The sequence below is a fragment of the Muntiacus reevesi genome, chromosome 8 (genome assembly GCF_963930625.1).
Source record: "Muntiacus reevesi chromosome 8, mMunRee1.1, whole genome shotgun sequence".
NCBI classification, from domain to species: Eukaryota; Metazoa; Chordata; class Mammalia; order Artiodactyla; family Cervidae; genus Muntiacus; species Muntiacus reevesi.
The window spans coordinates 43,135,397-43,276,127 of NC_089256.1; the positions used below are offsets into that span (position 1 = coordinate 43,135,397).

General features: G+C 42.3%; 5 protein-coding genes and 1 long non-coding RNA gene across 11 annotated transcripts in view; 3 read left to right on the plus strand and 3 right to left on the minus strand.

The window, feature by feature from the left end:
• Nucleotides 1-411: 411 nt before the first annotated feature.
• Nucleotides 412-11,617, plus strand: ADPRH (ADP-ribosylarginine hydrolase). Its single transcript, XM_065942769.1, has 5 exons — nt 412-797; nt 2,633-2,958; nt 4,266-4,626; nt 5,806-6,189; nt 7,671-11,617. The coding sequence occupies exons 1-5, from the start codon at nt 529-531 to the stop codon at nt 7,699-7,701; spliced, it is 1,371 nt and encodes a 456-aa protein (XP_065798841.1). The 5' UTR covers nt 412-528; the 3' UTR covers nt 7,702-11,617.
• Nucleotides 11,618-13,890: 2,273 nt separating this feature from the next.
• PLA1A (phospholipase A1 member A) lies at nt 13,891-54,669 on the plus strand. Of its 3 annotated transcripts, XM_065943465.1 has the most exons (12): nt 14,184-14,315; nt 15,116-15,208; nt 22,607-22,808; nt 24,631-24,808; nt 25,334-25,442; nt 26,959-27,060; nt 29,455-29,544; nt 31,291-31,458; nt 32,845-32,934; nt 36,523-36,631; nt 39,694-39,858; nt 40,447-40,852. In XM_065943465.1, exons 2-12 carry the CDS (start codon nt 15,205-15,207, stop codon nt 40,529-40,531), a joined length of 1,302 nt encoding a protein of 433 aa, XP_065799537.1. In that variant the 5' UTR covers nt 14,184-14,315; nt 15,116-15,204; the 3' UTR covers nt 40,532-40,852. The 3 variants fall into 3 exon arrangements, with proteins under 3 accessions (XP_065799536.1, XP_065799534.1, XP_065799537.1); XM_065943464.1 differs by lacking the exons at nt 15,116-15,208; nt 40,447-40,852 and adding an exon at nt 54,531-54,669 and having other exon boundaries at nt 13,891-14,315; XM_065943462.1 differs by lacking the exon at nt 15,116-15,208 and having other exon boundaries at nt 13,904-14,315.
• LOC136173240 (uncharacterized) lies at nt 45,374-48,951 on the minus strand. Its single transcript, XR_010664194.1, has 3 exons — nt 47,749-48,951; nt 46,653-46,865; nt 45,374-46,150 (listed from the first exon to the last, which is right to left on the minus strand). It is a non-coding gene; the product is annotated as an uncharacterized lncRNA (long non-coding RNA).
• A 4,998-nt stretch (nt 54,670-59,667) lies between the features above and the next one.
• Nucleotides 59,668-78,444, minus strand: POPDC2 (popeye domain containing 2). 2 transcript variants are annotated; one of them, XM_065942761.1, is made up of 4 exons: nt 77,560-78,444; nt 72,498-72,606; nt 66,310-66,718; nt 59,668-60,348 (listed from the first exon to the last, which is right to left on the minus strand). In XM_065942761.1, the coding sequence occupies exons 1-4, from the start codon at nt 78,048-78,050 to the stop codon at nt 60,263-60,265; spliced, it is 1,095 nt and encodes a 364-aa protein (XP_065798833.1). In that variant the 5' UTR covers nt 78,051-78,444; the 3' UTR covers nt 59,668-60,262. The 2 variants fall into 2 exon arrangements, with proteins under 2 accessions (XP_065798833.1, XP_065798832.1); XM_065942760.1 differs by having other exon boundaries at nt 66,168-66,718.
• Nucleotides 78,445-86,918: 8,474 nt separating this feature from the next.
• COX17 (cytochrome c oxidase copper chaperone COX17) lies at nt 86,919-94,767 on the minus strand. 3 transcript variants are annotated; one of them, XM_065943162.1, is made up of 3 exons: nt 94,555-94,767; nt 92,643-92,755; nt 86,919-87,052 (listed from the first exon to the last, which is right to left on the minus strand). In XM_065943162.1, the coding sequence occupies exons 1-2, from the start codon at nt 94,659-94,661 to the stop codon at nt 92,671-92,673; spliced, it is 192 nt and encodes a 63-aa protein (XP_065799234.1). In that variant the 5' UTR covers nt 94,662-94,767; the 3' UTR covers nt 86,919-87,052; nt 92,643-92,670. The 3 variants fall into 3 exon arrangements, with proteins under 3 accessions (XP_065799234.1, XP_065799233.1, XP_065799235.1); XM_065943161.1 differs by having other exon boundaries at nt 92,667-92,755; nt 94,555-94,766; XM_065943163.1 differs by lacking the exon at nt 86,919-87,052 and adding an exon at nt 92,569-92,593 and having other exon boundaries at nt 92,667-92,755.
• A 21,073-nt stretch (nt 94,768-115,840) lies between these two features.
• The window catches only part of CFAP91 (cilia and flagella associated protein 91), a 98,121-nt gene continuing 73,230 nt past the window's right edge, over nt 115,841-140,731 (plus strand). Inside the window, exons 1-5 of the mRNA XM_065942109.1 lie at nt 115,841-116,015; nt 124,211-124,287; nt 124,788-124,945; nt 127,873-127,956; nt 129,095-129,151. Of these exons, the coding sequence (XP_065798181.1) occupies nt 115,892-116,015; nt 124,211-124,287; nt 124,788-124,945; nt 127,873-127,956; nt 129,095-129,151 (500 nt within the window). The 5' untranslated portion in view covers nt 115,841-115,891. The remainder of the gene's footprint in view (nt 116,016-124,210; nt 124,288-124,787; nt 124,946-127,872; nt 127,957-129,094; nt 129,152-140,731) is intronic.

Here is a 140,731-nt window from a genome sequence, read left to right on the forward strand (position 1 = left end):
GATCCCTTGCGTGGGTCCACTTTATGAGAGCAGGGTTGTGTTAGGGCCTAGCATCCACCTGGTAAACAACAGGTGTTTAATGTCTGTAGCAAGAAAGATAAGCATCCAGAAGAGTCTGCAGAATACTGCATATAGTGTTTAGAATATCTGCATAGAATACCAGCAGATAGTGTTTCTAATTCTTTTCAAGAATTTATTCAGGCAAAAAGAATCTTGGTTTTCCTTTGCTTTTATTTATTATCAGCATGAAAATATTCTATTCTGCGACCAAATAAATGACAAGAGTTAAAATTAATCCTACCAACCACCCTAAAGAGGTCGGTACTATTATGGCCCCATTTTATAGGCCCAGAACTGTGACAAAGGCCACTGACGCAATCAGCACCGTTTTCCGAGATCGGGGCCACACACTATTCACTGTCCAGGGGAGCTGGACTGGAGGAAAGGCCGAGGCTTCACGCCGGGGCCACTCCTGGGTCCTCGACAGTCTCGCGGGGGTGGGGGTGGGGGTGAGACGTTGGTGGCGGAATGGCGCCATTTCCCGTCGTGCGTGCTCCGCGGCGCCCTCCCGAGCCGAGGGGGCTGCTGACGAAGGCGGCAGCTGACGCTCGAGCAACTGCAAGCGCCGGGCCCCGGCCCGGGTCTGTGGAACCTGAGCGCGATCCGCGGACGCGGCGCTCTACCCGGCTGGGTGCTCAGCTCTCGGCTCGCGCCGGGGTCCGCGCTGGGCCTCCTCGCACCCTGACTTCCCGGCCCCGCGCTGGGCTCACGAGCGTGACACCCCTCCCGGCCACCAGGTACCCCTCCCCGCGCTCGGCCCCCACACCCGCCCGCCTCTCCCGCGGCGACCGGTCCCGCCCGCCCTTCCTTCCCCACCCTCCGCGCCCGCATCCCGTCCCGTCCCTCGCGCCCCTCTCCCGCGGTGACCTAGGGGCCACCCCCACCCCAGTCGGGGCTGAACCTGTTCCCCACTCGCCTGTACCCTCCCCCCCTCAAAAAAAAAAAAAAAAAAAAAAACCGCAGAAGACTGCCGTGAATCGGCTGCCCACATCTCCGTTTTGGGGGACGAGACTGTCAACTCTAAAAGTTAAGCGTATAAAGAATGACAGCGTTCTGGAAAGCGGGAGGCCAGAGCACGGTGTAAAAACTCAAAAGAAAATTTCTTACAGAGTGAGGTGGTCATCGCCCACCACCCCCAGTCTCACTCGAAACCCACAGAAACACATTCGGGTGGAGTCAGGAGGAATTACAGACAGGAAGCTGAGGACTTCAGAAGAGGGCGGTGGTGGTTTAGTCGCTAAGGCGTGTCCGACTCATGCGATTCCTTGGACAGAGGAGCCTGGCAGGCTACAGTCCATGAGTTTCTCCAGGCAACAATACTGGAGTGGGTTGCCATTTGCTTCTCCAGGGGATCTTCCCGACCCAGGGATCTAACCTGGGTCTCCTGCATTGTAGGCGGATTCTTTACCAACTGAGCTACAAGGGAAGCCCCTTTAGAAGAGGGTACAGGGGATTAAAGATCCGTCCTCAGAATTCTAGAACTAAGCTTGGTCCCTGAAGCTCTCAGAGCAGGACGAGAGCCCAGGTTGCATCTATAGCTCCTCACTAACCGCCCCCCCCCTGCACACCTCCCGCCAATACAATTTACTATGGGAAAATTGAGGTCCTGGAAGGAGGTAGCTTGTCCACCATCACACACCTGATTCTGGGCAGAGCCAGGACTGTTAGCCCAGAACTCCAGTTCCTGAGCATCATTTATAAACATTAAAATATGTAAGTCAATTTTTTTACAAGTACCGTTTTTGTGCCAGGAAATTCAGCATGATCAGTAACTCAGTAAGCCCCAGTGCCTCCATCTGTTGCTTGCGTGAAGTTACCCTCTCTGGGCCCCAGTTTTCTTATCTCTGGCGTGCAGACTATAATCCAGGCCCTCTGATGAGACTGAAGATGCAGATGCTTTGCAAACATTGATACCAGTGGAAAGTTAACATTTACGGAAAGGAGGGATGCATTCCAAGGCCAAATTCAACCAAAAAGAGAAAATGGTTGATTTGCGGAATTTAATGGGCTTGCCACTCACAGAGAGGCAAAGATAGGGTCCTAGTTAGTCTTGCCTAACTTGACAAGACAAGACCAAGTTCTAATCTTGCCTGGGATGTCCCACAGACAGAGGAGCCTGGCGAGCTAGTCCAGGCTGAAAAAGACTTGGACACGACTTAGCTTAGTGACTGAACAACAACAACACAACAAAATGGCTTATTCCATTCCCCATAGAGCTGTTGTGATGATTAAGTGATATGTCCTTAATACTGTGCCTGCAGGGAGTGAGTAATCAGTGAAATGTGATGTGTGCTCAGTCTCTCAGTCATGTATTACTCTGTGTGACACTTTGGAGTGTAGCCCACCCGGCTCCTCTGTCCGTGGGATTTCCCAGGCAAGAATGCCAGAGTGGGTTACCATTTCCTCCTCCAGGTGATCTTCTGGACCCGAGGATTGAACCTGTCTCCTCCATTGATAGGTGGATTTCCTTACCACTAAGCCACCAGGGAAGCCCCAGTAAAATGCTGATAGGGCTATTATTTTTCCTGATTTTTTTTCTCCCCATCCTCTGTGTGTCTTTTTATTCCCCCAGAGACAGCTTCATCATGTCCGGGGCACTGATGGAGAGGTATGTGGCTGCCATGGTGCTGAGTGCAGCTGGAGATGCCTTGGGGTACTTCAACGGAAAGTGGGAGTTCCTCCAGAATGGGGAGAAAATTCACAGGCAGCTGGCCCAGCTTGGCGGCTTGGATGCCATAGATGTGGAGAGGTGGAGAGTCAGCGATGACACCGTGATGCACCTGGCCACGGCAGAAGCACTCCTGGAAGCTGGCGAAGTCTCAGACTTGACTGACTTGTATTCCCTTCTTGCTAAGCATTACCAGGACTGCATGGGAGACATGGATGGCCGGGCACCAGGTGAGAGCAGCCGGTGGAGGTCCTGGGCAGGTGGAGAATTAAAACAGACCCAAGGAAGTCATTTAAAATGTTGATTGGGATTTAAATATCAAAGATACTAGTTTTTTATTTTTTAATTAATCAATTTTTTTTGCCACACCCTGAGGCATGTGGGACCTTAGTTCGCTGACCAGGGATCAAACGCGTGCCCCCTGCATTGCAAAGCAGTCATAACCTCTGGACCACAGGGGAAGTCCCAGGACATTAGTTTTCTTAGTTATGATAAAAATAGAAACAAGCTAAATGTTCCGTCATTTATTTCATTATGGTGACACATCTGCACCCATTTAAAATTACACAAATAAGTATTTACTGATATGGAAAGACGTTGTATACGAAGCAGAGTAGATTATGAAACACTATATATCTTATGAACCCATTTTCATTAAGAGTATGTATGTATATCTGTTGGGAGAGATTTGGGTGGTAAGAGTATTTATAGTTTCCTATTTTCCTTTCACTTATTCGTAGTTTCTAAGTTTTCCTTAATATCTATGAAGAAAATTTTTTTCTTTTTAAAGAAGACTGGAAAAGGTCTTGTAGAGACTTTTTCTGGTTCCAGGTCTGCTCACAAGTGGTTCTTGCTCATTTTTTTATAGTCACTTGGCCAACAGCTGATGTGAACCACCTTTTCCCTGGCTCTTGTATTAGTTAGCTTGACCTGCCATAACAAAATACCACAGATTGGCTGGGCTTAAACAACAGCTATCATTTTCTCACTGTTTGGGAAGCTGGAAGCCTGAGATCAGGGTGTTGGTTTCATTTCTTCTGAAAGAGTCGTTACTCTTTGGCTTGTAGATCATGCTGTGCCCTCTCAGAGCATACATTCCTGGTGTCTTTTTTGTGTGTCCCAGTTTCCTCTTCTTGTTAGGACACTGATTAGACTGAATCAGGGCCCGTCCTAACACTCTCATTTTAAATTCATCACCTCTGTAAAAGGCCCATCTCCAAATACAGTCACATTCCGAAGTTCTAGGGATCAGCTCTTCATCATATGAATTTTGGGGAATACAATTCAGCTCATCATCAAACAGTTCAGCTCATAGCATTTCCTGATTAAAAGCCCCTCTCACAAACCCAGCAGCGTTTAAGTACGCTAGTGTAAGTAAGGCACAGTGCTGACTCGGGGTTTGGAGTTGGGGGCCTTCATCACCACACATTTTGGCTTTCCCTTTCCATCCAAAGTTGGAGGCAGGGCTTGGTTCTCTCCTCCTGCTGGGCCTTTGCTTTGGTTACCCTGACCCCATTCTCTACCTGACTCTTCCCAGGGGGCGCCTCATTGCAGAACGCCATGCTGCTGGAGCCAGACAAAGCCGAGGGCTGGAGGATTCCCTTTAACATTCACGAGGGTGGCTGCGGAGCTGCCATGAGGGCCATGTGCATTGGTCTCCGTTTCCCTCACAGCAGTCAGCTGGACACACTGATCCAGGTGAGCATCGAGAGCGGCCGGATGACCCACCACCATCCCACAGGCTACCTGGGAGCCCTTGTGTCTGCTCTTTTTACAGCCTATGCTGTGAATGGCAAGCCTCCCCAGCAGTGGGGAAGAGGACTGATAGAGATACTTCCGGAAGCTAAAAAGTACATTGTCCAATCAGGCTACTTTGTGGAGCAGAATCTTCAACACTGGTGAGTTTGCAGGTGCACACTTCTGCTAGAAAATGGTTGAGTCTGTGTGCACACATGCTTGCATGTGTATGCCTAAAACTCAGATTTTTAGCAAGCATCATGGGTCTCCCATCAAATTTCATCATCCACTGCATCCAGCCCCCTCCCCACCCTCCTGCTAAGGATTCTAAATACAGTCCCAGCAGTGATGGCCAGCAAGGAGCCAAGTGAAGACCTCAGTGAGTAGGGCGGCTGCCCTGCTTCCCTGATGTGTAGGGATCCTGTTCTCCAGAGTTTTGTGGCTCTTCCTTTTCTCTTTTTTTTTTCCTGGCCATGCCACACAGCATGTGGGATCTTCATTCCCCACCCAGGGATTGAACCCGTGCCCTCTGCAGTGAAAGAGCAGTGTCTTAACCACTGGACCGCCAGGGAAAAGTCCCTGTGGCTATTCTTTACTGAGATGAACTTTCCTGATTATTTCCTGGAACTTGTTTTTTCAGTGTTGTCTTGACAAACAAATAATATTGTGAAAGCCTTGGTTAAAATGACCTAAAGATAGGTTTTTCCACCAGCTAATTAATAAGTGGTAAGACCACATCTTCCCCTTTTTTGAATTCACATCACATTGCCTTTCTTAGAATAAAAATGTCCAGAGGCTTTCTACTGAAATCATCCACGGTCATGATATTCTGAAGTTCCCTCTTAAAAAAAAAAAAGTAGCTATATAAGGAGCTGATGCGTTTATTAGGTTGATGGTAGTGATCATTTCATTATGCATATGTATATCAAATCATCATGTCGTACACCTTAAATATGTACAATTTTGTTAAGAAAGTAGTATAAAACAATAAAATATATGATGACAGGCCAAATAAATAAAGTTTACCCTGAAAGTTGACACTTGACCTAATTCTCAACTCAGGGAAAGCAAGCCTACATTTCTCACCTTTAACTTGCTGTATATCTTTTTTATGCATTAATAGCAACAGATATCGATACCTTATTTATATCACTCCTTAGCAAAAATGTATTGAATGAAGGTCACTTAACATTCATTTTTATTTTTTGTATCATATCATATCAGTACTAGAGGTTGAAGTCATGTTGGAACTCTCCCTGTTCACATTTCTTTATGGTACCTTTCCTGATGGCTTTTGACTTCAATTTTTCAATTGACTGTATCTTTTTTTCTCCCTACAGGTCTTACTTCCAAGACCAATGGGAAAAGTACCTAAAACTCAGAGGAATTTGGGATGGCAAATCAGCCCCTACCTTCCCCAAGCCCTTTGATGTGAAGGAAAGGGATCAGTTCTACACTTCTGTGAGCTACTCTGGCTGGGGCGGCAGCAGTGGACACGATGCCCCCATGATTGCCTACGATGCCATCCTGGCTGCAGGAGACTCCTGGAAGGAGCTTGCCCACCGAGCATTTTTCCACGGTGGAGACAGTGATTCTACCGCTGCCATTGCTGGCTGTTGGTGGGGAGTGATGTATGGTTTTAAAGGAGTGAGTCCCTCCAACTACGAGAAGCTAGAATACAGAAACCGGTTGGAAGAGACAGCTAGGGCTTTGTATTCTCTTAGGTAATTACCCTAGGGAGAAGTGACATTCATTTCTGGTGGTTTCTCCTCTTGTGTAGTCCCTTTTCTACTGTTTCACTTTTTTCAAAGTCAAGAGTCTTAACCTTATACTCAGGGAATTTTGAGGTAACAGTCCCTTGGGCACCTGAAGCTCAGTATTTCCAAACTTATCCTGTCTTCACCAGCCCCTGCCTCAAATGTACCCCTCTTCCTATCCTGAAGAGTCTATTTCTCAGTTAATGGGATCAGCATCTCCCAAATTAGAAATCTTACAGCCTCATATTTGGGTTTCCATTTTTACCATCTAATCTTTCACTAAGTTTTTTTTTTTCTGTTTGTTTCAGGTTGGGTTCCTAAAAGTGGATTCTAAGACAAAGATCTTAGTGCAAGTAGTTTACTTGGGAGGTGATTCCAGGAAGGACTGTTAGGAGAATGGGGAAGTGAGACAGGGAAGGGAGAGGAGCCAGGACAAGGTGTTGATGAGCAGGTTCCCACTGGAGGCACTTGAGATGCAGTACATCTGGGTCCGTTGCGTAAGGCACTCAGAGTTGTCTCACCATTTTCCATTTGATGTTGGTGGAGGACCACTCCCAGGGGTAACTCTCTGGTGCTTCCTGGCCTGCCTCTAAGCCAAACATGAGTGTCTTCAGGTCAAGACTCAGAGATGTTTGCAGTGGCAGGCTGTAGGGTGCATGAACAGTGAAGTGTGTATGTGGGGGTCCCCCCAGTATCTGCTAGGTGGTTTTTCATCCTGAATATCCTTCAGATCTGTCATTCTTTTACCTTATGGCACCACAGTTTTTCAGCTGGATTTCTGCATTACAAACTATTTGTCTGAAGAGATTCTGCCCCTATTAATAACTGCACCCCCTAATTTCCTAGGTATGGCACTTGACGTGGTGCCAGCTCATTGTCACCTATTTGACAGTCTTTATTCTCCTCTAGACAGAATCTAGCATGGTGCCAGGCACACAAGAGATGCTTCATCGATATATATTAAATGAATGTTGTTTATTAGCCTCCTGTCTGGTGCCTCTAATTCCAGTACTGCCTTCCGCATTTCCCTCCAGAGAGATCTTTACAAATACATAACAAGTTGATCATACTGCACGTCTAATCATGTACAATGAATACTTATCCCCTGCTTCTTCACTTCTGGGTGCTCTTCCTTCTGTTTCACCTTCAAGTTCCAGCTCAGGTAGCATCTCCTTGATGAAAACCCACTCTGACTGTTCATGCTCTTGGCCCTCTCTCTTCAGAACACCCACAGACTTCTGTATCCAGCTCTGTCACCATACTGAGCATGTTGTGTGGTGACTGTGGATCTTCAGGGGGCCCTCTGAGGCTCCTTGTGAGGGCTTGTGTCTTTCCCTCTTTATGGTCTTCCTGTCTAGCCTGTTGGAGACATTCAGTGTTTACTGTGGAGGTTCATCGGTTGGTTTTGATGTGAATGTTTTGAGCATGCACTGACTCTTGTGTTTCAGATGCCCTCTACTTCATGACTGTCAGGAGTGACCTGTGCTGGCCTGAGAGAGATGGAGGCTTTGAGGCTTTAACCAGGCCTATGTGCTGACTTCAGTGAGACAGAATCTCACCTCTGTATCTGGAGCAGGACTGCAGCAAAGGCGTCAGATTGATCATTCTTTTTTATGTAAAGGGATAAGAAAATGCCAAAGCTCTTTCTGGTTCCAAAAGCTCTCGTATGTATTTATATATTTCAGAAAACATGTGTGTTTTAAATAACCAAACTAGTACATAGATTCTTCAGCAGGACAATAAGAAATTGCAGACTTTTAGGGGTGGGAATTTACCATTCACAGAACATGGTAATAACCTCTTAAATGCAGGTGTCTTAAATCCAGGTGCACAAGAAGACTCCTCTGTAGAAATATTTTGAAGATAGTTTTAGAATAATAGAAAACAGTTAGTAAATACATATTTACACAGGATTCTTGAACAGAAGATTAAGATGGAGACTTTTATGACTGTTTTTCAGTTTCCCACTTGATAAAAAGTGACAGTATAGTACAGAATAGTGTGTACTTTTCTGCAGCTGTAGGAAAAAAGGAAACATTTTTTCTGTGTCTTTCTGGGGTTTCTTTTACCAGTAATCAGGAGAGCTTGCAGTATTTATTTATTTATTTGGCTGCACCAGGTCTTGCAGCCTGTGGGATCTTTGGTTGTGGCATGCAAACTCTTAGTTGTGGCATATGGGAGCTGTTCCCTGACCAGGGATCAAACCCAGGCCCCCTGCATTGGGAGCAGAGTCTTAGCCACTGGACCACCAGGGAAGTCCCCTGCCTGCAGTTTTAAGGTGGAGCACTAGAGTTCAGTTAGCACTGACCAAGCGGCAAAACTGAGATGCTTAAACCTTGTGATAGAGAAAAGGGAAGAAGAGCATTTTAGCCAGTGGATTCTGAGGCATGATCTGTTTTACCTTTATAACTGGTTTGGTGAATGGTCTGAATTTAGTGGAAGCAAACATGGAATGATTTTCTTTTTCTCCAGCTGCTGCCTTCGTATAAGCTGCTTTTCCTGCTCCTTAGTGTCATCTTTTTAGTTTTGTGTGAAGAGGTGGGTAGTGAAGGGTATTAAAAATCCAATCCAGTCCCCATCCCAGTCCAGATTTTTTTTAATTTAAGCTTTACCGAGATATGAATGAATGTAAAATTGTAAGATATTTAAAGTGTACATTGTGGTGACTTAATATACATATACGCGGTGAAAGGTTTCCCTTCATCTCGTTAATGAGCATATCCATCCCCTTACATGTTTACCTTTTTTTGGTGAGAACATTTAAGTTCTACTCTCCTAGTAAATTTCAATTTAACAGTATAGTATTATCAACCATGTTCACCATGTTTTACATCAGATCTTCAGACCTGATTCATCTCATAGCTGAAAGTTTATACCCTTTGACCAACCTCCCTTTTTTCCCCTCACCACCACTGCCCCCTAACCAGCCCCTGGCAACCACTTTTCTACTCTTTGTTTCTATTAATATGGATTAGACTTTTTTTTAAGATTCCACATATATGTGATATCATGTAATATTTATCATCCTCTCTCTGGTTTATTTTAGTTAGCATGATGCCCTAAGGTCCATTGATACTGTCGCAAACATCAGGATTTCCTTCTTTCTCATAGCCGAATAGTATTCTATTGTATGTATGTACTACATCTTCTTTATCCATTCATCAATTGACAGATACTTGTTTCCATATCTTGACTATTATGAATAAAGCTGCAGTGAACATGGGGCACAGATGCCTCTTTGATACCCTGTTTTCATTTCCTTTGGATGTATACCCAGAAGTAGGAAGCCCCACCCAGTTTGATCAATTCTAAAACTTTAAAGTCATGTCCTCCTTCCTCCCCACGACAGTCAGTCCCAAGCCCAAAGGGCTTAGAGAAGAAAAGGGGACATGGATGCCATTCTCTTTCCTCGCCTTCCTCTTCCGGGGTTCCCTGTCTGTCTCCAGTGTTGCCCTAGACCACCCTCACCAGGGGAACCCTGAGGGAGAAGAGTCAGTTTCTCTCTTCAAGGTTCTCCTCATCCTTCCTGGTCACACCAGAGGGGTGCAGGCTGTGTCGCGCGCCCGCCCCCCCCACCCACCGCCCCGTGCTGCTCTCTACACTCCACCTATCACTCTCCAATAGGACAGATCTGAAGGCCAGGGAGGTTGCCCAGCACACTGCCGACTCAGAAGCAGCTGCCGCTGACACCTTCATGTGGTCCCCCTCACTCTCAGCCAGTAGACCCCCTCACTCAGCTTGTTGTGAAGCAGAGCACCGCCTTCCTTCCCTTTCAGGAAGGAAGGGGAAACCCGTAGAACTTAGGATTCTCGTGATTTCTCCTTCAAACTGCTGATTTCCTGCAGAGGGAAGTGGGGAAGGGAGGTTTCCTAGAGCAGTTTAGCTGCCTCCCATTAAGTCCTCAGGGATTTGTCCTTCCAGTCTCCTTAGAATGTGGTAGTGGAAATATGTGCATGTGGGGAAGGGGGTCACGGCAGAGGAAAAGGGTGATGACTTAGCATTTTTTGTTTTCTAGTCGCACTTCAGCTGCAATTGGAGACAAGAGCGAGCATCTCTCTAAGAGCCTGTTCTATTTGCTCTGCAAATTCTCACTCTTCACAGCAGGCACAATTCAGAATGAGGTCAGACTTTCATATTCCTTTTTCTCAAAACCTCCTCTCCAAACTTGACTCTGAGTTGACAGCTTTGCTTCCTATTTCTCTGAGAAAATAGAAGCAGTTGGAAGAGAAAACTGTCACACCCATCACCTCTGCCTCCGCCCACCCATACCTGAGTTCTGCCTTCTCGCCCAACCTGTGAATGTTGGTGTGTGTGTTTGTGTGTGTGTGTGAGAGGGAGAGAGAGAGAAAGAGAGAAAAGGAAGAACCAGAATGAACAGAGGAAAGAGATAACAGACTTAATTATATGCATAATGTTAGAATAAATTGAGAAGATGACCTGAACCACAGTATGAACTTCTCATGCTAATCAAGTTAATATATGTGTCCTGGAAAACAGAAAAGATCATGAGTAACGTTACAGGGATTAATGGTATTTTTTGACCTGCTAAATGATGGCACTTCACTTGCTTTTTTACCTGATGGCTAGATGTTATCTAGAAGTCTTGGCAATATGTACTTTTTAATCTGCAAAATTAGCATTGGTCTCCATCTCTGGGCTTCTTCAACCACTATTCTCCATTCTCAATGGAGAATGAAATATTCTCCATTCTCAATGGAGAATGAAATATTCTCCATTTCCTCTTCTGTCTCCACCCCTGCAGGGCAAGTTAATGTGTATCTTTGTAAAACAGCCAGAGCTCCTGGGAGCGTGATTTCAGTCAGTCATCCCCATGGATCACCTCCTCAAGGAATGGGGTCAAATTAAGGACCAGCGGTCATCCAGACACCATAGAGGAGGCAGTCTTGCCATCATTTTCTCATCCTTGGGGTTTGGGTTTGAGGAAACTGACACCTATGGAGTTGGTGCGAGCTTCCTTTGGGGAAGGAAAGACAAGAGCAGGAAGAAAGTTGCTAAGCGATGAGATGGAGCTGGGGCTTAAACCCAGGTCTGCTTGTCTTCAGTCCTACTACACCCTAATTGTTTGCTATAATTAGAAAGTGTTTCCTTAGTCAAAGCCAGAATGAAACCCAGGAGTGAGATGTTGGTGGCAGCATCTGATGCCCTGTCTTCACCTTCTTCCAACTGTGAGGTGACGTCAAAAGGGAAGTGAGTAGTGGGTTTGAGATTCGCATTGTGCTTTTGTACTTCTTAATTTAAAAAAAAATTCATACGCATGTAGAACTATTAAAAACCACACTTGAAAAAATTGTGACCTCGTTTTGTAGTCATAATCAGGTGAGGCCCAGAATTAATTAAGTTTATTAATTAAATTAATAAAATGTATTTTATATTAGTATGTTAGTTTATATTCCCCCCACTTCCAACCCCACCCCTAAACTGAAGGCCTGGGATCCTGAAGGAAGATGAGGAAGCTGGGAGTCTGAGTTGGGAACAGGCAGGCAGAAAAGGCTGGAAGGGATTTCGTGGATTCCAGGGGTTGAAGCCTATAATTTCCTCTCTTTCTCTCTTCCCTTCCACCCCCCATCCCTTCCTCCCCTCTCTTTCTCTCAAAACAAGCGTTTAATGAGCACCTTCTATGTGCCCGGCAATGTCTAGGTAGCAAGCACACAGCAGGGAGCCTGAGCAATGAGCGCTGGATATTGAACCTGGCATCCTCCATCTCTCATTTGCCTCCCCATGTTCCCAGATTCTAGGCAAGTAAAACCATCCAATTCCATTCTAGGATGGGGGGGCCTCTATATGGTCTCAAGATCAGGCCCCTTCCCACTGCCCTTCTCTAAATGAGCAACCCCTGCAGAGTACCATCCCTCCCCACCCCCCTTAGCAAATACTGAGCACTGGCTGAGTGGCAGGCGCTGTGCCAGGTGCTTGGGGACACCTTAAGGAACAAAAGAGACCATAATTTTGCCCTCTGAAGGCTGATATTGTCCCTGGGGGAGATGGATCATATACACTGATTATAAGCTGGTCCCCACCAGTGTCTCCTGTAGAAAAATCTCTATCCTCACCTTCTAAAACATGTCACTTCACTTTCCAGGGGTACCCCGCTTTCTTGGCGCCCTGAAACAATACTTCCTCGGCCACTGGTCTCTGTGAGCATTTGTTTCCTCACTGGTCACATGGAGACGGCCTTGGTAAGAACTCACAGAAGACTGGCACGAGAACTGCAGAGTCCTGGGCACAGCCCCAGAGATTCTCAGTCAGCGTGTCTGGGTTGGGCCCAGCAGTCTGCCCTCGGTCCCCTGGGTGATTCTGAGCAACTGCACATGGAGAGCACTGGACCAGATGATGAGTGTGAAGGGAGGGTGCTCTCTGCACATCAGCTGTGCTGATGGAGTAATTGGAACCTCTGACCTGGTGAGCCAGCTCTGATCGTGCTGGGGTGTCCACAGGAGTGCCGTCCTCCGTCTCCTGCTCTGGGGAACTGGACTGATTCATGGTCCCAGTTGCTGCCCTTCTGAATCTCCTCTCGTCTTTGTGCAGAGACCGTCCCCAGCTAGTGACTGAGCCAGGCGGGGCTGCTAACACAGCTCCTTCTCATTAGAGACGGGCTGCTATTTAGCCTGAGACTTCAGCTGAGGCTTCCTCATGGCTTTGGCCAGGACATTCTAGGAACCGGCGGTATTCCCGGACTTCCTGTGCAGCCCTCTTTCTTCACAGATGCCAGCCCTCCATCACCTGCAGGGTCTCAAGGTCCTCGCTGCCATCTTCTAGTCTTCACAATGTTAGCCCCGATAAACCTCTCACACAGCTAGTCCCACCCTGGCTTCTTTTCTCTGAGGACCTGGAGCTCTACACCTGGCTGGGTCTCTGACACCAGTAGTGCCCTGTCTGCTGCCGCTCTCCTTCCTGATGGTTGCAGCGCCCGAGCAGTGGGATCACACACATGAGGGGAGGCGAAGGCTGGCACCCCGTCTTGGGTGGCCCTGGCACAGACTGTTGGTGCAGAGGTTCAGGGCATGGCCTCTGGTGCTAGCTTGTCCTGCTTCAAACCCCAACTCTGCGTGAGCTCGTGCAGGGTATAAGCCCTCTGTGCCCTGAAGCTGTAGATGGTAGTCCCTTCACAGAACTGTGGTCCAGAACGTTCCATGCTGCTCTGTTGGCGGGTTCTCAGCCTCACACCAGCGTGCTGCAATTCCACGAGTGCTGGGCAAGTACCATGCCTCTCCCTTTCCCTGAGCTGTCCGGAGCGAGCACTCTGTGGTTTCTGCTGCTCCTTTGAATGAAGAGGCCAAGCGGTGCACTGGAAACACCCTGGTTGCAGGCCAGCTCTGCCACTTCCAGCAGCACCGTCTCCTCTCCATAGGTCGTTTTCGTTCTCTATGTCTTGGTTCCTTTATCTGTGAATTCAAGAAGCTGAACATCCCTTCTTAGAGGTTGGACTTATTTGTAGCCTCAAGATTCTATTAAGGATAGTACTCTCAAGAGGCCAGTTTCATCTTCTTTCATTCTTCCTGGTAAATGTACACTAAACACATATTGTTGACTCAGCTCTGTGCTGGGCACTGGGGACTGAAAAATGAAAACAGAAGGTCTTTGCCCTCAAGCTGTTCAGAGTCCTTCTAGGGGAATAAACATATCCACAGATGACTCCAGGACAATGAGGGTTTGTGATTGCTTAGAGATGAAAGACTTCTGCCTTGGGTTTTACTAACATTTTATAATGGGAAGTGGGAGAGGTGCAGGAAATTGTTTCCTGATGATGTTTGGTTCAGAGAGGAAGGACAATGTGTTTCAATGTCCCCTGCCTTAAAAAAAAAAAACAAAACTGTTTTCATTGAGAAGAAACAGAAAAACTGGGTAAGTTAAACAAAGAGGGAGAGTTTTCTTTTACAGGTCATGAGGCCAGTTAATGATTAGTCAGACCCAAGTGGGTGTTTGGTGAGAGGCTGGGTTATGCGATCTCTTTGTCATTAGGGGTCGGTTCTACCCCAGCTCTGAGACTTCCAGCTCAGTGATGCCCCCAGACTTCTGGGAGAGATGCTTCTGGTTGTGGGGTCTCCTTTTGTGGCTCAGTGTTGGAAGTACAGGTAAGTTGGGGGCCGTTTCTTGGGTGAAACTTCTTTCAGTCAATAATTCTGTTTTTTTCACGCCATCTATTTATACAGCACTAACCTTTGGAAGGTCCCCTGTAAGTCCTCTCCTGAGATGAATTTAAAAGAGGGAGAAAAAAACTTTCAATCATAAGGGGAATGATGGCACTTCCTTAAGTCATAAAAACTAAACTTCTTCTAGCTGTTTTACTCATTTTTCTAAAATCTACATTATTCCTTTTCACCTTGCACAAGACAAGAAGAGTTTAAGGAAATAAATGCAAAATTAACTCCAAAATATGATTCATTTTCACACTATACATAGTCACTGTTCCAAGATGTATTTAATTTTAAAATCAAAATTTTCCAAACTAACAACGGTTTTGTCATTGAGATTGTTAGAGGTTTTTTCTAATCTTGCTGACCCAACTCAAGTTCAGGTTTGTCATCCCTCCTGGTATGACTATGATAATCTGTTAAGTCACAGATGACCTGCAACCTTTAGCACAATTTCCCTCCGTTGTGAAAACCCCACCCACCACTCTCCCTTGCTTAATATAGCAAATCTAAACTCTCCTATGGCGTAGACAGTCCGGGAAGAGTGAAGATCCCCTTCTCTGACCAGCAGTGGCATCACCCTTAGAAAGCTCCCTTTCCCCTGCCCCCAACAGCCGACTGCTTTTCTGTCCCCTCCACAAGACATTTGTTTAATTCTCATTCCCCAGCTTTACAACATGTCTGTCTGCCTTCTGCCTGCAGTTGCTCATACTACCTTTTCTGCTCTTCACATCTTCCAGGAAAGCTTCCATGATTGATACCACCCTTGCAGTACTGCTTACCCCTTCCCTGACTCAGTGGATGATGTTGAAAAGGTCTACTTAGTTTTATGTGTGAGTATGTGTGTGTGTGTTAATCACTCAGTCATGTCTGACTCTTTGCAACCCTATGGACTGTAGCCTGCCAGGCTGTCTATGGGATTCTCCAAGCAAGAATACAGTTCCTTCTCCAGGGGATCTTCCCGACCCAGAGATAGAACCCAGATCCCCTGCATTGCAGGCGGGTTCTTCACCATCTGAGCCACCAGGGAAGCCAGTTTTATGTGTGCTTTTTTCGTAACTCAGTCATGTATTTGTGTGTGTGAGTGTGTGTGTGTGTGTGTGTGTGTGTGTATAAAGTGATCATATATCTTGTATTGTGAAGTGACTGTTTATATCCTATACACTAGATCTAAGAGGATATATGTCTTATACATTTTTGATGAATGTGAGAAAAACTGCCTTGTAAGGAAGTTATAACTGTTGATTAGTATGTGGGCATGTTTGTTTCCCCCTCTCTCCACCAACACTTTGTATTAATGTTATCAGATGTTTTTCAAATTGTCAATCTCATAGGAAAAGAGTATTACATTATTGTCTTAATTTTTATTTCTTATTACAGTTTGTGTCTCTGGTGTCTTGTTTAAGCAATCTTCTTATAATCTTTCATATTTTCTTCTAAACTCTATGGATTTAAATGAAGATCACCAGGGGCAAATCTTTTGGGCATGGGGTATTTTTTTTCCTATTCCCATGGGGTATTTTTAAATATGATGTTGAATTTTATTTGCTAACATTTATTTTAATTCTTGCATATATTTATTATTTTGTATAATTGTTCATAAAGGAAAATTATCTATCATTTTCTTTTCTTTTATTGCCCTTCTTTGGTCTTGATGGTGCTGCTACTAAGTTGCTTCAGTCATGTCTGACTCTTTGCAACCCTATAGACTGTAACCCACCAGGCTCCTCTCTCCATGAGATTTTCCAGGCAAGAATACTGGAGTGGGTTGCCATTTCCTTTTCCAAGATGATTATAACTGCAGGAAATAAGTTTGTTCTATGAAACAGTTTTATATTGGGTTGGCCAAAAAGTTCTTTCAGGTTTTTCTATTCTAGCCTACAGAAAATTCCAAATGAACTTTTGGCAAACCAAATATAACATAAAGGTTATTTATGATTTATAGGTTTGATGGAGTTTTCAAATAAAACCATCCGGCTCTAGCACATTTTATGGTGAGAGAAGACTCTTGATTACCAATTCAATTTTTTTGTTGTTGTTCTAATAGGTTTATTAGGATTTTTATTTCTTTCTGGTTCAGTTTCAGGAAATTATATTTCTCATTGCTGTTAAGTTTTCCAATGCATTTGTCTGGGAATTTTTAAGAATATCTGTTATACATAATGTTCTGCAGTTTCACTATCACCTGTCTAGTATAGGTGCATTTATTTTTTATCTTGCTTATTACCCTGAGTATAACTTTTGATTAGAGAAATCATATCTTTTTTTAGTTACAGAAAATTATTTGCAGCACAGCTTCTTTTCCCATCCTCTTCACTTAGAGAACAGCCACTAGATAAATGTTGGAGCTTCTCCATGTGTTGCCTGTACTTTTTAACTGCACTTTCATATTAAAAAACTTCTTTTACTTCTTCTGTACTAGACAGTAGTGTACTGATTATATTTTTATTTCAATGACCTTTTCACTTCCAATTTCTAATTAGTTTTTATAATTTCTTATGCTCTGTCTTTATGTTTATCCTTGTATATAATCTCAGCTTACTCACTTTAAGCCTTTGTCAACAATTTTTTAAACTTTATTTCACCTGGAATGAATCAATGATTCACTCATTGACAATCTTTGTAAATGTTTGATTTCTTTATATATTTGTTTGCAAGCTTTTTAAAAAATAAATTTGTTATTGAAGTACAACATATATACAGAAAAGTACACAGAATTAATACACATATTAATGAGTTTTTAGAGTGATCATCCAGATCAAGAAAGAAAACATCACCAGTTTCTTAAAACCCATTCCCCGTGTCCCATCTTAATCACAACTGCTCCAAAAATAACTATTACCTTGACTTCTAACACAATAGATTAGTTTCATTTTAATTTTCAGTCTCTCTTCGTCTCTGTGTCTTCCTTCCCGAGCTCCCATCTTTGCCCTCTCTCCTTCAGAGAGTCGGGGTTGTTTCAGCTTCTGTTAGTGAGGCTTTGTCTTTCTATCTCATCTTCCTCAATAAAGCCGTTGCCCCAGTAGAGTTTCTGTGTGTGTTGTTTTTAGTTTCCTTTCTCGAGCTGGGGAGTCCTTCTCTCCATTGCTGGCTACAGATGGGTCTTCCCGACACCTGACAGAGCACTTTGGACCCCTCAAACCCCACAAACCTGAATTCTAACAAACATTGCCTTCTCCCAGACCTGAAACCCAGAACCATTTTGCAGTTCTGTTCTTGTTCATGGAGGTATTATTTTTACATTTGAGATTGTCTATGTCTCTTTCTCTCTGTCCTTTTGGGTATTCATCTGTGGCTACACTTTGGTTGAAGTGGTGCATGCAGGAAGAGGGTATCTGAGCATGATTCACGGGGCCACGCTCCATAGTCTTGAATGATGGAAAGTTTCATTCTTTAAAACATAATTATTTTTATTTATTTATTTCACCGTGCTGAGTCTCAGTTTTGGCATGTGAACTCTTAATTGTGACATGTGGGATATATTTCCCACACCAGGGATTGAACCCAGCCCCCTGCATTGGGAGTGTGGAGTCTTTGCCACTGGACCACCAGGGAAATCCCTGGACAGTTTCATTCTATCACCTGCAAATATTGGCAATTTTTCTCCCCTTTTTCAAACATCATAACTTTTATCCTATTTTATTATCTTGTTTTACTAGCTGTGACTAGAACTCCTAGTCCAATATTAAATAGAAGCACTGATAGCTTACATTTTCATGTTCCCAGTTCCAAATGGAATGTTTCCAGTATCTCACCAATGAGTATAATCGTTGCTATAGGCTTTTGGTAGATAGCCTTTCTTTCTTATGTTAAGGAGTATTGGGTACTGAATTTTATCATTTTCCCCCCTACATCTATTGAGTTGAGCATATGTTTTTTTTTCTTTAATGTGTTCACATGTGAATTACATTAATATATTTTCTAATGTTAAGCCATCTTTTCATTTCTTAGACTAAACCCTGCTTGGCCATGATGTATTTTTAGTTCTTGTTACCCTTGATGGATTTGATATTTTATCTAGGGTTTTTATGTCTATGTATAATAGTGAAACTGGCCTTTAGTTTTCCTTTCTCCTTCTTTATTTGTCCAGTTTTGACATTTTGGCTGTTTTCATAGAATGATGGATTCTATGGAATGGATTCTTTCTCTCCTTTTCTATTCTCTAAAATAGTAAGATAGGAATTGACCTGTTGGTAGAATTTCTATGTGAAATCTGTCCTGATATAGTTTTTTGATGAATACATTTAAAACTACTGTTTCAGTTCCTTTATGCTACAGCTTTAGATTTGATTTTCTGTTTTTTTCTTTCTTGACTAAGTTTTAGTAAGCTATTTTTCTAGGAAATTATCAATTTAGGAAAACATCTGTATTTTTAAACTGTTGGATGGGTATAAATATGCTTCTTTGTGGTTTAAAAATTTTTATTGTGTTTACATCCCCTTTTAATTCTCTGTATTGTTTATTTGTGACTTCCCTCTTTTTACTCTCTCTTACAGAGAGTCCTGTGGATGGAGGAGCCTGGTGGGCTGCTGTCTATGGGGTCGCACAGAGTTGGACACGACTGAAGCAACTTAGCATGCATGCATACTTTGGAGAAGGAAATGGCAACCCACTCCAATATTCTTGCTTGGAGAATCCCAGGGACAGAGGAGCCTGGTGGGCTGCTGTCTATGGGGTCGCACGGAGTCGGACACGACAAGCGACTTAGCAGCAGCAGCATCAAAAGTACATCTTATATTTTTAAAGTACATCTAGTTTATTATCCTGTTCAAAGAGCTACTTTTTGCTATTTATTGTGTGTGGCAAGTACTATTCTAGGCAGTAGAGTGAACAAAATGGATAAAATCCCTTCCTTCTTTGAACATATCTTCTAATGTGGGAAAATTAATAAGCAATACATTTAATAATAAACTGGTAAATAAAAACTTGATTAGGTGATAATTGCTATAAAAATAAATCAGGATAAAGAAGATTCAGAAAATGGAGGTGAGGCACTTAGTTTGTGTGTTGTATTCAGTCATGTCTGACTCTTTGTGACCCCATGGACTGCAGCCCACCAAGCTCCTCTGTACATGGGATTTTTCAGTCAAGAATACTGGAGTGGGTTGCAATTTCCTCCTCCAAGGGATCTTTCTGACCCAGGGCTCGAACTTGTGTCTCCTGTGTCTCCTGTATGTAGACAGATTCTCTACCAGGCTGAGCCATTGGTTTCAGGCACACAGGCAGATGGCAATTTAAATGGGGGTTAGAGGAAAGGAGATGACATTTGACAAGCAAAGACTTAAAGCAGAAGTGGAAATTAGCCATGTGGATGTCTGGAGAAAGACATGCCAAGCAGAAGGAATGCCCAGCACACAGAACCTCCAACAGGAACCTATCTAGAGTGAGGAAGAGATAGGAGGACAGTGACTGGAACAGAGGAAGCAATAGTGGGACAGGAGAAGGCTCTTCAGGAGGATGGTCTGGATATTTAGGGCTTTCTTCTACTGTTAGGACTTTGGATTTTATTCTGAGTGAAATGCCTTGGTGGCTTTTGCCCAGAGATGTGACATGATTTGATTTACTTTTCTAGCTACTATGCTACCAATAGGCTGAAGAGGATAAAGGCAGAAAAAGCATTGCAGGCCACATAATTTTGAGATATGATGGTGGTTTAGACCAAAGTGGTACCAGTATAGGTAGTGAGAATGGTTTAATTCTGAATATTTTGTTCTGAGGATTTACTTACTATTTGTCTGGTGGTGGGAGAAAGCAAAGTGTCAAAGATCTCTCTAGGAAGGTAGACCTGAGCAACTGCATGGGCTGAATTGCTCCTGATGATATTCATATTCATTGTTTTCTTTAATTTTAATTACTTCCTTTGTATTTATTTCCCTACATTTTATTTGGAATTGCTGTAGTATTCTTTCTCAATTTTCTGACTTACAAGATTAACTTACATGATTTGTATCTTTCCCCATTTCCCCCTCATATTTGCATTTAAGGTTATATTAATAGCTATCAGCCTAGTACTGTTTTAGCTACTTTAACTCAAGCTTTGATATTATATTGGTTTTATTGTCATTAGTTTTTAATATTCTCTAATTTCTACTGTGATTATTCAACTCATTCATTACTTAAAAGGGAATTAAACTTAAAAAATCTCTAAATGTATCTTTAAATAATTTTGTTATTGATTTCTAATTTTTATTATTGCTTATTTAGATAACATTGTCTGGAATATATTGATTCTATGATGCTTGTTGGGCCTTGCTCTGTGACAAACTATGTTTACTACATGACCAATAGAGCAATATAGTCATGTATGTAGTTCAGGTCTCCTGTTCAGGTAGAGGCTTTTCACCTTTTCTTCCAGAAGTTGGGGGAGGCAGATGAGGTGATCAAGTCATGACAAGTCTATCTTGGGTCATGGGAACACGCACAAGCTGCCACAGGCTGAGGAGCCTGGGGGCCTGCACTGTCAGAGTGGGCTTCATTGCAGGAGTGTCTGAGATCTGCCTGGTGAGAAGGGAGATGCAAGGGGACTCGGGAACCAGGCCTGGGGCTCAGATGCAGAGGTGAGGAAACCACTGTTGGCGAGCTGTAAGGGTGGGGTGCCCACATTCTGCTCACAGTACTATGGCCCAGTGCACTGCAGATCCACAGGCCTTCTGTACATGCTCCCCAGTTACCTCTGAAGGCAGAGAACTATTCCAGAAACCTGAGAGAGCTGTGTTCCTTGTGAAGAGGGCTGTGCAAATCAGTTTGCAATCTAGACCTGTCTTCTGATGTTGCAGATGGCTTTGTCCTGTGGTAGGAATGCGAGGTCGCTGCTAACAGCACCAGGATTAGGGCCCTGTGGGCACTCAGTGTATGCACTGCAGCTCCTGTCAGTCTCTTTCTGTAAGACAGCTGGGTGTTAGAGGCCCCCATCTTTATCACAAGCATGACAGGGGGCTGTTGGGTCTTAAAGATAGGCCAGATTTTCAGCTCCCTGGGATGCAGGAGTTACAGTATGCTGCCATTTCAGTTCAGTACTGTAGAAGGCCCTTCAGTGACCTTGGCTATAAAATATCCTATTTAAAGGTAACTGTTGGAAGGCACTATCAAATACATATAGCTCATTAAATGCCTTCTCTATCATCGGGGCAGCCATGTGCTGGGCACTGCAGGCTCTGGAGTGGCTCTGGACTGCTCCTAAGGACAAAATGTGATTAGTGAGAAGTGATCACTCTGGGATGGGATGAACAGACCAGAATGAGCCTAGTCCCCAGGGCAACTGCTTATTTTATAGCCCAGGGTTCTTTTCAGAAAACTGTATTATTTAGCCAGGACTGTTGTAAGAAAGGGCTTCCCCGGTGGCTCAGAGGGAAAAAAGTAAGTGCCCAAGACCGGTGGCTCAAACAGCAGAAGTTTATCCTCTCACACTTCTGGAGGTTGCAAGTATGAGATTAAGGTGGTGGTAGGATTTGTTCCTCCTGAGGGTTCTGAGCGAAGGATCCATTCCAGGCCTCTCTCATTGACTTAGAGATGGCTATCTACTCCACATGTCTTCACGTCATCTTTCTTCTTTGTGACCAAATTGCCTCTTCATCTAAGGACATCAGTTGTATCAGATAAGGGTCCACCCTGTTGGTTTCATGGCCTTCTCAGGTGGCTCAGTGGTAAAGAATCTGCCTGGCAGGAGATGCCAGTTCCACCCCTGGGTCAGGAAGATTCCTTGGTGAAGGAAATGGCAGCCCACTCCAGTATTCTTGCCTGGAAAATTCCATGGACAGAGGAGGCTGGCAAGCTACAGTCCATGGGGTTGCAAAAGAGTTGGATATGACTGAGAACACACGCAATGGCTTCATTTCAGTGTAATTAACTCTGTAGGGACTCTGTCTCCAAATACAGTCACATTCTGAGGTTTTAAGGATTAGTTAGTTAATTCAGCACATGAATTTATGGGGGAAAGCGGACTCAATTTAGCCCATGACAATATCCGTTTCACCATGGCCTTTAATCTTCTCTAATTGAGCAGTATTTTATTCTTCTCTGGTATCTTATCTTTATAAATGAAAAATAGTCACAGATTTTGGTTATAGAAGTGATGCCTTTAATAAATGAGCCATTATTACACTTGCTGATTTATGATCAATCCCTGTAAACCCGTTTCTTTCTTTCTTCCTTTCAAAAGCACTTTTCTTCTTTTTAAGAACAGATGACCTCACCTTTGAAGTTTCTTGGGTTTTATTTGTTTTTTCTTCTAGGGGATGCACCTCCTACCCCACAGATGAATTGTGCTGACTTCCAGAATGCCAATCTCCTCCGAGGCACCAATCTCAAAGTCCAGTTTCTCCTCTTCACTCCTTCGAATCCCAGCTGTGGGCAGCTAGTGGAAGAAAGTAGTGACATCCAAAACTCTGAGTTCAATGCCACTCTAGGAACCAAGCTAGTTATCCATGGATTCAGGTGGGAGCCAACCAACCAATAGGATCACCTCCACTAGGAACTGGAAAATGACCCTCATACCACAGGAAGTTAGTGGGGAGCAAAAGGAGAAATGGATTTACTGCCTGTCACAGGTCCCCTTGCTTACCTTCTGCTGGTCTTGAAGAGGTCTCATAGCAACATGAACACACGCTGTGTTGCTCTTTCTTATTGGTCACATATGTTACACCTCTGCTAAGTCTCATCTTTATACTTTCAAACAGTAAATATGAATGACCCTGGATAAGTAGCACATGGAGCCTCGATTTCCATGCCTGAGTAAAAGGGAGGTTGTAAAAATGGTCTCAGTGATCCTTTCCTCCCTCAAGTGTGGGTTGCATGATTCATTTCAGCCAGCAAGGTCACAGGCTTTGTGCAATTGCTCAGGGGTAACATCAGGGTGTTTTTATCCAGGGTTTTATTTCCTCTTCTTCATTTCTACCTGGGTTTCACAACCTAAGAAACTTCCACTTCCATCATTCCCAGAGATTAGTGTTTCTCAGGCACTACACACTTCTTCAATTTCTTTGATGATCCACAGTCCAACTTTTGTTGTAATATATAGTCTCTGAGTCCCAAATCAATCACCACCCTTCCTTCCAACATCTTCTCTCCAAAATTCACTGACAACGCCAAAAATAGTAAAAAGTTGCTGGGAAGAGAAAGGGAGAGAATATGGTGAAACAGTAGCTAGAACAACTGAAACTGGGGGGGACCCAATGAAGAGGTGGACAGTGAGGCACTGCACAAAGGATAATTGCTTCCTCATCTCTGGCTGGGTTCTCCCTGCCTCTCAAACCCCTGACTCCAGAGTCCCAGTCACATCTTCCCTTAGGCATTCCTTCCCATTCTTGGGCCAAAATCTCTCCTCTGGCAAATCCTGCATTTAGCCACCATCCGAGGCTCAACCAGAGACACCTGCGACCCGGAGATAGCTGATGGAGTGGAGAGCTCTGAAGCCTTGCTATGCTGTCGTTCCAGATGCCCCCCAGGTCACATTCCCTGGCATACACCCGGGCTGGGCTCCTCTGTCCACATGAGCCAACTCTGTGCCATGGAGAAGACTTCTTTCCCATTCCTAACCTCTTAGGAAAGCTTTCTGAAATTTTTCCTCTTCTTTTCCTAGAAAAGTCCTATTATATTCTAAGTTCTAGAATAATAAAGAATATATCTCATTTTTCTTCATTTCTCAGAAAGCACCTAGCACATTGCCTGGCCCATTTGTCGCATGAAGGGTGAATGCATGAACAAGTAAATGGAAACACCCCCAAGGAAGGTGTCTGTGTTATAGAGTGAGAATTAAGATTGCAAACCTTGAACTCTAATACACAAAGCTATCTTTTCTTTTGCATGAGTAACACAAGCAGGGTCAGCACATGTGGTCCATGTGATTTATGCATTGCATAAAGGTACCTGACTGAGGGTCAATGAGGCTGAACTCTGACCTGAGCTCTGAGCCCTGGCCCAAGTCTACATCCACCCGGAACAAAGGTACCCCTTTACAATTTACCCACAGGCTCCACATGTGCAAGCAGGAACCCTGCTAACTTCAGGATTATGTCCTCCTTATGCTCAAAGCACTGTAGGATTTAGTGCTCATACTCCCCTCCACCCCCCACCACACACACACACACACACACACACACACACACACACACACACACACACACACACACACACACACACACACGTGACTGTTTTCTCTAGATTTGTTCTGGTTTATAGAAATGTCATTGTAATTTCCATGATGATGAATACTGACTGGGAAGATAATTTTCCTATCCTTTCTTGGCCCCACATCTAGGGCTTTAGGAACAAAGCCTTCCTGGATTGATAGATTCATTGGTGCCCTTCTGCGGGCAGCAGATGCTAACGTGATTGCTGTGGACTGGGTGTATGGCTCCACAGCGGCCTATTTATCAGCTGTGGAAAATGTGATTAAGCTGGGACTTGAGATCTCCCGTTTCCTCCGTAAACTCCTGGTAGGTGTAGAAGAGCTTAGGGTGAGCTCTGGCTGCTTGTGGGGGAGTGAGTGCTCAGAAAGAAAGAAATAACACGTGAGGAGGAGCTTTAGAGAGGAAGCAGAGCCACTGGTAGTCTGTGGGTCTTTGATTGAGGTCTCACCTTTACCACTTACTGTGCTGACCTCAGGCGGAGTTTTGAACCTCTCTGAGCCTCTTGCTGCTTCTCTGTAAGACGCACCACTACCTGTTACATCGGGGGTGCCGATAGCTGACCCTGCTATGCTTTCAAGAGGAAATGGCTGTGGTCATTCCTCACACACCTTGGGCACCAAAAGGAAAGTGAATGGGTTGTCCAGGTGGGGAGCCCAGGGCAAGGGCAAGTGATTAACAGGGTGAGATTCTGCACTTTCTCCCCAAAGCATGTGTGGTTGGTACGTCGTGCCCAAGACCTTCTGCTTCTGATGCCTCAGAGGAAATTGTTACCCTTGTAAGGTCAGGGGCTGGGGTGGCCCAAATGTAACTCACTGTAAATGACTGTTCTAGGCGCTGGGTGTGTCAGAGTCCTCAATCCACATCATTGGCATCAGCCTGGGGGCCCATGTAGGGGGCATGGTAGGACATTTCTACAATGGCCAGCTGGGACGGATCACAGGTAACATTCTTCCCTGCCCATTCGCTCAGGTTTAGAGAGAGAGAGAACATGCCTGGAAGAGCGTTTGCTAAGGCAGGCAGAGGGAAGTGTGTTAGGCCTTTGTTCTTATGATCAAGTCATTGATCACCACTAAAACTTACCTATTGTGGCCCTTTTGGATAAGATGGTATTGTGTTGTTATTGCATGATCTCTAGTGTCAGTGTTAGAGGCCATCTATTTCTTTCTAAGCCTCAATTTCTACAACTCTAAAATGGGTTGTAACAGCTCCTATCTCCTTGGCCCACTGTGGAAATCACCTTTACACAGTTTTTCTAAATACTTGCACAGTGCTGGGAATTTTATGCTTCAGGAACTACCCTCAATCAGTAAGGAGCCAGAGCTGTGTGGTAAATACTCTGGCTGCCTGGCACTTCAGTGGGACAGTTCTGAGTTGTGTTTTGCAGAGTCCTGCAGGGAGTCCCCAGTGGGATGAGACCCAAAGTGATAGTCTAGTCATTAAAACTGTCTTTCATTCTCTGACTTTTTTCCACTCCCTCATGATGCTTTCTGTGCGTGCATGCTAAGTGACTTCAGTCATGTCCGACTCTTTGTGACCCCATGGACTGTAGCCTGCCAGACTCCTCTGTCCATGGGATTATCCCAGCAAGAATACTGGAGTTGGTTGCCTTTCCCTTCTCCATGAGACCTTCCCTATCCAGGGATTGAACCTGTGACTTTTATGTCTCCTGCATTTACAGGCAGGTTCTTTACCACTAGCACCAGCTGGGAAGTCCATGCTTTCAGTGATTTTCTCCCAAATAAGCTATTGCACTTTACATACTTGTCTTATAGTCTGCTTTTTGGGTGGAATAAGGAGGGAGCCAAGGTAAGGCTGGGAGAGAGTAATATTTACTTCACTCTGTCATTGTAAAGGGGCTTCCCAGGCGGCATTAGAGGTAAAGAACCCTCCTGCCAATGCAAGAGATATAAGAGATGTGGGTTAGATTCCTGGATCAGGAAGATGACTTTGGAGGAGGGCATGGCAACTCACTCTAGTATCCTTGCCTAGAGAATCCCATGCACAGAGGAACCTGGTGGGCTACAGTCCACGGGATCACAATAAGTTGGACACAACAGAAGCATCTTAGCATGCATGCATACACGTTGTTGTAAGGACTAGAATGTGTGAAGTTGCCCAGCACAAGGCCTGGCACATAGTAACTATTCAAAACATTATAGCCATTGTTATTACTACATGAGGATGAATATTACTGACATTAACCCTTACCAAATGGTCGGGGTTAGCAAGTTCATTTCAGAGCCAGAGGAACTGGGTCATGAAGAAGTTAGAGTTCTCTCTACTCAACAGAGTAGGGTTTCCTGGGAAAGGTGGTCCTGAGCTAGTTCTCTCACCCTTGGGTCCTTGTTGGGGGATTCTGATCTGAACTATAAGGGTTGCCCGTGTAGGTGTGCAGTAGATCCATGAGAGTTCTTGTGTCTGAAATGACAGGGCCCCTGACGTGTCTGTCCTTGCAGGCCTGGACCCTGCTGGACCGGAATACACCAGAGCCAGCCTGGAGGAGCGTCTGGACCCTGGGGATGCCCTCTTCGTGGAAGCCATCCACACAGACACGGACAGTGAGCTGGGTCGGGGGGTGGCAGGGCAATGAGCACAGGGCAGAGGCTAGGAGTGGCCCTAGGAGGAGACCCTTCCTCTCTGAGCTTCTGTTGCAGTGAGGAGTTTACCAGCATGATCTCAAAAGTCTCTTCCAGCCCTATTTTGCTCTGGGACTGAGATGAATGATTTTATTTTTAGCCAGCATGAGACAGAAGGATTCTCATTTGTGGACCAAAACTGTTTGGTCATGAGTCTCACTCTGATTCAACACTCAGCCTCATGTGAGGTAGTGTTTGGAGGGCACTTCTGCCTGGCAGGCACACGGGAAAGTCAGGCTGTTTTTTCAGGGTGAACGTGCCTCGCCCTGGGACACTGGGGCATTCCACTTCTGGGGCAGATGCTCGTGCCTGTCAGAACTTCTCTCCTTCCCAAGAGATGAGGCCAGCCCTCAGTTGAGTGAAGAAAGAGAACTGCTGCCTCCAGTAATGACAGGCACAGGCAAGAACCCCCAATTCTGAATCCATCATAACCAGCAGACACTCCTCCTCATTCCTACTCAATGTCAGATGCCCAGAGTCTAGTGCCAGGGCCTCTGCTCAGTGTGTTGGGTACCAGAAGAAATTACATCTGTCTCTGACCACGAGAGTTTGCAATTCAACTGAGAGACAGCCATGTCTCATTCCATTTGGCTAGAAGCCTTTTTAGTATCCAAAACTCACAGATTCATGATTCTGGAAGAAGTTCATGTAGTCATATAACTCAATCCTCTTTTCCACCTCCATTTCACAGATAAGAAAACAAAGTCCATAGCCCTCTGCTTAGTTATTAATTAACCATGTTAATTAACAATGTTAACCTTTTATGTTCTAAATTTGCTAAATAGGTGACCTATTGGTCCCTATTTATTTGTCCTAGGCCTCTCAGTCCCCTTCAAAGTTGTAGCCACTACCTAATATGATAAAAGAAAAAGTTTTTCTTTTTATGATAAAAAAATAACTTCCGTTTATTCAATTAGTCTTGACTGATCTATGTAGCAGGCACTAAGAATACTGCAGTGCACAGGGCACCATGTGGGACTTGCAGGCTAACAGGGAAAGCATTTGTCCCTGATTTGTTCAATAAATTAGTATTTGGTACTAACATAAGCTAGGTACCGTAGAGTGGGGAGAAGACGGGTAAAGGCCCTGCCTTAGTGGACCTTACATACAAGTCAACAGACAAGATAATTCTACCTCGTGATTATGATAGTAAGGGCTATGGGAGGAGCGTATTTGACTTGGCAGGGGGTGCGGGGTCTACCTCAGATAGGATTATTGAGGAAAATCTGTCCAAGGAGGTGATGTCTGAGGTGAGATTTCATGGATGAGAATGAGCCAGCACTGGAAAAAGCTGGGAGAAGACCGTTATAGATGGGGAGGGCAGCCAGAATGAAAGCCTTATGGTGGGTGAGGGCAGGAAGGAGAACCATGTAGTGATGCGATGAGAAAGTGGAGCAGGACCAGACTGGACATGGCAGGGGGTTTACGTCTTATTCTATGATCAATGAGAATAGGGCAGCGATTTGGATTCCTTTAAAAGATGACTCTGCTGGGCAGAGCATGGACTTTAGGTGGGCAGTAAAGGAAGGCCCTTTGGACGGTGTTTGCAGTGGTGGCCTGGATGAGGGGGCAATAGTGGCTGAAGCAAAGGTGGTGGGAGTAGAGATGGAGAGAAGCAGAAGGATTCAAAATATATTATGGAGGTAGAACTGACCTGACAGATGATGGGCAAGGAAGCATTCTAGGTCATCACTTAAACCCTGGATAGATGACGTTAAACTGGTAACACACACTCCACTGCTTACAATTGTGACAGATAATATGAAGGAGAAAGTCATGATATTTGGCAGCTAAATTGGACTGATCTTGAGGGGTCAGATATTGTCACACTGATGGGATAAAGGCTATTACCTCACAAACTCATCTCTTTGTCGTCAGATTATATTTCTTCTTAGTCATAGAAGCTCAAAAGCATGTAAGAGACTGTAAATGTGGTCTCACACATATATATCTGAACTGTTACTTAGAGTAATAGAAACTATTCAACAAGGAAATTTACCAAGCTTATTATAACATTTACTGATTCATAAAAATGTAAGGGATATTTTTCTTGATTTTATTAGGCAAATATGAGTATCTTCTTATGAATTTATTCTTAGCTTCCTTTCAGCATGACAAAACCTCTTAGAAAACCATCTAACGGCTAGTTAGTTCTGTCATCTTCTAGCATTTAGGAATAAGCGGGTCCCCGTTCAGCCCAGAGAAGGGATGGGTGCCCAAGGTCAGACTTCAGGCTCTGTGGCCAGTAGACCCTGCTATGGGGACCTGAAAATGGCCCCTGAAGGAAGAGGGTAACAAGGTTCTGCCTTCTTGCAGATTTGGGCATTCGGATTCCTGTCGGACACGTGGACTACTTCATCAATGGAGGCCAAGACCAGCCTGGCTGTCCCACTTCCATTTATGCAGGTCAGAAAGCCAGAAACACTCGGTGTTTGGCTGCTCCAGAGACTGGATTTTATCAACAGGTTTCGTGTTGAGTCAGCCAGTGTGAGCCACAGGAGTCTTCCTGACAGTGTCATTTGCTATGTCCCATTGAGCTTACTCAGCACTTATTGAATGGATGTCTGTGGAGACAAGGAATTCTAGGGGAGGACTGCCTGAAATTAAGATTGCTCCATATTTAGGTTCCCTCCCTATATCTTAGGCCCTACCATCATCCACCATCACTCAAGCCAATAACCTCTCTTCTTCCTAGACCCCACATTGTGGCAGGGTCCACACTAGTTACATCCTTTGCAGTGCCGCGTTGTGTCAGAACCAGGCTGGTGTACCCAAAGCTAGCTAGCTGAGGGTTCAATTCACTGCACAACCATTTCCCCAAACTAATTAAATTTAAGTTCTTCAAAATTGCTTTCAAGATAATCTTCTTGAATACAGTCAATGAATATACCTATCTTCTCTTCTAAATTTACTCTTCTGGATACTCTTTTTGGATATATTTTTTATGTTCTTAGCATAATTTTAAACAGTTTTAAATTTACCAAAAGCTAAGCATTAAGGGTTGTTTAGTCTTGTTATATTCTTCTCATGAATGCAGCTAACCTATCAACATTTCATATGGGAGTTTTGATTTCTGAATACTGTGTTTTTAACCTTTTCCTTCTTTACCAAAATTTTATCATTTTAAAGATTCTTTTGACAATTGTGTTGAGTAACCACTAATCCAACTTATCAAATTCACTGATTTTCCAAATCATGTTTTTTTTTAATAATTCATAATTTTTTCAGCAATTCTGATCAGATTGGTTTGGTTTTAATGGCTTTTGAAATTTTCTTTGGCATTTTATTTGGTCACTTTCCATTTTTTCCTTCATAACACAACTTGAGAAGGGTTTAGTTTGTGTCTTCCATCTTCTTGTTGTAGCTAGAAGGGGGTTGGCCATAGACAGTGTTCCAACAATGGGGGAAAGGAAAATCCACACACAGCTCATACTTGGTTCTGGTCCCAGTGAGGGGGTCCCAAGGTGAAGGGAGAGTATGAAGACCTTAAATGCTGGAGTTATGGCTCACTATAGACCTCTTAGCCCCAGCAAATTCATTCAGTGTGAATTATCACAAATTTTAAAATAGTCAACAACAACAATAACAAGAAACCAAGTGTTTGTTGTGTTGGGACATTTGGCAGATTCAGTGTCAGTTACTGGGTGAGGTGAACCTCAGTACATTGGCTTTCATAGATGGACCATGAGCTGCTGCTGACTCCCTTGATTGTCTCTTTGTTGGATTGGGTTTAATGAGGTTGAATACAATTGGTTGTGTGGGTGATGCTGAAGAAGGCAAAAATGTGCAGACCAATATCCATTTTGAGAAGTAGGGTCAGGATCGCCAACTCTTCACATGCTTCCATTTTCCAAAAGAGAATCTGCATGATCATGGAAGAATGGGTCTCTAAGTAAGCAATTTTATTGGTAAATTAAGCTTAGTTAAAAGAAAAATTTTTAAAAAAAGGAATCACTTCAAAAAAAATTAAAAAGAAAAATGAGAGTATAGTAACCATATTCATCAATATTTCAAAAATGTGGCTCAGGGGGATATCCCATGTATTTATAGCCTGTTGGACTATAACGTTCAATAGAGTGACAGTAAGTAGCATGGAGGGAGTTTCCATGTGTCTTGAACTGAAACTTGGTTGTGTCTTTTGGCCTTGTTCAGGCTACAGTTATCTGATCTGTGATCACATGAGGGCTGTACACCTCTACATCAGCGCTCTGGAGAATTCCTGTCCACTGATGGCCTTCCCTTGCACAAACTACAAGGACTTCCTTGCTGGACAGTGTCTGGATTGTTTCAACCCTTTTCTTCTTTCCTGTCCAAGAATCGGTAAGTGCTCCTCCTTTGACTCCCTCTGACAACTTGGGGAGAGTTCAAGCCTTGTCACCTCTTCAAGTCCTGATCTCCTATGGTCAAAAAGTCTATTCAAGTTGGGTAAAGAAAATTTAAGTAATGTTCAAAATTCAGCTAGAAGGTGTTCTCACCTAGAAGGTGGCCTTTAGCTTTCTGTGTCCCACCCACCCCCAATACTGCTTCCTGATGCCGTATGCACTCTGTGCACGCCCTTCACACACACAGAGACCCTGACCTGCAAGTCTACCTCAGGATGCTCTCCAGAAGCATCAGTGTGGTCCAGATCCCCTGCACCCACTCTTGGACCTGATGCACACCATAGTCTTTGTACACCATGGTCTTCCGTGCTAGGCCAGCCGTTCTCTAGTTCCTGATAGGCTTGACATCAAAGTGCTGTGGGGAAATCCCTAAGACTGGCACACATTGCCTGTCTTAGAGGTGTGAGGCCACGTGCCAGCTGGAGGGGTTCCTAATTGCTGATTGACCTGGACACGTCCCTAGAGGATCCAGGCTAGTCTGGAGAGAATGGCTCGGGAAGGCTGAGGGATCCAGCCTCAGCTCACCCTGTGCAGACCATTGTTGTGAATATTCTGGGGTTATCCAGCCTGAAGAGTTCCAGGAAAAACTCCTGGGTAATGTGTGATTCCTCCCCCTCCTTCACTCTCCCACTTCCCACCCCCCAGCTGCCACTCAGAACTGCAGCAGCCTGCCATTGCTTATATGAATGAAATGAATATCAGCTTGACAAAATGTTAAAGTAGGTGTGGTTTCCCATAATAAAGCAAAACAACATTACTTTCTGCTCATCAGGCATATGTCACTGTTTCCCACACATGTGATGGGCCAGATGGTTAACAACCACTTTACACTCTCTGCTCAGCCTCATCTCCCACGGGATTTTCCCTTTTTTCTAAACACCTCAGGGATGCTAATTATACTTCCAAGAATATTTTTCATGTTTCCTCACCCAATATCCCTTTGCCCAGACTTTACTTTCTGCTTGGAAAGCCCTTCTCCAACTTGTCAAAACCATTATTCTTTAACTCAAACACTTTCTGTGCTCCAATGCATAGGATACAAATACCACTAAAAGAACTGTCATATAGATTGTTTGGCAAGCTGGAGACATCATTTCATAATTTCATATGAATACCCTCTGGGAGTGGACCAGATAATCTGAAGAATGTATTTGCTGTCTACTTGTGTGTTTATCCTTGTCTGGATGGAGTTGCTGTATCCCAGGACTCACACAGTTGTTTGTAGAATGAACAGGTGCATGAATTAATCACTGAAAGGCTGGGTGCCACTGAACCCTGAAATGGCCTCCTCAGGGCCCTACTGTCTTTTCTTCTTTATCTCCAGGGCTGGTAGAACAAGGTGGTGTCAAGATAGAGCCACTTCCCAAGGAGGTGAAGGTCTACCTGATGACCACTTCCATGGCTCCGTATTGTGGTGAGTGGGGAGGAACGCCCTGCTCAACTCTGCCAGTGTGCTGACCTGCTGAGTCCAGGGCTCCAACTTGGGCTGTGTCCAGCCCATCGTGGTAGCCAAAGTGGGAGGTGAAGAACTGGGGCAAAAAGGTCATGGAAAGTGAGAGGTGGAGGGCAGCATCTCCTGGGCTTAGAGAGAACCCAAACTTATCAGAGCCAGCCTAAACCATTGCTCTATGGATAAGAACCTGGGGGCATCTTATCTTTCGGTCAGTATACTGACCTTCATTCCTCCCACCCCACCATGGAATCCTGCCCTCCAGTGTGGGCTCTCTCTCTAGGGTGGTGTTTGGGAGAACCTTTTGGGTTTCTTCTTCCTGCATACATTTCCCCCTCCTCGTTGCCCACCCTGTGTGTCTCCACTCTAGCAGTCCTCCTACGTCAGGGTTCATGAGGAATACTGAACCTTCACATACATATTTCAACTGTTTACTGTGACTCCTAACCACTGCATTTCATTGAAGCTAAGATGCCGGTGATCGTGAATGATGACTAATGTGAGAGAGAAAAGGGTATCTTAGAATCTATAACATTAAATTGAGAGCTGAACCATCCTCCTTCCTGTGGCATTTGCATCTTATCTAGGTTGACTATACTTTCTAATTTTTTTTTTTTATCCTGGGGTCTTGTCTGCTTTATTGTGTGTTCAGAATAGAAGTATGCTGGTTTGGATGGGAAATTATATGGCCACCCTAATTCTATATTATTTTTTGATCACTGGTGTCTGGCTGGTTGTTGGAGGGATCTTTGTGGCCATACCTTCCCAGTAGTAGAGGGCCTGAAGTTCAGGCTCAGTGGTCACCCAAACCTGAATTGCTCTAGGATTCTCTGTTCACCTGCTGTGTGATCAGGAGCAAGTTCCTTAACCTTTCTGAACTTTTACACATTTGTGTGGAAAATAGTACTTATTTCAAAGAATTAATTGTGAGGATCAAATAAAATACATAGTACACAGGCAATCACTGCACAGTGACTGGATTCAGTAAGTAATAATTCCCTTCCCTCTGACAACAGGAGAATTTGGGAGCTGAGATGGGGGTGTTTGTAACTTCATTAGAGAGAACTCATGGCTACTTCTTAAGAATAAAGTGGGTCAGCTGTGGGCTTTTCACATCCATACTCTCATCTGACAACCCAGCCCTGAGCGGTGATGTGCCCAAGGCTCTATGGGAGGGTGAAGAAGTCAGGATTCAACTCCAGTCTTCTGACTTCAAAATCTTTACCCTTTCCACGCCATCGTCACTTGCCTCCACACTCGTATTTCTGCCCCCTCTTCCGAGAACCTGCTCTTTTCAGTCGTCTTTCTCAGTTACTCTTGGGTCCTTGCCACTGCGCAGAGGTCAGCCTGAGGCAGGATGCTTTGTCTGGGTCAGAGGCAGGGCTTTGGGGACCGACTTCCCATTTCTACTTCCAGCTCCAGGGCAGCTTTGTGGTGTCTCCTCCCTGTCTGGACAGCCAGGGAGCCTGAGGCACACCTGAAGGTTGAAGGCATTTTTGGATCCCTGCTGAGGGGAATTCACTGAACCACACCTTTTCTGTTTCGTCTTTGTTGTGAGATCCCCTTCCCATCCCCTCAGAAGTATGGTTACGTCTGTTCACAGACCTCAGAGGGGCCTGCATCCTGAGCCTGCCATTCTGAGCATCAGAGTTGGGCCCCTCCTCTCCTGGTGGTGGGGTATGGGTCGCCCACCTGGTACCCCACCTGAACATCTCCTGCTCTCATCTGCTCCCAGGCCACTGTGGCACCGAGCTCCCACTCCCCAGCACTCTCGACCTGCCTCAGCCTCAGCACTGCTCACCAAGGACAGCTGTCACCCTTGGCTTCTGCCAGGCAGGTGCCAGCATGGGCAGAGAATCTGCTCCCCAAAAGTCATTTTTCCAAAAATACTGTTTTTCTCTTGTAGAGCAACATTTCACCCAAAGTGTTTTCTCTCCATCACCTCGTTCCTCACAGTGTACTATGAGGTGATGTTGGGGGTTATTGGTTCTACGTGAAGGAAGTGAGGCACAGAGAGTTTCGGTGGCTTAGGCAGGACATCACAACTGGTAAGCATCAGGGCCTCACCTTGGATCCAGTTCCCCTGGCAAACCATCAAGGGCTCATGTGCTGTTGCCCTTATCAGGCCCAAAGCTGGTAGGAATTTCACTACTAGTTCCCATCCACCAATGTTAGCAGACCGGCCCTTCTAGGGCTTCCAGAGTAATCAGAGACCAGATCAGCAGAACCTCAGGAAACTGTTTTGATTGGTGATACCTGCTGGTAAAGTGATATATCCAACTCAGCACAGAGAATTAGATTCCTAAAGTTATGTAAGGTAGACATTTTTTTTCCACATTGTGATTATACACTCTTGTTCAGCCCTTGCCTGTCAACATAATACTCTGCATCCACAGTAAACAACCAAGAAAGAGAGACAGGAGGGACGTGGCATCTGATGTTCCCCTCTGTGAAGGGGTAGAGTGCAGTGCTCTGTCTTCTTGTGGGTTCTTGGCAGGAGTCCGGTTGCTAACACCGTGAGCCCATATGGATCACATCATTACTTCAACTTGGGCTGTCTCCCTAAATCCACTTAGTCCCTCCACCCAATATTCACCCATAAAACATAACAAATCAAAAAGTACAGACTACCTCTCTAGCTATGTCCCAACCACCAAAGGAGTCTGTGAAAATGCTCAGAGACCATCACAGCCAGGTGCCACCAGATGGGCTTACCCCTTATTGAGGGAAGGCTAGGGTGTTGGGGAAGCTGTAATTCTTCTTAACCTCTCTTGATGGAGGGACCACAGACCCAGGGGTATCACTGTGAACCAGGCTGCTCACCCAGTCTGTGCGGACAATACCAGCTTTGAGAGCCTCAGTTTCAGTGCTGCCCAAGAGGGCGGAGATGCCACACAGGCCCCCCGCCACCCCAGGGAGGGCCACAGTCGTCTCCTGCACACACGGTGGATTCCCTGACACTGTGTGCATGCTAGCGGGGAGGGGCGGTGCTGTATTTCATGAGTTAATTATTTAGTATTAGATAGACACTGTTTGGTTTTCATAATCACACCATCAGGATAATGTTGCCAAACAGAGAGGAGAGGCACATTCTTGGATTACAAGTAATAATAAAACTATCATGTATTGAATGATTCCTAGGCACAGACACTAAGGGCTTTATATGTATTCATTCATTTAATTCTCATTCAGAACTGTGAGGTATGTAATTTTGTTATCCCAATTTACACTTGGCAACAGAGGATGATATAGTTAAGATAGCATCACCGACTCAAAGGACAAGAATTTGAGCAAACTCCAGGGGATTGAAGGACAGGGAAGCCTGGTGTGCTGCAGTCCCTGGGGTCTCAAAGAGGAGGACACAGCTGAGCTGCTGAACACAATTTAGACTTGAGGAAGCTGAGAACCTGAGATAAGAGGTAACTGCGCCCAGTCACACAGCTGCTAAGTGTTAGAGTGAGATTTCTAACTGCTGTGCTGCTCTCTGGGATTTCTCATGCATTGCTCCCACTGACCTCTGGCCTCGTTGTCTGCTCTGCTTTGGTTTCCCAGTGCATCACAGCCTCGTGGAGTTTCACTTGCAGGAGCCAAGAAACAAGGACACCTGCATCACAGTCACTTTCCTTAGCAGCAGTGTCACCTCCTTGGTCAAGGTTACCATGTACGTAAGTGTCCCACAGGCTGGTTTCTCTCCTTCTATTTACATCCATGCATGGACATCCTAGGACATGCTCTGTGTGGTCACTGATGGGTGGGTGGAGCCAACTGGGCCGGGGGTGGGGGTGAGGGTGGCACCTGGGGATGAGGGTGGCACCTACCACAGATGGACCCACAGACACATGCCAGGCAACTGTTTCAGGTTCAGGATGAGTATCGGGTCCAAGCAGAGTGTATTCAGGCAATAGCAGGCAGGCAGCAGTAAGGGAACATCCCAACAGGGGGTGAGAATGTGGGAACTAGGTTCCTGACAGGACATTGTGTCAGGAATCCAGGAAGGGGCATCAGAGATGCCAGCAAGTAGGAGGACCTCGGCCATTGGCCCAGGCAGGGCTGATGAGAACCCAGGAAGCCCCTACTCCTGGGCAGAGGGATGGGGGGAGTGGGGAGGGGGGCTATCAGAGTGGGTTACCAGAGCAGACTCCCAAGCAGAGGGTAACTTAGTCAGTGAGTGCCAGGTGAGGGCCAGCGGGGTTGATGGTCAGTGGTGTCAGTCCCTGGAACCGGGGCTGATTTCCTTCCTTTGTGGAGTCATACTTGAGCCAAGCAGCTGTGGGACCAGGCTTGAGATGAGCGGGCAGAAAGCCTCAACTGTAGGGAGCTGCAAGCCTGGCAGGGGACAGCAACTCAGCAGCTGTGGTGCATGTTTCTTTAAAAAGCCTTTGGTTAGTAACTCACAAGCAGCAGGAGGCAGACTAACCAGATAAATCTCTGCCTCAGTCAGGGTTCAGTCTGGAAACTAGAGCCCAAGCCAGGCAGTCCAACAGAAGGAATTTAACACAAGGAGCTAATTACAGATATGTTGAGAGAACTGAAGATTCAATAGAGGATGGGGAAGCAATGCAGAGCTCAGCAATAGCAGTCACTCCCACTCCAGGTCTACAGGGACAAAGCCAGGTGGTGTTGGTAGAACCGAGTAGGGCTGGGGGGTGGGAAGGGTAAGTGATTGGCAGGAGCTCAGAATCTCTGCCTGAAGTAGCCTCCCACTCATGCCTGGGAGCCTGAGGAATGTAGCTTCCAGCAGGAGGGGTGCAGTGCAAACGAGGTGATCAGTGCCCATACGTGCAAATGCACAATTGTCAGCAGTGACAGGGGCTATGAAAGCAAAGAAGATGGAGCCTGGCTAAGTATGGAGAAACAGTGTTTGAGTAGAGTTCTGAAGGGTTTGGAGGCTCCTTCCCCCCAGACCACGGGTTCATGAGATGTGACCCTGGGAGCAGTGATATCAGGCATGGGGACAAGAGGCTGGGGGTGCTAATCAGAGCCAGACCATGCCACCCCTGGAGGACAGGGGAGGGATTTGGGGTTTTATCCTGAGAGCAGTTTGGAGAGCTGCTGGAAATTTTAAACAGGAGAGTGACAGGATCATATCTGGGTTTGGAAACACTTCTCGGGCTTCAGGGATGGACATTAACTGTGCTGTCAGGGAAGATGATTTTCCTCTTGGAGGAGTGCATGTCTGGACTACCAAACACTCTGCCACCAGACAGGGTTCCAACTCTCCCAGTCCACACAGCCCGAGACAGCAGATAGTCAGGACCCCCACACAGACCTGGGGTGCCCACGTAAGCCTTGCAGATTATAGCTGAGTAATTTTCATTAGATCAGTTCAAGGTCATGTTAACTTCTACAAGGGTGTTTCTATCACCTCTCCAGCCCACCTCTCTGTTGGGTAGATGAGCCAACACTTGCAGGAATCATGATAATGACACGTGACCCTGGCTGATGGTTAGAATCACCAGGAGAGCTTTAGAGACTGCTGACCGCAAGCCCCACCCCAGACCAGTCGCAGTAGAATCTCCAGGCATGGCCTCACCCCCTACACTTTGAGAAGCTTCCTGAGTAATTGGAATGGATATCCAAAGATTTCTTCTTCTCCCCAAAGAGACTTGCATTACTGTTTTGAAGAACATGATTACTTCAATTCCTTGGGTTTTGTTTCCTCTTGCAGAACAGAAATTGAAAAGAAGGGAAGGGGGTTTATGTGTGGTCTTTCCCCTACTTTTTATAAATTTGTGAAACCCCAAGATTTCCTTCCATTAGAAAATGGACCCAGGTCAAGTCCCCAGGGCCCCACTCACAGTGTCCTTTATAGTCCTTCTAGTTTCCAAGCTTTCCATCCAAGCAGCCTCTTAAAGTGAACAGTTTTGTTATTTTTTCCTCTGAAATAAACACTTTTGAAATCGAAAGAAAGAAAATGGAATAGCTTTTATACAAAGTTTTATGGGATCTTCCTCAAAAGGACAAAACAAACTATATGACTAACCCTGGGTTAGAAAGTACACACAGAAGACATTTCCTCAGTACGCAGAGGCCAGAAAGGAAAGGGAAACCATGCTCTGCTTAGACAACACCCGATGGCATTCAGAGGGAAAAGCAGCACCCTTGGGAGCTCCCTCTCTCTAACAGTCCCTTTTTCTGAGCCCAGAGGAGCCTGCCCCTGAGGGGCAGCTCAGGGCAGGGCGCAGGGGAGCAGGGGCTGAGGCTCAGAGCTAGGGCTGGGTTACACCAAAGCCGGAAGGAGACCACACCTGGACTCCACCCCAGCTCTGATTGGCCTCAAGGCCTATTGTTTGTTTGTTCATTTGTTTCCATCCACACATTCATACTCAGTCTGAATAGAGTAGTCTTCACGCAAAATTCTTGGAATTTGACATCCTAGAAGAGGCCTCTGCTTCCAGCTAGATGAACCTGAGAGTAAATATCTTCACTAATCTGAATTCAGAACATCACTAACTAGGACACTTTCCCTGATGTGTAAATCCAGGAGCTACTGTTTTACTGCAGGGTCCACCTGTTTACTTTCAAAAATCAACACCTATTTTTCACTTCATGCTCAAAGCTGTGGGGTGTGGGCGAGGTGCTGGTAAGGATGATGCAGAGGACTGTGTGCCCACCTCCTAGGAACTAACTGACTGGGCTACTCACAGAGCCCCTGGGAGCCAAAGGGAAGTGAAGGCCAAACATGTGACAGTAAGTTACTTTCCCTTTCCCTTTCCCTTCCAGACCTAGACAGCAGCGTGTCGGAAAAGGAGTCCTAGCTCACCCCAGCCCTCAGTGTCAGATAAACCAGGTGAAACTCAAGCTTCAGGCTTCCCACCGGGTTTGGAAAAAAGACCAAACGACCATCATCGGGAGGTTCTGCACTGCTCCTCTGCCTGTCAATGACAAGTAAGCCCCAGATCCACCCCACCTCAAACACACCCACCAGGACCAAGGCTGATCTCAGATGTGACCCTTGTTGAGAGATGCAGTCTCATCATGGGGATAAGCTTCCTTGAAGGAGAGATGACAGAGACCCAGGGTGTCCTGAACCTCCTGCAGAGCCATCTTGGGTTGGGATGCTAAGAAACCAAAGAGGGTGGACTTTCCCCATTCCCACTTTAATATAAGAAACTCCATTTTATCTGATAGATATATATGTTTTATGTATCTGTTCTATTTAGTTTCTCTGTCGAATTTTATTGGGACAAAGATTGTTCATTGCATATTTCCTCTTCTTCAGCCTCTGCTGGTCACAGTCATGGGTGTCAATCTGGAATTCCTATCCCCTTTGTACCACCTCTAGCAGGCATTTAGAGTATGTCTTACCACACCTGACCCTTGGAGGGCAGGAGTGGACTCCTGTAGTAATCATCCCATAGATGATTGTAGACCTGACATCATGGAAACACAAGGGCACACAATTCTGAGCCCTCTCTCCTGACCAGCCAGGAACCTGCCCTGAGTGCACACCCTCTTGTTTTTCTTCTCTTGCAGCAAAAATATGGTCTGCTTACCTGAGCCAGTGAACTTAAAAGCAAGTGAGACTGTTTCTTATGACCTGAAAATAACCTGTATATAGTATTTGGGCAGGATATATCCCCCTTGGATTGGGGGTGGGGGATGATGGGCATTCAACTTATTCTAAGCCATTATGACTAAGAAAGAATGCAGAAGTCTTGTTTACTTTCTCCATAATTAGCCACCTTAGAGGGGAGAGAGAGTGCTCATTTTACAGAGCTTTATCTCCATTGTCTGTTGAAAGAGTTTTACAAAGATACCATTTCAACCTTCCTATTCATACTTAACTGCAATTGCCCCATGTGCTTGGACAACTGTACCTAGGATTCAATGGAAACATATACAGGAGAAATACTTTTTTTTCAAATAAAACTATGGAATATCTGAATCATTCAGTTGTTTTATTGGAATGAAATTCTGTTATGTACAAAAAATGTGATTTACAATCTGCAGGATTGGAGAAAACAGTAGATGCTGAATACTCTGCATTAAAATAGCAACTGAAAACAAGTGCTTGGTATAAGAGAGGGAATGGAGGATGGGGAGGAAGATAATACCATTCACCATCCCTTACCATTGCCTTCTCTGGGTATCTGGGAAGTTTAGGTGCTCAGAGCAATCTTTGGAGAATATAGGTGGATTTTCTTTGGGTCAGTGTTTCTCAAATTTTGATCTTTATAAATAACCTCGTGTCAAGCCATAGGCCAACAAGAAATAGATGGTATACTCAAATTGGGTAATTTGAGAATTTATTAAGAGGACTGTTTACAAAGGTGTTGGCAGGAAGTGAGAAAATCACGAGGTACAGTGCAAGTTCCCTGGGGCTGGGGGCAGTGGGAGCTGCTGTGTTCTATGTCTGAAGAGGCCAGAGGAGGAAGCACCAGAGTCTGGAGACAGAGAGATCTGCGGGACCTCTGGTCAAGGGACAGTGAGGGGGCAGCAATCCTGCAGAGAGGGAACCAAGTAAACAGATTCTCCATCCTCAGTTTTCCTTCTTTCCTCATTCTCCTGCTGGTGTTCCCACTGAGTGACTCCAGCCAGAAGCTGGAAGGCAAGAGGCACATTGATGTGGCCCCAGGGCATAAAGCAGAACAGAGAAGATGGGAATGGCTGGGATGGCTGTGGGAACAGAGAGACATGGTGTACACTTTCACTGCCTTCTCCATAGCCAGGTACTCCTGGGTTCATCTGCACTGAATAGTTTTGCCTGTGTTGTGTGTGTGCTCAGTCGCTCCAGTCGTGTCCAATTCTTTGAGAGTCCCTGGACTGTAGCCCTCCAGGCTCCTCTGTCCCTGGGATTCTCCAGGCAAGAATACTGGAGTGGGTTGCCATTTCTTCCTCCAGGGGATCTTCCTGACTCAGGGATCAAAACTGCACCTCCTGTGACTTTTGCACTGGCAGGCGGATTCTGAACCACTGAGCCACCTGGGTTTGGCTTAAGTCTTAAAAATAATTTTAACCATTTTTAAGTGTATAATTTAAGTAGTATTAAGCACATTCACATTGTTGTGCAGCCATTACCACTATCCATCTCCAGAAATTTTTCATCATCTAGGACTGAAACTCTGTCCCCATTAACCAATAACTCCCCATTTGCTGCTCCCCTCAAATGCTGGTAACCACCATTCTAATGTCTGTCTCTGTGAATTCTACTCTTCTAGAATAGCTGATGCAATCATACAATATTTATACTTTTGTATCTGGCCTGTTTTACTTATAATGTTTCCATGGTTCATCCATATTGCAGCAGGTGTCAGAATTTCCTTCCTTCTCAAGGGCGAATAATATTTTATTGTGTGTATAAACCACATTTTGTTTATTGTTTCATCCATCAGTGGACACTTGGATTGCTTCCACCTTTTGGCTATTGTGAATAATGCTGCTAAGAACGTGGGTATACATACAGTGTTTGAGCCAAAAAAAAAACTAAATAAATGGGCTTTGAAAGGAAACTGCTGACTTGCCAATTCACTCTCCACAATAGAGGCTGGGCAAATGATGCAAGCAACAGGCTGCAGCTGCATCCGGGCTAAGTCACCTAGGTCATCAGGAGAGAGAGCTTCAGCCCTTGTCCAAAGGCCATGTGATGCAATGTGAATGCTCACAGACACACTTTGTTTTCTGCACTGTCCACCCCAGTCAGTAGAACAACGTATCTGAGGAATCTTCTTCAATATATGGACTTAAGAGGTTTTTTTCCCCTTCAAAACCCAAATCCTTCTTTCCTTTTATCCTTCCCTTTTTTACTCCACCCAGTTTCCCAGCAAGAACCTCCCTAGAGGAAAGGGTGGAGGCAGAAAGCAGAGCAAATGCCAGTGTGGCTGAATGGAAAGCTGAATTTAGGGACCGTCCCAAATGCCCTGTGCTGAACCTAGAAATGTAAAGGCCAAAAGTGATCACAGGGAACTTAATTTCTAATTTTAAAAAGGTTTTACAAGACTATCCTTTTTTGCATGTGTATTAAATAAGGTTTTAGGGAGGAAAAAAAAACCTCCCTAGAGACAGACCTACCCTGAACTGAATGAGGCTGCATTTCCTGTTCTCTTACTTTAAAGCACTGTTAGACTCTCACATTTTATTTTGCTCCCCATCAGAAACTAGATCATTACCTTACATGGAAAGCCAGTTTCCCTTATAAAAATAAATATGAGAACAGTGTTTAAAAACTCCAACTAGCTCCTGTGGCTTGCTGAAGGTTCTATGCCCCAGGCCTGCTTTATCCTTATTAAAAAGAAACAATTAGCAAGTGTGAGAGAAATGTCAAAAACTTATCAACACCTAACAGAGACTTTCTTCTGTATATGCAATCAGTGGACTGAAAGAAATTTAGAGCATGACTAGAAAATTCACCATGAGATCTGATGTTATTTATTGCTGAGTCTATGTGCTACATTAAACTACACTGCTTATGCTCTAGGAAACCTGGCCTTACGTATGTGGGATGTGTGTGGAGTTAAGAAAAGGGGAGCGGTAATAGAACTTGCTTGATGGCAGGGCAAAGGCAGAGTGTGGGTCTCCCATTCACACCCATGTCACTCCCAACTCCCGCTGAGACAGGGTTTCATGAACAGAGACTGTTGTTGTTCACTTGCTAAGTTGGACACCATGAGCAACAGCATGCCAGGCTTCCCTGTCCTTCACTATCTCCTGGAGTTTGCTCAAATTCATGTCCATTGAGTCAGTGATGCTATCTAACCATTTTATCCTCTTTCACCCCCTTCTCCTTTTGCCTTGAATCTTTCCCAGCATCGGGGTCTTTTCCAATGAATCGGTTCTTCGAATCAGGTGCCCAAAGTACTGGAGTTTCAACTTCAGCATCGGTCCTTCCAATGGATATTCAGTAATATCCATTTGGATATTGGTTTGATCTCCTTGCAGTCCAAGGGACTCACAAGCATCTTCTCCAACACCGCAGTTCAAAAGCATCAATTCTTGGCACTCAGCCTTCTTTATGGTACAACTCTCACATCCATACTTGACCACTGGAAAAACCATAATTTTGACTATACAGACCGTTATAGGCAAAGTGATGTCTCCTTAATTCAGGAACTGGCCCCTATACTTATGTGATACTAAAAACATTAATTCTGGAGGCTTCTTCTCTCTGGCCACTATTCTGAGTATGTTCAGTTTGTACTGCAGTCCCCAGAGTGGGCTCCATTTACTAGGCTTTCTCCCCACAGGGTAGACCAGAGGCACATGGTTCATTTGTTCTTTGCCAATCCTCCATTGCTTCACCTAAGAGTTGTTTTATGGTTACCTTCAGTTCTTCAGAGTTTAAAAATCTGTATTGATCCAGCTTGCTTGCTTTCTTGTGGAGTTAATTTTTTGAATCTGAATGAACTTTCCATGTAATGCAATTCTTTCATATATTATTATTGTAATCTCTCCAACCTGTCAGAAAGTTTTCACGTCCTAATCTTATCTTAAAGAATACTTAGCGCTCCCTGTAGGCTTTATGTCATTTATATCTATATCTATATGTAGATATAGATGATATTTTTTGTAGACTCCTTTTCTGTATCTATAGCTAAGAACTTGAAAGGAGGCCAAGGGTAGAGACCTGCTTCTGTGTTAGTTGCTCAGTTGTCTCTGATTCTCTGTGACCCCATGGACTGTAGCTCCCCAGGCTCACCTGTCCATGGAATTCTCCAGGCAAGGATACTGGAGTGGGTTCCCCTTCCTTTCTCCAGGAGATCTTCCCAACCCAGGGATCAAACTCAGGTCTCCTGCATTGCAGGCAGATCCTTTACCAACTGAACCACCAGGGAAGCGGAGATAACAAATTGAAATCAACAAATTGATTGATCTTAATCAAGAACATATTATGAGGAAAGTTTCAATTCTTTATATGTACAATACCCTGACTAAAATATGATTAATCTAACTTTAGCATGACTTAATTCCCGGAAATGCAGGCTCCTAATAATTGCTACTTTATTATCTAAATACATGCCAGCAAACTTTTTAGTGAATTATTCTTTGCTGGGAATCAACATCAAACTTCCTGATCTCTAATTTTAAGAGTTTCTGCTTTCGGGTTACTGGAGAGAATATATGTACCCACCATCTTCTGACCTTCTCTTTGGGATTATCTAGTGATTACTGAATAAAGACCCCAGGTACCCAGCAAAGTCTTTCTAAAACAAGATTATAATTCAAGGTCTGAATACTGGGGTTGATTTAAAGCAATTGAGTGATTTCTTTTCAACCTTGGTGTTCCTGTTACTTTCACCCCAAAGCAATACATGTTCATTTTGACAAGTCAGATTGTAGGCACACTTTATGGTTTCCATGACCCCAAGGTAATGAATGTTAATAGCTTGATGTATGTCCTATACATCTTTCACATCAATACAAATACACACACACACTTGTTGGATTTTTTTGTTTGGGTTTTTTTTTTTAAACAAAGATGAAATCATAACACATACATCATTCTGTAATTTTCCTTTGTTATTCACAATGTATCATGAATATTCCTTCTGGGCCATACATAGACTTAATTTATTCCCTGGATATATATATATTTCAGAGCATGATCATACCATAATTTAACCAGGCACTTTCTTGGGATGAATATTAAGGCTGTTTCCAGTTTTCTTCAATTACAAATGGTGCTGCAATAAGTATTTTTGTAAATTTACTTCTATATGATATATTTCTTTAGTGAGAATAGCTGGGTCAACAGATACAGCAAAAGTTTAGTAGTGCTGTATTACTTTCCAAAAATGTCATATCAATTCACATACATTCTGACAATGGTTGAAAGAAATAGTTTCTTTGCAACTACTTATTCAAGTAATTGCTTCACCTAAGATCAGTAACCCAAATCACCAAATTTCCCCTCTGGAGTTACCATGTGATATTCAACACTTTCCAAGTTGGCCGACCAGTTGGACATCCATGAAATTGGAGTAATGCTTTTTCCTTCAGAAGAATAGGGGCCTGAAATTTTATTACCTTTTAAAAATGACATTCATTTAGACAAAGTACTCCTCAGAGCAGTGAAATTTCCTATAGGTGAGCCGTGATGAACTTTTAAAAATAAAGGCTATATTTTTATGATTATAAAATTCAACTAATTTTTAAAAATATTTATTTTGCTGTGCTAGGTCTTGGGTACATGGGATCTTTGATCTTCAATGCAGCATGTGGCATCCACTTCTATGACCAAGCCCTGTGCATTGGGAATATGGAGTCTTAGTCACTGGACCACCAGGGAAGTCCCAAAATTCAACTAATATTAAAAGTTATGAAAGAGAAAGTGAAAAGCTAAAACTTCCTGAGGATTTAGCATTCTAATCCCTTTATATAAATTATCATATAATCCTCCAACAATTGTATGTATTACTTCATTTTACATGTAAGAAAACTGAGGGACAGGAAAATTTAACAACTTGCCCATGGTTAGACAACTAGGTTCAGGGTTCACACCAAGCTGTCTGACTCTGTCATCTGGGCTCTAACCACCACATTACACGGTTGTACATATAAACTTGTCCAATTGGTTTCTAGGACTTAGATGTCTTAACCAATGTCTCTAAAGAAAGATCTCCTCAGTCCGGCCCCATTCTATCTAACTAAAATTACCTGCCATTTCCCCCCAGTGTGCTTAAGCCAGTATCCCCTAAAAGATACTGTGGACAATGCCTTCTCCAAGGCTTTGCAGCTGCTGCTACCTCCATTCAGGTTCTGCCAGTCGTTCTGGGTCCACTTCCAGCTCTCTCCTCTGGGAAGCCCGGCCACTCACAGGTCATTGCAGTTGGTATCTGTGCAGCCTTGCAGTGATGGTGAATAGCTTATTCCAAGTTGATCAGGCTATATTTTCTCTTTCTCTGTGTTTTCCATATCATAAGCATGCAATAAAAGCTCTTTTAATTAAAGATAATGCTCTAAGGATATAGACAAAGGCAAACAGAGAAGATAAGGCACAGAGAGACTTGACTCTAAAGGTTGGTGTCTTTTCATAAGTTTTAGGAACTCCATTTATTCAACTTGTCTTAAAATTTCACCTGCCATTGTTACACTTTAACCTTTAAAAACCTCTGCAGAAGGAAGCTCTGGTTGTGCATATAAAGGAAACTATATTGAAACATAACTCTTCCCAAATTGCTGCATTCTCATCCAGTCCTTCATCTCCTTGTTGAGTGTTCCTAAGTGACATTCTGAAAGTGACATACTGCTTTCCCTAGCCTTAAACACACCTCTGACCTCACTTTCGAACACACCCAGGCCCAGTGGTGACCATCTCAGTCCTGCCTCTTCTCCAGAAGAGATGGCTTCCTCCTTCTAGAGGAGAGTTTAGAGGTGATGGGAACATTGCTATTCCTGAGTCCTTCCATGCCAGTTTGAAGGCCTTGAAATCCTCCCTGATCCTCAGTATTTGCCCTCTTATTTATGAAACTATACTGTTTAATTTTTGTGGCCATTCAGTATCTTGACAGTAACCCAAACTCAATTCATGCAAAATCAAATCAACATCTTCCCCAAAGTTATTCTTCCTCTCCTTACTGTAAGAGCCACCATCATCATCCAATCTCCAGGCTTGAGGCCTGAGTCATCTTTGACGCAGAATGCGCTTGCTCAAAAAAAAACCTGTTTCTTAAAAAATTGTCTGTTCCTTGTCCCCTCCTGTCTGTTCCCTCAGATATGTGGTAAGACCCTGGATCTGACACCAAACTCAAACTAGTCTCTTTTCCCCCAGCTTCTTTCTCCTCTAGTCCATTGTATTTACCTAGGCCAGATAACCCTTCTACAAACTCTTTTTAAACTTACCGTTCTCCTGCTCCATAATTTTCACTGATGTCCTTAGAATAAAGGCTTCATTAACTTCTTAATGTAGACTTCCAGAACTTTGTGGCTAAATTCTTATCTCTTTTCCTTGATTTCTTTCTTACTCTTTAGCAAAAACAATCCTTAGCCCCTGATGAGTTGATTCACTATAATTATTATTATTATGTTCTTTAAATAACCTTTCACATTAGTCATCGAGCCACAGAGTGTCAGAGGAGGAAACCAAGACCCAAAAAGATTAAGGGAATTTCCCAAAGCTGTTAGTCACTAGAGGAAAGCATACCTATTCTCCCATTTATATTGTACTTCCAAACGTGGGCACTTCTACTGGGTTTTGATAAATCTAAATGGCTCTTCATTACATGTGAATGGGAGCTTTAATAACATTTTGAAGATAAACAAGGGACAGTGTTTATCTGGAAGTAAACCCTTGCTGCTGCCTTGAAGCTGTGGATCTCTAACATCTATCCAGGCCTAAGCCAGTACAGATTCTTAGTTTAGACAGAGCTGGAAGGTGGAGAGGTGGGAAGAAATCTAGGTAAATACCCTATGAAGAGCAGCCTCATATATGGGTACCCCTCTTCAAGGCACTGGGGTCAGACTGACTTAACTAGAAACATCCCATCTCTCTTGCAATCACCAGGCCTCTCAACTTTAAAACTCCCACAGTGTTCACTCAGCCCTCCTGGCTTGGGCTTGAAATTGAATCTACACAACCTCAGGATTACTTCCTTTGACTCTCAACCCAACCTTCAATTCAGAAGTTACCCTCTGCTGTATTTCGTATCTGGAGAGTACAGTGAAATGGGTAAAGCTGGAGACAACTAATCACAAAACCAGAATGTTCACTCATTCAGCAAACGCTTACTATAAGCCAGCAATGTACTATGTACCAGGCACCATCCTGAGGGCAATCTTCTTAACAAGACCTACAACATAACTGAATGTTTACTATGTCCCAGGCATGTTTAAGTATATATACTTAAATTCTTACAACAAACATATGAGATAGGTTCTTTTTTTTTCTATTTAACATATGAACAAGGTAGGGGCTGAGCAGTAAAGTTACTAGACAGAGAATGACATGAGGTTAAATGGCAGAGCTGAAATTCGAACCCAGGCAATCCAGCCCCAGAGCTTCATATTCTTGACCCGACATTAAATTAACAGCGAGTCTTAACCCAATGTCTACTTATGTCATCTCATCTCCTTAAAAATATATTAACAAACATTTACTTATAATGACAAAATGTCTGGCCACGTGCTAGATGCTGAGAATGCAAACACAAATAAGATGGAAAGGACTATTCTCTTCAGAAACTCACTCATTAGCTCACAAGTGAGCCATCATGTGCCAGTGTTGGTGGTCTATAATTTACTTTAAAATACTTCAGCTAGGGCTTCCCTGGCGGCTCATTGGTAAAGAATCCGCCTACCAGTGCAGGAGACACAAGTTTAATCCTGATCTGGAGGGATCCAATGTACTGCGGAGCAACTAATCCCATGCACCACAACTATTGGGCCTGTGCTCTGGAGCCCATGAGCTACAACTACTGAAGCCCACGTGCCCTAGAACCCATGCTCCTCATCAAGAGAAGCCACTGCAATGAGAAACCCGGGCACCACAGCTACAGTGGCACCCCACTCGCCACAACTAGAGAAAAGTCCGTGCAGCAATGAAGACCCACAACAGCCAAAAATAAAAATAAATAAAAATAGTTTAAAAAAATACTTCAGGTAAACAGTGTGATACATGAGTTACCTTCAGTCACCATTCTAGGAATGTTTGATCAGTTATCTAAATCAGGAATAAATACTTTAGAGAAAGTCATCTGACATTTCACCTAAGCTCACAGTCCAGAGGCAGCTACTATAATCCCTTCAATCCTCTTCCTGTCCCCACCGCCCCATCTCAACCCTCAGAACCCCTGGGAAGCATTTAGAACTACAGATTCTAAGCCCAGGGGCCCTCAAAATTCAACTGTAACTGGTTTTCTATAGGCCCAGTTTTATATTGTTTTATATATTTATATAATACATATATATTTAGTTTTGAACATTTTTGTTATAGGACATTTCAAACACATAAAAAATTAGAAATATAGAATAATGAATTTCCATATACCTACTATCCAGCTTCAACAATTAACAACTCTTGGGGTTGTCTTGTTTTGTCTGTGGCATTGGTGTTTTTTAAAAACTTCCCAGTTTATTTTAATATGCAGTCAGATTTGGGAATCATTGATCTAAACAAACAAATAAGTGGGATCACTGCAAACAAAGAAGAATGCATTAGACACAGTGGAAGCGGGATGATGAACTCTGACCACTGAAGGAAAAGGGATAGGGTTTCCATAACTCCTCACTGGATCTTAGGGTTTCTAGGGCTAAACCATCCCTTGGCAATTCTGATGTCTGAGACTCTGCCAGGGGTGCTTCTTTAGCTTGGCCTGAGGATCCCAGGCTGGAAGCTGAAATCACATGCTCACACACCCACAGAATGAAAGTCTTCTCAAATATATATCCATATTTAGTTGCATTAAAGTGGAGTTTACTAGGTTAGATAAAATAACAGTATAAACAGGGTGTTTTTTTTTTTTAATGTTTATGTTTGTGACTAAGGAAACAGACGCTAAAGTCAATTAGGAAGGGGGAAAAGGAAAGAAACAGGAGGGGAGCCGAGAATAGTGAGGAATCAAGTTACCTAATACAGTGGGGCAGTGCACAGCCCCTAGCGCGCAGCTGTTGCGGCAGGCCGTTACCCAGCAACCTGTTACCAGGCAACGGTTGCTGTGAGACCACTAAGCGAGAAGATTAGAGCGATGTTTAGTGGTCCTGCTTAGCCACTGGTCGGCACACGCAGTAGACTGCACCCCCAACCTGCAGCTGTCAATGAGCGACCCCATTAGCGGTGCTGCTTGGCCGTTGGTCGGAGTCACAGTAGGTCCCTCCCTAACTCCAGCAATCGTTAGTAGCACTGCTCTGCCGGTAGTCAGAGGGGTGGTGGTTGTCCAAAGGAGAGTGAGGTAAGAGGTGGGTCCTGGCCTCCCTGGGGCCCTCCAGCTTACCCGGCCTTAGCCCATCCGGTGAACTGAGGGGTCCACGGAGCAGGCTTGGAGCTGTGTCCCGCAGGGCTCTAGAGCCCTCCACAGGCCGCACACACTGGCTGGTCCCAGGCCTTGAGGTAGCAGTGAACCTTGCCCCCATTCCTTCCTCTGTGATCTAATAGCAGTGGCCATCTGCATGGGCTGCAGTCTGCAGGATCTGGCCCCCTAACTGCTATTTGGATGGCCTGAGGAGGCTGAGGGCTATTTGGGTCCTGGACGCCTGGCTCCCTCAGTGATGATGGCTAGGCAGGGTCTGGGGTGGCCCTGAGGGAGCCACCAGTTGAGATCTGCTTCTTCAGCACTGGCAGGAGGACCCAGACTGGGTGCTGGACTAGTGCTCCTGGGCAGGGTAACCAGTGCAGGGACTCTCCTTCCTCTTAGCCAGGCCCTGGACCTTGAAAGGTGAGCTTTATGTCTCGGGACCTTGCCCTTCCTTGTCAGAACAGACTAATGTTTGTTTGGTGGAGTTTTACAACAACATCGTTACCTGACTGTGGCTGACCTCCAGAATAAAGGATCTGACACAAAGAAAGTGAAAAATGAAAGTGAAGTTGCTCAGTCCCGTCCAACTCTTTGCGACCCCATGGACTGTAGCCCACCAGGCTCCTCCTTCCATGGAATTTTCCAGGTACTGGAGTGGGTTGCCATTTCCTTCTCCAGGGGATCTTCCTGACCCAGGGTACAAAGACACAAAGAAGTCTGCAACTAACCATACCCCTCCCTCTCCTTTCCTAGAAAAAAGGCTTTGCTGAAAGCCTTGGGGGAGTTTGGGGTTTTTAAGATATAAGCCACCCATCTCCTCACAGGGCCCTGCAATAAACCTTTATTTGCTCCAAATTCTGGCATTTTGGTGTATTTGGCCTCACTGTGCAGCAGGCACACAGATCTTGTGCTCAGTAACAGCTACAAGAAACAAGGAAGAGAAGAAACCAAACTGGAGAAGGGAGGAGTCGCCAATGTTTTCCTCTCAGACACTTCAGGGAGGAGGATGCATGAAGGCCAAGCTGTCCAGGGCAGGAGATGGGGTCACCAGGCCTGAGCCCCAAGACCCCAAACAGAAAGGACCTCCTTCCTCAGCCATGCACGAGTCAAAGAGAAAGTGTTCTGGCTTGAATAGTGGACAGAAGCAAAAGAAAACTGGAAAGCAGAACTAGAAGTGCTAAAATTCCAAGAGTTTTAATCTGACCCAAGCTGAAATGAGCTTAACAAAGCTCCAATCGGTGCCACTTAAACGCCAGTGCACCGCGAGACCATGGCCATAGGTCAGAGTCCGCATGGCCCTTTGGCGCCTCCAGAGGAAGTCTAGGGGGAGAGGAGGGCTGAGCAAGGCAGCCCCACAGAATCTCCAAGTCCTTTGGGGACTGATACTGGCAGAGCTGGAGGGAAATGGTGCGAGAGTGGGCAGGGAGGGGATGTTTGTACCAGCCTTGTGGGATGCATAGGGTTCAGGGCTGACAGAGGGCAATTCCAGGCCCTTGAGCATCTATCTGTTGACAGCGGCAATCATGTGCTGTGCAGAGGAGGGCTCGTGGGAAGGCTCACGTCAGAGAAGTGAACCAAAAGTGAAATAAAATCCCATGATCTCCAGGGAAATTTCTGAGTAGAAGACATGTGTAAGTGTATAAATTCAATGACAATTAGAAATGGAACTGGTGAGGGCATTGCTCACACTTCTTCAGTCATCAGGATTTGTGAGGACACCTACAGGAAACCAGAGTGTCCAGAATATTCAGGAAGAAGGCCCAGAATCTCTAAGATGGACTTGGCGCCCCTCCCAGGAAGTTCTCCCCAGGGTCTCTCACAGGTGTCTCTTCCCATGGCCATCACATTCTCTGGCCCCTGGTACTGTAATAGGGGCGGAGCAGGTGTGCAGCTAATAGCTCGAGACTATTATTATCAGGAGACCCTTAGTGCCGCAGTTAGAGGTCCCACTCCAACAGTCAGCCTTGCAGTGGTTCTATCCCTGCAGAGTGTGGTGGGAGGTAGATCTCAGCCTTTTCTCCGGGGCCCTCCAGGCCTTAGGTGGGTGTGTTTAGCTAGGGGACCCAGGAATAGGCTGAGCAGACTTAGCTCTGTTACCTAATGGTGACAATCGTCTCCATGGGTCACAGTCCACGGAGGGCTCAGTACCTGGAGTATATGGCTACTGCTATTAAGGTAACAGCTTCAACCAATTTCAGTCTCTCCAAGTTTCAAAAATCGGTTTAGCTGAGATCAGCTGTCTACCCCTAGGAGTTGGCCAGAGGCCAGGGTTAAGTTTCAAGGACACTGCACCTCATTACTTCAGCTCCACCTCTATGGTTGCCCTTCTCAAAGAAGGGCAATTGTTAGAGCTAGGAATTAACCTGATTGGTATTTGCTACAATATATATTCCTAGTGATCCTATTGCAAGTAATTCTCTCCAGTTTAAACGAAAAGCCTGAGGGCTGGCTGGGTCCTGGGTGCCGCGCTTCCATGATGATGGCTGGGCAGGGTCTGGGGACCTGGCCCTGAGGGTGCTGCCAGCTGAGATCTGCCTCATCAGCCAGGCCTGGGCACAGGCAAGAGGACCTAGACTGGTGCTGGGACCAATGCTCCCAGCAGGGTAACTAGCCCCGCAGAGACCTGTTATTTTTAGCCAGGGCCTGGACCTCAGAGGGTGAAAGCTAAACCTTGGGATTTTGTTCTTTCTAGTCAAAACAGAAAGTAATGTTTGTTTGGTGGAGATTTGCAGAAACATCATTACCTGACTGTGACCTGACCTCAAGAACAAATGATCAGACACCAAGAAGTTTGCAACAACTAACCACATCCCTCCCTCACCTTTCCTAGAAAAGGGCTTTGCTGAAAGCTTTCTGGGAATTTAGGGGTTTTAAGGCATGAGCCACCCATCGTCTCCTTGTATGGCCCTTCAGTAAACCTTTGTCTACTCCAAACTCCAACTTTTTTTTTAAATTGTTTGGTCTCCCTGTGTATGAAGCACACAGACCTGCATTTGATAACAGTACCTCACAACCCAGTGACCATTTCAGCGTCCTTGACTATTCTCCTGGCTTTGTTTACTCAAGTCCCTCAGAACATGAATATTTGAGAAACAGCTACACTCTGCCAGACCCCATGGTGTGCACTGAACACAATCTCCCTCCATGCTGCTCTGAAAATACCATTTCAAGGTTCGTGTCCCACTGCCTTGTGATCTGTGGAGTTCGGATTCCACAGCCAGTCACTGAGAGCTATTGCTTTTCTTCTGCAAGCATGCCTTCCTTGTACCTCCAGCCCACAGAATTTGACTCACATGTATCTTTTACCTGAATTGCTTCTGTTTTGCCTATCTTTATCTTTCAAGACACAGCTTAAAATCAACTTTGCTGTGACCCTTCCTCATCCCAGAAATGGGAAGTGACACCTGCTGAACTGTTATAGCTCTTATAGTTGTTTCAACAACTGATGTTAAGGCTTTCCAAAAAGGACTGGCATAGTGTTTATTTGTATATGTATCAGGGCTCTAGCTTCACCTTAAACTAGTTATGAGTCACAGGAAGCCTATTTATACAAGCGACTGGGAAATCTTCTGGGAAGATTAATCCTCAAAGGAGTCAGGCCCAGGGAGCTTGACTTCGTAAGGCTATGGTAGAGATGGGGGAGGGTGCCTAAAGCTCATGTATCTTCTTTTCTAGATCTGGAGCTCCTTCAGGGCAGAGACTATGAGTGATTCATCCAGCAAAGCAGGTGGTATCAAAAATAGTGTTTGATAGCAGTGGATATTTAGGAAGTATTAATGGGATAAAAGAATACTTACTATCCTCTCCTTAGAGCAAATCTGAGTATATGTCAGGCTTTATTCCTGAGTATATGAAGTTGTAATCCAGAGATTTTTTTAACACATGTGTGGATCTCTAGCATAGGAGTATTGTAAGAAGTTCACAAATCCATATCATGCCAATAATTTTATGGAGACTGAATAAATACAAACTTTGTACATATGTGTATGCAACACTGTTTCAAACAGATAAAGATACTATTTTGGTTAATTTTTTCAATCTATAAATTTATCTATAACCCTTATTAGAATCCAAATGTCTTTTGCCATTACATATGACATTAGATAATAAAAACACAACTTCTATGACATTAAAGTCTGATCCTTTTAAAAACAAACACACATTAAAAGAGGTCCCCAGGACTTCCCTGGTAGCACAGTGGCTAAGAACCTGCCTGGCAATGCAGGAGACATAGGTTCAATCCCCGGTTTAGGAAGAGTCCACATGCCACAATTTCTGAAGCCTGTGCACCTAAAGCCTGTGCTCTGCAACAAGAGAAGTCAACGCAATGAGAAGCCTGCACATAGGAATGAAGAGTAGCCTCCACAGTTAGAGAAAGCCATGCAGAAGCACAGTCACAAATTTTTTTTTAAAGAGGTCTCCATCCCAAGGAACCTCTGTTATGTACAACATGTAACAACATCCCTGCCTGGGCGGGCCACCAGCTTGCGGGGGGGGGGGGGGGGGGGGTGGGGGGGGGGTGGGGGGGGCGCGGGGGGGGGGCGGGAGGCTACCCTCCAGGTAATGTTTGTTCGTCTCAATTTACAATGTACAATGAGCTTTTCTGTTGTTTGTTTATTGCTTCATCCACTCCCTACAACAACCCTCAAGGATTGGCAAGAGAACGGTTGGATTTCTAAGACTGACGAGAGGCTTCTATTGTGAAATGTACATGGAAGAGACAGAAATCCAACAAGAAAGAAAATGCACAGTATAGTTTTAGGAAAAAAATGAGAAAAGAACAGAAGAGCTCTATAGAACACACTGAAATGTTCTACAAAGCACATAACTGGAATCCTAAAAGGTGAGGAAAGAGGAAATGGGGCTCTGAAGATGACAAGAAGGCAAGAGGACAGAAGGTTATGGTGAGGTGAGGCAGGTGTCTTAGCTGGGATGGTGACATTGAGCTGAGAACTGGATGACCAGAAGTAGTAGCCAGGAGAAACTATGATTGAAAGCATTGCAGAGAGAAAGAAAAATGGCAAAGCTCCTCATGTAGAAATGAGCTGGGTGTGAGTGAGGAGCACCCAAAAGTCTACTGTGGCTGAAACATGAATGAGAAAGAGAGTGGAATGAAGCATGGCAGGAGAGACAGGCAGGCAGGTGGGGCCTTATGGGTCATAAGTGGCTAAAAGAGTAGCATTCATCAGGTATTTCTTTTCCTTTCCCATGTTTCACAGTTACTTTAATCAGCAAAGGACAGAGTTGATTATTAAGTAGGTCCATGTGACTAGCTCTAGTCAATGGACTGAGGGCAGAGGGACTTGTGTCATTTGGGGCCAAAGCATCAAAGAGCCAGTACAGAAACATCAAGCCATTTCTTTCTTCAGTGGACAGAGCCAGGAGATCTAAGTAGGTTGAATCACTGAGTTGCAATATTAAGACAGTTGCCCCGATGAGTCATACAGATTCTCAGTAGACTTTAAGAGCAATAAATCTGTATGATATTAAGTCATATTAAGCTGATTCTGACTAATAACACATGGTAAGAAGTTTAGATTTTATTCTAAATGTAATAGGAAGTCATTTGAAATTTATAGCAAGAGAGTGAATACATCATACATACGTTAAAATGATCACTTCTTGTAGAATTGATTATGGGGAGGACAGACAGAAGTCAGGAGCCAGTTATAAAACTATTAAAGTTCGTCTAGCCATGAAATAATGGTAGCTTGAATTTCGTGGTAGCAGTGGACATGGTGAGTTGAATTGGGGATATATTTTGAAGAAAGAACTAACAAGACAGGAGAATTTCCTGAGTAGTTAGACTCAGTGCATTCACTGCCAGGGGCCAGGATTCGATCTCTGGTTGGGGAACTAAGATCTGGCAAGCTGTGCGGCACAGTCAAAACAAACTAACAAAACTGATGGAAAGACTCCAAGGTTTGGGGCCTGGGCAACTGAATAGGGAGAGAACAAAGAGTTATAAAACTTGTTTTGGTTTAAAGATCTCTTTCAAAAAGACAAGGAAAAAGAGAGAAAATGTTTCCCAACTCCTTTCACAGAGTCAGCATAACCTTGATATTAAAACCTGACAAGGTACATAGATGCAAAACTCCTAAACAAAGTATTTATAAACCAAGTTCTATATACATAGGAGGAAAATATATCATAATAAAATTGGATTTGTTCCAGGGATGCAAGTTTGTTTTAACATTCACTTATCTGGAGTTTGTTAACAGAGTAGAGAAAAATACACTTGACTAATGCAGAAAAATCATTTGACAAAATTCCATACTCATTCACGATTTTAAAAATTAGGACTAGAACTTCTTTAATCTGACAGGATACTATAAAAACCTACCTATAGCACATGTCATACTTAATGGTGAAATACTGAAAGTATTTTCCTTACAGTCAGGTATGAGAGAAGAATGTCCTCATCATCCTTGCTGTTCATCCCTGCACTTGAGGTCCTACCCAGTGCAGCAAGGCACCAAAAGAAAGAGGAGGAAGAAGAGCAGGAAGAGGGTGGAGGAAGAAAGTACAGGCCAAGAAGGAAGAAATAAAGCTATCATTATTTGCAAATGACACAACTGTATCTTGGAAAATCTGGAAGACTCCATGGATTAGTAATTAGAATTGATAAGTGGATTTATCAGGATCTCTGGATGGAGGTTGAAGATACAAAAATCCATTATTTTTCTGTATACCAGTGATAAAAGAAAGTAAAAATATTAAATGATATTTACAAAAGCACCAAATTCAACAATTACCTAGAAATAAATCTAACAAAATTTGTTCAAGAATATTTGTATGGAAAACTACAGAACACTATTAAGAAAAAAGTTTTTAAATGAAATATACTATGCTCATAGATTAAAAAATCAGTATTATAAAGATATTAACTCTTTACCAACCTAAGCCACAGTGTGAATGTAATTCTAATAAAATTCCAGCAGAGCTATATTTTTGTGGAAATTATTAATAGCAAGCTGGTTCTAAATTTTATATGGAAATGCAAAGGGAATATGCAAGACTTGAATAAGAATGAAGACCACCAGATATCAAAACACAAAGCTGCAAAAATTAACCAGATGGTATTGTCAACAGGTAGAAAAATAGACTCATGGAACAGAATAGAAGATCCAGATAGAGACCTACAAATACTTGAATTATGGATCAAATACTTGATTTATGGATACTTGATTTATGACAAAGAGGACACTGAACACTAGTACAGATAGGATAATCCACTCAGTAAGTGCTGCTGTCTATTGGATATCCACAAGGCAATAACAAATTTGATCCTTATTTTATACCATACATAAAAATCAAATCCAGGTTGCTTGTAGATCTAACTGTGAAATGTAAAACAATAAAACATTTAGAAGGTAACAAAGAAGAATAAATCCAAGGCAGGAAAAGTTTTCTTAAACATGACTCAGAAAGCATTAATGATGAAGGAAAAGATTGATAGATTACTACATTGAAATTAAGAACTTATTTTCATCAAAAGATATTAGAGAAAAAAATTGGGAGAATGCATTTGAATATCTAAGCAACAAAGGGCTTTTAACTTGAATATTTAAAGAATTCCTTACAGTCGACGAGAAAAGCACACAAACAGAGAAATGGACGAGAACTGGAGTAGACACTTCACAAGAGAGGATATCCACATGGCTAAGAAAAACATAAAAAGATACTCTTATCACTCACCAGGAAAATAAACATTAAAACCATAATGATATGCTGCTACATACACCCAAGTGGCTAAAAAAAAAAAGAAAAGAAAAGACGATGCCAACTATTGGGGAGGATGTGAAACAACCAGAACACTCATACACTGTTAGTGGGAATATTAATTAGTACAATCACCTAGGAAGTGTTTGGCAGTATCTACTATAGTTGAAAACATGCCTCAGTAATTCCAGCATATACCCCCCAAATGTGTATGTATGTGCACCGGAAGATAAGGCCAAGAATGTTCATAGTAGTACTATTCATAATTGCCCCAAGCTAGAAACTACCCAAACACCCATCAATAGTGGAATGGATAAATAGATTGTGGTATATTCACATAACAGACTGAAGTGAAGTGAAAGTTGCTCAATCGTGTCCAACTCTTTGTGACCCCATGGACTATACAGTCCATGGATTTCTCCAGGCCAGAATACTGGAGTGGGTAGCCTCTCCCTTCTCCAGGGGTTCTTCCCAACCCAGGGATCAAACCCAGGTCTCCCGCATAGCAGACGGATTCTTTACCAACTGAACCACAAGAGAAGCCCAAGAACACTGGAGTGGGTAGCCTATCCCTTCTCCAGATATTTCCTGGAATGGAACCAGGGTCTCCAGCATTGTAGGCAGATTCTTTACCAACTGAGCTATCAGGAAAACCCTACAACAGAGTATTATATAGCAACAAAATAAACTTTTGAAAGAGCAAGGATTGCCTGAGGATCCCCAGCTTTCCCAGCCATCAACTGTTTGAGTCTTCCCAGCCTGGGCCCCAGACACATGGGTCAAGAAGCCTTTGAGGTGATCCTGGCTGTAGCCACTGTCTCCAGCTCAAGAAACTCTGAGTGAGGACAGCCCAGTTGAGTCCAGTCAAGCCCCTCTTTTGTGAGCAAAATAATTATGATGACTTTAACTCACTGCTTTAGGGATGGATGTTGCACAGCAATAGGTAACCAGAATAGACATGGAAGTATTTAGAAGAAAAAATAAAACAGAATATGTTAAATTTGTAAGTCTATTTTAAAATGTTTAAGGAAATTTATTTAAATAGATTTGTAAAACTCCTTCTAAAAACTACTGTTTAATATTAGGGTCATAAATAAAGGGAAAGACTTGTAAATTTAATGTAAAAGATTAAGGGCAAATAGATTCTAAAATTTCTACCTACCTAAGTTGAACCTTAATTGAGAAAAATATTTTAAGTAAAACAAGATAAAAACAGTGAAAACTTCTTGTATAGCTAGCTTCATTGATGCTATCAGAAAGTTGAAGGAAACAACATAAGGAAACGAAATGAGTGATTTATTGAGTGCTTACTAGGTGCCACAGCATGTCCTAGGTATTATTGAAATCAACTCATGGAATCCTTACAACCCTATGAAGTGGGTTTTATAATCATCCCTTTACAGATGATGCTCAGAGAGGCTATGTGACTTGCCTGAAATTCTACAGTTAGTAAAGGATAGAATCTGTGCTTTGGCACTTTGGGATGCCTTCTCTTGGAAGGAAGGCTGATGAAGACAAATTTCTAAAAGTCACTTGGGGGCCTTGGTGTGGTTGCAGTGCTGGCATCCTCTGTGTCTGCTCCAACCTTGCCTGTGAGCCTTTCAGTGGGTGAGAAGAGGGGTGTGCACACAAGTGACCATCCTTGAGGATTAACGTGGCCAGAGTAAAGGACGGTCCATTGACCCTTACAGTTCAGGAGTCTGGGTTGGAGCCAAGGGGGCCTGTCCCCTGGACATAACTTCAGAGTAGCTCCGGAGAGGAGTTCTGGAGGCTGTGGAAAAACAGAGGAAGGATTTCAGCACTGTGGCTTGGGATAGCTCACATAACTTCAGAGGGTTCTGTTCAGGTCTTTTTTTCCTCTACAATTTCCCAATATTTTAACTGTATGCAATGTCTAACACAATAGGAGCAGTTGAATTGTTGAATCATTTTCTTCTATAATATTAGGGTGAGTCCGTTTTGAAGTTATATAGTTCAATTCTCTCGTTTTATAGGAGAAGAGATCAAGAGGTCAATTTTGGTTGCTTCCTATGAAGAATCTATAGGACTATACTTCCTATCTAATACTATGGAATGAGTTTTTAAAAAATCTGCATAGAAAACCAGTGAGTTTTATAAAACCCTTGTGTTTTATTTTTACAAAGCAAGGAGTAGGTAAATGAGACCTGTAAAACAGAAATAGAAGAAAAACCTGGGGCTGAGCCCCAAATACAGGCTGCTGTGGTCCTGAGGGGGGAGGGAACTGCTGACTCTAACTTCACTACTTGAACATGGAACCTTGGCAGGTTAAGCAGAGCTACCATCCAGAGACCCAGACCTGGAGACCCAAGGCAGCTCCTGCCAGGCCACCTTCAAGGGCAAGTCTTCTGCCCCAGGAGGCTTTCCAGTGGTTCTGGGGAAAATGTGCTATTTAACAACACTGACAGCTAACAAAGCATCAGAGGGATTTCTGAGGGAAGGAACCTGAATATAGTGTGATGGTGATCTGTCTCCCCTGGGCAAATAAAACAGGTGAAGGTTTGACCATCCCTTAGTTATTCAGGGGCCAAGGAGCTAGTGTGTGTTTTCTCTGGACCTCCAACTTTTTGCTGTTCCTTTTGTTGTCAGGGGATCCTGTTGGTTATTACTTCCCTTGGGAAACCAGACTAGAGGAAATAAGGGGAAATCATGTGTCTCAGAAGGAGTAGGGGGAGGGACTGGGGAGGGAAGTGAGAGTGAGAGAGAAGGGGAGGAATTTGCAAATAACTATACACAGAACCACCCCACTCCAGTACTCTTGCCTGGAGGATCCCATGGACGAGGAGCCTGATGGGCTGCAGGCCATGGGGTGGCTGGGACTCGGACATGACTGAGCAACTTCACTTTCACTTTCACTTTCATCTTTGTAGAAGGAAATGGCGGCCCACTCCAGTGTTCTTGCCTGGAGAATCCCAGGGACGGGGGAGCCTGGTGGGCTGCCGTCTGGGGTCACACAGAGTCGAACACGACTGAAGCGACTTAGCAGCAGCAGTAGCATACACAGAACAGAATTTTAAAATATGTTATACATTAAACTAGGGCTTTACAGCTTAACAAATTGCCTTTGTGTACTTTATCTCAATTACTCTTCAAGCAACCTAATAACATCGACTGAGGCTACCTATTTATTTACTTCTAAATAGTGCTGGATAGTGAAAGTCGCTCATTCGTGTCTGACTCTTTGCGACCCCACAGACATATGGTCCATGGAATTCTCCAGGCCAGAATACTGGAGTGGGTAGCCTTTCCCTTCTCCAGGAGATCTTCCCAACTCAGGGATTGAACCCAGGTCTCTTGCATTGCAGGCAGATTCTTTACCAGCTGAGACACCTTCTCCAGAGGATCTTCCTGACCCAGGAATCGAACTGGGGTCTCCTGCATTGCAGTCAGATTCTTTACCAGCTGAGCTATCAGGGAATCCCATTTACTTACTAGTAGGTATTAATTATCTATGAGACTATTAGCCCTGTTCTGCAGTTAGGGAACTGCTCTTAAAGATAATTATGTGGCAGGACAAGATTCACATCTTAGAATCATTGAATCATAGCATCACAGAATTAGAAGGTACCTTAAAAGCAATAACATAAGGCATCCTTCTCTTGGAGCATGAATCACCTTAAAAAAATCTCTAAGAAGATTTCTTCTAATCATTATTTGAATTCTTCCAGTGATGAGTAACTTACTACTCCTTGAGGCAATCCATTCCCCTTATAGCTTTCAGCCCTTAATTCATCTTTGACCTCAAGAACTTCACCAAATTAAGGTGAAGATATCTTTTTAAAATTTGAAGATATTACTCTTGTCAATCTCTTGCAGATTAAGCATCTTCCAGTCTTTCAGTTGTTACTCGTGATTACTCATAATATGATTACCTGGCACAGTGCCTGAAATACATAGTGGATACACAGTGAATGTTTGTCGAATTGGTTCTCTGGCCTTTGGTAATATGTTCTGGTCCTGGCCTCTTTCCTTGACCACAATTAGCCTCCATGTTGTAATGTGTTTCTCATTTCTTTGTTTATTTAAATAATAAAAAGGGAGCAATATATAGTCCTTATTTTCAAACTATAGTCTTCAAACAATTTGAAAACATAAGCTAACCTGGCCAAATTTTAAACAGCTTTCAGTTAACTTGTGATAATAGACTCAGTAGCTTGACTTAACTGACCACTTCAGAGATGTGATTTAGCATCTCCTGTAAGACATCAAATGAAACATTGTGGAGTGTGTTCATAGAATTAACTGGAAAGATTCTAGTGAAGGCAGGGTTAATGTGAGGTCTAACTGTGAGAGCCTGCATGAATACATTATCATACAGTACTGCCTTGCATGTTAAAAAGTAACAACCAGTTTTGGCTCCGTTCTGGGTACTACCAGGCTGAAAACAGTGCTCTTCAAAAAAAAAAACCAATGCTCCAGTAGAAACACCACTTTTAGTTGGTTTTAAACTGTCTTGGTGTGAGGCACAAGCACTGATGTCAGTGTGATGAAGCTATGTCATTCCCAACAATGCAGAATCCAGTCAGCTTCATGACTCTTTTAAGTTCTGGACCAGAATGAATAGCAATGAGCTTACAGGTTTGGTCACTGAAGAGCCAGGGACTGGATGGCGAATTGTGCCCTGCTTTGGAAAGGAAACAAGTTAAACTGCTACCAGTCTCGAGGCACTATGCTTATCATTACAGTAATAACCATAAAAAGAGTTTAATGACAAATTAGTCAAACCAAATGTCCCAAAATACGATTTGGGGAAAATGTCTCTGGGCTAAATTATCCCATTGTCACAGACTAAAGCTGTCTGAAATTTGGTCAATTTGATCACATTTTCAAGTTGTTCTGAAAACTCTGTGGAAATTCAGTCCAGTCGCTCAGTCATGTCCGACTCTTTGTGACTCCATGAACCGCAGCATGCCAGGCCTCCCTGTCCATCACCAACTCCTGGAGTCTACCCAGACTCATGTTCATCGAGTTGGTGATGCCATCCAGCCATCTCATCTTCTTAGTCATCCCCTTCTCCTCTTGCCCCCAGTCCCTCCTAGCATCAGGGTCTTTTCCAATGAGTCAACTCTTTGCATGAGGTGGCCAAAGTATTGGAGTTTCAGTTTCAGCATCAGTCCTTCCAATGAACACGCAGGACTGACTTCCTTTAGGATGGACTGGTTGGATCTCCTTGCAGTCCAAGGGACTCTCAAGAGTCTTCTCCAACACCACAGTTCAAAAGCATCAATTCTTTGGCATTCAGTTAACACAGAGTTTTTTCCTTTCTATTACTTAAACCAAAGACGATTCTAATACCTTCTCTCTTTATACTCCAAATACTAGTAAGTATAAAGAAAGTGAGTTATATTAGCAGTTTTCTCATTGTGAACCTCAGAAAAGGCTGAATTTGGGAAGAAGCCTTTTTTTCAATAGTATTAAGGGTAGAGGACCTGAGAGACAGAGGTGGGACCACCTTGCATGTGAACATCTCACCTACCATGCCTTTCACATGGTAGGTGAGATTCTTCACAGGTACAGAATGGAGAGAACTTCTAGTCAAGCAGGATCCTGCCCCCAGCAGAGAGGAGGACAGCCAAGTCACAAGAGAAATCATAGTGAAATACGGCAGCAAGTTCTTGCTGGAAGACACTGATGTCTGGGGCCTTGTGTCCATTATAACGTTGCCTGACTGCTTTTTTTTCCTCCTCTGAACAGTTCATCATTTTCCTTCTCACATAAACCCAGGAGGGCTTTGGAGGGGCCAGCTGGGTCAACACATTCATGTGAAGAAAGTAAGGTTCAGTGAGATTGTGTGCTTTGCAAACAGTAGTAGAGCCAGACATAGCAACCAGGACTTTGGGCTCCTGGTGCAGGTCGCTTATCTAAAGCACTGCCTGCCTGTTAACGTTTGGGAAAACTCATGCATGAAATGTGGAGCCCTCAAAGAAGAGAATTTTCACATCTTCACTTGAATGGTTTTCTTTATAGGCAGAGGGAGAGGTCCTGATCTTGGAAAAGTCAGGATTAAAAATTAAGTTGGGTATATAGGGCAGTTTAAGAAGAAGAGATAGAGCAAGACAGGAAGTGGAGGAAACAGGAAGAAGGCACCAGAGAGATAAATACATAAATAGTCAAATGGGATCAACGTGGAGGAAAAGTATAAAGAGGGGAAATTAACGGAGAAGAAGAAGAAATGGGCCTTTTTCTTCTTAAAAGCAGCACACTGAGGAAACCAAGGACTGAACAGATATCAGAAGGAGAGGAGAAAGAGGAGAACAAATCGAGCCAGGAAAAGAGAAGCAGGCAGAAGAGGAGAACACAGGGAGCTGTATGAGTTCAGAGTGTGTGCAGGCGGGCAGGTATGGGGACAAAGAGAGGGGCCCAGAGGACAGAATTCATGCACACTGGTGGGGGTAGGCTAGTCGGGAGGTGACTGTCAGCACAGTGGCGGAGGGACAGCGGGAGAGGACAACACAAGTGGAGGCGGTCAAGAAAGGGATCTGCTAGATGCTATTAATTTCATATCCATGAAACCAAATAGCTAATCTTTTATTACTCACCTCTCTTGCCTCCTTCATCGTTTATATGATTTGCTTTTCAAACTGTACAAACATACACTCACTCAACCTCAAAGTACCCTAGATGCCTTCCTACCTGAAATAGTTTCTTGGGAAAACAGTGTTTCCTAAAGAATGATTAATCTCTTAACCACCCCTCCCCGACCTGGAAATGTCTTCCAAATTGAGAACAGTGGTATTTTCCTCAGGAAAAGCCAGGCCTGCACCATGGTTGGGTGGAGTCCTAGAGGAAAATGTCACAGCATTGTGACAGCAGTCAGGGGAAACACGAAACCCATTTCCTAGAACTGCTCAGCACAGCCTTTTATGTACACTCTCCTGAGCTGTACACACACTCTCCTATGTGTTAGGCCCACCAGAATCACGCCCACTCTACCTCTCACAGTTAAAATTTTCTAGGAAAGTCATCCTATCATAGTAACATTCACTCAGCAGTGTCCAGTCCTGTGCCTGAGCAACACACTCTCCACTGGGTCAGAGGACAGCAAGGTGGACACATTTTCCTCCCAGTGTCATTAGCCTCCAATCACAAGCCTCTTTGAAATAGGGGCGATTTTAACAGAAGTGCCTGTCCAATCCAGGCTAAATAATGACTGCTTTCTGGAGCTGACTGTGTGCCAAGAAGAATCATTAGTAATTTGAGCTATGCCAGCTTTTTAAAGTATTCTTCAAAATGCACGCCATAATAAAATACCCTTTAGCCTTAAATGTGACCTTGGTTATTAGCACAACTTTGAAAAAAAAATAGTTAGCAACCTATCTGCTTGATCAAATGTCAACCAGCCAGACAGCTTTTAAAAGCAATCACAATTAATAAGGGATGAGATTTAAAAAAAAAAAAAACCCTCATGCCTTTCATGCACCAGGAGTGAGTTGCTATCTGCAAGCCTGGGTTAATGCCACTTTCTGGGAGTCCTCTGAGAGGACAGGCTCCATGAAATTATTTTTTGCCCTTACAAACCAAGTTAAGGCCAGCTGTTGGCAAGACTGCAGCAACTGCCTTGTGAGTACTTACGCAGGGTCCTGAGCCGGGTGGCTGTGCCCATGTTAGCTCTCCCCTCACCTCATGTACTCCCCATCACTCTTATAATCCATGAATGATTCTGATCCCGACACCTCCTCAAAATCCTCCAGAACCAGACTGGTGGAGTCCTCACCCAGGACGCCGCTGTCGGGCCTGGACATTCTGACCCAGGGAGGAGGTGCAGGAGAGCTGGTGACCAGTGGAGGTGGGGAGCTAGGGGGTGTTTGCTGGACAGACGTGTGCAGGGCCTGAGGAGGGGATGCGGCTGGCCCACGGACTTCCTCATCATCCTTCTCAGACTCTGGTCTTGCATCTGGGGCAGCAGGACCCAGGACGTGGTAGAGGCTGGGGAGACGGATGTCAAAGCGTAGCCCAAACTTAGCAAAGAGCTTGTCATTGAGAGCGTAGAGCTTCTCTGAGATGTCATAGCCCAGCAGGACCGAGAAGAGGCGAGAGATGTATCGCTCTTTGGTCAAAAGGAGGTGGAGATTTTTCCGGGGCCAGGAAATGTAGCTACATTCAGTCTCAGCTGTCAGAGTGACCTGAAAGGGGTCAGGGGCAGAAAGTGAAGGTTGAAACTTAAAAATGTGTCCAAGCTTAGTACAGAGATATATACAGTTTATTTGGCAAACAGCTGCACTTTGCACTTCTCCTGAAGAAGCTGTTGAAGTACCTCTCCAGGGCCTTGCCTTGCAGAGGTCCAATGAATAACTTTCATTGTGTGCACTGATATGGTAGGAGGGGTGGAATATAGGGGGTGGTCTTGTGAAGAGCCCTAAGATCACCTTCTGGAACCTCACTGTCCACCTCCAGTCTCCTCAGCTCTCATGCACTGTGTTCCATGGCTGATCCCACTAATGGCTGCAGAAGGTTCTGGGCCTGTTGTGATTACAGGAGAGAAGAGGGGCCTCCTGGTGCTCAGAAGAAACGTCAGGATGCTGATGACAGTTTTTAAGGATAAAAGATAATATATTGGAGTTGGGACACAAAAAAGAATTGGGAAGAATTTCAGTGAGAAGAGAGCCTCTGATCAGGCATGCCAGGCTGCATCAAGTGGACAGAATGCTGGCCTGGTCTTCAGGCCTATGAGACGCTCTTGACTTGGGCCCTACAAGTAACCAAATGGATCTGATGACTAAATTCAGAAAAGGGGCACAGAGGAAAAGGAACTCTTTTTTGGGGGGGTGAGGTGCCTTGTAGCTTACAGGATCTTAGTTTCCTAACCAAAGATAGAACCCGTGCCCTCTGCATCAAGAGCACAGAGTCTTAACCCCTGGACTACCAGGGAAGTCTCAAGAGGCACTCTTAAGAACATGAAGTGGAAGGATACCTCACTCTTCATTTATATAGACATCTAGTAATTTCTGTGTACTCAGCTATGTGCCCATGGTGCACAGCTAAGTCACACTTGCAGGGTCAGTAATGTGTGCACAGCACAGAGCAGGTGCTTGATAAATCTTGTTAATAATGAGTGGTAAAGATAGGTTTCAAATGCAAACATTCTTAGGATAGTAAAGGAAAAGTGCGTAGAATCACACAATTCTTTATACCCTGTCCTAAGTACTTTAAAAGTGAGCAGGTTGGCAGAGCTTAAGATGAAGATTCATGAATGGAGACAGTGGAAATGAGAAGGAGGACAGCAGCTAACATTTATTGAGAGTGACCATGTACCAGTGTTAAGTGCTTTATGTGGGTTGTCTCATTAAAGGAGGGGTTGGCTTTCTAAACATTCTTTATCAGAGATCATATATATAATCCTTTTATTTCATTGCTCCCAGAACACACACTCTGCTCCCCTCCTCCCCTTCCCATCTGCAGTACCCCTTTTCTGTTTCCTTCCTTCATTTCCTTCTCTCCCTCCCCCACCCCTCAGTCATCAGCACTCAAGTCAGGGCCTAAATTGCCTCATCAAGACCAGAAACAAGTTTCAAGTTCCAGCTTTACCAGCTGTGTGACATCAGATAAATTGCTTAATCTCTCCAGACTTGTTGCCTCATGAGAATACTGGTCCTCACAATCCATCTGTTACTAATTTGACTCAGCAAGTAGTTGTCGCATCTACCATAACCTGTACTTTCAGTGTACTTACTAACAATTCCCAAACAAGAAATCAGGGTGCTGCACATGAAGTGGGTACACATGAGAGCTAATAAGGATGCAAGCAGTCTCCTCAAAGCTGAACACAAAAGACTGTGGGCATTCTTGCAAATACACTGCTACTTCTTCCATCTTAAATCAAAATTTTAAAATCAAAATCTTTTTTCCTTCACTTTAGTTCCTTGGTTAGCTATCACTCCATTGATTTGCTCTCCTTTTCAGCAAAACTCCATGAAAAAGTTGTCTATACTTGGCTGTTACCAATTCCTCTCCTCGCATTCTCTCTCTTCAGTCAGCAAGGCTTTGCCCCAGTGGTCTACAAACTGTTCCTGGGAAGGTCACCTATGACTTCTACATTGCTGAGTCTGATGATCAATTTTCACAGCATTCAATCCCTTCTCTTTGATATTCTTTACTTGCTCCCAGGATGCCACACTCTCCTGGTATAACGTCCAGATTAGTCCCTTTCAGCTTCTTTTGCTGCTTTTTACCCCCTTCAACTTCTAAACACTAGAGTACCCCAAGGTTAATGGATTCTTGAATCCCTTTTCTGTCTGCACTCACTCACTGGTGATCTTGTCCAATGTAACAGCTTTAAATATCATCTGTAGGCTAATGACTCCCTAACTTACTCTCAAGCTCAGACCTTGTTCCTTGACTCCAGACTCAAGTAAGGAACTGCCTACACAGTGTCTGTATTTAAATGTCCATAGATGACGTAAATCTAATACCTCCCAAACTGGACTTCTCTCTCTTCTCCCAAAGCCAATACTATCTGCAGCCTTCCTTATCGCATTTGATAGCAACTCCATTCTTCCAGTTTCTCAGGTCAGAAGTCTTAGAAGTTTTCTTGATCCTCTTTCTCTCACATACTACATCCAATGTGTTAGGAAATCCTTTTGGCTGTATTTAGCAAATATACACTCTGGCCCTAGATGACATGTCTCCTTATCACCTCTCTGACTTCCTCTCCTGCTCTTCATTCCCCTCCCTCTCCCTGTTCCAGACTCATTGACCTTCTTTCTGGACCTCAAATATGCTAGTCTCTCTCACACCCAGCTTTTGCACTGGCTCTCCCCTCTGTCTAATATGCTATTCCTCCAGATATTCTCAGAGCTCATACTGCCAATCACCTCAGATCTTTGCTCAAATGTCACAGGTTCAACAAAGACTTCCATGAGATCCTCAATTACAATTGCAACTACAGTTGACCCTTGAGCAACAGAGGTTTGAACTGTGTGGATCCATTTAAATGGGGATTTTTTTTTTTCGATAGTAAATACCTGAAGTACTATACAATTGGCCGATTGGTTAAGTCTGAGGATGTGGAAGCCTAGATCTGGGGGAACTGTATATTTGGAGGTTGGACTATAAATTATGGGCTTCCCTAGTAGCTCAGCTGGTAAAGAATCCGCCTGCAATGCAGGAGACCGCAGTTCAATTCCTGGAGACGGGAAAGGCTACCCACTACAGTATTCTGGCCTGGAGAATTCCATTGACTGTATAGTCCATTTGGTCTCAAAGAGTCAGACACTATTGAGCGACTTTCACTATAAATTATACGTGGATTTTCTACTGTGTGAAAGGTTGGTACCCCTACCTCCTGTGTTGTTGAGGAGTCAATTTTATCTCTCCCTTATACTATTCTATTTTTTTACTATAATTTATTATTTTTAACATATTACATAATTTACTTATTCATAATTTCTATGACTAATTTTTTGTTTCACCTATTAGAATGTGAATTGCATGAAGGCAGGGACCTTCATCTGTTCCGTTGACTGATACACTCTGAGCACCTTTAATAGTGCCCAGGTGGTAATTCCCTAGCAATCCAGAGGTTAAGACTCCATACTTCACTGCAGGGGGTAGGGGTTCATGAATCATGGGTTCAGTCCCTGGTCGGGGAACTAAGATCCCACATTCTTTGTGATGTGGCCAAAAATAAAACCAAACAAAAACAAACCATATAGTGCCCAGGTTACTGTAACAGCTCAGCAAATGTTACTGAAATGAGTGAATGAATCAGGTAAAAACTACTAATCTTGTATGTTGCAAAATAACTTGATGTTGTTTTCTCATGCCCAGTATAAAAGCCTTCCTAAATATCTTCAGAAACCAATGGATTGACTGGTTTGACCAGGTTTTTCTTTAACCATCACCTTCGAAGCTAGTTGAATGGATTAAATGATATGATATACATAAACAGACCTTGAGTCCAGTAAAACATGATTCTAATTAGAGAAATAATGCTGATTTCCATGTGATGGCTCCCATGCTATGTTCTTGGTGACTTATGAGAGGGTCGCGGTGTTTAACAGTCAATAAATTCTTCATTGAATTCTTGAGAGGTGTGATGGAATGTTGATTCTCTTGTGGCAAACTCAATAAGAATTATGATTCAGTCACTGTGGATTCCCTATTAGTCAACAAAGACTATGCAAATGCAAAGGCAAGGACAAGATGAACTACAACCCGAGACAACACTTGACATTTGCAAAGAGGAAATGGGACTTCGCAGAGCTAAGAGCAAGTGTGTGGATCTCAAGGCTCCCAGTGGAGGTGCATACTAAAAATACAAATGGAAGAAATGTGACGGTCCTTACATCCCTCTCAGATGCTGAGAGGCCATCTGGGGTCATAGCCCTTCCTTTCAAGCATAACTAAGGGGAGGACACCCGGCTTATCCACCACCTGTTTCTCAGTTTCAGTGTCAGAAACAGAGCCTGGTCTGGCTGGCTCAGGACCTGACTCAGCCCTCCTGAAGGTTCTTGTGGCTCTGAGGGAGTTCTCAAAGGTGACTGCTGAGCCGCTTGGAGAGGATGTGAGTGTGTGGTGGGGGAGGCACATGTTCAGAGGGGGGTCTGCGACTGATGGTCCAGGCAGTGGGATTAGGACTGCCCCTCAGGCTCTGTCCTCACAGAGCCAAGAGTCAGGGTGGGGCGGAAGCAGGCCCAGCCACATGTGTCTATTTCGGGGCTGGCGTAAACGCTCGCCTGAAGAACTTCCTGACAGAACTGACAGGAGACAGAGGGAACCCAGTACTGGCGAACTGTCTGGACAGGGGAGTCCCTATAATGGTGTATGTGTGTAAACTCCACTCTCCTGGTAACCCCCCATTTTAAAAAAGAATAGAATAGTGGTGTCGGGCAACTTGGTTTTGCCACTTTCTAGATGAAGAGCTTGGGCAAATTACTCGAGGTTTCTGAGCCTTAGTTTCCTCATCTGTTAAACAGGTTAATAACAATATAATGTAATAATTGTCCATAATAATTATTTTATTATAAACAGGTAATAACAATCCAGAGGACTGTGGTGAGAGTCAATAAGGCAATAAAATAGGTAGTGCCTGTCACATGCTAGCCATACAGTAAGTGAGAACTACAAAGAAGGCAACTGAAATCTGAAGGACTGACAGAGCAGAGAGGAGGGCCGGAGCAGACAGGCCCTGACCTTAGACTGTGTATGTGATGCCCTCTGGAGCATTCTGAGATACCAATGGCCTACTGCCAAGGCAGCTCAGTGAAACTTTACTGAACACCTACTACTGTGTACAAAGTATTGCCCTTTGGAGCCTGGAGATGGAGAGGAAAAGCCCAGATTTCTACGTCAAGGAATTTACTATGCAAAAGACAGAAAACCAAATTGTACACGTGTGCAGTTAGCATAGTAAAAGGAATAGGAGAGGCATGCAGGCAATGTGCGGGGGTGGAAGCTGGTGAGGTCAGTCTGGGCAGGCTTCAGAGGAAGTGAGATGCCATAGCCACCTCTTGATGAGGGAAGTGCCTTTTGGATAGAGGCAACATTAGGGGCCAAGGCACGGCCGTGTAAAACAATGTGGTAATTTAGGGAAGTGCTAGTAATTCAGCGTGGCTGGTGTGAGCAGGAAGTGTAGGAAAGGGCTGGAGATGTGGCTCCAGGATATCACTAAAGGTCTTAAGTTACTCTCTAAGGAGTGAGGGCTTTTATCCTGTGGTCACTGGGGTCTTCTGGAAGAGTTTTAGGCGTAGGAGTGACATGGCCCCCCTTCCAGGGATCAGTACCTCCCTACCCTACCCCTCCTCTGCCAGGCACTTTTTCCACTGGAGGAGAGTACTCCCACCTCAAGCATCATAATGGCAGTAGTTCAAAGGTCTGACAAAAGAGAGGAGAGATGGAAGCACGGATATTGCTGGGTTGCAGTGGGATGGGCTGCGGCAGCGCTGCCATGGGGCTGCCTATTACCTGGAACACCCCCTCCTCAGAGGGACGCAGCGATTCCCACTCGGGAGAGTCCATGAACTGGTAAGGAAAGATGTAGTGCAGAAACTGCCCGTCCTGGCTCACACGAACCCTGGCAAAGGGAGAGAAGAGACTGTGTGGGAAAAGAGAAGTGGCTACCCAAAGCTTCTCCAGAGTTTAAATTACATGTTAAAAGAGTGGAAAATGACTAGGATCCAAAATGGGCTTTTTCCTCTTTTACCTAGAAAACTCAAAGTCTCAGTTTCAACCTCTCTTCTAAAATCAGTTGTACTGGGAAAGAAAGTGTTTATTGAACAAAGGGGGCAGATCAACAAGCTCTCTAAGGTACATCCTGTCCAACTGGGAGGAGCTATTGTTCCACTTTTTCTGGAGCTTAATTGTTAAAAAAAAAAAATATATGTTTGGAGAAACTTCTGTGTTCCTGGAAGTCTGGGAACCTGGAGATGATCTGGTTGTTTTTTTTTTTTTCCTTTTTTACTCTTCAACTGCACTGCGTGGCAACTGCTGGACCACCAGGGAAGACCCAATAATCTGATTCTTACCTTTCAGGATTTCACGATTTAGTGGAAGTCACAGGCACATAAATAATTAGCTGTAAGTCAACATGTGCTATTGTGAGACAGGAGACTAGAAGAGGGAGAGAGCTTAGTTCTCTCCAAGTGGCAGATTTCTCAAAGATAACATTTGAGCTGATTTCTGAAGGATGTATAGGATATTGAGAAGCAGATCAGAATGCAGATGAGGATCTGAGAAATCCAGTGTGGAATTCTGTTTTCCAATATCAGCTTTTCCCCTTCCTCTATAGTACAGGAACTTTTTTAGCAGGGCTCATGACTGCCCAGCCAGACTATGTTTCTCTACTTCCCTTGCAGCTGAGTAGAGCCATGTGATTAAGTTCTGGCCAAGGGGATATTAGCACTCCATATCTTGCTCCCAGTGAATGCCTAGATATATATGTATATGTGCAAATTACCAAAGACCACTATCAATTAAACAACTTTATGTATTACCTGAGAACTTAAAGATGGAAAACAGAAAGGAATGTAGGTCTTAAACCAAGCCAAGAATGTGGTGTCAGCCTACACTCTCTGATGGCAGAAACACACTTGCTTCTACAAGACCTATCAATATGTGTAGATAGCCATCAGAACTTACCTGAGTAATGAAAGGATGCAAGAGAAAATGAAGTGCCATGTGCTCCTACCTCATGGTCTTCACATATTCTGTTCCCTCCAGCTGCCTCTCTTCCCAATCTGCACCTTCTCCTCAGGCCTCAGCTTACACATTCCTTCCTCTAGGAAGTCTCATCTGGCCCCCCAGAAAATTTAGGTCCACTGCTTATATGCTCTCATTGCACTTTGCTTTGCTCCTTGGAATTAGTGGCTAGAGTCATGAATTAGTGACTCTCTTGATAGACTGTATGTAAATTCCATGAGTACAAGGGAAATATTTTTCATTTTTTAACAAGAGATCCCTAGTCTCTAGCTCACTCAATAAATATTTTTGGAAATGGGGAGGGAGGAAGGAAGGGAGAAAGGAAAGGAAGAGGGATGGAAAGATCAAACAAATGAACTCACTGTGTCACCATAAAGGGGGCCAAAACCTCAAGGAAAAGCTTCTCGAACAAATGAAGAAAGACAAAAGGAGAGAATGAAGTTGCTGCGATACATATCAGATCCTCCCATCCTTCATCCTCTTCCCATGCAAGGAATCTGGCCATCCAAGCAAGCCACTGAGGAGGGACAAGACTTTGCAGTGTGAGTGACATCTAATGAGGGGCTTTCCAGGTGGCTCAGTGGTAAAGAATCCACCTGCCAATGCAGGAGATGTGGGTTCAGCCCCTGGGTATTTTGTTTTGTTTTCCTTTGATTTTGCAGTTTCAATCCCTGAATTGGGAAGATCTCCTGGAGAAGAAAATGGCAACCCACTCCAGTATTCTTGCCTGGGAAATCCCATGGACAGAGGAACCTACAATCCATGGAGGCTCCAGAGCAGGCTATAATCCATGGTGTTGCAAAAGAGTTGGACATGACTTAGTGGCTACAACAACAACATCTAATGAGCCTGCATGGCTCCCTGAAGCCATTCACATTGTATACTATATTCTTTATCATTTGAGTCTCTTCTTCCTCTTTGATCTCCTGACAACAGGCTATTTCCCCCTCCGTGAACAGCTTGGAGACCTGACTGCCTCTTCAGGAGGCTGTGCACATGGGAGTTCAAACTTGGGGTTGTATATGAGAGAAAGTCTCCAACAGTAAGCACAGCTTAACAGGGTGATGGACTTTGAAGAAGTCACTTTGCCTTTCTGAGTCTTGAAAGGTACTGATTGCATTATGAAAGTAAAACAAAAAGGATGTCTGAGGTTTTAGCAAAGGGCTCCAGATGAGTTATGCAGGTGAGCTGGGGAGGTCTCCATCCGAAGCCCCCACTTCTCAGCATGGAGTTCTATTCTGTTGCTTCAAGGTGTTTGGTACCTCACCAGTCAAAGATAATGATGATTCTCCTTTAAAGTCAGAGGCTGGTTATAGACTAAAAGTCCTTTCCTCAGCTCCAACTTAGCAAAGTTGAGACAGGATGATGTTGAAAGATATCAAAACAAAATTCTTATTTCAAATCTTGAAAAGCAAGAAAAATATTGAAATTTCTAACTTTTAACTTGAGTTTTTGATGCTAAGTATACTAGGAAATGGAGAAGGAAATGGCAACCCACTCCAGTACTCTTGCCTGGAAAATTCCATGGATGGAGGAGCCTGGTAGACTACGTCTATGGGATTGCAAAGAGTTGGACACAATTGAGCAACTTCACTTTCTTTCTTTCTACAGTTCCTTTTGGAGAAGGAAATGGCAACCCACTCCAGTGTTCTTGCCTGGAGAATCCCATAGATGGAGGAGCCTGGTGGGCTACAGTCTATAGGGTTGCAAAGAGTCGAACACAACTAAGCGACTAACACACACACACACACACACACACACACACACACACACACACACACACGGAAAAGGGCTTCACGGGTTGCTCAGCTGGTAAAGAATTCGCCTGCAATGCAGGAGACCTAGGTCTGACCCCTGGTTGGGAATATTCCCTGAAGGAGGGTATGCAACCCACTCCAGTATTCTTGCCCAGAGAGTCCCCATGGATAGAGGAGCCTGGCAAGCTACAGTCCAGGGGGTCACAAAGAGTTGGACACAACTGAGTGACTAGCACAGCGCATACTAAGATAAACCACACTGAGGGGCCAGGCCCCTCTCTCTTCACAGGAACCTGGTCTTCTACGAGTTCATGATAAATCTATCATATAAAAGATACCTGAACCATATAATAATTATTATGCCCTTCCATAAATGAGCACCATACAGTGCAGTGGGTGTTTCTCCTACCTGTCTTAATCCCCTCCTTGGAATGGAGATGCTAGGAGATGCAAACAATATCATGGGTCTCATGAAAGAGCATGTGTCCTAAACTGTCCTTATTTTAAGCATGGAATTGTAGGTGGCAAACATTTTGGCGATAGTCATAATATATTTGTATCTACATGTGCATTTGTTTACAAATAATTTCATTTATTTATACTTCAACCATAAATGAAATGAAACATCACAAAATCTCATAGCTCATTCAACCCAGGACCTCAGTGTCCAAACAAAATTAACATATGTATACATTATACTTTGATTCTATACATTAATACATAAATGCATGGTAACAACATTACTACTAGTAGTAGTTGTGGTAGTACCATCATCATCAATGTCAAAGTCTTTTTCCCCACTGGCAATCTTATTTAGTTTCTTTCTTTCTTTTTTTCTTTCCCCCTTTTCTTTCTTTCCTTTGAATCACTGCATTCTTCTGGTCTCAAAAAAGAGAAATTAAGGACAAAGTTTTTAAATACTTGTTTTCCACAGAACCAGTCCAAGTATATGCCAGGTTAAAATGCTTACTGTCAGATGCTCAGCTGCACATATAAGTCCCACTAGGGCAATATTTCAAAGAATTCACAATTTACTACCAAATGTACAGCGCAAAGCTACATAGTATTTGTTCAGAAGAGATCAGTCAATGGCCAACATTCACATGCAGGCTGATCCTGACAAAGCCCGTTTTGCTGAGGTCTGACTGTCAGCCTCCTTACAAGGTGTCAGCCAGGTGTCTCCACCATATCCTCAAAGAGACACACATGGGCATCACTGCTCTCCCCTCACTGTCTGGCCCTCAGATTTACAGCACTTTACTTCTTGGTCTGTAGGAATCTCAATAGAACAATTTGGAATGGAAATGTGGACAAGGGTAACCTGCTCCATTGTTGTTGTTGTTGTCACTAAGGTGTGTCTGACTCTTTTACAACTGCATGAACTGTAGCCTGCCAGGCTCCTCTGTCCATGGAATTCCCCAGGCAATAACACTGGAGTGGGTAACCATTTCCTTCTCCAGGGGATCTTCCCGACCCAAGGACCAGATCTACATCTACTTCACTGGCAGGCAGGTTCGTTACCACTGAGCCATCAGGGAAGCCCATTCCTGCTCCATACCGGGGTGTATACAGAATGCTTTACCACAGAATCTGTATAGATATCCCCCAATATCTCTGATGTCCTGGAGGGAGCAGGGGTCACTAAAAATCTCCTATTTTGGCACTGTTCCTTACACATAGTTGGCACTTAGCAAAGGTTGAATGCATATGGAAGAAACTAATTAGTCTTATTGAAATGTTCAGTTTTCCAAAGCTTACAGAGATATTGCTGCAGTTTAGGCATGACATGCTGGCGTGGTGTAGTCATTTTAGAGCCAGGGTCAAGAAACATTCACCCCACACCTCCCAGCAGCAAGTATATTCACAATTTTTCCTGCCAACCATGAGCTAGTTTCCTCATGAAAACTATTAAGAAAGGGGAAGCAAGTACATGCTTAGAAAAATCTATTTTGGTTTGTTTGACTCGCCACATCCTTCCTCAATGGAAGAGATACGAAATGGAAAGGGAGGCACTGGGAAACGAGAAGTGTGGGCGTGGGGAAGAAATGCTGGGTACTGACAGAGTGGCTTACCGGCCAGAGAGCAGCAGGGACAGGCGGTCAATGGGCGTCTCGCCCTCCACGGCATAGGTCTGCTCCGTGGCCAGAGTCAAGACCTGCTCCTCGCAGCAGCGCACGATCTCCTTGTACGCTGGCAGGGGCACCTGCAGGGGCAGGCACAGCGTCTTGTAGAGCAGCTCCAGCTCCTCGGGGAGGGTGTCCTCACGCAGGCGGTACACCAGGTGTGCCAGCTGGAGCACGCAGGCCGCTGCCAGCAGGACGCTCCAGAGAACAATGTCCAGGCCGCAGGCACCGAACCAGCCCCAGAGCACACAGCACAGGTAGCCTGTGCCCAGGAAGCCAAGCAGGTAGAAGCACCCGTACACCCCGCTGCCACCCATGAAGCCCAGGAGCAGGAAGCAGTTGGCCAGGTGGAAGACAGCCCCTTCCAGGTCCTGCCTCCAGGCAATGCACAGTGGCCCGTGCCAGGGGAGCTGACCCTCCATGCTGCCGTTGCTGCTCATCTTCGGGTCTCAAAGCCTGTCGGGCTCTAAGACTGTCCCCACATGGGAAATTCAGGAAATGGGTTAGCCTGTCCTCCCAATTGTCGTCTCACCTCCGGCTTCTCCCCGCCGACTCCACCTTGCTTGGGAGGAATGTTTCCAGAAGCTTTGGGAATGAATAGCAAAACATCATATACTTCATGGAGAACTGAAAACTTTTCTTTCTCTTTCCCTCAGTAAGGCTCTGGCCCTCCTGGCAAAGCTCTGGTGAGTGTGCTCAGCGCCAGGTTTCTTAGAACAGTCTTCACATTTGACTCTTGGCAGGAAATCTAACTCGTCCTGAGAAAAAGATAGGACTATGGGGCTGAAAGCTTCAGCAGTGAGGGATAATAAAGCAGCCACATCCTGCTCTCTGTTGTTCCCAAACAGAATGAAGAGCGCCCAGCACGGGAGGCACATTTGTGCTCCATTTGGAATGCGTCTCTCTTGGCACCGGAAGAAAGGGTGACCCCAGACGGATACCATGTTTGGAATTGGAATCCAAGAGGTACTGGCAGTGAGAAGAAACAGGCCAGGCATACAGGCAGCCTGGCAGAGCACTTAACATACCTCCCCAGAGGACAAGATAAGGCCTGGGCAAGAGAGGCAAGTCAGGGGAGGGGGGCATAGAGGGTGGACAAAGGGAAAGCGAGCACAGAATTTACTGTCACACCTCAGGTAGGACAATGTCCGGAGCCCCCTCTGGGGAGGGCTCGGGGCTCTCCTGAGGTAGGAGGACACATCAAGGTTGGAAAGTAGGGGACTATTATCAGAAAAAATCCTAACAGTGAGAAGTGGAAAACCCCTCGAAGGCCTTTATGAAGTCATATTGGAAATATCAGTAGGCATTTATTTGACATTCATTAAACAAAGATAGCTATATAAAGCAACTTTTGAATTCTGACTTTCTTCTGCATGTATCTGGATCTAGTAATAGTTTATACAATGGTGATGCATTGCTCAAACCATCATCCCACCCACTCCAATGCTGACAAATGATAATAACATCACCTGTTAAACACCTACAAAGTGCCAGATCTAGATTGTTATTCTATACGCACATGATTTAGTCATCACACAATTGCACTCCAAATAAATATTGCCCTCCTTCTAGATCTGAAAGAAACTGAGGTTTAAAGAGGTAACAAATTCCCACAGGTAGTGACAGAGACAGGATTTGATCTCGTCTGTCAGACTTACAGCTGTGTCCCAAGTAGTTTGCCCAGTAAGTGGAAATTCAAGACTAGATCCATGACTCCTAACTCTACTACCCCCAGGAAGTCTGAGGATGTCCAGGAACTTCTGAATGACCCTGCGGTCTGCTTTGGGTCACCAACTTAATATCTGGTAATATGCAAACACTAAGCTAAGAAATGTCCCTCTGGCCTCCAAATGACTCCTTGATTCTGTTTCCTTACTACCATTACTCCTATAGCCCCTCAGGTCTGCGGGCAAGGATGAGGGAAGAGGAGGAGCACCTGGTAACCTTCTCGAATTATTCAAACATTCCCTCCATAGAGGCCTTTATTATACTGCTGGTAACCTAACTAAAATTAGTGAGAAGTTGGGAATTGTCAGATATGCTGAGGAGTAGAAATTTTCAGCTCAACGCATATTGAGTGCCTGCTATGAACCAAGCATTTAAGAGAATCAAAGTTTCCCAAGAGCTCTCACTCTTATCAAGTGAGAGCTGCCTCAGAAAACAATGGCGATTCAGTGTGGGAAGTACAGTAACCGAGTTGAGTTTAGGAGTGTTGGCAGCCTAAGAGGAAGATGGCATCAAGAAAGAAAGACACAAGGGCTAACAAGGAATCTGGGGGCCAGGACTGAGTTAGCCAGATAGATGGAGAAGAGGCTTTCCACTGGTAAGAACAGCAGATTCACAGGCAGAGAGGTGTGCAAACCTACAGCATGTCGAAAGCTGTTTTTTTTCTTATTTAATTACAATCGCCTGACAAACAAATTTGCATCTTATTCCCTTTTTTCTAAAGTTGAGGCAGGAAATCAGCAGTAAAGGAAAAAGAGTGCCTGGAGAAGGACTCCCCCTCCAATGCCCTGCCCCCCACACCCCCACCCCAGCCTTTCCCACACAGTGATTTGGATCTGTGATATCATTTGAGTAGTGGAGTTGGGGATTTCCATATGCTGCTTTTCTGTCACCTGCCTGCCTCCAGGCCAAACTACCCCCTTTAACAAGCAACAGTTGCTCATCCCTCCACCTTAGTCATGCACCCCCTGAGCTGTCAAAGTGGCTGTCTCTGCCAGTTGTGAGCAAGGAAATCAGAAGCAACCGAGGCTCTGCCCAAGATAGAATTTCAAAGCAGGTCATCTTTCTCAGCCAGCCTGACCAGTGGCTGGCCCTGACCCCTTAAAGAGACAGCAGGCCCACTGACTTGCTCTCAGCCTGCCTTCTTTGTCAATTCACAGATGTGTTTGTTCATCTGAGCAGAAGGTACTAACATATAGTAAGCAAGTATTATTTCCTCATGTCTCCCCATGATCCTTTTTTTTTTTTTTTTTTTTTAATGGAAGAAATGAACTCATAAGGTTAAGGTACATTCTCAAGGTGATAGAGATATTATGTGAAAAGAGGCTAAAGCTTGGGTCGTTGTGACTCTAAATTGTATGTTCTCTGTGCTGTACCACCTTGCCAGCTACTTTTGGAAGTTTATATATGTCCATGTGTAGGCTCTTTCATTGTTACAGGGGTTTGAATATGCCACCGGGGCAGCATAAACCCCACATGCCGCCTCCTGCAGTGATGTCTATGGGAAGGGACCTATAATGGGAATACAATGGAAAGCTGTACCTTGTTTATTTTTAAAACTAGGTTTGATAGAAGAGGAGAGAAAAAAGTGTGTGTCAAAATGGTATGTTCTTACATGGAAAGCCACAAATACACTGTAGAAAATATTTGGGGAGAATAAAAGGAAAGACACAGAAGTTCACGTCAATTCTATTCAATAGGCATTTACTTAGAACAAAGTATGTGTGCCAGGAACTGGGGATAAAAGATGAGTAAGACAATGATCACCTTCAAGGAATTTTTGGTCTAGTGAGGGAGACTGACCCAGAAAAAAGTACAACCCCTAAAATACACTTATTGGGTATGTGGCCAATGAGACATAAGAGGACATGTGTTGTGGAGCTTCTGGGGAAAGTATACTTCTTTGTGGAGACAGTAAGGAGACCTGCTACCTTTCATCCAGCTTGAGTAGTGTGATACATAATGCTTGATGCATTATGGGGTTCAAGGAGATAGGATGGGGTTCAAGGAAGCACTCACTGATGGGTGGAACAAAGAATTCAGGAAAAACATCACAGGGAAGGTGACATTTAAGCTGGTCTAAAAAAAAGCTCAGTAGGTGTTCCCCCAGCTAGGGAAGGGCCTGCCAGGAAGGGAGAACAGAATGTGAAGTCAAATCCAGAAGTAAAATGAAAATACATGGCGTATTCTGGTAATGGAGAACAGTTTGTTACAGGTGAATCAAAGGGAGCACAAGACGTGAGGCAGGAGAAGCAAGCTGGGGCCAGATGATGAAGTGAGCCAGCTGGACCACCTCTCCAAGAGTGGTCGTAGACCATGGCTGGTCTGAGAGCTGTTGCTGTTCCATGATGAGACATGGTCAGAAAGTGAGAGAACTTAGACATTTTCGTTCAATTTGACAGGAAACTTAATTGGAAAAAATTGAAGTAGTCCTTCACCTCACATAGTTTGAGAAACACTGGGTTAGAGATGAATGCTTTGCTAATATAGTTATTAAAAATAGAACACAGGCATGATTTTAGGCATTGGACACATACTGCTGAGCTACACTACTGCTTTCTTATCCCATTTCCCCTTTCCCCCCAATCTGTGGAACTCTGATTTTCTTGGACAATATATGAAGAAGGGTGGGCTTCTCTCTGGGTTGCCAGGGCCTGAAGTAAAACTCCCATTCCTCTCTACTGCAGCTGGTTTAAGAGTGGGCACATGACCAATGAGACATGAGGTTGTGTACGTGGGAGCATCCGAGAAAAAGTATTTTCCCTGATAGAGCCAGTAAGGACACCTGCTACCTTTAATTCTGGCTTGAATACAGCTGTATGATGGTGTAATGCTTGAAGCTACATAGCCATGAGATAGGATAGGCCTAAGGATAAGAAGGTTAAAGAGGAGAAAAATAGAACAAGCCTTGTTTCTTCAAAGTATCACTGAGCATTGTATCAAATCTGAAACTTTCAACCACCAGACTTTATGACAGGAAAAAAATTACATTTATTACTTAAGCCATTCTAGTTGGGTATTCTAGTACTTGCAGTTGAATACATTCAGATGCAGACCACCCTAAAGATCTCCATGGGCTTTCCAGGTGGCACTAGTGGTAAAGGACCCATCTGCCAGTGCAGGAGACATAAGAGACTCGGGTCCGAACTCTGGGTCAGGAAGATTCCCGGGAGGTGGGTATGGCAACCCACTCCAGTAGCCTTGCCTGGAGAATCCCAAGGAGAGGAGCCTGGTGGGCTACAGTCCATAGGGTTGCAAAGAGTTGGACACGACTGAAGTGACTTAGCATGCACACACACAAGGATCTCCATAAGGACTGTTTTCAGCCAGTAGTTGTTAAATCTCCTATATTATTCTATGAAAACTGAGTATCAGATGACTTGTTATGTGCTACCAATAACTTTCTCTTAAAAGTTTGAGTAAACTGAGAAGAAATGCTCCTCTAAACTCAATTTGATCATTAGAATAATTTGGTGGTTAAGAAACAAGATGATTTGGTGCAAAGTTGGTCATCTGTTCAACATCTATTTACCATTTACCTCTTCCTCCTAATAACAGAATTCCAGTTTTGTCCTGATATCTAAACTACACACGGATCCAAGGAGGGGATCCTGGTTTAAGCCAATCAGCATAAGGCGTTCTGTTGAGAATTATCATTATACTCTTTCCACATGGCACAGATGGTAAAGAATCCCCTTGCCAGAAGATGCAAGAGACTCAGGTTTGATTCCTGGGTCAGGAAGATCCCCTGGAGTAGGAAATGGCAACCCACTCCAGTATTCTTGCCTGGGAAATCCCATGGACAGGGACGCCTGGCAGGCTACAGTCCATGGACTCTTACACACAACCTAATTTGGCTCAATCAGATCATAAAGATAGGGGGTGCAGGGTATTCACGCCTTAGGAATAGTTTCTCCTCTGCTGGACTTGAACAAGAAAGCATATGATTAACTTCCTCAATCCTGGAAGAGAGTGCTAAGATTAAAAATATTGATAACTTGATTTTTGGATGGCATCACTGAGCCTCTGATATCACTGCATCTAGAGTTTGCCCTAACCCTTGACTTCCAGTTATGTATTTTCCTTGATGAAGATTTTGTATAACTTAGCTGTCAAAAGCACCATCATCAACACAGAACTACCATCTAGCAATTTATCACAGCTAAAGAAACACTGGGTATATTCACACATGTACTTTTTTTAGGAAAACATCTTGGAATATTTATCATAGCACTGAATATTCAACTTTTAGTTTTTATAGCTTATATACATACATCCACCAGAATATAAGCTTTTTGAGAGCAGGGTCCATGTCTTACTAATTTTTGTTCGTTATTTAGCACACAGTTGACATTTAGTATGTCCTCAGTAAATGTTGAGTCAAGCATCCTCTCGTTTTGAGAACGGGGGATACATAATGATTCACATATGAATACTCAACATTTAGGGTAGTTCCTTGCACATAACAGGCCTTCACTAAACATGTACTAAATGAATAAATGAATTTATGACTATGAATACATAATTTTTGTACTAGTTAACTGGTATAAGGAAGAACATTGGGTTTTGGGGCTTGAACTCTAATGACAAAGACTCACATCCCAGGTCACCAAATATTTGACCAGAAAAATTTCTTTAACCTGGCTGCCTGTACTCACCTGTGAAATGGGGATTATAGTTTCTCCTCACATCAGACCTGTATAGTTATCCTAAAGCAGACCTTGCACACGTATATGATCCTGTTCTCATCAACCTTCAAGTCAAAGGTTTCAAGTTTAGACAAAGGGAACTAATTTTAGAGAACAGCATGAATGTATCTGTATTGAGAATTTGGGAAGTATCATGAATAGCAGGAGCTTAGCCAACAGGTAGGTCAGAACTGGTGACAACCTATTAGGAAGCTAAGTTCTTCATTTTTTCAAATTACTGTCGTAACATCTGTTACTATTATTAGTAACAAAATGCTACACATAATCTTTGGGAAGACTTAAGCACTAGGGAATGATGGCCAAAGTCTTGTGAGATGTACTTTTAAGTATGGCAGAAGTCAAGAAGAGTGGTTTAATTCCTTTACCAATCTGTAAGCATATCAAATTGACAAAGGTTGAAAAAATTAATCTTGCTAACAGGTCAGGGGACTAGATACCCTCAGTACTAAGGTACAAATGGGCACCCCCCTTCTAGAGATCAGTCAGGCAGGACTCATCCAAAGCCTCTGGCCCATCCTTGGTTAAATGACATACGTTCCTTTGGAAACATCCATTGTAGTGTTATAATGGAGTGGCCAACGAAAAATAAGCATACATGCAAAAAGAGATAAATGGCAAGGTCACCAAAAAGTGGTCTATTGTAGACTGGTGGAATTTCAGCTGATTTCTTTCTTCCTTATGTTTCCACAAAACCAACAAAACAATTTTAAAATCAGAAATAATTTAGATATCTGGTATGTATCCTGTTCATTACTGAGACCCAGTTCCTAGAATGGTATCTAACATATAACAGGCATTCTATAAACATTTGTTTAATGAAATGAATGTAGAGAGAATTGTTTAAATTATGGTAAGCCATGGAGCAGATTTGTACATAGCTAATAGAAACCATATTGTAGAACTATAGTCACAAGTGATAAAATATATTATGGAGAAAAGTTAATACTATGATTGCATTAAAAATATGTAGCATAAGAACCTCCCTGGTGGTCCAGTGGTGAAGACTCTATGCTTCCAATGCAGGGGACAAGGGTTTGATCTCTTGTCAGCAAACTAGATCCTGTGTGCTGTGACAAGATCTGGTGAAGTCAAAAAAAAAAAAAAAAAAAAAAGGTAGCATAGAAAAATGACCTAAATTTTTTGTTTTAAAAAAATATATTAAAAGCATAAGAAAAATTTGGAACAGCAAAGATTAACATTGGGAGATAAGGTTAGGAATTTTCTTTTTTTTTTCTTTTTGTAGTTCCAGGACATATTCGAGCAGAATATGGATAACCACGTGCCAGGTATCTATATTGGTGGGAAGTTAATTCACATCATCTCCCTTAGGAGTCCAAGATTCTATTCTTCACCCTAGAAGAATGCTCTGAAATCTACACAATGTCCACTTAAATAAAACTCTATATCAAAGCGAGTATTAAAGTGAAAATATGAATACAGAATCAGAGAATGTCAGTAACATTAAATGCTAGATACTGTGCCAAATGCTTTATGTACCCCCACTTTAATGAGTACTCACAATCTTGTATTACTACTATCCCCATTTTTTTCTTTCAAATGAGAAAAACAGACCCAAAGAGGTTGACTTGTTTGAGGTCACGTAGCCATCTGTTGAACTTGAGCCTGTCACACTTCAAAGCTATGCTTTTTTCTTCCCCCAGCTGTACAGCATGTGGGATCCTGGTTACCCCACCAGAGATTGAACCTGCACCCCCTGCATTGGAAGTGTGGGGTCTTAGCCACTGGACCGCCAGGGAAGTCCCCAGAGCCATGTCTTAACTATGAAAGAATCCTTAGGAACAACTTAGTTCAGCTCCTTTTTAAGAAGCAATCTTCCAATCATATGACACATGAACCCCACATATTCTCATTAGTTTTCACAGTATCTTTCATTGTTGAGATTTAAAATTCAAAGACAGAATATGACCAACTGCCTCATTTGCTCAAAAGCAGCTAATAGGACCACAGGGCTGCTATAGTAATTTATCCACACTTTATGTTCTATTCACTATGTTCTATATGTTAGAACTATAGAATATAGTGAATAGAATATATATTCTATATCACTACAGTATAGGACTATTTCATTAGTGACTTATTTGTAAAAATCCAGCCTCTGATCTGGGCCAGCTTCTAATGAATAAGAGATAACTGTTTGGCCCCTAGGCATTAAACTTATGATCCTAATCTATTCTAAAATGTAAAAAATGTACACTTAATTATGCCAAACAGTTGAGATCTTTCAAGCCAACACACCCTGATGTGGTCCAAAATCTAAACAAGTTACTTTCACAAAAGAGAAAATTACCTAAGAACAATAATGACTTAAAATATTAAGACTGAAGATTTGTCCAATTCTTACCTTTAAAAAAGTTAAAAATAAAAAATATCCAGAGCTCCCAGAATGACAAGAACATAAGAAATTTGTTATAAGATTTGTTTATACTACAGTTGGTCCCTCAGGATCTGGGGCAATTGGTTCCAGATCCTCCTGTGGGTCCTGGGGGAACAGGATCCAACAGAATCTGTGTTTGCTCAAGTCCCTTATACAAAATGGTGTAGTATTTCTATATAACTTCAGCACATTCTCCTATATACATCTCTAGATTATTAAATAAAATGTAAATGTTGTGCAAATAGTTGTAAATACAGTGTAAACAGTTGTAAATACTATGTAAATAGTTGAAAAAAATGACAAACTCAAGTTTTATCTTTTGGAACTTTCTGGAATTCCCCTGCCCCCACCCCCCAATATTTTTGATTCAAGGTTGTTTGAATCCACAAATGAGAAACCCACAGATATTCCTTAAGAAAAATAAATACCACTTGAGGATGTGAGGAATACAAAAAGAAACACACCTGAAGACTTTAAACTAGGGATTTTTAAAAATAAATTATAAATAATTTTTTTATTTATCAATTTTCAGCAAGGAACTCCCAAAGTTATTGAATCCTCTTCATTTTTCAGGAACTATTCACTCCCAGAGTGCAGAACTATTCACTCCCACCTGCAGAAAAAAATGTATTTTAGAAAGTTTCAAATTTCAAACATGCCAGACCTATAGAGTCAGGAATGAAGATGCTAGAAACATATGCTTCAGCCAAGGACTATTAATTAACTGCCACAATTATTCTAAACCAGTCACGAAATAAAAGATCCACACTTTAAAATTCTAGTTTTGCTTAACTTTAACTATAAAAACATCACGGAAACTGTTTAATCCATTACAAGGTTTAATCTTTAAAGTCTTTGTTGAAGTAAAAACTATACGTTCATTTATTTTCTCAAAAACATCTTCCCCAAAGAAGTTTATTTTTACAGATATTCAAGAGAAGAGACTTGCAACCCCCTCCTTGCTGACTCAAGTATGTTTGGCAAAGATCCACGAAGTGGAAGGCAGGTCAGCTCTGTATACAAGGCATTTCCTGTGGAAAGTTACTCACTGAAACCCAAGGGCAAAGTAAGGGTAACACTTTTGAAATGAATCTGGAAAGATCAAAAAGGGAGAGCAGCAGAGGATAGGGCTGCTGGTTACAGCAGGTGTCTCTCCAAACAGCTCGTACCCACCCCAACTCCGATCCCAGAAGACAGGAACAATGCTAACAAGGTAACTAAGTAATTTGGACTGGCCAACTCTTCAAGTCTAATTCAAGTGTTTCCCTCACCTAGCTATTCCTGCATTTGGTTTAGAAAAGATAGGCCTTATCAACAATACAAATACATAAATTCTCTCTTTTCTACCAGGCTCAGAGGAAGAATACATGCAAACATATGCAAAAATGAAGTGACCCATCATTTCAAGAGACAGCAGTCTGTATAGCACTGCTACCTCTTTTGTTATCAGCTACTCATTATCAGGGGGGCTACCCACTGAAAGCCTCTGGGTATAAAGTCTTTGACAGAAGATAGATATCTGTTGAATGAATAAACGTAAAAATAGCAAAAATGACCCTTTTTCTTGACTCTCAGTATCATATTTTCAAACATCATCAGTTGTCTCTGAGTTTGTTTTGTGTGTGTGAAATCAGCATATTTTAAGCACATGTTAACCAAATATTAAGTTCAATCAAACTTTAAATACTGAGTATCACCACCACTCAGTGCTGGTCCTTTATTTCAAAGATTTTAGCCCCCAAACTGTGTTCTCTAGGTGCCTCCTGGGTCTTAAAGGCAGAAAGATACCAGCTGCCATTTCTAAGTAGGTTTTAGGTTCCTCTAGTTTCTCTTTCAGTAAAAGCAGTAGTCATGGACTTCCCTGGTGGTCCAGTGGATAGGAATCCACCTGCCAAATGCAGAGGACACGGGTTGGATCCCTGGTGTGGGAAGACTCCACATGTCATGGAGCAACTAAGCCCGTACACCAAAACTAGAGAGCCGGCACTCTAAAGCCTGTATGCTGCAGCTACTGAAACCTGTGTGCCTGGAGCCTGGACTCCACAAGGGAAGCCACCTCAATGAGAAGCCCGTGTACCCCAACTAGTGAGTAGCCCCTGCATGTTGCAACTAGAGAAATTCTTCACACATCAACGAAGTCCTAGTGCAGCTTTAGTTTTTCTTAGGAGTAGTTTTCAAGTCTCTGTTTTTGCTGCTATTAAATCTTTAGACAATTTATATTTAGCATTATCCCTACTAACTTCTTCAGCTTAAGCCAGTGGTTCTTAAAGAGAGGAACACCTGAAAATTATCTAGGAGCTTCAGTTAACAGGTGCAGATCTGGGCTCAAGCTTGTGAATTTCGGTAAACATTCCTCAGATGATTATAAGGTACACTTCTGGCTGAATGTACTTACTCTCTTTTTTTTTTTGTACTTACTTTCATATTAAGTTCAGTTTTCTGGATTCAAGGTACAATTAAGATCTTATTTAGAAAATAAAAGCTACTAAGGTTTTTTGAATTAAGGAAGTTTCATGATCATTACTGGGAAGATCTGAGATTGCAAAATATTTTTCCTTTGAAGCTATCCTCAGAAAAATGTGGTCTAATGGTGTAAGAGATACCAATTTAGTTAAGCTTATCTTATAACAGCGCAGATAGTAGTGTTGAATTTTACCCAGTTACTGACCTGGTTACTGAGTTATATCCACCTCCGTATTTCAACAAAAGGTCTTTGTAACTAGTATTCAAAATAAAGTCTTAGGTAAACCTAAAAACGAATACGTTGGCAGTAAAATCTCATTAAGTGCAAGGAGTGAAGTATAAAGTGCTCGCAATCTGGAGAGTAAAAAAGACCTAGATTTGGACTTCCTTGGTGGTCTAGCGGTAAAGAATCTGTCTGCCAATGCAGGGGACACAGATTTGACCCCTGGTCCAGGAAGATTCCACATGCCTTGGGGCAACTAAGCCCATACTCCACAACTACTGAGCCCATGCTCTCGAGCCCTAGAGCCACAACTACTGAGCTGTGCTTCACAAGAGAAGCCATCGCAATGAGAAGCCCAGGCACCGAAAAGGGGAGGAGCCCCTGCTCTGTTCAACTGGAGAAAGCCCGCACACAGCAAAGACCCAGAGCAGCCAAAACAAAACAAAACAAAACAAAGATCAAGTTTCTAGTTTTAATCCCACCACCTATCCATTGCTAACTTGAGCAAGTCTTTTTTTTTTTAATTCATGGTCCCTCCATCTCCCCATGGGGGATAGGGAAATAGGGCACCTGGGACCAAAGTAGATCCAAACACCTGTTGCTCTTCCAAAAGCATTATGCTGAAAATAAAAAACATATTCTCAATCCTAAGAAAGGCCCTACGTGGATTCAGATTCTTTTCATAACCAGGATTCAAAAATACGTAATCATGACACATATTAAACAGACCTCAATAGAATGCCTGCTATCCACAATTACAAGATATGGCTATCTGGTTTCTCTTTGACAGTTTAAAAAGCCTATTCATACACATATCATTTAATCATCACGATGACTCTAAGAAATAGTTTGGTCAGGTACTGTTCTCTCTCCTTTACACATGAGAAAACTAAGGCTCAGAAAGTTAAGGACTTGCTCAATACCACACAACTGGTTCAACTGTTTTCTAAGTCCAAAGCTCTTGCATTTTCTTTTATACACAAATGAAGCCATAGGAATCACTCTCATTCTCTGTCCCAGTAACAAAGAAAACCATGATATCTTCTGGTCCTTGTGAATATATGCTACTTATAGCAATAACTGTATCACCTTTGAGATCCACATGAAGTCCAAGCGAAACTTCTGATGCTCCTAAAATCAACATTTTAAAAAATCACCCTTTTTATCAAGGCAGGCTTAACCCTAAGCAACAGCTTACACAACTGACTAGAAATTTCGAAAGGGATAAGTAAATCATATACAAATGTTGAGATTCAATGTCTTTGAAGTAATCAAGTTATACTTTTTAAAAATAGTATTTTTTTAAAAATAGTTATACTTCTTAAGCTCCCCACAACCATATTTACTTATTTTACAAAATGATTCACCATGAGATTTCTAAAAAGTCACTTAAGTATATCTAGTATGCACAGGTTGATAATACCATACATAAAAATCACAAAATATATTATGGTTCTCTTTTTATAAACAAAAAAGTAAAACTCAGATATGATTAGATTAGTATCTTAATGAACATATATTTACTTCAAGTAAAACACACGCTAAGCTAGAGAACAGGAGAACCAAAGTTAAGCCTCAGGACTTTCAGAATAGACTGTTTTCCACCTCATAGTGACACTTCTTATCAGCTGGTTCCTTATCCCCCCCTTTTTCACAGCTCAATGAGGAAGGTTGGTCACATGTAAAATTCCAAAGAGACAGGAAACAGGTGAAAGGGAAAGAAGCCAGGCTTTCTATTACTTTTCCACTGGTATGTAGCTTTGGCTTTATCTCTCAGCTATTATTAAAATGGTGGTATGGTGTAGATCTTATGGGGGAGTAAGGGCACCAAACAGAGGGAATCTGTCTAGAGACAGAGGTTACAGGTCTGACCCTTCATACATATGGGCCTTAGTTTCCGCATTTATTTATTCATTTAATCAAGAATCTTCTATTGAACACTTGGTATGTCCAGAGGGGCTTCCCCAGGTGGCTCAGTGGTAAAGAATCCTGCCAATGCAGGAGCCTCGGGTTCGATCCCTGATCTGGGAAGATCCCATAGGCCGCGTGGCAAATTTGCCCATGCACCATGACTACTGAACCAGTGTCCTAGAGCCTTCAAGGCACAACTCCCGAGTCCACGTGAAGCCTGAGCGCCCTAGAGCCTGTGTTCCGCAACAAGAGAAGCCTCCGCAATGAGAAGTCGGCATACCCCAACTAGAGAGTACCCCTAGTCTCTGCAACTAGAGAAAAACCCATGCAGCAACGAAGACCCAGCACAGCCAAAAAAAAAAAGAGAGGTTTTAGTTTTAATAGAATAAAGCATGGTACAAAAGAAACAGCAAAAATTCCATTTCTGTTTTGCAGAAAGCAATGCTTCCAAGTGCTGCCTACTCCGTATTTCAAAGTTCTTCCTAAGTCAGAAAGAAAAGCACCAATACAGTATGTTAACGCATATATATGCAATTTAGAAAGATGGAAACAATGACCCTGTGAGACAGCAAAAGAGACACAGATATAAAGAACAGACTTTTGGACTCTGTGGTAGAAGGTAAGAGTGGGATGACTTGAGAGAATAGCATCGAAACATGTACATTACCATATGTGAACCAGATGACCAGTTCAAGTTTGATGCATGAAACAGGGCACTCAAAGTCGGTGCACTGGGGCAACCCAGAGGAATGGGATGGGGAGGGAGGTGGGAGGGGGTGGTTCGGGAAGAGGGATATATGTACACCCATGGCTGATTCATGTCAATGTATGGCGAAAACCATCACAATATTGTAAAGTAATTAGCCTCCAATTATAATATATAAACTAATTTTTTTAAAAAAGTTCTTCCTAAAAACTCACAAGGTTAGAAACAAAAAACAGAGAATATTTCCCTTTTAATCAGACAACTGAATTTTGTCTGGATGTTCTGAACTTCCTAAGCCATGATTCTTCTAACATAACTCTAAAAGCTTTTGTCAAGCCCTTCCTTGAAAGCTTAATTCTCCCCTTCCCAAATCCATAAAACACCTCTCAATTTCTTTTTTTCTGGTGGCAACATGCAGCATACAGAATCTTGACCAACCAGAAATGGAGCCCAGGGACTCTGTAGTGGAAGCTAGGAGTTTTAACCACTGGACCACCAGGGAAGTTCCATATTTCTCAATTTATTAGCATCATTTTACTCTGTACACTAGAAACTGAAAAGCTATTTTTTCTAGTTATACTTAGGCATGTTAGATTAACCAGGTGAGTTACCTTTCAGACAAGTGGTGGTTTAGTTGCTAATTCATGTCTGACTCTTGCGATCCCATGGACTGTAGCCCACCAGGCTCCTCTGTCCATGGGATTCTCCATGTGAGAATACTAGAGTGGGTTGTCTCCAGAGGATCTTCCTGACCCAGGAATTGAACCTGGGTCTCCTGCATTGCAGGCAGATTCTTTACCGACTTGAACTATGAGGGAAGCCCCAAAAATACTGCTGAATGATTGCTAAACCTGTAAAGCAATACACAAATTTGAAGCAATCAGCCTATGTATTACCTACCCACTAGGAAAGCACCATGCTCACCATTTCATATCTTAAATCCCAGGGCTCTCATGCACTCCTTGTGGGCTTCAATTAGGTGTCCACATTGCTCTTCTCCTTTCTCAATGATGCTATAAAACAAAATGTATTTGTTAATAAAGTAGGCATTAAACACATTAGCAGTAAGTAAGCATAAGTGATAATGAGTGAGGCAGAACACGATCTGACAGAATACAGCTGGAGTTTTAAAAACGGTATTATACCAAATGGCTTTACACCAAATTTGTTTTTACTGATTCTTGTGATACTTCCTTGCCCCTGAAAATGTTCCACAGATAACTAGTTTTCGGGGGTAGAAGAATCTGATTTGAAGAAATAATTATGCATATTAAATACTGACCCTAGACAATATCCAAGAAATAATACTGCTCTGTAATGAAATAAACTGAGTAAAAAGTTAACATTAGATGTACAGAAAGAAGAGCTTAATTTTTTGCCTATCACGGAGGAATTACATTTTTTATTCTGCTCCACATTCAAATACCTCTAAATAAATCTACTTCTAGGCACAAGACACCCAACACAAACAGCAAAAAACATCTGGTTGCCAAGGGTGACCTGAGGAGCCCACTCATGATGATCATAGAACTTTTCACTTGTAAAGTTACAAAGTAAAGACTAGGACCACATTAAAAATCAATTACATGAAAAAACTGACTCCTGACTCTAGATATCTGGGGAGCCGCCATAGGGTCAGAGGTAATTGTGAAGAAGTTAATTTTAAAAAAGGTAGGTTCTCCTTCCTTCTAAATACAACTTATCTTTCACTAGCTTTAATGGCTAGTGGGTTAGCAAGCTCCTTATGAAAATAATAGCTAGCTCGCCCTGATCATTTATTAAACACTGAAAATACTGTGCTAGGCATCAAATATGACTTATAGCACAGTAATGCTGAAGGCAGAAATTTTAGGCCCATTTTACAGATATGAGGCAGAGATGTTAATTTGCTCAAGGTCACAAAGCTGGTTGGTGAACCAGGACTCAAACTCTGAAACTGGATCCCAGGCTCTTAATCATGATGCAATACTATCTGAAAGCTCAATAAGCACCTACTGTTTTTAACTGTGGAAGCACAGTATCCCACTGTAGTCTTCAATTCTCCCTTCACAGTATTACTTGCAAAATACTTAGTGTTAATGACACTTATGCTCTCTTTACTTTCTATGTGAGGACAAAAAGGAACTGGAGGGAGAGGTGTAACACTCACATTATCTGAAGATTCCTTCAGATATTTGTTCCACAATAGAGGCTGTATACAATAAAAACAAGAATGCGAGTTGATGGTAATCTAGGTGTACTATTCTGAATACTGTAATGTCATCTATGTCATAGCCTGGTTGATTTTTAAATCATCTAGCTAAAAGAGGTGGGGAAAAGGGGGCTTTCTGTAGGGTTAAGAAACGTACCCTGTGTCTTACTATGTCTAAATTTTGGGAGAAATCACCAGAAAATGTACTCTTTGATACTGCCAAACCTCGCACAGCAATCATTAACTTTAATGCTCCATTAACTTTAAGATCCTTTAAATCAAGCAGTATCTTTACCCATTTCTATCTTTTTTGAACCTAAGGCAGTGCTTGACCCATAACATTTCCACGTTCAGAAACCCTTTGTAGGAAGGAATGAGTGGACGAAGCAAACCCGAGTCAATGTGACCTCTTTCCAATCCCTTCATCTGCTTCCCAAGGGTGAGCTAAGGGCTCAGTCTACAGACAGCTAAGAGCGAAGCCTATTGGCCTCTATAACCTTCAAGAGCACCCCACGCCTAAGCGAGGACCAACACCAGCCCCAGGCAGGGCAGAAGTGCCGGAACGCTACACGCCGAGCCTCCGGCCGCCTCCGGCCGCCCCCTCCCGGACCGCGCACTGACCACGCATCGCGCGCCTTCTTGGTCTCCGGGCAGGCGCAGCAGGGCTTCAGCGGCTTCTTCTCCTGCGACTCAGATGGGGCAGGGCTTGCGGCCGCCAGACCTGGCATTTTTCGTGCCCGAAAGCAGCAACTAGCGCAGACACCCTGAACTCGCCAGACTTGGCAAAGCCGATTTGCGCGCACTCACTTCCGGCAGTCGCTCGGAAAAGAACAGGAAGTCCTGCCTCTCTTCCACAATTGGGGGAAGAGACGGGAGAGGAGGGTTGTTTTTGTTTTTTTTTTTTTTAAAGGCGCTGTGCAGAAGAGTCAAAATGAAGGTATTAATGCGAGGACGTCTCGTTGGTCCAGGAGCAGAGAAGTGAGATGAAAGTGCAGCGACAGGAAAGACCCACAAAGGAGGAGATCTTCTAGTCTTTCCCAGTCTATTATTTTCCTCTATTTCTTTGTGTTGTTCACTTAAGAAGGCTTCCTTATCTCGCCTTCCTATACTCTGGAACTCTGCATTCTGTTGTGTATACTTTCCTTTTCTCCTTTGCTTCTCGCTTCTCTTCTTTTCTCAGCTATTTGTAAGGCTTCTTCTGACAACCGCGTTGCCTTCTTGCCATTTGTTCTTCTCGGAGATGATTTTGGTCACCGCCTCCTGTACAGTGTTACCAAGCTCCATCCATAGTTCTTCAGGCCCTATGTCTATCAGATCTAATCTCTTGAATCTATTTGTCACTTCCACTGTATAACTGTAAGGGATTTGATTTAGGTCGTACTTGAATGACCTAGTGGTTTTCTGTACTTTCTTCAGTTTAAGCCTGAAGTTTGCAATAAGGAGCTGACAATCTGATCCACAGTCAGCTCCAGGTCTTATTTTTGCTGACTGTATAGAACTTTCTATCTTCAGCTGAAGAGAATATAATCAATCTGGTTTCGGCATTGACCATCTGGTTATGCCCATGTGTAGAGTCATCTCCTGTATTGTTGGAGGAGGGTGTATGCTGTGACCAGTGTATTCTCTTGACAAAACTCTGTTAGCCTTTGCGTTGCTTCATTTTGTACTCCAAGGTCAAACTAGCCTGTTACTCCAGGTATCTCTTGACTTCCTACTTTTGCATTCCAATCCTCTATGATGAAAAGGACATTGTTTTTTGGTGTTCGTTTTAGAAGGTCTTGTCGGTCTTCATAAAACTGTTCAACTTGTAAGACCAGAAACTATAAAACTCCCAGAGGAGAGCATAGGCAAAACACTCTCCGACATAAATCACAGCAAGATCCTCTATGACCCACCTCCCAGAATATTGGAAATAAAAGCAAAAATAAACAAATGGGACCTAATAAAAATTAAAAGCTTTTGCACAACAAAGGAAACTATAAGTAAGGTGAAAAGACAGCCCTCAGATTGGGAGAAAATAATAGCAAATGAAGAAACAGACAAAAGATTAATCTCAAAAATATACGAGCAACTCCTGAAGTCAATTCCAGAAAAATAAATGACCCGATCAAAAAATGGGCCAAAGAACTAAACAGACATTTCTCCAAAGAAGACATATAGATGGCTAACAAACACATGAAAAGATGCTCAACATCACTCATTATCAGAGAAATGCAAATCAAAACCACAATGAGGTACCATTACATGCCAGTCAGGATGACTGCTATCCAAAAGTCTACAAGCAATAAATGCTGGAGAGGGTGTGGAGAAAAGGGAACCCTCTTACACTGTTGGTGGGAATGCAAACTAGTACAACCACTATGGAGAACAGTGTGGAGATTTCTTAAAAAACTGGAAATAGAACTGCCATATGACCCAGCAATCCCACTTCTGGGCATACACACCGAGGAAACCAGATCTGAAAGAGACACATGCACCCCAATGTTCATCGCAGCGCTGTTTATAATAGCCAGGACATGGAAGCAACCTAGGTGCCCATCAGCAGACGAATGGATAAGGAAGCTGTGGTACATATACACCATGGAATATTACTCAGCCATTAAAAAGAATTCATCTGAATCAGTTCTAATGAGATGGATGAAACTGGAGCCCATTATACAGAGTGAAGTAAGCCAGAAAGATAAAGAATATTACTGCATACTAACACATATATATGGAATTTAGAAAGATGGTAATGATAACCCTATATGCAAAACAGAAAAAGAGACACAGAAGTACAGAACAGACTTTTGAACTCTGTGGGAGAAGGTGAGGGTGGAATGTTTCCAAAGAACAGCATGTATATTATCTATGGTGAAACAGATCACCAGCCCAGGTGGGATGCATGAGACAAGTGCTCAGGCCTGGTGCACTGGGAAGACCCAGAGGAATCGGGTGGAGAGGGAGGTGGGAGGGGGGATCGGGATGGGGAATACATGTAACTCCATGGCTGATTCATGTCAATGTATGACAAAACCCACTGAAATGTTGTGAAGTAATTAGCCTCCAACTAATAAAAAAAAAAAAAAACAACTGTTCAACTTCAGGTTTTTTGGCATCAGAGATTGGGGCATAGACTTGGACTACTGTGATGTTGAATGATTTGCCTTGAAAATGAACCAAGATCATTCTGTAATTTTTGAGATTCCAACCAAGTACTGCATTTTTGGACTCTTTTGTTGACTCTGAAGCCTACTCCATTTCTTCTAAGGAATTCTTCTAAAGATCTCTTCAAGACAATTTGAGATACCAAGGGAATATCTGATGCAAGAATGGGCACAGTGAAGGACAGAAATGGCAAAGACCTGAGAGAAGCAGAAGAGATTAAGAAGTGACAAGAATACACAGAACTATACAAAAAAAAAAAAAAAAAGAAAGAAAAAGGTCTTAATTACCCAAATAACCACGTTAGTGTGGTCACTCACCTAGAGCCAGACATCCTGGAATGTGAAGTCAAGTGGGCCATAGGAAGCATTACTATGAACAAAGCTAGTGGAGGTGATGGAATTCCAGCTGAGTTATTTCAAATCCTCAAAGATGATACTGTTAAAGTGCTGCACTCAGTATGCCAGCAAATTTGGAAAACTCAGCAGTGGCCGCAGGACTGGAAAAGGTCAATTTTCATTTCAATCCCAAAGAAGGACAATACTGAAGAATGTTCAAACTACCACACAATTGCACTCATTTCACATGCTGCTGCTGCTGCTGCTAAGTCACTTTAGCCATGTCCAACTCTGTGACCCCAGAGACAGCAGCCCACCAGGCTCCTCTGACCCTGGGATTATCCAGGCAAGAATACTGGAGTGGGTTGCCATTTCCTTCTCCAATTTCACATGCTAGCAATGTAATACTTAAAATCCTTCAAACTAGGCTTCAGCAGTACCTGAACCAAGAACTTCCAGATGTACAGCTAGATTTAGAAAAGGCAGAGGAACCAGAGATCAAATTGCCAACATCCACTGGATCATAGAAAAAGCAAGAGAATTCCAGAAAAGCATCTACTTCTGTTTCATTCACTATGCTAAACCCTTTGACTGTGTGGATTACAACAAACTGGAAAGTTCTGAAAGAGATGGGAATACCAGACCATGTTACCTGCCTCCTGAGAAACCTGTATACAGGTCAGGAGGCAACAGTTAGAACCAGATATGGAACAACAGACTGGTTCAAAATTGAGAAAGGAGTTCATTAAGGCTGTATATTGTCACCTTGCTTATTTAACTTATATGCAGCGTGCATGGGTGCTAAGTCACTTCACTCATGTCTGACTCTTTGCAACCCTATTAAGTGTAACCTGCCAGCTCGTCTGTCCATGGGGACTCTCCAGGCAAGAATACTGGAGTGGGTTGCCATGCCCTCCTCCAGGGAATCATCCTCACCCAGGGATCAAACCTGCATCTCTTAAGTTTCCTACATTGGCAGGCGGGTTCTTTACCACTAGCGCTACCTGGGAAGTGCCTATATGCAGAGTTGTTGTTGTTCAGTCGCCCAGTCATGTCTGACTCTTTGTGACCCCATGGATTGCAGCATACCAGGCCTCCCTGTCCATCACCATCTCCCAAAGTTTGCCCAAGTTCATGTCCATTGCATAGGTGATGCCATCCAGCCACCTCATCCTCTGATACCCTCTTCTCCTTCTGTCCTCAGTCTTTCCCAGCATCAGGGAGTTTTACAATGAGTCAGCTGTTCTCATCGGATAATCAAAATACTGGAGGTTCATCTTCAGCATCAGTCCTTCCAAGGAATATCCAGGGTTGATTTCACTTAAGATTGACTGGTTTGATCTCCTTGCTGTCCAAGGAACTTTCAAGAGTCTTCTCCAGCACCACAGTTTGAAGGCATCAGTTCTTTGGTGTTCTGTCTTCTTTACCGTCCAGCTCTCACAATCATACATGACCACTGGGAAGACCATAAATAAGCCTTGACTATATAAACCTTTATCAGCAGAGACCTTACGTCTCTGCTTTTCAGTGCACTATCTAGGTTTGTCATAGCTTTCCTGCCAAGAAGCAGTCGCCTCTGATTTCATGGCTGCACCATCCACAGTGACTTTTAGAGCCCAAGAAGAGGAAACCTGTCACAACTTTCACCTTTTCCCCTTCTGTTTGCCATGAAGTAATGGGGCCAGACACCATGATCTTAGTTTTTTTTAATATTTAGTTTTAAGCTGACTCTTTCACACTTCTCTTTCACCCTCATCAAGAGACTCTTTAGTTCCTCTTCACTTTCTGCCATTAGAGTAGTATCATCCACATATCTGAGGTTTTTCATATTTCTCCCAACTATCTTGATTCCAGATAGGCTCATCCAGCCTGACTTTTCTAATGATATGCTCATCATATAGGTTAAACAAACAGAGTGGCAGCAGACAGCCCTGTTGTACTCCTTTCTCAATCTTGAACCCATCAGTAGTTCCATCAGTTCAGTTCAGTTCAGTTCAGTCACTCAGTCGTGTCTGATTCTTTGCGACCCCATGAACCACAGCATGCCAGGCCTCTCTGTCCATCACCAACTCCCAAAGTCCTCCCAAACCCATGCCCATTGAGTCAGTGATGCCATCCAACCATCTTATCCTTTGTCATCCCCTTCTCCACCTGCCCTCAATCTTTCCCAGCATCAGGGTCTTTTCAAATGAGTCAACTCTTCACATCAGGTGGCCAAATATTGGAGTTTCAGTTTCAACATCAGTCCTTCCAATGAACACCCAGGACTGAGCTCCTTTAGGATGGACTGGTTGGATCTCCTTGCAGTCCAAGGGACTCTCAAGAGTCTTCTCCAACACCACAGTTCAAAGCATCAATTCTTTGGTGCTCAGCTTTCTTCACAGTCCAACTCTCACATCCATACATGACCACTGGAAAAACCATGGCCGTGACTAGACAGACCTTTGTTGACAAAGTAATGTCTCTGCTTTTTAATATGCTTTCTAGGTTGGTCATAAATTTCCTTCCAAGGAGTAAATGTCTTTTAATTTCATGGCTGCAGTCACCATCTGCAGTGATTTTGGAGCCCAGAAAAATAAAGTCTGACACCCTTTCCACTGTTTCCCCATCTATTTGCCATGAAGTGATGGGACCGGATGCCCATCAACTTTTCTAAATGTTGAGCTTTAAGCCAACTTTCTCACTCTCCTCTTTCACCTTCATCAAGAGGTTCTTTAGTTCTTCTTCACTTTCTGCCATAAGAGTGGTGTCATCTGCATATCTGAGTTTATTGATACTTCTCCCGGCAATCTTGGTTCCAGCTTGTGCTTCCTCCAGCCCAGCGTTTCTCATGATGTATATAAGTTAAATATACACAGATTTACTTATAGTTATTTAATATAAATATATACTTATAAATATGTATATATTATATATAAGTATATATAGTTAAATATATATTTATTTAACTTTGCATATAAGTTAAATAAGCAGGGTGACAATATACAGCCATGATGTACTCCTTTTCCTATTTGCAACGAGTCTGTTGTTCCATGTCCGGTTTTAACTTTGCTTCCTGACCTGCATACAGGTTTCTCAAGAGGCAGATCAGGTGGTCTGGTATGCCCATCTCTTTCAGAATTTTCCACAGTTTATTTTGATCCACACAGTCAAAGGTTTTGCCATATTCAACAAAGCAGAAATAGATGCTTTTCTGGGACTCTCTTGCTTTTTTGATGATCCATAGGATATTGGCAATTTGATCTCTGGTTCCTCTGCCTTTTCTAAAATCCATACAGGGTTCTAACTGTTGCTTCTTGACCCACAGACAGGTTTCTCAGGAGTAAGATGGTCTGGTATTTCCATCTCTTTAAGAGCTTCTCACAGTTTGTTATGATCCACACAAAGGATTTAGCATAGTTGATGAAACAGAGGTAGGTGTTTTTCTGGAATACACAGAGTACATCATGAGAAATGCCAGGCTGGATGAATCACAAGCTGGAATCAAGATTGCCAGTGGAAATATCAACAACCTTAGATATGCATATAATACCTCTCTAATGGCAGAAAGTGAAGAGAAACTTAAGAGCTTCTTGATGAAGGTGAAATAGGACAGTAAAAAAGCTGGCTTACAACTCAACTAAAAAAATAAGGTTGTGGCATCTGGTCCCATCATTTCATGGCAAATAGATGGGGAAACAGTGGAAACAGTAACAGATTTTACTTTCTTGGGCTCCAAAATCACTGAGGATGGTGATTGCAGTCATAAAGTTAAAAGATGCTTGGTCCTTGGAAGGAAAGCTATGACAAACCTATACAGTGTATTAAAACATAGAGACATTAGTTTGCCAAGAAGTGTCCATATAGTCAAAGCTATGGTTTTTCCAGTAGTCATGTATGGATGTGAGAATTGGACCATAAAGAAGGCTGAGCACCAAAGAATTGATGCTTTTGAATTGTGTTGCTGGAGAAGACTCTTGAGAGTCCCATGGACTGCAAGGAGATCAAACCAACTGATCCTAAAGGAAATCAACCCTGAATATTCATTGGAAGGACTGATGCAGAAACTAAACCTCCAATACTTTGGCCACCTTATGCAAAGAGCTGACTCATTGGAAAAGACCCTGATGTTGGGAAAGGTTGAGGGCAGGAAGAGATGAGGGTGGCAGAGGGTGAGATAGTTTCATGGCATCACTGACTCAATGGACATGAGTTTGAGCAAACTCCAGGAGATAGTGTAGGACAGGGAAGCCTGATGTGCTGCAGTCCATGGGGTTGCAAAGAGTCAGACACAACTTAGTAACTGAACAGCAACACAAAGAAGGAAAGTAGTAAGGCAGCTGAGATCTCTCAACCCTACACCCACCACAAATGATGAAAACTGAACGAGTAACCACTAGTGTAAGCCATTTCCTCTTTAATATCACATTAGCTCCCAGTGTTTTATGCTCAGCATTATTTGCCTTCTTATTGTCCTCCCCACCCCCCTTCACTGATGTAGTTAAATGACATTTGAACAATCCAATCCACAAGTCTTGAAAAAAAAATTCCCTACTACTCATACCTCACCCGATTCAATTTAAACTCTCAATTTATAGCTCATTCTTTTGCTGATTTGATTTCAGTATGAATTGTCTAATCATAGGGCAAATATGCCAGTTAGTAAAACTGAAATTTGTCTTTATCCTTGTTTCTCAAAGTCAGTTAATACCTATTTTCCTAGGTAGTTAAGTAAACTGGTGCCTATGTTACTTGCAATAGAATGCACATAACCACTGCTTTTTTTCCTGCAATGAATTGTTGGAGGAAGAATGAACTTATTTTTTAAAGCAAGATTTCCAGACATTATTTAAGTAGCTGCTTAGAGGTAGATATTTTGGGTGATCAAACTTTCAGGATCACCTAACTGAGGTTTCTTTCTGTATTTCAGAGATTTAGCTTAGGGAATCCTGAGGTTTATCTGTGATCTGGTGCTGTGTAGGAGTAATTACTATATGTATTTTCAAAGATACTAAAACCATCCCCATTTTGTCATCTAAAAACTACTAATAAGCATGATTTTTACTTCATTCTGGGCTGATACGTTTAATAACACAATATATTTGTTGTTTAGTCGCTAAGTCATGTCTGACTCTTTTTCTACCCCAGGGGATCTTCCCAACCCAGGGATTGAACCCACATCTCCTGCACTGCTGGCATGTTCTTTACCACTGTGCCACCAGGCGAGTCCTTACTGCTGCTGCTAAGTCACTTCAGTCGTGTCCGATTCTGTGCAACCCCATAGACGGCAGCCCACCAGGCTCCTCCGTCCCTGGGATTCTCCAGGCAAGAACACTGGAGTGGGCTGCCATTTCCTTCTCCAGTGTGTGAAAGTGAAAAGTGAAAGTGAAGTAGCTCAGTCGTATCCGACTCCTAGCGACCCCATGGACCACAGCCTACCAGGCTCCTCCATCCATGGGATTTTCCAGGCAAGAGTACTGGAGTGGGGTGCCATTGCCTTCTCGGAGACAAGTCCTTACAGTCTCTCAAATTCACCTTTATCCACCATCCTTTCAACTCGCTGTTCACTTCCATTGTTCAGTTATCTTGTTATTCATACAGTGCTTCTTGAACTACTAATATCAACATCACTTGGAAATGGAATGTACAATAAACACAATTCAAGTCAATGGGGAAAAGAAAATAAACTAGAAAAAATTAAGTACTGTATCTACATGTGAGAGACCAAACTATACCAGGGGTGGGGCACAACCTTTTTGACGACATATCAAAAGCATAAATTGTAAGTAAAAAACTTCATGAAATTAATTACATGAAAATAAAGGCTTGAGGACATGTTAAATTAATTAAACTGTACCCATACCTGCACCTGAGAATTAATGGATGCTTTCCTTGATTTATCTCTTTACTTATTTCAAAGCATCTGGTATTTGTCAAAGACGTTTTAGAACTGTGCTTCAAGAAATGTGCAATGGTCAACCAAACTGGACTGGCTCTGACATGTCCACAGGACATATCCACATGATCACAGGAATCTTTCGGAGTAGATGAAACCTGGCAGTGTGCAAAAGTTACTTTTTGCTTCATTACTATGTTAAAATCTCCACCCAGACAGGAGACTTGCGCTTTGCTAGGCATGATTCATGCAGTGTGCAAAGAAGTATGGAAGACTGTGTGTGCCCCAGCTGCCACTGAAAATCTCCCCCCATTTCCTAGAGCCCTGATGATGTCCCTACCTCCCAACCCCTTTACCCCTCCCCCAGGGGAGAAGGTGTATTTAGAGAATGAATTCTCTCTTCTCCATTTCTTGATCAATGAATGAAGTGTATGCTTTGCTATCCTGAACTCCATGTTTGTGTGACTGGTATTGGCAACTCCAGGCCAAGGACCCATTGAGGAGGTCACTGACCTATAAGGAGACCATTAGACTCATGTGGTTCTGATGCCATGACAACCTATGTAGGCAAACCAAAATTTAAGCCTACTAATGCCTCAGAGTTACAAACTTAAAATGCTAAAGGCAACCAATCACAAGTAGTTAACTAGGTTTTACACTGCAGCCAGGCCATAACTAATTTCCTTACTTTTCTTTCAACTTTTTTCTGTTAAAGCATCTCCCCAAGCTTATGCCAGTGAAGCTTTCCTAACCACTTCTCATTTGGTGCTGCTGACTGGAATCAATTTTTGCTCAAATAAACTCTTAAAATTTTTAATATGCCTCAGTGTCTTTTAACAGACACTGTAGACCAAGTTAACAAGTAGATGACAAATTGGTAAAGGATATCTGAAACAATTAAGTCCAACAAAGGAGTAAAGTCAAGAATATTTAAGGAACTTATATAAAATAACAACAAGAAAATAACAACCTCAGTAGGAAAATGGAGAAGAGATATTAAAACTGTGTCTCAGATTGGGACTTGAACTCAGTCTTTTAACTGAGATCACACCTGATGTCAGGACTTATTGAAGCTCAGGTTCTTAATGTCTCATCACAGCTTGGTGAAAGACAAAGTGATAGATAAGAAGTAGATTTATTTAGAGAGAATCCACTCCACAAACGGGAGTGTGGGTAATCTCAGAAGGTGAGAGTGGCCTTAGGGTATAGGGGGTTGTCAATTTTTATAGGGGTGGGTAATTTCATAGGCTGTGAGTAGGAGTAGTATTCCAGCTATTTTGGGGAAGGGGTGGGGATTTCCAGAAATTGGGTCACCGCCCACTTTTTGACCTTTGTGATCAGCCTTGGAACTGTCATGGTGCTTATGGGTGTATCATTTGGCTTGCTTGTGTTAAAATGAGTGTATGAAAGTGAAAGTGTTAGTCGTTCAGTCATGTCTGACTCTTGGCAACCCTTGACTGTAGCCCACCAGGCTCCTCTGTCCATGGAATTCTCTAGGCAAGAATACTGGAATGGATATTCTCCAGAGGATCTTCCCAATACAGGGATCGAACCTGGTCTCCTGTGTTGCAGGCAGACTCTTTACCATCTGAGCCACCAGGAAGCCCAATGAACGTATTACTGAGGCTCCAGATCTAGTGTAAGTCTACTTGCAGCCCATTCCAGAATTCTTGCCTGGAGAATCCCATGGACAGAGGAGCCTGGCAGGCTACAGTCCATGGGGTCACAGAAGTTGGACATGACTTAGCAACTAAACCACCTGCAGAAGAATGGAAAGGGGAACATAAGCACTAGTGTTGTTTTGGGGCTTCGCTGGGTGGCTCAGACAGTAAAGAATCTGCCTGCAATGCAGGAGACCTGTGTTCAATCCCTGGATCAGGAAGATCCCCTGTAGAAGGGAATGGCAACCCACTCCAGTATTGTTGCCTGGAGAATCCCATGAACAGAGGAGCTTGGTGGGCTACACTCTATGGGGCTGCAAAGAGTTGGACATGACTGAGTGACTAACACACACTTGTCTACCATCTTGGAGCTTTTTGGTTCAAACCAGCTTATTTTGTGTCCTCGGGCTATGTCATTCTTTTAAAGGCTGTGCCTTGCCCCCTTCCTTCCTGTTTCAATATGAACAGAGAATGTATAGAAGCACAACTAGTCAAACAGCTTTTTTGTTTTTCTGCTTATTTAACACAGGAGAATATGTAGAATATATAACAGCAAAAAACCAAGGTCAACACTCACGAGCTCTTCCAAGAGTCAGTCACTCAGTCAGTTCAGTCGCTCAGTCGTGTCTAACTCTTTGAGACCCCATGAATCGCAGCACGCCAGGCCTCCCTGTCCATCACCAACTTCCAGAGTTTACTCAAACTCGTGTCCATCGAGTTGGTGATGCCATCCAGCCATTTCATCCTCTGTCGTCCCCTTCTCCTCCTGCCCCTAATCCCTCTCAGCATCAGGGTCTTTTCCAATGAGTCAACTCTTCGCATGAGGTGGCCAAAAGTATTGGAGTTTCAGCTTCAACATCAGTCCTTCCAATGAACACCCAGGACTGAGCTCCTTTAGGATGGACTGGTTGGATCTCCTTGCAGTCCAAGGGACTCTCAAGAGTCTTCTCCAACACCACAGTTCAAAAGCATCAATTCTTTGGAGCTCAGCTTTCTTCACAGTACAACTCTCATATCCATACATGACCACTGGAAAAACCATAGCCTTGACTAGATAGACCTTTGTTGGTAAAGTAATGTCTCTGCTTTTTATATGCTCTCTAGGTTGGTCCTAACTTTTCTTCCAAGGAGTAAGCATCTTTAATTTCATGGCTGCAAACACCATCTGCAGTGATTTTGGAGCCCAGAAAAATAAAGTCTGACACTCTTTCCACTGTTTCCCCAGCTATTTGCCATGAAGCAATGGGACCAGATGCCATGATCTTAGTTTTCTGAATGTTGAGCTTTAAGCCAACTTTCTCACTCTGCTCTTTCACTTTCATCAAAAGGATTTTTAGTTCCTCTTCACTTTCTGCCATAAGGGTGGTGTCATCTGCATATCAGAGGTTATTGATATTTCTCCTGTCAATCTTGATTCCAGCTTGTGCTTCTTCCAGCCCAGCGTTTCTCATGATATACTCTGCATAGAAGTTAAATAAGCAGGGTGACAATATACAGCCTTGACATACTCCTTTTCCTATTTGGAACCAGTTTGTTGTTCCATGTCCAGTTCTAACTTTGCTTCCTGACCTGCATATAGTTTTCTCTAAAGGCAGGTCAGGTGGTCTGGTATGCCCATCTCTTTCAGAATTTTCCACAGTTTATTGTGATCCAACACCCAAAAAAGATGTCCTTTTCATTATAGGGGACTGGAATGCAAAAGTATGAAGTCAAGAAACACCTGGAGTAACAGGCAAATTTGGCCTTGGAGTATGAAATGAAGCAGGGCTGACTGTGGCTCAGATCATGAACTCCTTATTGCCAAATTCAGACTTAAATTGAAGAAAGTAGGGAAAACCACTAGACATTCAGGTATGGCCTAAATCAAATCTCTTATGACTATACAGTTGAAGTGAGAAATAGATTTAAGGGACTAGATCTGATAGTCAGAGTGCCTGATGAACTATGGACAGAGTTTCATGACATTGTACAGGAGACAGGCATCATGACCATCCCCATAGAAAAGAAATGCAAAAAGGCAAAATGGTTGTCTGAGGAGGCCTTACAAATAGCTGTGAAAAGAAGAGAAGCGAAAAGCAAAGGAGAAAAGGAAAGATATTCCCATTTGAATGCAGAGTTCCAAAGAATAGCAAGGAGAGTTAAGAAAGCCGTCCTCAGTGATCAATGCAAAGAAATAGAGGAAAACAACAGAATGAGAAAGATTAGAGATCTCATCAAGAAAATTAGAGATACCAAGGGAACATTTCATGCAAAGGTGGGTTCAATAAAGGACAGAAATGGTATGGACCTAACAGAAGCAGAAGATATTAAGAAGAGGTGGCAAGAATACACAGAAGAACTGTACAAAAAAGATCTTCACGACCCAGATAATCACGATGGTGTGATCACTCACCTAGAGTCAGACATCCTGGAATGTGAAGTCAAGTGGGCCTTAGAAAGCATCACGACGAACAAAGCTAGTGGATGTGATGGAATTCCAGTTGAGCTATTTCAAATCCTAAAAGATGATGCTGTGAAAGTGCTGCACTCAATATGCCAAAAAGTTTGGAAAACTCAGCAGTGGCCACAGGACTGGAAAAGGCCAGTTTTCATTCCAATCCCAAAGAAAGGCAATCCCAAAGAATGCGCAAACTACTGCACAATTGCACTCATCTCACACGCTAGTAAAGTAATGCTCAAAATTCTCCCAGCTAGCCTTCAGCAATACGTGAACCACGAACTTCCAGATGTTCCAAGAGTACTAATCATAAAAATGGAAAATAACAATGAGGTATCACTTTACACCCATTAGACTGAAATTAAACAACTGGATAATGCCAAGTACTGGTGAGTATGCAGGAATCCTTGCAAATGGAGACTGGTCCTGCCTTTTTGGAAGGCAGTTAGGCAGTAATGGGTGCATACCTATGACACAGCTATTCTATTCCTGGATCTATATTCCAAGTCCATAATGGAACATATTATGGTGATCATTGTCACAGCATATTTATGTAGCAAGGAATTGAAGGCAATCTGGGCATTCATACTGGGGAGGTAGATAGGTATATGTGGAGTTCAGGGCCCAAGCTAGAAGAAACTAACAACATACACACATAGTAAAATGGATACATTTTTTAAATGCATGGGTAGTGGGAAAAAGTCAGAAAGAGAATAGATACACAGCCCAATACTATTTGCATAAATTTAAAGAGGGTGTACAAAATAAAAAATACATGTTTGAACACAATGTGTGAAACAATTTGCTTATTTAAGCAGAATGGTTGCTTATAAGCAGAGGCAAGTTGGGGCACAGAATAGAGATAAATGCAAATAAAGTGCCCATGCAGGGACCAATAATGATAATGCGTCATGCACAGAGGAGGACAATTAAGTCAATCATTTGTACTTGAGGTCCAAGGACAACTATGCTGACTGCATCTTATTCTATGAAGTTTAGGAAGCACTGCTTTATTGGGTAAAAATGGAATGTAATCATTTTAATATCCTCTTTCACTACACTTTTGGTGGTGTGTAAAGTTTTTAGCGGTTACGCCACTTCCTTGCTTTTAAGTGAAAACAGTCATTTTGTCATGATCAGATACTGTGGCTTCCTAGGTGTGTGATCATCCTGTCATATGCATTTTTGGCCTCCCAATAGTAGTTAGTACATGAGACACAGCATAAATGCTTTTTACTCAGACAAATTATTCCCCCCTATTTTTCCCTGCCAAGAATCTAGAAGTCGTTTTTAAGTAAGATCTCCCTTAAACAAGCAGAGAAACAAAAACAAAAGAAAGAAAATCTTGTGTGAACTGATTTTTTCTTCTAGTACTGTCCAATAACTCATATTGGCACTGATAATTCTTAATAGAGAACCCAGATTTTTTAGAATATGCTTACTTAGAATGAATTATCAGTTGAAATGATGACATAAATCTTCAGCTACATTACCTTCTTACATATAGAACTACATACCTTCCTTACATATAGAACTGTTGAGTTTGTCAACTATCATTTAATCTTAACAGTAGTTGTGAAACCGAGTGGGACCCTTTAGGGCCCTCCTGGGTACAAAAGTCTGTCTAGGTACCCCATTTCTTGTTTATAGGAAAAAGGCTTCAGCCTCTTAGACCTTGAGTTCCTGGGGTACAGAGTCAAACAGTTAGTGATTAGAACAATAGGACTCCTAGTTTCTCCTAAAGGGATATACATAACAACCTGACACAGATCTGAGCTCTACTACAAGAACTAAGGTCCCCACCCAGGTGAAGGATGGTAACTTTAGGCTGAGCACAAGCACATGGCACAGGCTGGTCGGAACCGGAAGGCTGATGATTAAGATTTCTGGAGCACTACCTCACCACCAACCAATCAGAACAAAGTCACACACCCTGTGGCTATCCCCACAAATTTGCCTGAAACTCTTGGGGGAGTTTAGGTCTTTTCCACAGGAGCAGCTCATTCTCTTTGTTTGGCTCTCAAAATAAACCTTTCTCTGCTCCAAACTCCAGTGTTTCGGTTTGTTTGGCCTTGTTATGTATCCAGCACGTGAACTTGGGTTCAAAAACAGTTGAATGGGTTATCTACATCTAAGTCGGTCTAAGTGAAAGATGAATATCATTTTAAAATTAATCATTATTATTATATATTTAATTGTGCTACTAAACTTTTGTGTCTAGGAAATGGACAAAGAAGAAATGAGAAATAGCCAAGGGTTTAGGAAATTAAGAGAACTGTCATAAGCTGTAGACGCAGATTATAGATTGAAAAGCTGAAGCAGCCTTTCTGTGACCAAGGAAGGATTTTTCTTGCTCATTGTCCTTTGGTGCTTCAATGAAGACAAGGTTCTTGCAGTGACCACACTGACTTTCTCAGGGTAAGTTAGTATTGGCAGGCCTTGTCCCACCCACACTTCCTCTAAGCTGTTGCATTCAAGACATAAACAAGACCTTGTTTTCCTCCCTAAGCACTGTGGGTCTTAAACTCTTTCAACAAGCACTTCTTTCTGATGAATGTTCTCCTGCCCTTGGATACCAAGAATATTCTTTTTCAAAGTGAAATATATAGCCATTTATATTCAGCAACTCAACTCTCCTCTTGTTTCAGAAAGGTACAGCTAACCTACACATGTGGGTTGTTTTTTTCTGCTTTTTAATTTATGAATAAGTAAGATTTCAGATCAACTGTTGATTTTTTTTAATTTTTTTAATTTATTTTTTCCCAACTGTTGATTTTTACTTTGACATCATGCTTTACTTTTCTTATCCAGCTTAAATGCCTTTAGATTTATGGTGACCTTAGTTAAAGAAAAGTAGGATTATAAAATATTGTAATTCAATGTTTCCCATTCTACCCCAGGAAAAATCTCAGTAATTCAGTTCCCCCAAGAAAAGCACAGCAGTTTGAGAAACCTGTAATTGGAGATTAAATTCAGTAGGAAGCACGTGGAGACAATAATGAAAGATTGGATTCAACCAACCATCTCTGTAAAGATGGGGGACGCTTGCAGGGTCTATCTGTGGGGCTTCCCCGGTGGCTCAGGCGGTAAAGAATCTGCCTACAGTGCAGGAGACCCAGGTTCAGTCCCTGGGTCGGGAAGATCCCCTGGTGAAAAAAATGGATGGCAATCTACTCCAGTGTTCTCACCTGGAAAATTCCGTGGATAGAATTTTGTATCAAGTTCTCACTTCCCAATTACAATTTTAACCAGCAGTACTTTACTTTTAAGCCTCTGGCACTCTTTGCTGTTGCTGTAATTGCTAGATTAGTAGGCAGCAAGAGTTGTAGTAGTTACTGTAATGGATTTTTTTACAGTACAGTGGATATATTACTGTACGGTGCTATGGGAATATGAGCTACAGATGCTACTAAGCAGGCATCTGTGGATGGGATGACCAGCCTGGTGAAATAACAAGCAACAACTAAGGGAATACTTTCTAAAATCTCTCCCATGATAAAGGTATTAGCCATCTTTCAAGCCTAACTAACCCCAGGTGTGGAGACTATTGAGTAAGGGTGGGTAGTTGAGGTTGGTAGAGAAGGAGTGACACCATATGCTGAGAGACAGGAATTACAAGGCTTGAATTCTCAAGTTTCACTATTAATAATAGGTTCAGGGTAAACTTTGTATAGTATTTACATTTCTGCCTCCCGAGGAAAAAAAATATGCTTTCCAATTGCCACAATAAATATGTGCTGTACATAAATTCTCAGTAGCTTTTTAGGAACTCTGAAGGGTCTGAGATATACTGTGTCTGCCACAATTTCATGAATGCTGGTAGAAACCGGCAAACTGTTGAGTCAGAGATGAAAGATCATTTATTACTTATAGCAGAAATGGCAGTATCAGCATTTTTGCAACCCTTCCCTGAGCCCCGATTCCCACAGAAGGCCAGGTGACATCACAGGTGTTACAGCACAGGAAATGAAGCTTAGGAAATTCAAATCTTTGATAATGGGCAGTGAGAAAGATTGCCATTTGCTCAAAGGGAGACAGGACCTCTGATTTCTAAGGCAGCGAGCAAACCTGCCCCTCGCTCCAGAGACAGACACTACCTCTATTGTCCAAGGTTACTTCCTACACAAAGGAAAAGGCAGACAGCTACCCCCTTGCAAGACAAGTAGAAGCAAGAGACTCATGGAGAACTGTCTCCCAAATGTGCATGGTGTATGTGCATGGTATAATTTTGATTTTAATGAAGCTGTGTTATTAAGGAGCACCCCCTCCAACCTAATTTCATAAAGATTGCACATTAGTCATTTTTTGCTGTGCGACATTGTTACCACAAACTTAGTTGTAACACACATGTATTGTTTTTAAGGTAATTGAATTCTTTAAAAGATTTTTTTTTAATTTATTTTTTAATTGAAGGATAATTGCTTTCCACAATTGTGTTGGTTTGTGCTATCTCACAGTTTCTGCACTTAGGCACCTGGGAATGGTTTAAGTGGCTCCTCTGATTGGGGTCTCACAAAATGCAATGAGAATTTTGCCTGAGACTGTGGTCTCATCTGAGATTCTACTGGAGAAAAACATGCTTTTAATCTCATTCAGGTTGTTGGCAGAATTCAGTTTCTTGCAGTTGTAGGACTGAAGAATTTGATTTCTTCCTTGCTGTGGTCAGAGGCCACCCTCATTTCTGAGAAGCTACCTGTGGTTCCTTACTATTTGGGGTTTTCAAATAGGGCCACCTGCTTCCCCAAAGCCAGCAAGGGAGAGGTTGAGCGACTACAGCAAAATGACCATTATGGTGTATGTAGAACAATCATGTTTAATATAATATATTAATATAATATATAAACCATTATATTTGACATATTCTATTGGTTAGTGTCTTCCAATATGTTTATCAAGGGGGCTGGCTGTTGGCTACTTCAGATAATTTATCTGAGAGATGAACAGTCTTTCTGAGGAGGGGACATCATTCTAGCTGAGACCACAGATGATGAGGACTCAATAGGGATAAGATAGTGGTGAGGAGTATTTTGGGGAAAAGGAACAGAAAGTGGGAAGTGTAGCTGTCCCCAGAGATAGAAAAATATCATCATGTCATTATAAGACCGTATTTTACATGTTTTTTTAATCTGTTTTTTTCCCATCATACAGTGAGTTGTACCAATATCCTAGATCTTCAATATCTATTTGATAGTAGACAGTGTTGTTATTCAGTCACTAAGACATGTCCAATTCTTTGTGATCCCACGGACTGCAACATGCCAGACCTCCCTGTCCCTCACCATCTCTTGGAGTTCGTCCAAGTTCATGTCCATTGAATTGATGATGCCATCCAATCATCTCATCCTCTGCTGCCCTGTTCTCCTTTTGCCTTCATTCTTTCCCAGCATTAGGTGGCCAACATATTGGAGCTTCAGCTTCAGAATCAGTCCTTCCAATGAGTATGCAGGGTTGATTTCCCTTAGGATAGCCTGGTTTGATCTTGCAGTTCAAGGGACGCTCAAAAGAATCTTTTCCAGCACCACAATTCAAAAGAATCAATTCTTCAGTGTTCAGCCTTCTTTACAATCCAGTAAATTTATATAATAAATGGATAGATTTATTCATTTAGGAAATATTTGACTAAGCTTTCACGTACTAGGTGCCAAAGAACACTCAAACCACCACACAATTGCACTCATCTCACATGCTAGTAAAGTAATGCTTAAAATTCTCCAAGCCAGGCTTCAGCAATACCGTGAACCTCCAAATGTTCAAGCTGGTTTTAGAAAAGGCAGAGGAACCAGAGATCAAATTGCCAACATCTGCTGGATCATCGAAAAAGCAAGAGAGTTCCAGAAAAACATCTATTTCTGCTTCATTGACTATGCCAAAGCCTTTGACTGTGTGGATCAAAATAAACTGTGGAAAATTCTGAAAGAGATGGGCATACCAGACCACCTGACCTGCTTCTGTATGCAGGTCAGGAAGCAATAGTTGGAACTGGACATGGAACAACAGACTGGTTCCAAATAGGAAAAGGAATATATCAAGGCTGTATATTATCACCCTGCTTATTTAACTTATATGCAGAGTACATCATTAGAAACACTGGGCTGGAAGAAGCACAAACTGGAATCAAGATTGCTGGGAGAAATATCAATAACCTCAGATATGCAGATGACACCACTCTTATGGCAGAAAGTGAAGAGGAACTAAAGAGCCTCTTGATGAAAGGGAAAGAGGAGAGTGGGAAAGTTGGCTTAAATCTCAACATTCAGAAAACTAAGATCATGGCATCTGGTCCCATCACTTCATAGCAAATAGATGGGAAACAGTGGAAACAGTGGCTGACTTTATTTTTCTGGGCTCCAAAATCACTGCAGATGGTGACTGCAACCATGAAATTAAAAGACGCTTACTCCTTGGAAAGAAAGTTACGACCAACCTAGACAGCATATTGAAAAGCAGAGACATTACTTTGTCAACAAAGGCCTGTCTAGTCAAGGCTATGCTTTTTCCAGTGGTCATGTATGGATGTGATAGTTGGACTGTGAAGAAAGCTGTGTGTAGAAGAATTGATGCTTTTGAACTGTGGTGTTGGAGAAGACTCTTGGGAGTCCCTTGGACTGCAAGAAGATCCAACCAGTCCATCCTAAAGGAGCTCAGTCCTGGGTGTTCATTGGAAGGACTGAGGCTGAAGCTGAAGCTCCAATACTTTGGTCACCTGATTCGAAGAGTTGACTCATTTGAAAAGACCTTGATGCTGGGAAATATTGAGGGCAAGAGGAGAAGTGGATGACAGAGGATGAGATGGCTGGATGGCATCACCAACTCAACGGACATGGGTTTGGGTGGACTCCGGGAGTTGGTGATGGACAGGGAGGCCTGGTGTGCTGCGGTTCATGGGGTCACAAAGAGTCAGATATGGCTGAGGACTGAACTGAACTAGGTACTTCAGAGATACAAAATGACCATGTGAAGGCCTGTGCCCTCAATGAACTTACAGTTGCCAGGAGCAAAGTTACAAACAATTACTAATACAAAGTGGTCAATGCCACTGGTGCTACATAATAGCACTGGAATAAAGAAGTCTGGTTCTACTTGCGGAACTTGGGAGACTACATAAAGGTGGCAAAATTAGCACTAAGTCTTGAAGGATACCTAAATTAGTTGAGGGGTATAAATAGCAAAAGGCATTTTAGGCAAAGCAATCAGTTTGAGCAAAGACTTGGAACTGGCAAAATACATGGCTGATTGGCAAAAAACCCAAGAAGTTCAGAGGTAGAGTAAAATAAAACCAAGAATATGTGTGAAAAAAAAATAGAAGGCAGGAGGCTTGCTGAAGTGCCTATGTATTACATGAAAAAGACAAGAAGCTAACTCTAATGTGTGTCACTAGCCAAATGGGATAATTCAAACATCACAAAGTATAATGATCATAACAGACTAAAAGAATCTGATATGTAAAATGCACTAATTCAGTGATACTAAGCAAACAAAATCTTTTTGGTTAACACTGGTGGTTGCTAGGGCAGCACCAATTTCTCTGAAATTTGATAACTAAAGTGAAAAAATCCCTATCAATTTGAAATGCAGAATCTGCCTGCAATGCAGGAGACCGAGGTTCCATTTCTGGGTGGAGAAGATCCCCTGGAGAAGGGAATGGCAACCCACTCCAGTATTCCTGCCTGGAAAATCCCATGGAGAGATGAGCCTGGAGGGCCACAGGTCATGGGATTGCAAAGAGTTGAACACGACTGAGCGGCTAACAGACACAGAAAGGGATAGCAGAATGCGCACGAACATTTACTAATTACCCAATCCACCACAAATGTTGATATCCAGGACCAGAGCTCATAATGTGCCAAAGGCTGACGTTCATGGAGCTAGATTCTTCAGTTCGAACAAGCCGCGCGGAAAGGGGATGTCCGAAATGAAGTCCCCAACTATTCTATAAGGCTCTAAGATTTCCAGGGATTTCCGAAAGAGGCTACAGATTGTGACTGGCAAATGGCTGCAAGGATTTCAGCAGCAACCTTTCCCCCAGTCAGCGCCCCCTGGCGTTGACCGTGGGTGGACCGCTAAATGCTCGTGACTTTATCACCGGAGCCCAAGTGGGAAGTGACGCAGTCCCTCTCCACCCCGCCCTTCTCTCCCCTTCCTCGCCTTTCTCTCCCCCGAGCCCCTCGTCCTTCTCTACCCCCGCCCCGCCCTTCTCCCCTTGCCCTCCCCTCCCTAGGCCAGCCCCTCCCTTTCTCCTTTCTTCCCTCCTCTTCCCCCGCCTCACGCTCCGCCCCTCTGCGCACTTCCCCGTCCTTCCGCTTCTGCTCCTCGCCCCGCCCCTTCCTGTCGTCACTTGACTCCGCCTCTCTCACGCTAGTCCCGCCTCTCTCTCCTAGACTAGCGACCTATCCTCGCCTGGCGCTTGCTCTCTGGTCCTTGCGGGGGTTACCATAGCAACGGTGCACGGAGAAGCTAGGTTTCCCTAGTTGGACCTGGCTGGCGGCAGGGAAGAGCCGGCACCATGAGTCACGTAGTGACTATCGAAGAACCCCAGGCCAAGCCTCAGGTGTCTCAAACCCGGTTCGGAGGGAAGTCGCGGGCCTGGGGCAACGTCTCTGCCGGTCGAACTTATGATTTCTTATACGGTAAGGGCCGCTCCAGACTTCTCTGCTGAGTTGTCGACACCTGGGCCAGGTGGGCGTCGAGACTGTGGGACCTGGCCGGGAAGGCGGCGGACGAAAGACAAGCCTCAGGAGGGATCTCTAGCCCGGGTTGTCTTTTGTTGGGTAGGGGCAGCTCCAAGCCCTGCAGGCGGTGGCTCTTAGGCGGGCTGCGGGGAAGAGGCGGTCTCGGAAGCCTCAGGTGCGCGCTGCATCTCAGAGCAGTGAGCAGGGACACCTGATTCTTCTTTACCCTGACAGTTTGCACAGCCCTAAGCAATTGTCCTGAATGCCGTTCCTGGCGTGACTTGGAGATTCACTCAACACTCCTTCATTCAAACTGCATAAAATGCCCAAACAGAATGACCTTCCTGCTCGCATTCGCTGGGCAACTCCAAACTTGTCATTCTGGGTAGGTAAGGAAGGGCCAGGTTGTCTCATCTTTGGTTTTAGGTTTCTTTTTTTATTTGAGCTATTCTTATCCGTCAAAATATTGCTTGTAAACTAGGTTCACTAGGTCCTTTGGGCCAGTAAAGCCGCAGTTTATTTAATGCCTGATTGTTCATTTATGTTCTGTCTCTTCTATGGGACCATAAATCCCTGAGTTATTTAAGTTCTTGTTCTGTCCATTTTTGTAGCATTCTCAGCACCTTTTCCAGTGCTGGTACATATGTTGGGTGCTAGATAATTTGTTATGAATCATTTATTTACTACTACAATAAATAAAATCAGTAAAGAATGATTTTTTCCTCCATTTTCCCCCTCTTTACCCTGCTTTTAACCTTGTGGTATCTCCTCTGAGAATCCCAGGGTTTCTTTTGGATGGGAGTCTTTAGGGTAGCCATCCCCTGGTGTTGGGAATATGTAATGATTGCTTATATTTGTGTATGCTTCACAGTTAACACCATTCTTTTCTACATCTTACCTCATTTATATACTGTTTTACCTTTGAATGTTATGTGAATACTTTGTATCTCTCAAGTGCCTCACTTGAAGTGCCTACAATACTTTGTCACTTCCCTGAATCTACATTTGTTGATGGATTAATAACTACGCTGTTGCCCTGCTAATTATAAAGTCTTTTAAATACGATATATTTTTCCTAGCTTCCAAAAATATCATTTTAAAAAATATGTATTGGTTGTGCTGGGTCTTCATTGCTGCGCGAGGGCCTTCTCCAGTTGCAGTGAGTGGGGCTCCTCTAGTTGCAGTGTGAGGGCTTCTCATTGCAGCGGTGTCTCGTTGCAAAGCCTGGGCTCTGGGGACAGGGCCTTCAGTCGTTGTGGCCTGGGGGCTCCGTAGTTGTGGTGCACGGGATTATTGTCCCACACCGTGTGGGATCTTCCTGGACCAGGAATTGAACTCATGTCCCTTGCATTGCCCGGCAGATTCTTTACCACTGAGCTACCACGGAAGTCCCCAAAATATCTTAAATACTTCTTGGGTTTATCATTTGTCATGAGCTCTTTCCTCCTTTCTTTTCTCTCTCTATAGAATAAACAGTGGTTGCACCAATTTTTATTCCCACTAACAGTGTAGGAGAGTTTCTTTTTATTCACACTCTCTCCAGCATTTATTATTTGTAGGCTTGTTAATAATGGCCATTATGATGTGAGATGATACCTCACTGTAGTTTTGATTTGCATTTCTCTAATAATTAGTGATATTAAACATCTTTTCATGGGCCATCTGTATGTCTTCTTGGATAAATATTTAGGTCTTCTGGCCATTTTTAAATTGGGTTGTTTGTTTGATATTAAGCTCTATGAACTGTTGGTATATTTTGGAAACTAATCATTTGTTGTAGCATCATTTAGAAATATTTTTTCCCACTTTGTAGGTCATTGTTTTGTTTATGTTTTCCTTTGTTGTGCTAAAGCTTTTAGGCTTAATTAGATACTGTTTATTTCTGTTCCAAAAACATCTTGCTGCAATGTATGTCAGTCTTCTGCCCATATTTTCCTCTAGAAGTTTTATCCAGTCTTACATTTAGGTCTTTAATCAATTTGTGTTTATTTTTGTATATGGTATTGGAGAATGTTCTAATTTCATTCTTTTCCATGTAGCTGTCCAATTTTTCTCAGAACCATTTACTGAAGAGGCTGACTTTTCTCCATTGTGTATTCTCACCTACTTTTCTTAGGTTAATTGGCCATAAGTGTATGGGTTTACTGCTGGACTGTCTGTTCTGTTCGGTTGATCTATATGTCCATTTCTGTGTCAGTGTCAGACAGTTTTGATTATAGTAGCTTTGTAATATTGTCTGAAGCCAGACAGTGTGATTTCTCCAGCTCTATTCTTCTCTCTCAAGATTATTTTGGCTATTCAGGGTCTTTTGTGTTTTCATCCAAATTAAAAATTATTTTGTTCTAATTCTGTGAAAATGCCATTGGTAATGTAATAGGGATTGCATTGAATCTGTAGTTTCCATTGGGTAGTATGGTCATTTCAACAATATGAATTCTTCCATTTCAGGAACACGTATATCTTTCCATTTGTTTGTGTCATCTTCAGTTTCTTTCATTAGTGTCCTATAGTTTTCAGAGTAGAGTTCTTTTGCCTTCTTAGGTAGGTTTATTCCTAGGTATTCTTTTTAATGCAATGGTAAATGAAATTGTTTCCTTAATTGTTTCTGATATTTCCTTGTTAGTGTACAGAAATGCAATAGATTTCTATATATTACTTTTGTATCTTGTAGCTTTATCACATTTACTGATGAGCTCTAGTAGTTTTCTGGTAGTTTCTTTAGGGTTTTCTATGTGTAGCATCATGTCATATACAAACAGTGACAATTTTATTTTTTTTAAATCTGATTCCTTTTGAAAAAATACTTATTTTTATTTTTATTTATTTGGCTGCACTGGGTCTTAGTTGCAGAATATGATATCTTTTGAATGGTAGCATGCAAGCTCTTAGTTGTAACATGTGGGATCTAGTTCCCTGACCAGGGATTGAACCCAGGCCCCTTGCATTGGGAGCACAGAGTCTCAGCCACTGGACCACCAGAGAAGTCCCTGGATTCCTTTTCTTTTTCTTTTCAGATTGCCATGAATAGGACATCCAAAACTATGTTGAATAAGAGTGGTGAGAGTGAGCATCCTTGTCTTGTTCCTGATCTTAGAGGAAATATTTCAGCTTTTACATTGAGTATGATGTTAGCTATGATTTTGTTATATATGGCCTTTGTTACGGTTAGGTGGGTTCCCTCTATGCCCACTTTCTGAAGGGTTTTTTTAAAATCACAAATGGATATTGAATTTTATAAAAAGTTTTTTTCTGAATCTATTGAGATGTTCATATGGTTTTTATCTTCAATTTGTTAATGTGGTGTATCACATTGACTGATTTGCAGATATTGACAACTCCTTGTATCTCTGCATTAAATCCTACTTTATTATGGTGTGTGATCCTTTTAATGTATTGTTGGAGTCAATTTGCTGGTATCTTGTTGAGAATTTTTATATCTATGTTCATTAGTGATATTGGCCTGTAATTTTCTTTGTTTGTGATCTTTCCTGGTGGCTCAGACAGTAAAGAATCTTTCTGCAGTGTGGGGAAACTGCGTTCAATCCCTGGGTTGGGAAGATCCCTGGAAAAGGGAATGGCTGCCCATTCCAGTATTCTTGCCTGGAGAATTCCATGGACAGGGGAGCTGAGTTGGACATGACTGAGTGACAGTTTCATTTTTTGTTTGGTTTTGGCATCAGGTTGATGGTGGCCTTGTGGAATGAGTTTGGAACTGTTCTTTCTTCTGCAATTTTTGGGAATAGGTTTCAGAAGGATAGGTGTTAACTTTCCTCTGAATGTTTCATGAAATTGACTTGTGAAGCCATCTGGTCCTGGACTTTTGTTTGCTGGGCTTGTTTTGTTTTATATTGTTTTTGGCTGTGTTGTGCAGCTTGTGGGATCTTAGTGCCCTGACCAGGGGTTGAACCCACATCCCTGCATTGAAAGGCAAAGTATTAACCACTGGACCACCAGGGAAGTCCCTCAAATACATTTTTTGATCCCCTTCTCTCTCTCTTCTTCTGGAACCTCTATTATGTGTAGGTTGGCACATTTTGTATTATCCCATAGAGTTTGTATGTTGCCTTTACTTTTTTCATTTGTCTTTCCGCTGTTCTGATTGAGTAATTTCCTATTCTGTCTTCCAGATTGCTTATCATTCTTCTGTGTCCTTTAGTCAGCTGTTCATTGCTTCTAGATTGGTTTTTATCTCAGCAATGGAATTGTCTAATTTTGATTGGTTCACCTTTATAGTTTCTGTTAATAGTTCCTTGTTACAGTGATCTGCATTTCTATTGATAGGTTTCTTAATTCCTTTAGCATTTTTATTATCTTTTCTTTGAACTCAAGGTCTAAAAGACTGGTGAGGACTGTTTCATTATTTGTTCTTTCAGGGCATTTCTCTTGTTCTTTTGATTTGAAATAGTTTCTATGCTTTTTAATTTTACTTACCTTTTCCTGTCTCCCTGAATTTAGGAGAAACCGCTCTCTACTGTGGTCTTGAAGGGATGTTTTTATGTAGGGTTGTCCCTGCATAGACACTGTGTCTCCAGTCCTTTGGTGGACGCACTGGTTTTGGTATGGATGCGTGCCATGTCTTTCCTCAGGCTGGGCTGGCTGTTATCCCCTGGGTGGGAAGTGTGGTTGACTTGTAGCGTTTGCAGCCTGTGCTGGATGTGAGGCAGGGCTTCTTCTTAGCTCCATGGCTGTCATCATCCTGTTGGGAGTGGGGTGCACTCCCCAGTTGTTTGAGTAGAAGGCTTAAGGGTTGGGTTTGATCACGCTCTGTAGCCCTTGAGTGTGCACCCTGCCCCAAGGGAGGTGAATCCTGAAACAAGTAAGGTCTGTGAGGTCACAGAATACCTGTGTCTCACCTGTGTAGACATCCGTGCTCAGAAGCAGCCCAGATTCATGTCCCTTTCTCTGTTGTATTCATCCCAGATCTAGGGCAGGGCTATGTTGTGCAGTGACTGGGGGTCAGGTGGTTGTGGCTGCAGGAGCTGCTTTGTCCCCTGAGATCTGGGCTGCCTCTGTGGTGGTCTTCTCCCAGTCTTCTCTTTCTGCCCCAGACGTAGTGCTGAGCTGTGGTGTGGTGTGGGTGGAACCAGCGTGCCCTTGCTGGGAAATAAACTGCTGCGTATTAGTATCTGCACCCTCTTATGGTGCCACCAGGTATGCATGCTGGCAATATCTGCCCAGCTAGACCCACCACCCACTGTGTGCCCATTTATAATGGGGTCTGCAGCTCCCCCAGATCACACCTCAGGCCCTCCGACCTGTCTCTGCATGGCTAGACCAAGTCTCTGCCCAGATCTCACACTAGGCTGTGGTGTAGACTGAGGGGCCAGGGCATTTGCCTGTTTGGGTTGGGAAGTGCGGTCAAGTGGCAGCCACCACTTCCAGTGGCTCTCTTGGCCCTGACTGTCAGTGAGCCGGTACACATACACTCCTTATGAGCAGAGTCCAGCCTTCTTCACTCTGTCTGTCTCAGTGAATTTCCTAGCAGGCGAGGGGAATTTTCTTGTCTGTGCAGGATCCCAGGAGTGGGATGGCAAAATTGTGGCTTGACCCACTTGCTCCCTAGAGTGAAGGTCCACCCATGTGGACCTTCTCTTCCTTTCAGATCCCTCCCAGGGATGCAGGTCCCAACCTGATGCCTTTTTTTTTTCCTTTCTCATCCTACCTTGCTTCCCAAATGTTTCTACTGGTAAAGAATCCATCTGCCAATGCAGGAGACTTAAAGAGATGTGGGTTTGATCCCTGGTCAGGAAGATCCAAGGAGGAGGGCATGGCAACCCACTCCATGCCTGGAGAATCCCATGGACAGAGGAGCCTCATAGGGTCGCAAAGAGTTGGACATGACTGAAGTGACTCAGCACACGTAGCACCCTGTTACATGGAGCTATTTATTGCAGTTTTGGTTGTTTGTATAGAAGTCCTGCTGCCAGTTTCCAGCTAGTTTTCACGGAGAATTGTTCTACATGTAGATGTATCTTTGATGTGTTTTGGGGGGGAGGTGAGCTCTCTGTCCTCTTATTCCACCATCTTGATCCCCTTGGTTGCTGACTTCTTGAAGCCTTGGTTTCCTTTTCTATAAAATGGAGACCTCGTGCTTACCTCATTAACTTTTTGAGAATTAAAAGGAATACTACACACGAAGCACTCAATACTGTCTAGGAATAAGTAGTGATAACCTGATGATTACTATTGCTTGGGGCTTCCCTTCGTGGCTCATTGGTAAAGAATACATTTGCAATGCAGGTGCCACAGGAGATGCGAGTTTGATTCCTGGGCTGGGAAGATTCCCCAGAAGAGAGCATGGCAACCGCTCCAGTGTTCTTTTTTTTTTCAATATTAATTTATTTTAATTGGAGGCTAATTACTTTACAGTATTGTAGTGGTTTCTGCCATACATTGACATGAATCAGCCATCCACTCCAGTATTATTGCCTGGAAAATTCCATGGGCAGAGGAGCCTGGCAGGCTAAAGTTCATGGGGTCACAAAGAGTCGGACACGACTGAGCAACTGAACTGAACTGTAGACTGTGTTGTAGAATGTATAGTCATAAAATCATATGGTATTGTGTCATTGTTGTCTGTAGATTCAAAAATGTTTCTATAGATATCATTTTCACATTCCTTATGGAAATATTAATAAGAGGAGAATGGTTTATTATCCAGACTTAGGGGAAATATGGGTTAAATTAATTTCAGATGACCAGCACAATTGCAGTCATTGATCCAGTGATGTCAAGTTGAGAAGTGATGGAAATTGGGCTGATTAGGAATGAAGAGGCCAAATTTTATGCCCTCAAATTATAGGCTACTGAATTTGAAGCGAGAATGAATGCACCTATTTAGACAGAAGAATATAGCTTCAACACCACTAATACGTTGGAAATAGTATAAGACAAAGTGAAATTTCTGTATTCTCTTGTCTTTTGTTTTAAGTGATTTAAAAGATATCATTGGATCAGTGGTTGTGATTGTTTTGTTTGTTTTGGCTAGCTGGGTCTTCCCTGTGGTGCACGGATTTCTCTTGTTGCGAAGCACAGGCTCTAGAACATGTGGGCTCAATATGTGCAGTATGCAGCCTCAGTAATTGCAGCTCATGGGCTTCTCTAGTTGTGGTTCATGGGCTCAGTTGTCCCACAGCATGTGGGATCTTAGTTCCCAGGCCAGGGATTGAACCCATGTCCCCTGTGTTGGAAGGTGGATTTTTAACCACTGGACCACCAGGGAAGTCCTCAATGGTTGTGATGGTGCTGTTCATCTGAAACTGGGTAACTAATTGAGGAAGTCATTAAGTTCTGGCAATTGACAAATCACCTGAATTCAAGAGACTTAATTCTAAATCACAATAACAATTTAATAACTTCTGCAGAGAAATATACGTTACCAAGATGTACAGACTAGTTCAAGGTATTTATTTGTCTAGGCATATCTACTCGAGAAATCAAGTCTATATCTGAAGATTGCTTGTGAATTTAATGTCAAATTGTTTGATTTTTAAGAGATAGTAAAATCAATCATGAATATTCATTGTCACTTTAAAGGTATACCTAACAAACACATACTTAACAGCAACAGGGCAATCTTATTTGAACTTGGAGGAAATAACTTAGTTCCATTTTAAGGGGTGAATTCTAAAAATAGCTGATCTTATTTATCTCTTACTGGAGAATGATATTTTCTTATCCTGTCTACCAGCTCTGGGTGTTACACTGTTAAGTTTGTATCTTCCCTGTGAACTGAAGATGGGAGGTAGTACCCAAAGTTATTGTTTCTTTCCCTTGGAAATGGGTGTAGTGTCTATGTATACATGGTCCTTCCTCTTAGAGTATTTCCAGAGCTATCCAGACACAGAAGGTGGTTTGTTCATAAGAGAGAAGAGAACCTGTTGAGGTTATGGTGCTTGAAAACATGTTCAGCCGCCTTTTTGCATTCCGATTCTGTTCTCTGACGTTGGAGTATACAGAGAAAACATGCATCTCACAGACTCTCATTATTGGTGAGTAATAGAGTATGAGCTGCTGCAGTTAGATGATATCTGAATTTTCTAATTTGTTTTCCAATTAAGAAATTACATTTCTTTACTGTTTTTTTCTACTTGGGAGTAGATATGTGCTAGATTTGTGGTCTTCCTTATACTGCTTTACTGTTTATTTCACAGACCCATTGTTTATTGTATCAAGTGAGAAAGACCACAACCAGGCGAATATTCAGGCCACCATGATTCGAAGCAAACTGGTAGGTCTTATTCATCTGCTAAGGCAGCCTAATGTACCTGAACCATCTAGTTTGGCTAACTGTGTTGATCAAATTTTCTAATCACCAAATCTCCACTGGATTTTATATTCTGCAGAAATTTCTTTGCCATGGTTACCAGGGGACAAGATGTTTTAATACTTGTGGCCCAATATGAGGATTAACTAACTAATAGTGAATAAAGGACTTATGATAACCTAAATTATTTCAATGAGAAAAGTAATAGATGCCTGTGTTGAAAAAATTGCAGTAGTGCAAAAGCATATATGGTATAAAATAAATGCTACCCTTAGCCCTCTTCACATAATCACTCCTTGTCATCAGTTTCTTCAGTATCCTTCTAGAGACAGTCTATACGTATACCAATAGCCTATGCCATATAGACGGTTTTGTACCTTTCAAAAGTTTGCGGTAGTAAAGTACTTTAGAAAATCTGGTATAATTTTGTCCTTTTTCCCTTTGCCCTCCTGTCTTAACATTAGAGAAGGGTTCCCAGGTTTAGAACCATGTTCAGCAGCATGTTCCATTATCCAAGATATTCTGTTTATTGGAGCAAGGCAGATCCTGTTCCATCATTCATCAGTCGGGACTGGAAGCGACATGAGGAAAGGCACAGAGAAACCCTCCAGCAACTTGCCGCGTAAGTGTCAGGTAGCTCCAGCTGCTATTCGTGTGTTTGATGAATGCATTTTTCTTCTTAAAAAGTTTTGTTTATTCATTCTGTATTATTTTGAAATGTACAGTTGTGATGTTATACCTAGACCAGTTGAGCTCAAATTCTCTTTCTTAACCCCTTTGACCAAAACAATCTGGATTCGGGAGCAACAGTTATAGGTTTATTGGTTAGTATTAGGTTGGTACAAAAGCAATTGTGATTTCAGACTGTGAATTTTATTTATTTATTTATTATTTTTTCCCAATTATTTTTATTAGTTGTAGGCTGATTACTTTACAATATTGTACTGGTTTTTGCCATACATTGACATGAATCAGCCATGGATTTACATGTGTTCCCCATCCTGAACCCCCCTCCCACCTCCCTCCCCATCCCATCCCTCTCAGTCATCCCAGTGCACCAGCCCCGAGCACTTGTCTCATGCATACAACCTGGACTGGCGATCTATTTCACACTTGATAATATACATGTTTCGATGCTGTTCTCTCAGATCATCCCACCCTCGCCTTCTCCCATAGAGTCCAAAAATCTGTTCTATACATCTGTGTCTCTTTTTCTGTTTTGCATATAGGGTTATCATTACCATCTTTCTAAATTCCATATATATGCGTTAGTATACTGTATTGGTGTTTATCTTTCTGGCTTACTTCACTCTGTATAATGGGCTCCAGTTTTATCCATCTCATTAGAACTGATTCAAATGTATTCTTTTTAATGGCTGAGTAATATTCCATTGTGTATATGTACCACAGTTTTCTTATCCATTCGTCTGCTGATGGGCATCTAGGTTGCTTCCATGTCCTGGCTATTATAAACAGTGCTGCGATGAACATTGGGGTACACGTGTCTCTTTCAGATCTGGTTTCCTCGGTGTATACACTGTGAATTTTAAATCATTATAATGAGGCTCAAACACATCTTTATTAATCAAAATAGGAACCATTACAGTCAACACATCTTTGCCAATGAGAAATGAGTTGGTTTGTTCCTGTAGCATAAAAATACAAGTTTCAGGATTTGATGAACACTTGGAATTCAAGAGCTGTGGAAGCGTTTTCCTGGTAGAAAGTTGTTGAAATGCTTGAAGAAGTGGTAGTTGGTTGGTGAGAGATCAGGTAAATTGGCAAATGAGGCAAAACTTTGTAGCCCAATTTGTTCAACTTTTGGAGCACTGGTTGTGCAACTTAGAGTCAGGCATTGTAGAGAAGAACTGGGTCCATTCTGTTGACCAATAGTGGCTGCAGGTATTGCAATTCTTGGTGCATTTCATTGATTTGCTGAACATACTTCTCAGATGTAATGGTTTTGCTGGGATTCAGAAAAATGTGGTAGATCAGACAGACAGCAGACCACCAAAACAATGACTATGACCTTTTTTTGGTGCTCATTTGGTTTGGGGAAGTGTTTTTGGAGCTTCTTCTCTATTCAACCACTGAGCTAGTTGTTGCCAGTTGTTTTATAAATCCACTTTTTGTCACATGTCATAATCCGATCGAGAAGTGGTTCAGTGTTGTGTAGAATAAGAGATGACATTTCAAAACAATTGTTTTTTTTGATTTGCAGTCAGTGCATGAAGCACTGTTATCAAGCTTTTTCACATTTCCAATTTGCTTCAAATGCCAAATGGCTGTAGAAAGGTTGACATTGAGTTCTTCAGCAGCTACTTATGTAGTTGTATGAGGATCAGTCTCGATGCTGGCTCTCAATTGATCATTGTCAACTTCAGATGACCTGCCACTATGCTCCTCATCTTCAAGGCTCTTGTATCCTTTGCAAAACTTCTTTAATCACCACTGCACTATATGTTTGTTAACAAGTTCTGGGCCAAATGCATTGTTGATGTTGCTAGTTTCCTGCCCTGCTTTATGACCCATTTTGAACTTGAATAAGAAAATTGCTTGAATTTACTTTTTGTTTAACATAATTTCTGCAGTCTAAGATAAACATAAACAGCAAGTGATAAGTCATTAGCAAAATGAAATATAAAACAAGAAATGAGCATTAAAATGATGTATAACATAACCACATTCCAGTATCAAATGGCTAAGTTCAACAGTGCAAAACTATAGTTACTTTTGCACCAACCTAATAGGTGTTCTCCAAAATTTATAGTATATATTACATGATAGCTTACCACCAAAGGTAGAGGTGACTGCATTTGTAGTTTCTCTGATCTATCTTAGAAATTGCAAGTGTACTTTTCTGCTAGTATCCAAGTATACTTTTTGAAGACCTGCAACCAAAGCACCTTCAGCAACAGGTCTGTCAAATCCTTTATTCGTTTAAAGCATGTTTACAAGCTCATACATAGTAAATTTCTTTTAAAATGCTACCTTACAGCCTAGACGTAAAAATTTGTTTTTTTAAATTTTGTAATTCTCATGCACTGTTAACTAAAAATGAGCATTTTTGTATGTGAAGTTTCAATAATTTACTCATTTATTAGCTTTCAGTTCCTCTTGTTGGTTTCTGGTTTCCTGGCTCAGGAAAAGTAATTGTTGTAGTCTGAGACGTAGGACAGTAAGACATGTTATAGAAGACTTTCCTCTCAGTCTTAGGTGTATCTGTGTATCTCCTACTTTATAGATATAGAAATATGAGATAGGGGCTTCCCTGGTGGTGCTAGTGGTAAAGAATCTGTCTGCCAATGCAGGAGATGCAAGAGACATGGGTTCGATCCCTGGGGTGGGAAAATTCCCTGGTTAGAAAGTGGCAATCTCTCCAGTATTCTTGCCCTGCAAAACTCCATGGACAGAGGAGCCTGGTGGGCTATAGTCCATGGGATCACAAAGAGTCAGACACAATTTAGCAACTGAGAATGAATATGAAATAAAAATTATATTTGGAAATAATATGTTTGACTTGAATAATGTTTTCCTGCTTTGTTTTAGAATTGATGCTTCTTTTCAGATGCCTAAAGAAGTTTATGAAGATCCTGATGTTACTGGAAAGAATCGCTATAAATATTTTGAAAGGTAGGAAATAATTACTGATGAATATGAGCCCTAATGTTATTAGAGACCTCTTTGTAATAATGATAGCAGCTCTCATATTTAAGTCATGCAGTACGCCAGGTATCACTTTATAAGTGCTTTACATATATAACATCAATTTTCAGAACAGAAATATAGGATAGGATATATCATCCCCATTTTACAGTTAGGAAGCTGAGACCAAAAGAGGAGAAGTAAATTGTTCAAGGTTACTTTATTATAAATTATCAAGTATAGAGCTGGGATTCCAACTAAGTCTGCTTGAGCTTAGAGATAGTAATTGCAAATAAGAATGTATCTTTGAGAACAAAACGAAGTCATCAAATAAAGTGAGACAGAGCAAAGACACCATGACAGCTATAGTGCAGGGAAAAGTGTTAAAAGAGGGCAGATAGGTGACATTTGCTGTCTTTGTGTGAATGTTACCAAAACCAACATGGTCAAAAGATTCACCTTGTTTCATTCGTGATGAATATACACGTGTAATAATCATACACTCAGATTAGATAAAAATAAGATGAGGATTTCCTTCTAGGTCCTATCTGAGTTAGCAAAATAGACTTGATGTCATACCTACATAAGTTCATTTGAGAAAGTAAATTTGTAATGCACATTATTTATGAACAACCTCCTTATGGATGTTTTATGATGCTGGGTTTTTCAGAGAAATGTTAAATTCTTTACATAGTATACTCAGTTCCTAGACTTTCAGGGTGGGGGCGGATATTTAAAGTAAATCATTGGAAATTTCAGAATATCTCAGGGAACTTGAGAAGTTGCTGGGAACTAATGACCAGCTGAAGCCTAAGTATAGGGCACTGTTTCTCAGGTGTGGCTTGTTTTCCATCTGCAGCAAACACATGGGAATGTTTATTACAAATGCAGATTAATTGGCTCTACCTTGTATTCACTGAGTCTGCTGGGCTAGACCTGTGGTTTTGAATTTTAAACATGAATCTTCCCACTCCCCAGTGATTTTGTGTGTGCCAAAGTTTGAGAATTGCTGATATACAAAGTATTCAAACTCACTGATTTTAAGGGACAAATATTGGCAGTAGTAGAAAACTCAGCAAGCACACAATGCAAAAGTCCCACGTTTGTGATTTCCTTTCCTCCCCAGGCCTTTCCTTCCATTTTATCAGCAGACGCCATTCAGTGTTGTTTATGCATCAACCAGGTAAGTAACTGTTATTTTAAAACTTTTTTCCAGTTTATTTTATTTATTATTTGCTTCCATATTTGTTTCTAGAAGATAGTTCTCTGAATCATTATTTTTAAAGAATGGATCATAAACCATTAGAACATTTTCTAGTGGTCATTAGCAGCATTTTAAAAAACAAAATAGAAAATAGCCAAGAGCATCAGACGTGTCGAGGGTAGTTGTGTTTTTGCTTATAATTTTTGTTTTAAATAGGTAAATGTATATGTTCATAGGTATATAATGGTTATGGTATATAGTGTATTTCTTATTATGAGTTATGGTAAAAATGAAAGTTGAAAGAGCTCTAAATGTTCTCTTTTGCTTCTCTGAAACGTACTTATTTGACAACAGTTCGTCAACGTTTCATCAAGAAAACCAATCAGTGAAAATATTTTTTTAATAGTAGAATTTATAATTTAATCATCTAATTGACACAAGGCAGTATGCTATACAAAGATACATACAACATGGTGTCTGTCCCACAGAGGAATGTGGACCAAGGTGGAAAGAAAGTAAAGGACAAGAGCTGAACCTGGGATTATTGTGCAGCTCCCTGGTCTTTTGTTTTAGGTCTTTTTGTTTGGTAAAGTGTCCCATTAAAAAACTAATTTTTGCTATACTCTTTTCCATGTCAATATAACTTAATGTTTCTATAAGAGAAGAAAATCCAAGGTATTCATGAAATGAATGAAAATATAAACCTTTTTTATGGCCTCAGATTTCTGAATAGAGAGTTAAATAGGTCTGGACTTTCAAACATGCATTTAAAAGGTATGGTTACTCTTAATGATACAGCATCTTATAAATAGGATATATGTTATCCAAGGTCTGTAATCCTCAATATAAGTGCCAGTTATGATTCCAGTTTATCCTCAAATTTTTTAAGACAATGTGTGGATTCCTTTGGCTCTTATATGGATGTAGGAAAGATGCTTTGCTTATTGTAGCAATATTTTGGGGGATCAGTCTCTTAAAGCAAAGGAAATAAAAGCAAAAATAAATAGAACATAATTAAACTTAAAAGGTTTTGCACAGCAAGGGAAACCATTGACAGTGTGAAAAGATAGCCCACTGAATGGGAGAAAATATTGGCAAATGATATGACCCATAAAGGGTTAATATCCAAAATATATAAACAGCTCATACAATTCAACGTAAAAAAATCCCAAACAACCTGATTACAAAATGTGCAGAAGACCTGAATAGACATTTCGCCAAAGAGGACATGCAGATGGCCAGTAGGCACATGAAAAGATGTTCAACATGGCTAATCCATCAAAACCATAAGGAGATATTATTTCATACCTGTCAGAATGACTGTCTTCAAAAAGAACATGAATAACAAATGTTGGCAAGGATGTGGAGAAAAGGGAATCTTCATCTGCTGTTGGTGGGAATGTAAATTGGTGCAGTCACTGTGGAAAATAGTATGGAGGGTCCTCAAAAACCTAAAAATAGAACAAACATATAATCCAACAATTCCATTCCTGGGTATATGTCTGAAAAAAAAAACCCACTATTTTGAAAAGATACATGCACCCCAATGTTCATAGCGGCATTATTCACCATTGCCAAAATATGGAGGCAACTCATGTGTTCATCAACAAATGAATAGATAAAATATGGTTTATATATGCAATGGATTAGCCATAAAAAAGAATGAAATTTTTCCACTTGGAACAACATGGATGATTTAGAAAATATGCTAAGTGAAGTTAGCAAAAGACAAATGCTGTATGAGATTACTTAATTTGTGGAGTCTAAAAGATAGAACAAACTAGGGGATGTAACAAAAAAGAAATAGACTCACAGATTTAGGGTACAAACTGATGGTTAGCAGTGGGGAAAGGAAAAAGGGAAGGACAATATAGGAATAGGGGATTAAGAGATACAATCTATAATATATATTATATAAAATAAGCTACACAGATATATCATACAACACAGGAGCTATAGCCAGTATTTTATAGCTATAAATGGAATATAACATCTAAAAATTGTGAAATACTATATTGTGTTTCTTGTTGTTCCTTTGCTAAGTTGTGTCCAACTCTTTGTAACCCCGTGGGCTACAGCACTCCAGGCTTCACTGTCCCTTCACTATCTCCTTGAGTTTGCTCAAACTCATGTCCATTGAGTCAGTGATGCCATCCAACCATCTCATCCTCTGTCACCCACTTCTGCTCTCAATCTGTAAGTTCTTGGTTCACATACTGATAAAGCCTAGCTTGAAGGATTTTGAGCATAATCTTGCTAGCATGTGAAATGAGTGCAACTGTACGATAATTTGAACATTCTTTGGCGTTGCTCTTCTTTTTGGGATTGGAATGGAAATTGACCTTTTCCAGTCCTGTGGCCCCTGCTGCGTTTTCCAAATTTACCAGCATATTGAGTGAAGCTCTGTTAAAGTGCTATTAAAGCATCATCTTTTAGGATTTGAAATAACTCAGCTAGAATTCCATCACTTCCACTAGCTTTATTTGTAGTGTGACAAATAGTTGTAGCTATTTGTCAAGCTTCCTAAGGTCTGCTTGACTTCACACTCCATGATGTCTGGCTCTAGGTGAGTGACCACACCATTGTGGTTATCCAGATCATTAAGACCTTTTTTGTACAGTTCTTCTGTGTATTCTTGCCACCTCTTCTTATTGTCTTCTGCTTCTGTTAGCTCCTTGGTGTTTCTGTCTTTTATTGAGCCCATCTTTGCATGAAATGGTCCCTTGGTATCTCCATCTTGAAGAGATCTCTAGTCTTTCTGTTGTTTGCCTCTGTTTCTTTTCATTGTTCATTTAAGAAGGCTTTTTTTTCCTCCTTACTATTCTCTGGAACTTTGCATTCAGTTGGGTATATCTTTGCCTTTCTCCTTTGCTTTTCACTGCTCTTTTTCCAGTTATTTGTATGGCCTCTTCAGACAATCATTTTGCCTTCTTGCATTTCTCTTTCATGGGGATAGTTCTGGTCACCACCGTCTATAAACAATGTTCCGAACCTCCATCCATACTTCCTCAGGCATTCTTGTCTACCAGATCTAATCCCTTGAATCTGTTTGTCACCTCCACTATATAATCATAAGGGATTTGGTTTAGGTCATACATGAATGGCCTAGTGGTTTTCCCTGCTTTCTTCAATTTGAGCCCGAATTTTGCAGTAAAGAGCTGATGATCTGAGCCACAGTAAACTCCAGGTTTTGTTTTTGCTGACTGTTTAGGGCTTCTCCTTCTTTGGCTGCAAAGAATATAATCAATCTGATTTCGATATTGACCATCTGGTGATGGCTATGTGTAGAGTCATTTCTTGTGTTGTTGGAGGAGGATGTTTGCTATGACCAGTGTGTTCTTTTGGCAAAACTCTGTTAGCCTTTGTCCTACTTCATTTTGTATTCCAAGGCCAAACTTGCCTGTTACTCTAGGTGTCTCTTGGCTTCCTATTTTTGCATTCCAGTCCTTGTGATGAAAAGGACATCTTTTTTTGGTATTAGTTCTAGAAGGACTTGTAGGTCTTCATAAAACTGTTCAACTTCATCTTCTTCAGCATTAGTGGTTGGGGCATAGACTTGGATTACTGTAATGTTGAACAGTTTGCTTTGGAAATGAACCAAGATCATTCTGTAATTTTTGAGGTTACCCCCAAGTGCTGCATTTTGGACTCTTCTGTTGACTATGAAGGCTACTCCATTCCTTCTAAGGGATTCTTGCCCACCTATAACATGTTATACATCAACTATACTTCAGTAAAAATGTTGGAAAAAGAAAATGGGTAGAGGAAAATATAGCATGCTAACACTAAAAGAAAGCAACAGTAGCTATAATAATTTCAGACAGAGCAGACTTCAAGGAAGATTATCAGGGATAAAGATTATCATAATGAAAAAGAGATCAGTTCTCCAAGAAGACATAATAATCCTTAATGTATATATACCTAATGACAGAGTGTCAGACTGCATGTGACAAAAACTAATAGAATTACAAGTAGTAGATGAATTCACTATCACAGTGGGGGGCTTTAATACCCTCATGTAGAAAGTGGATACATCTAACAGGCAGAAAGTCAGTCAGGCCCTCGCATACCATTTATCAGTTGGATATAATTGGTATCTATAGACTACTTATTCAACAATAGAGTATACATTCTTCTGAAGCTCACACAGAACACTCACCAAGCTAAACCACATTCTGGACCATTAAACATACTTTAATAAATGTAAAAATCACAGAAGTTATACCATGTCTTCTCTCAGATCATAGTGGTATTAAACTAGAAATTAAGAACAGAGAGACAACTGAAAATCCCCAAATATATGGATATTAAACAATACATTTCTAAATAGCATGGGTTTTCAAGAGAAATTTTAAAATATTTTAAACCTAATGAAAATGACAATGTAAATTATGAAAACTTGTGGAATGAAACAAAAGCAGTGCTTAGTGGGAAATTTATAGCATTGAATGCATGTATTAGAAAGGAAGACAGATCTAAATCAATCATATAAGCTTCCACCTTGAGAAACTAGAAAAAGAAGAGCAAATTACATCCAAAGCAAGCAGAGGAAAAGAAATAATAAGAAATCAATGGAATTGACCAAGGAAATTGATAGAAAAAGTAAATGAAACCACAGAGTTCGTTGGAAAGCTCACAAAAACTGGTAAGTCTCTAGGCAGACTGACTAAGAGAAAAAGAGAGAGGACACAAATTACTAACATCAGAAATGAAAAAGGATCACTACAGATCCTATGGCATTAAAAAGATAATAAAGGAATATTGTGAATAACTCTTTGCCTATAATACAGTTGATAATGTAGATGAAAAGGGTTAATTACTTGAAATACAACTTGCCAGAACTCAGGAGAAATAGGAAATCTGAATAGGCCTTTATCTATTAAACTTTTTTGAAGCAGTAATTAATGGCTTTCTAAAACATAAAGCACCAGGCCTGGATGGGGTCTGCTGGTGATTCTACCAAACATTCAAGGAAGAAATTATACCATTCTCTACGATCTCTTTCAGGTAGTAGAAGCTCACTCATTCTATAAGGCCAGCATTACCCTAATACCAAAGTCAGACAAAGACATTAAGAAAGAAAGAAAGAAAGATAGTGCTAAGTCATGTACCTCTCTTGAGATCCCATGAACTGTAGCCTGTCAGGCTCCTCTGTCCATGAGATTCTCCAGGCAAGAATACTGGAGTGAGTTGCCATAAAGAAAACTACAAACCAACATCCCTCATAAATGTAGGCGTGGAAATCCTCAACAAAATATTAGCAAATCAAATCCAACAATGTATAATAAGAGATACTCCACATCCAAGTGGAATTTATCCCAGGCATGCAAGGTGGTACTGCATTTGAAAATCAGTTAATGTAATGGATCATGTCAACGGACTGAAAAAGAAAGATCACATGATCATATCAATAGAGGCAGAAAAACTATTTGACAGTACCTGATACCCTCATGACAAAAACTCTCAGTTAACTAGAATTAGAGAGGAACATCTTCAACCTTATGAAGAATGTGTACTAAAAACCTGACTCATACTTAATGGTGAAAAACTCAGTTTTTCCACTACGATCAGGAAAAATGAAAGGATGTCTCCTCTCACCACTCCCTTTCAGCTTCATACTGGAAATAAGACAGGAAAAATAAAAGGTACACAGATTGGAAAGGAAGCAATAAATCCCCCCCCTCGGGCTTCAGGGCATTTTATTTGTATGTATTAGATCCCTAGAAAAAGAATCCAAGGATTTTCCCTCCTGTGTGTTTTCATCTTGGTTCTTCGCGGTCCATTGATGCCAGTTGAGGTTGTCAGTACAATGAAATCAAACTGACGGGATGGGAGCAGGTTATTCTGCCTTTTTCTTGATTTTTGAGTTGCACATCAAATCTGGGACTGATCACTCCACACTTACTTAGCCTGCCTGTGAGGTTCACAACAGTTTCCCCAGCCCTGTGATCATCAATGATTTCAAGCTCGCCAATGCAACCATGCTTCATCATCACAGTTAGAAACCTGGCCATGACTTTGGAGCACGGCCTAATAAGGACCTGGCATTTGCCTCTCTTCAGCATTGTTGATACTCTTGAGAGCACCATTCTGGCAGCATGGAAAGATGGCGGAAAGAGCAGCAATAAAACTTTTAGCAGCTGGCATGTTCATCTTTGTAGAAAATCAGAATGAATTGACTTAAAAAAAATAAGTGGGGTTAATAAGTGAAAAAGTGATTACAGCAAGGTTGTAGAATACAAGGTTAGTATACAAAAGTCAGCTGCTTTCCTATATACCTATATAGAATTTATAGGTATTTAAATTTAAGTGGAATTTGAAATATAAAACACAATGCCATTTACATTAGCATCAACCAATGAAATACTTAGGTATAAATTTAATAAAATACAAGATCTTTTTAAGGAAAACTATGACACTTTGGTGGAAGAAATAGAAGAAGAATTAAATAAGTGGAGAAATACTCCATGGTTGTCGATAGGAAGATTCAATGGTGTCTGTATGTCAGGTCTTCCCTGTTTGAAGTGTAGAGTCCATGTAATCTCAACCAAAATTCCTACAAGTTATTTTGTGGATATTGAAAAAGTGATTCTAAAGCTTACACGAAGAAGCAAAAACCCTGAGAATAAGCAGCACAGTGTTAGAGGACAGAGTTGGAGGACTGACATTATCTGACTTCAAGCTATTATAATCGAGAAAGTGTGCTGTTGGCCTTCCTTGGGAGCTCAGTGGTAAAGCATCCACCTGTCTGTACAGGAGACACGGGTTCGATCCCAGGTTCTGGGATAAGCTCACATGCCGTGAAGCAACTGAACTCGTGCACCACAACTATTGAGTCTGTGATCTAGAACCTGGGAGCCACAACTACTGAAGCCCTTGAGCCCTAGAGCCCATGCTCCTCAACAAGAGAAGCCACTGCAAGAGAAGTCTGTGCACAACAACTAGAGAGTAGCCCCTGCTTGCCACAACTAGATAAAAGCCCACCTAGCAACAAAGATCCTGCACAGCCAAAAATTAATAAAAAAAATTTTTACAGACTGTGATGTTATGGAAAGAATAGACAGATGAAATAGAATAGAGAGCCCAGAAATAGACCCACATACTTATAATCAGCTAATCTTTGACAGAAGATGAGATGGTTAGATAGCATCCACTCAATGGACATGAATTTGAGCAAAGTCCAGGAGGTAGTGAAGGACAAGGAAGCCTGATGTGCTGCAGTCCATGGGGTCGCAAAGAGTTGGACATGACTTAGTGACTGAATAACAATCTTTGGCAAAAAGAACAAAGGCAATACAGTGGAGCAAATACAGTCTTTTTAACAAATGATGTTGGAACAACTGGACATCTACATGCAAAAAAAATGAATTTAGACACACCTCTTACATCCTTCACAAAATTAACTTAAAATGGATCACAGACCTCAGAGTAGAATACAAAAATATAAAACTCTTAGATTACATAGGAAAAACCTAGATGGTCTTGGGTATGGTGATGACTTTTTAGATACAACATCAAAATCACGATCCATTAAAAAAAATAATGGGTAATCTCGACTTCATTAAAAAAAGTTCAAAGACCTTAATAGACACCTCACCAAAGAAGATATACAAGTGGCAAATAAGTGTAAATGCAAATTAAAACAATATACCACTATACAACTGTTAGAATGGCCAGAATGTGGAACACTAACACCACCAAATATTGAGCAAGAAGAATTTTCATTTTTGATGGAAATGCACAATGCTATAGTCACTTCAGAAGACAGATTGTCAGTTTCTTACAAGACTATGCATACTGTATACAATATGGTATTATCTTCTATTCTGAACGATGCACTTCATGGAAGTGAGGCGTCTGTAAATGACTATGTGGATTGAACTTTAATCCCTATGCACTCAAGACACATTTTTTGAACTAGTGAAAAATACTAATACTATTATTACTCATCTGTAGAAATGTTAGTGATTCTAACCTGAATCATGAATTTTAATGTATTGACACACCAAAATAAAATTTGTCTAAGACTCTTAAAAAAAAAAAAAAAGACTATACACATACTCTTAACATATGATTTGGCAGTGCTGCTCCTTGGTATTTACCTGAAGGGGTTGAAAACTCATGTCTACACAAAAGCCTGCACACTAATGTTTATAGCAGCTTTATTCATAGTTGCTGAAATGTGGAAGCAACCAAAATGTCCTTCAGCAGGTGAGTGGATAAGTAAACCATGGTACATTGAGACAACAAAATATTATTCAGCACTAAATAGAAATGAGCTATCAAGTCATGAAAAGACGTGGAGGAACCTTAAATGCATATTGCTAAGAGAAAGAAGCTAATCTGAAAGGGCTGCATACGTATGATTCCAACTTTATGACATTCTAGAAAAGATAAAACTATGGAGACGATAAAAAGATTATTGGTTGCCAGGGGCCTGGCGAGAATGGGGAAAGGATGAATAGGAGCGCAGAGGATTTAAAGGGAGGGCAAATACTCTGTATGTTACTATGTGATGGATACAGATTATTATACATGTCTACACTGACACATAAGGATTTGTCTATACCCATATAATGTATGACACCAAGAGTGAACCTTAACAGGGAACTATAGTCAATATCTTGTAATAAACTATAATGAAAAATAATCTGAAAGATTATGTGTGTGTGTGTGTGTATGTGTGTATATATATAAATATATATATATAAAAAACTGAATCACATTGCTGTGGACCTGAAACACTGTAAGTCAGCCATACTTCAATAAAGTATATATATTTAAAAAAGAAAAAAGTGAACCTTAATGTAAACTGTGTATTTTGGGTGTCTGTGAAGTGCCAGTATAGGTACATCAGTTTTAACAAAGGTACCACCTGGCGAGTGATGTTGATAGTGGGTCGGGCTATGCACATGATGGGTAAGGGGTATATGGGAAGTTTTTGTGCCTTCTCAATTTTGCTGTGACCTAAGATTGCTCTAAAAATTGTCTTTAAAAATGCAAATGGTCAATAGAGTTCATAATAACAGAATAAGATTTGCTAGCTTTGTGAAGCTCCTCTTTTTGTGTGTGGGGTTTTTTAAAATGTATTTATTATTCATTTTTAGCTGAATGGGTCTTTGTTGCTGTGCTTGCTTTTCTTTAGTTGCAGAGAGTGGGGGCTATTCTTTGATGCACTGCAAGGGCTTCTCATTGCAGTGGCTTCTCTTGTTGCACGGGCTCTAGGGCACATGGGCTTCAGTTGCAACATGTGGCTTTAGTAGTTATAGTCCCTGAGCTCTCGAAAAAGGCTTTGTAGTTGTGGTGCAGGGCTGAGATGCTTCATGGCCTGTGGGATCTTCCTGGACCAGGGATCAAACCTGTGTCTTCTGCATTGGCAGGCAGATTCTTTACCATTGGGCCACCAAGGAAGCCCTGCGTCTAGTTTTGTTGGGACTAGAAGGGGAAAATTTAAAAGACTGTGGGTGTGGCAAACAGTGCCTGCTTCAGTGGTGACTGGTATTAGAGGATGGAGGGTATGGAGCAGTAGCGGCTGCTGAAGGGATACCATCCTTAGACTAAGTGAGGCTCAGGATGCGATCCAGGACCAGGCAGAGCGCGAGCCAAGTAGGGAGCAGATGGAGGGTCTTTCTGGTGTTGGGTCCTGATTGAGGTTGGGCAGAGCTGGGAAAGATTTTTTGCTTGCTCTTATTCACATTTTACTCTCCCCTGAAACCAACTGAAATGGAGAGAAGAATATGTTGGAGAAAAATAACAAGTTAATTCCGACCCAGGAATTGAACTCAGGTCTCCCACATTGCAGGCAGACGCTTTACCCTCTGAGCCAAGGGGGAGACCTAATTGGTAAAGGAAATGTGTTATTAAGTTACACAGGACTTTTGTCCAAGTAGCATTCCTCCTTTGCATCTTCTCCTCAGACCCACAGTCCCAAGTCAGCAGAAAGCTTTGGCAGAAGGATTCCTCAGGCTTTGCCATAATCTTAGCATGTTTAATCAGATGGGTCAAATGTGAAACTAATTTGGAAAGCAGTAATTTATTCTCTTGATCCAAGCTGATGATTTCATAATATTCACATAACCTGGGATGATATAAAGGTAATTTAAAGTTATCTCCTCAAGTAGAATTTTTGTAGTAGAATACTGTCTGCTGAAAACATAAGAAACTATATATACTCATATTGTCTACTTATGTTAGGAATTAATAGCAACTGCTGAAAAAAATGATTTCAGTACCTGTTAGATTTCAACACTAAAAACTACTTAAAGTACTGTTCCATCACAGGTTGAACTGCCAAATAGACCCTTCTTTCTGATTGGCTTGAAATGCATTTTTCTTTGAGCTAAGATTTACATGCTGTGCTCATGTATAAGCACCTCATATTGCCTTTGACTATTTTTCTTAATGGAAATCTCTTTTTTCCATTGTATTTATTTATGTAATTTAATCAATTCTTCTACCAACTAGAAAAAAGATTTATTTTAAATGGAAGTGATATATATACATGTATATGTATTTCTTGTTTTATAAGTAGTATGTGTACAGGTTAAAAAAAGAAAATTCAGAAGACTATAAACATGAAAAAATTCTTTCTATAATTATACTATCCAGAAATAATTGCTTTTACTGTTGTATATCCATTTAGGAATTTTTATGTGCCCATTAGCACAGTCTATAAAACATAAAAATGTACTCCTAGTGTACATAATGCTTTATAGTGTTTTTTCTACTTTACGTTAGATCATAGACATTTTTGTTCATTCATATAGATTACATTATTATTTTAATAGCTGGATAAAAATTATGGATGTACCATTTTTTAAACAGTATTTCTACTGATGGTCATTATTTAAGTTTGTGATTTTTTTTTAGAGTCACATGTAGTAGATTGGGAAGGAGTTCCATGAAGTGTTGTTTAGTCAAAAAAGCAAGATGGCAAAACTGTACTTATAATATGATTTCATGTTAGTCAAACAGTAAAATAAACTATTTGTGTCAGTTGTAGAAAATAAGTGTGCAAAAAATATGGAGGATGTAATTCAAGGATACATTTGGGATATATATCCTAGATAGTCTTCCCAGGTGGCGCTAGTGGTAAAGAATTCACTTGCCATTGCAGGAGACTTAAGAGACGCAGGTTCAATCCCGGGGTTGGGAAGATCGTAGATACCAGGTATATAGAAAAGGTACTGCTGTGGGTGGAAAAGGAAGAGAAAGGGATTGAGGGATGCAAACTCAAAAGTAAAAGAAAACACTGCACTAAAACATTAACCCATATGTGCTACTATACTTTTTGTTAAATTGTGGATAAGGGTAGGCTCATGTTTAAGTGAATTTATAAGTTTTTCTGTGCTTAAAAATAGAATGAAAAAAAAAGGTGAAAATAATGGATCCAAGGTTGATGCCTAATGACCCCAGATATAGCCACTTTTAAAAATAAATCAGCCATTAAGACGTTTTTACTCTTATAAATGAGACTTTATAAACATGTTTGCATATATCTTTGTACACTCATTGACTTATTCCCCATAATAAATTCCTCATAGTGAGCACAATTGGTCG

What these genes read in the sequence shown, in the direction of transcription:
- POPDC2 (XM_065942760.1), bottom strand. Translation starts at nt 78,050, where the DNA reads ATGAGCAGCAACGGCAGCATGGAGGGTCAGCTCCCCTGGCACGGGCCA. An exon ending in TCCCTGCTGCTCTCTGGCCG is followed by an intron (nt 72,607 to 77,559) that starts GTAAGCCACTCT and finishes TCCCTTTGCCAG; the next exon opens with GGTTCGTGTGAGCCAGGACG. An exon ending in CTGAGGAGGGGGTGTTCCAG is followed by an intron (nt 66,719 to 72,497) that starts GTAATAGGCAGC and finishes GACCCCTTTCAG; the next exon opens with GTCACTCTGACAGCTGAGAC.
- PLA1A (XM_065943462.1), top strand. Translation starts at nt 14,243, where the DNA reads ATGCCCCCAGACTTCTGGGAGAGATGCTTCTGGTTGTGGGGTCTCCTT. An exon ending in CTAGTTATCCATGGATTCAG is followed by an intron (nt 22,809 to 24,630) that starts GTGGGAGCCAAC and finishes CCCCACATCTAG; the next exon opens with GGCTTTAGGAACAAAGCCTT. An exon ending in GTTTCCTCCGTAAACTCCTG is followed by an intron (nt 24,809 to 25,333) that starts GTAGGTGTAGAA and finishes TGACTGTTCTAG; the next exon opens with GCGCTGGGTGTGTCAGAGTC.
- ADPRH (XM_065942769.1), top strand. Translation starts at nt 529, where the DNA reads ATGGCGCCATTTCCCGTCGTGCGTGCTCCGCGGCGCCCTCCCGAGCCG. An exon ending in ACACCCCTCCCGGCCACCAG is followed by an intron (nt 798 to 2,632) that starts GTACCCCTCCCC and finishes TTATTCCCCCAG; the next exon opens with AGACAGCTTCATCATGTCCG. An exon ending in CATGGATGGCCGGGCACCAG is followed by an intron (nt 2,959 to 4,265) that starts GTGAGAGCAGCC and finishes GACTCTTCCCAG; the next exon opens with GGGGCGCCTCATTGCAGAAC.
- COX17 (XM_065943162.1), bottom strand. Translation starts at nt 94,661, where the DNA reads ATGCCAGGTCTGGCGGCCGCAAGCCCTGCCCCATCTGAGTCGCAGGAG. An exon ending in AAGAAGGCGCGCGATGCGTG is followed by an intron (nt 92,756 to 94,554) that starts GTCAGTGCGCGG and finishes TTTGTTTTATAG; the next exon opens with CATCATTGAGAAAGGAGAAG.